The sequence below is a fragment of the Aspergillus caelatus genome, assembly GCF_009193585.1.
Source record: "Aspergillus caelatus strain CBS 763.97 unplaced genomic scaffold BDV27scaffold_78, whole genome shotgun sequence".
NCBI lineage: Eukaryota > Fungi > Ascomycota > Eurotiomycetes > Eurotiales > Aspergillaceae > Aspergillus > Aspergillus caelatus.
In genome coordinates, this window is record NW_022475341.1 from 1 (window position 1) to 116,243 (window position 116,243).

The following is a 116,243-nucleotide window of genomic DNA, read 5'->3' on the forward strand; positions in this document are numbered from 1 at the left end:
TTTTTTTTTTTTTTTAAAAAAAAAAATAAAAAAAAAAGGATATTATTACCTACCTTTATATTATTTTATTTTCCTTTTCCCTCCAGTACTTGCCTAACAAACAGAGTCTCTCTAAAACTACCTTGATTCCATCTCTTGCCATCTGTGTGGTGGTAAATCCTTCAAAATGGCGACGGCCACAATGACTATGCCGCCACCCTCCAAATCCAAGACGAACACAAAGCTTCCTCCAGAGAATGAACGATACCTGCGAGCTTGCTCTGATATTGCTAACGTTCTTATTCGAGAATATGAAGCTGAAAAGGACCCCAAAAAACCAAAGAAAGATCTCAATCTTAACAGACTACGTAACCAAATTGCGAAAAAGCACTGTTTGGCCCATCTGCCACCTTTGACAGCCATTATTGCTGCCGTCCCGGAACATTACAAGAAGTATATCCTTCCCAAATTAATCGCTAAACCGATTAGTATGTCTCCTGTCCCTCAGCTACAGCTGGGCACTTTCTTATTGTCATCTAGGAACGTCTTCGGGTATCGCCGTTGTAGCCGTGATGAGCAAACCCCACCGTTGTCCTCATATTGCATACACCGGTAATATTTGTGTCTACTGCCCCGGTGGACCCGATTCCGATTTCGAGTACTCAACTCAGTCCTATACCGGATATGAGCCCACGTCGATGCGTGCTATTCGAGCACGTTATGACCCGTTCGAGCAAGCCAGAGGACGTGTAGACCAGATTAAGTCTCTTGGCCATAGTGTCGACAAAGTCGAATATATCATCATGGGTGGAACGTTCATGTCTCTGCCCGAGGATTATCGCGAATCGTTCATTGCCCAGCTTCACAATGCGTTGAGTGGATATCAGACAGACAACGTCGACGAAGCCGTCCAGGCCGGTGAGATGAGCAATGTGAAGTGTGTTGGTATTACAATTGAGACTCGACCCGACTATTGCTTGGATACACATCTGAGCAGCATGCTTAGGTATGGATGTACACGATTGGAGATTGGCGTGCAAAGTCTGTACGAGGATGTTGCCAGGGACACAAATCGAGGCCACACTGTTGCTGCAGTTGCAGAAACCTTTAAGCTTGCGAAGGATGCCGGGTATAAGGTGGTCAGCCACATGATGCCCGACTTGCCGAACGTTGGGATGGAACGTGACCTATTCCAATTCCAAGAATACTTCGAGAACCCCGCTTTTCGAACCGACGGCCTCAAAATATACCCAACTCTAGTTATCCGAGGCACTGGTCTCTATGAACTTTGGAGGACTGGTCGCTATAAGAACTATACTCCTAATGCCTTGGTTGACCTAGTGGCCCGTATTCTTGCCCTAGTCCCTCCTTGGACCCGTATCTACCGTGTCCAACGAGATATTCCTATGCCGCTGGTTACTTCAGGCGTAGAGAATGGCAACCTGCGTGAACTTGCTTTGGCTAGGATGAAGGACTTCGGCACCACATGTCGGGACGTCCGTACCCGTGAAGTCGGTATTAATGAAGTCAAGAACAAGATTCGTCCATCCCAGGTCGAACTTGTTCGACGTGACTACACAGCCAATGGAGGTTGGGAGACCTTCCTTGCCTACGAGGATCCCAAGCAGGACATTCTAATCGGCTTGTTGCGGTTGCGAAAGTGCAGCCCTACACATACGTTCCGCCCTGAATTTACTGGCCAACAAACCAGTATCGTCCGTGAGCTCCACGTGTATGGCTCTGCAGTGCCATTGCATGGGCGTGATCCACGCAAGTTCCAGCATCGTGGTTTTGGTACTTTGTTGATGGAGGAAGCAGAACGCATCGCCCGGGAGGAACACGGAAGCCGGAAAATCAGTGTTATCTCTGGTGTGGGCGTGCGTAGTTATTACGCGCGTCTAGGCTATACTTTGGATGGCCCTTACATGTCCAAGATGTTGGACCCTATTGATGATGAGGAGCTATAACGTTTGTGCACTAGTTAGCATCGGCTGATATATGATTATGATAATGGACGAGCAACATTCAATGAAAAGTTTTGCTGATTGGGAAGGGTTATGGCATTGGCGTTCTGAGGGGCGGGTCTTTCTGCATTCTAGGTGTTACATGTTATCTGTCTGTGTTTGAAGATTGGAAAGGATACGTACTTGTACACAAACTAAATTAGAAGTGCATACACGCTTGTGATGCAGACTGGTTTTCAACTTTGGACACTAGTTCGTACACAATTGTCCAAACAGGCTCTCAGTCTCATAGTATATACTAAGATACCGTAGAGGTATGATATCTTGTGAGCCATATGCACAAAGAATAGTGAGGAAAGCCAATTCTATAACAACCAACACTTTATGTACAACACAAGGAGACACCAGTAATAAAGCACTTAGAACAGTAAATCAAAAGCTAAGCCTAAAACAATAGAAAGCAAGACGGTAAGTGAGCCCATGATATACAATAAACACAGGTACCTAGAAGCAGGGAACATCAGGTCATCATCCGTTCGGCAGATGCTGCAGCATACGATACACTGTATGTACGGACTATCACGTCTGATTCCAGACCACTCCGTGGTATCATTTGGGCGACGTAGTCATATCTTGGTATGGCCAAAGAATCGAATTTTGTGGCTGATTTCATCATCGAAAAGAAGGGTATAACAATAGTGGCGAATCAGTTAAGCGATATTGCGCCTCCCCTGCGGTTTCGCACGTGAAGATAGGCTTGAAAAGAACAGAAAACGAAAAAGGCCTGTAGATTGCAACTGTCAGCGATGTGATGTTCTAATTACTGTGTCAAGGTAGGGCAAATCGTACGGCATATACAAACACGGCTGTGAAGATTGAAGCAGCGACCGCAGCGCCATCCTCAGGCTCACCCTCTGAGCCGGTAAAGCCGTGGTGCTCCCTCTATGAGTATCTCAATTAGCTACCACTCCTAGTATACCACACGCAGGACAGGCAACAAAGTTGGCCATTATCAAGCGAAAAGATCTGGTAGCGGTTCCGGTAGCAAACGAACCTTGTATAACGATCCGAGGACCGAGAGAATGACAATAGCGAAAAGGGAGATGATCGCGCTATATTGCGAAGATATTTGGTCAGTTTGTAGTAAGTATAAAATTAGTTTGGTAAAGGCATACCAGGACCACGCATTCAACACCGACACAACAGGCTTCATATCGAGGACGAAGTGACTGACACAGTGTTTCAGTGATCCGACTAGGTTCGGTTTTGATGGTATCACAAAAGCGATACCCCAGAGCTTGTGAATAAGCACAGCACAAACAAAAAGAGCAGGCGTGGGATAGACCTTAGTTATGTCCAAATGCACAGCTGACAAGGAGGGCGGCTATCATAGATGATGTTCGCCAGGCGGGAGGAGAGCTCCGATTGAATTGCCAGCGCCTAAGCCGCTTTTGGCAACAATGTCAGGACCCGCTCCCGTATGAAGTTATCAACCCCCGTAGGAAAAGCGTTTCTTGACTTTATAGGTAATTATGTTCCTTTATATCTGAAGAAAAAGAGAAAAAGAAAAAGAAAAACAGTCTATTTCCTCTGGCACTAGTATCTTGTGGCTTCATATTTTGACTAATGTTTAAACGCTCGGACCATACTCCGTACAAGAGAGAGAAATATATATGTAAACCGGGCCAGCTACATCTGCATTTTTCTAAGCCACCGCTAATTTAGTGAGTTTTATTCCATTGAATACATTCATCGAATGTCACACCAGAGCCACCAAAGATATCCAACGCGCTGCCGATAGTTAAGTCCACCTTTCCTCGACTACTTGAATGAACCTTCTCAAGATCTTCTAGGTTCCGTGCACCGCCAGCATACGTAACTGGTATCGAGCACCACTCGGAAAGCTTAGACACTAACTCTTCATCTATACCTTGCTGTAGTCCCTCCACATCTGCAGCATGAATAAGAAATTCCGAGCAGTAAGGCTCCAATAGCGAGATGGATTCTTTATTTTGGTCAGTACAGGGATGCTTTTTCTTTCTCTCGAGTATAGGTCGCCTAGAAACGCCCGATACGACAGCGAAAAAAAAAAAGAAAGAAAACTAAAAGGAAAAAACTTGCCTTGATTGATTTCCATTTCTGTGATGGTCTGCCACCGGTTCATAGCTACGAACCATGTGTTGCCTTTCCTTCGGCAGCTCAGATCTAGAACCAGTTTCGATCTGTCACCTCCAAGAGCGAAAAGAACCGATTGCAACCTCTCAAGAGAGAATTTGCCATCTGGAAAGAGGAATGATGTGATGATAACCTATGCAAGGGCAATCAGTACCTTTTGCGGCAGCCTATAAGGACGAAAGCAAGAAGGGAGAGAGGAGAGAGCGAGGGGGTTTTGATACAACGCAAGAACGAGAGAATTACAACTGATTCGACCCAAATAGACAACTAAGTAGATACAGAGGACACCCAACACAGCAATAGAACTCACCTTCTCGGCACCCTGGTCTATCCAATACTGAGCATTCTTATCGGTGATTCCACCGGCGACCTGCAAGCCACTCGGCCATGTGCTAAGCGCTTCTTTTGCTGCTGCATCGTTGCCTGAACCAAGCATCACGACATGGCCTCCGCGTAAGTCGTGTCTTTGGTACAGCTCTGCGTAATGACTAGCTGGAAGTTTAGAAACATAGTTCGTCTTTAAATCCGCAGGGACATTGCTCAATGTCCCTCCAACAATCTGTTTAACTTGGCCCGAGTGTAGATCGATACAAGGACGGAACTTGGTCATCCTGTCTGTTCCAATGGATCTTTAAAACCTGGTGCTGTGTTGTAGTTCCATATATCGTTATTGTGGAAATCCCACGAGGGGTCGGCTTATCTTATCACACGTGACCACGAAAAAGATAGGTTTCAGGTTGGCCGCCATGTGATGTTTCGAACTTGGGTCCCTCAGAAATCAACAACGCTTCGAAAAGCCGGGTGTTCAAAGATGATTGGAAAGCGAAAGAGAGAGACGCATATTGTGTCGAGATCTACGGCATCCGAGGATGACGAAGCGACAACCACCACGACGGACGATAGTTCTAGCCATAATATTTTCCGCAGATTTTTCGAAGCTCAATTTCAGCCATTAGAAGTGCCTGAAACCCGCATTACATGTGCAGAGAGATCAGAAGATGAGCATGGCACCGATGAATCCGAAGAATCTGAACCTGAGTCTGAATGGAGTGGCGTCTCAGAGGATAGACATGGGGATAACAAGGTTGAGGTAGTCGAGCACCACGACTTGTCCGCGGTGGCTAAGGAGCCAATGGATAAGAGAGCCCGCAAAGCCTTTATGGTATGTCTATATATGATATATGTGTCCTCTAAAACTTGACTAATTCTATGACGATGTATAGACCGCGAAGCCGCCATCCTTCTCTGTTAAACCGGTAGCTGTTAGGAGCTCCCCAAGCAAAGACGAGGATGACGGCGATGACGCCGCAAATCTGAAGAATGACCTTGCACTACAACGGCTATTGAAGGAATCTCATCTTCTCGAGTCATCGTCGGATCTTGCGCCGACCGGTAAAAATCGACTAAAAGCTCTCGACTTGCGGATGCAATCGCTTGGAGCCAAGGCATCTCTGTACCATCAAAATATGCCGTCATCACACCGAAGAGGCATCAAAGCTAAAGCTGAGAAGAAGGATGATAAACGTCGACGGGAAGCTAGAGAAAACGGAATCATTCTCGAGAAACCCGCACCTAAAACGAAACCCAGCACCGGAAGACGGGAGCGTGGCGTCGGGGGACCCTCTATTGGAAAGTTTGCAGGGGGTACTCTGAACTTGAGCAAGCGAGATCTATCTGCCATTCAAGGCCCACGACGGTCTGGTAAAGGCAAGATCAGAGGGCGCCGTTAATGGACAGCAAGCAGTGCTGATAGGCAATTCCATTAAGGAATTACCTGCTACACCGGAACATTTTCGGAACTTCTTCGTTGAAATAACATCATAGCAAGAGTCCCTTGTCTATGACAGATTGTCTATTACCGTTGCCTGGATTAGGGGCTTTGGCATTGCCTCTATCTTCACATGGGCAACGATGGAAGTTTTACTGCCAATCCCCCGCTCGTCCTATGCTCGCCACCGCGTTCACCCATCCTTCGCGAATCCTTTTCATCCACTATTGACAATGATGAACCTAACTAAGGATTTAGAATATACCCCGGTCCCTTGTGCTGTGTTAGCTTGAGGTGTGAGTTGCAACACGACAAATAGCCAGGCGGCACCCGGCAAACTACCCACCTGTAAGGAGTTCGTCCTGAGACTTCCGTCTTGAGCATTGGGACTTGAGAAGTTTATTCTCTGGCTACTCTAGGGCGCTTTTCGTTCGATGCACGTTCCAACTCCACAGTCCTAGATATGGTGAAACCTCCGAGGAAAACAAAGTTTTAGGAATGGGGCCCCTAAAAAATCCGAGACAATCCTCCGTTTTTCTAGACTGTTTCTGGATATGGTAGTTGCCCGTGAGTGGGCTTTCATCTCTTACTAAATGAGCACTGAGTACACAGTAAAGATAATTATGTATATATATGAACATAGAGGACACCTTTGCTCGCGCTAGACCCGAACTGAGAGACATTACTACTGCGCCTTTCTTTTCCTTTCTTTTCAAATTGCGCCAGTAGGAGGTACCAACGTCTCAATGTTGGGGTAATCTTCCTGGTAGAGCTTACAGTTTTCGGATCAAAAGGTTTATTCCAAATCCTGGTCTATTGGTCTACTCTTCAATCCTTCCCATAGAGTTTTCTTTCTTTCTTTCTTTCTTTCTTTCTTTCTTTCTTTTCCTTTTCTTTTTCTTTTTCTTTTTCTTTTTTTGTTTTTTTGTACGGGGTATAGGAATCGTTATAATTGAGTTTTTAGTCTGCAATTGCACCAATTTAGGTCATAAGAGTTCCACACCGAATTTGTAGTCCCTTTCCACCGGGTACCTTAGGCCGATATGGTACCTGCATGGCTCCAGATATTTTCTCCAGTCCTATTAATACATTAATCACCATGGATAGAATAGTCTGGTGATAGTGCTTATTATCAGAGCAAGATATTACCCCTTCCAGTCCTCATCCTGCTCCATACCTGGACTCGAGCATAGGGTCGTGCCCACTGCCAGGCGAGATAGCAAATCACGAGTTGACCGGGGATTTTTCTACCATGCATTAGCCGTTTCAGATTTCTGCATGCGGCCCTTCCAAGCAAAGCAAAGAACCCAGCAAGGCATATGACACACTCATCACGAGTCACGACCTGTTGACCAAAACTCTTTATCTGCACCCGAAGGGTAGACTAGTACGCAGTGTACGCCATGTTCTCGTATCACTTTTGTATCATGGATGCGAGTCATGAACTTGAAACCGTGGCCATGGTAATGGCAACACTAAAGCCGATAGTATCCAAAAGTGCCATCTAGAGTGTACATAGCAAAAAACAAAGAATGCGTAATCACCGCTTTTAGTGCTTAACCAGCCTCTTGGCAGCCTTTCTCATGCGCCAATGCTACTCTGTCTTGGTTAGTCCACATCTGTACTTTGTTCTCCTAGTCTACACGAAGAAGCTAAAACCGATTCATCTGGTGCTATCAGGGGGGGAACTTCGGAAAATGTCTTTGGTCATCCGCAGTCTAGTAGCGCCAAGATGTGCTAAGTCTACCGGAGACCAAATGCTCCAATCGTCCACTTGGATAGTTCCCTGTTTATGAGTTACTCCATATGGCTTAAGTTGAAATCTAGGTGTCTCGAATTTTGGTTCAAACTGTGGGGAGAGGGGCCAAAGGAAATGGAAAGGATAAGAAGAATGAAAAGATAAAAAGAGAGAGAGAGAGAGAGAGAGAGAGAGAGAGAAAGAAAGGAAAAAAAGAAAAAAAGAAAAAAAGAAAAAAAAAAGATAACCCCCACCGCCTAAGTCTTTACAACAACACCCATTAACCGCTTGTTGCACTAAATCTGCCCAAGGTAGTATTCATGTATCCTCAGACTGGCTATGTTTCGGCAAAACATATGTTAAACAGGACGCAGCAACCATTGAGAAAGTGGCATCATGAAATCAAAATTCAAACTTGTGATATTAATAGCACCTAAGACTTACACAATGACCTCGTAAACATGAACAGTTGAACCTCCAAGGAGTTACTCTAGATCGTTTCACCATGGCTGATCAAGCAACAACCCGTCGTATTGAGCGGGCCAAGTGCCAGGTTCTATATTCTCTCAATGATCATCACATCTATTCCGTAGTGGGAAAAAAGAAAGAAAAATTTTTTTAAAAAAAAAGAAAAGAAAAAAAAGAAAAAATTTCTTCTCACTTTTCCCGATTTAGTGACTTTGGGGGATGAGACAACTATAATCCTTTCCGCGTATTGCAGTATGTATGTCCGTCGCGCAAAGAAACCCTAAGCTGCTTGTAGTCTAGTCCAGGCACAATTACCTATTTCAGTTGCCAAAGTGGGGGGAATCCAAAAAGAGTTAAGGTACTATTGGCACTGCACTAATCTCATTGCTTCTGTTAGCCACAGTGAATCCACTTGATGGGGAAAGGCCCCGACGATGGAAGCTGTTCTAGATACCTGTAGCTTCCAGGAGTATCCTTTAGCAATTACTCCGTAATGATATCATCAGATCTTCCCTGTTGATACGCTGTCGGAAATTCGGATATCTCGCTAACCTAACAACCAACCTCTCCGGCATTGAGGTAATCGGATGGTTGCAAGGAAGTACCTAGTTTCCCACACCTTCGGTTAAAAATTACTTCGGGTCTTTTTTCATAGTTGGTTGTGAGTTACATTCTTTGTTCTTTGCCTTATATACTTACACATGCATGTACAGGTCCATGTACATACATACGCCAAGTCCCTCTGTGCGAGTATATGAATCCATACCATAGGATACGGAGTAGGCTTGGGTGCATTCGGCCGAAATAGTGGAGTATCTACTCATAGATTGACTAGGATACAACAATCGGGCCAATTAATTTTAACCGTTCATGGTGGTTTATGAGCAGCGATATTTAACAATGTACGGAGGACAAGACCATCAGCGGGCCCAAGTTACCCATTTAGAGACCATCTCAGACATCAACAATATTTCAGGAGAACCGCATTTGTAAACACTGCAAAATGGAAAACGACGATCCTCGCAGGGCTCATCGATGAATGATCGTCGCTGGAAGCTTACTATTTTCTCTCAAGAATTGGGTTGTGCGGATCACCCCTGGTCTCTGACGTTGTTGACCGTTTTGAATGAATATATATGAACGAATATGTACTATAGCCTTATAGTCCGTAAAACGCATGGGTCACTTAATATAGTGTATTGTTCAGAGTGTTGGGTTCCCCATTTTAATATAATGAATTTCCTAGTGTACTCGTCCATGTTTTTATATCCCGTAGACCTATACCCTATACTAGACAGGGTAATTGACAGCCAAGACTCTACTCTACATGAAGATGACACACTCGGCGTTGGGATGTGATCAATGCCGATCATGTTACATGCCATGCCGATAACAACTTGAAGTCACCCGGCAAGACGTCTTGCGGATGAACAATCTAAAGCAAACGACAAGGGGTAAGTATGTGGTAGCCTGGAGTTACCTTGGATACTGTAGTAGTGAAGCTCAAGCTCAATATCCTGAAGTCCGAACCTAGTTTAGCTCTGGATTTTATCAGTTGCGCTAGTAGTTTAAGGTCAACGGTGAGATAGGAGAATTAATCTATGTATATTAGAAGGATTCAATAGAGTATAACATGGAGTTCAACTAGAAAAGGTATCTGGACTACACTCTCGACAACCCCCCTGCCAATTAGGCTCCTTTCTATTGATATGGTCTGGTGGCAAAGGTGACAGTAATTGTCATGATATAAAAGTGACCGGTCAACATGACTGATCAGACTTATCAGTGACAAAGTTACCTAATGCCCAAGTAAAATCAACGAGGCTGTATAGGGTCGAGGCTTAGTGTGATGCCCATTGTTCAGTATTGTCTGTAAGTAGTAAGTGTCTAGTAGAAGCTGGTTCAAAAACAGGAGATTGAGCTTAACTCCGCCCTTGCTATTATTAACAAGAAGGTACGGAGTATTGCTGCCCCATACACTCTATAGTCGCTAACCTATGGTCTATGCAGAATCGAAGGGGGGGCAAGAAAAAAAAATTAAAATAGATAAAATAAAAACCAAAAACAAAAACCAAAAAAGGGAATGAAAGCTTCGACTCCCTAACATGTTTTGATCATACTCCGTACAACGTCTATTTTTGGTACTGATCGAACCAGACGCGAGTTGGGAATCCTCTCCAACTTATTCCCACAAAATATCCCAACATTACCTTCATGATTTCCCTGTTCAGTACCCATGCAAGATATCATACCTATAGATGAGAAGCCGCTTCATTTCGGCTGTGAGATCATCTTGGAAGCGCTAACCATCTGGTCTGCGAGACCAGTAATATCAATCCCAGTCGGGCTGGAAGGAATTGCCGGCTTCTTCACGGAAAACCCTTGCCTGTAAATTATTACCTATGCTTGGAAGGTACATACATACATACTACTTCATCACCATCACCACACCGGGAAGTGGGCTACAGCCATAGGAGCCACTGGAGGGGTGAGCCTCCAGATTGTTGATTCCCATTGGCTCGCGGTAAGCGCTCACATGGAACCTGAAACAAGGGGTTAATGCTTCACAATTCCATCCCGCGCCAGTTTTATCTATTTGTGCAGGCTTGGCATTGTTTTGGGGTTCCACTAACAGTGGCTTCCATGGTTGGAGTCTTATCGCTTCCACTGCACTGTGAGACCAAACTCCTTTCGGCTGGTTAGCCCAGGGCATTTGGATTGGTTGGAAATACATACTAATAGGAGGAGAGGTTTACTGTGCATCCTATACAACTAACATGACTTGTCCATTTTAAGCGCTGTGGTGATCATCTCTTTGACGTGCAGGATTCCGGATAATAATTAGATTCAAGTAACAAAAAGCAAGCCAATAGGATCTAAGATGTGAGCACTCTTTGTTTTTTTTTTTCTTGTTTTTTTTATGACAATACACGGTAGATACAAAAATTCTCTGTAGAGGTTGAGTGGTACCTCCCTTGGATGCTAATTACTAACTCATAAATAGACTGTTTGTTGAGTGGTGGAAAGGGCGATGGGCTTTTCCCCTTCCTCTGCTTTTTTTACTTTTATTTTTATTTTTTATTTTTATATTTTTGGCTTTTGCGGTTCATTTTATTTTATTCATTATTCACATTATTGGGCGCCTAAAATGATCGTATTTACAATGTAGTGCACGCTTTACTTACTCTTTTCAACCACGGATGAAAATCATAAGGTCTGAGGAATATCGGAACTACCGGACAGGTACCCTCCCGATATCATTGTCTTCTTAGTCCCACTCCGGGATGCTGTGTCGATTTAGTCATTTTAACCACATGTTCGGCATACGTACAAAGGGGGCGATTGTCCAGACTAAGAAAATCTGGTTACGGAATCCTTCCCTCTCCTTTGTAAGTACTTATGTACATTAAGGATTGAGATTGATAGATGACGACGATGGCCAGGGCGTCTACAATGTGGTATGCCCGAAATTTCCATTGTTAATAGACTGGACCCGGCGGCGCAAAACACATGGAAACTCTCCTTCCTAACCTTTGAGAGGAAGAGGGACGGATCCGGCAAGAAAAAAACGGGTTGATGACCCAGTTGGGTGGCCCCTCCCCAGAGGCAGGGCGACAGGAATTGGAATCTTTGGAACTCGACGGAAGCCCCACTCCTCACACACGGCCAGATACCGTTGTGATACGGGGCGGTTCAGATACTTTGATATTTTACCTTACCTTCCGTCATTGTTTGTCAGCCGCTGGATCGCGCTTCGTTTGGATTGGCTCGATGAACCGTGGGTATGGTAACAAATATGTACCGTATCATGGCGCTCAGCCTAGTACCTCTTTAAGGTAGTTTACTTACCCTACCTAGGGGACGGTCCCTGGCGCCAGTCTCCGCTTCGCCAACAGAAGCCCTACTTTTTCGTCGTGCGTCCTTCCGGCAGCCCAACCACAGGCCAAAGGCTAGAGAAGAAAGAGACTCGGTTTAGCCGTCGTACTAAGTACCTTAATTAAGTTGAAGTAGTGAGAGAGCCAGAAAAAGGGCCCTCCTCCAACAGGTGGGAAACCTCATCCGGTCTCGGTCGGCGCTCCCTGAATTCTTTCTTCCAAGTTCTTAACCCCTCAACACTAGTTGATTTTTTACTATTATTATTTTGATTGACTGACATAGTTACCTACCTTTACTATTTTATTACCCTAGTGTTATTATTACCATCTAACCGCTGTAAAAGAGCAACACCTCCGGCACTCATCCTCCTCCGCCTTCTCTTATCCTTTCCCCCCTCCCCTTCTCATCGCGACCGACCTCTTTATTTATTTTTTTTCCCCTTTCCTTTCTCTTCATCAACCTTCGTTTCGTTCCAATTTCGCCGTGCGAGTTGTTCAAAGAGACTTGGATCCGGGCTGGCCCACTTCAACTCTCTCTTGCCCTCTTTTTCGCCTCTCTTTCTTCATTGAGTTGACGAGCCTTGCAACGTCAGCGCCCACCCACCTTTTCTAAGAGGCCGGCTCCTCTTTGTGTTTGGATAGCTTCAGCGTTTCCATGATCGGTCGTTGACTCCATATCCTAAACTTATTACTCTTTTTTTTCTTTTTCTTTTTCTTTTTCTGTTTCTTGTTTTCTTTTTTCATCTTTATCACTGTCTTTCCCAGACGATATCGCTCTTTAGCTTGGAGCTTCTGGTTTCGCCACTTTCTGAGACAGTCGTGCCTGTGCGTAGGTTTCCGTCCCAGATTTTGATTGCTGCTTCGAAGGCTAGCCACGGAGTTGTTGTTTCATCCAACTTGTCAATGCCGCTTATCTCTGATTCAAATATTACCAAAGCATCTGATTAACAAGATATACAGGCATTCCCTGAGCAAGATGTATCCGCAACATGGTGCTCCCATGGCACCCCCTCAGAAACCGGAAACATTCATGCTTTCGAACGAGGCGCAGCAAAGCCTTCCTCATGACGCGCAAGTCGCGCTACAGCAAGTTGACAATTGTAAGTCGGGTATCCTTTCAATGGAAGCTGACTGCCTCGACCAATCTCGTCACTTGGCGTCAATCCATATTATTTCCTAGGGCTAATATGATTGTCAATATAGTGAAGTACTTCCTTCTTTCTGCGCCAGTGGACTGGCAACCCGATCAACTCATTAGACGGTTCCTACTTCCTACTGGCGACTACATATCTTGTGTTCTATGGTTCGTTTGATCACATATTAACTCTGGCTCAAGAGGAAGGGTCGTTGGGCTGATTTGATGATAGGAACAATCTTTTCCACATCTCGGGTACCGATATTGTTCGGTGCCTAGCCTTCAGATTTCAAGCTTTCGGGCGTCCCGTCAAGAATTCGAAGAAGTTCGAAGAGGGTATCTTTTCCGATCTCCGAAATCTCAAGGCTGGAACAGACGCGACACTAGAAGAACCGAAGAGCCCATTCCTTGATTTTCTATACAAGAACAATTGCATTCGAACACAGAAAAAGCAAAAGGTTTTCTACTGGTATAGCGTTCCACACGATCGGCTGTTTCTCGATGCTTTGGAACGTGATTTGAAGCGGGAGAAAATGGGACAAGAGGCGACTACCGTCGCGGTCAGCGAGCCTGCTTTGTCCTTCGAGTTTGATTCATCTCAATCATTGTATGAACAGCTCACAAAGGCGCAACAAGCAAACTCATCATCGTTTACTGCACACGCAAGTACGACATATGGCCAATCCGCTTCCCCAGTGGTTCGGACCGTTGACGCTATGCCTCCTCCCCAGATGGCTCCCCAGATGGCTCCCCAGATGGCCCCCCCGACGATATCACTCCTCCCGGACGAATCTGGCAGTCCAGCGATTTACAACCCGATCCCTATGCCCAATACCCTGGCGCAGAGCGTTGTTAAGCGCGAGTTAGATTATGGGTCGATCCAGTATGATCGCAATGGAATGCCCATTGCTCGCGTGCATCAGCGCCATGCCTCCATGCCAACTTTCGTCGAGTATTCACCGGCACCGTCGTTCGTTTCGTCCCAATATGAAGACTACAGCAACCGGGGATTGTCCTTTGAACCCGTTACGCCCCCACAGCACAGTGTTCCGCTTGGCACTGAACCAGCATATATTGCTAATGAAGATACCGGCCTCTATACTGCTATCCCTGAGATCTCTTCTGCGGCTGCATTCAACCCAATGTTGCAGCTTCCGCCATCAAATCTCGCAAGCGCTCATTTCCCCGCCCCTGCAAGGACATTTCATTCGAATGTGTACTCTGTTCTAGAGGGTTCTCCAACGTACAAGCAGCGGCGGCGTCGATCCTCGATACCGCCGGGCGTTAATAACCCGATTGCTACTCCCACTCATGCTCAAGCGCCGGGACCCTCTCAACCAATTGCGTACGCTGTCCATAAGCCAAGTGATCTACGGCGCTCCGTTTCTAGTTCGGTGGCCCCAATCGCTGAGGCGGAAGAACCACGTCATGACTCGTCTCGCCGTATCATGAATGGTTATCCAACGGGCGCCCTTCCGCAAAAGAACTTGTTACACGAGATGTCACGCAATGGGACACCGCTTTCAAGCCTCGAGGAAAATCCTGAGCAGAGTGTCATGCCACTTGGAAATCCTCCTGATGAGTTGACCGCACTTCCTAATGGCGATGTCCTGGAGACAGGCGCGCAGCACAGCGCGCTGAACAAAGCGGAGCGGTTTGTTCCCGGCCCTGTTCGCCGCGCTCGAAGCGCTACAATGATGGAGCTTGGCCCTTATCCGCAGAAGTCACATTCATGCCCTATCCCGTCATGTGGGCGACTCTTCAAGAGATTAGAACATCTGAAGCGGTAAGTTATAATATTGAGTCACATCGCTAACTTGACCTATCTACTTGGCGGTTTTGTGACCGTATCTGTAACCGCTTACTGACAGTTGATATGTAGGCATGTGAGAACCCACACCCAGGAAAGACCCTATCCTTGTCCTTATTGCAACAAAGCCTTTTCGCGCTCTGACAATCTTGCACAGTGAGTTGACTAATAAAGCTTTGTAGTTGACGAATATACTGACCATACGCATAGACACCGTCGGATCCATGAGGCTCAACAGGACGGCCAACAACCACTCCACGCGCAAGATGAGGACCTGGATAATGAGGACAACGAACTCGGTTCGCAGGATGAAGGATCGTCCCCTTCTGAGTCTATTCCAAGTACTGTGGTGAATGTTTCCACTGTCACGTCGATGCCTTCTACTATGACCCTACCTTCCGCTATGCCTACTATGATGGCACCTCACATGGTTGCTCCGCAACTTCTACAACAGCAGATGTAGAAGGCATGAGGGAAAGTATGACTCCAGTGGTTCTTTTCCCGATTCTCGTCAACATTAATAATGACTCCGATTTTGCCGACTATGATACCTACTGTGGATTTTGATGGCCTGGGGTCGGATATCTTACATGCTTTAGAATTTTTGTTTATACCATTTGTTGAATCATTTAATCCAGCCATTAAGAGTCTCCAACTGTGACTTGGCTGCTGGACTACTACATCACGTTATCGAGACATGTTGAAGGGGTCTCCTAATCTCTGCTCTCCAGCTTCCCGCCAGGGTCTGAGGATTTCAGTGCGGGTTTGCCGATTTTCTTCTGGTCTGCTGTCCGGAATGCGTTGGATTTTGGTGTGTGTACATGTGTTACTGGTCGTCGCCTACGCTGCGGTTTTATCATAATCACCGTTGATTTTTTTTTTTTCTCCTTGGTTGTTTTTAGTTGATTCTCACGCGCTATGTTGATATTGGATGGACTTTCTGTATCATTTTTCTTTCTATATGGGGATTCTGGATGGCAGGAATCACGAGGGAAAGCACGACGCGGGATGGAATAAAAGCGGCGTATAGCTTTCGAGGAGCAAATATATTGCGGAGTATTATGGGATTTTCATTATTCCCTTTTTAGGATGACATGTTGATTAGAAGTCTAAAAGACCATTTTGAATCATAAGTAATCCTTCACAATATACGGTAAATCAAATACAGTGAGTGTCCTGCTGACATGTGCCGTAACCCATGGTTCGTCATTTGGATCTCGAATCTGGGCGTTGTGCCACGTCATGTGACGGCCCTGCTGACGTCGATAGATCCAGCATCTCCAAGAGGATATCCTGCATTAACATCGACTTAGAAGCGTGTTTCCATCGGATTTGTGTATCCGTTCTTTTTCTTTTTCTTTTCTCGCTTGCCTTGAAGCTAACACTAGCTAGCCACTATCAGGTAGTCTACTTTCTCTATCTGCAAATGATCGCGCCCTGAAGATACCTTCTGTGTCCATTCTATTGATTGGTCCACATAAGAGCCCGGGGTACCACGCCTCTAGCTACCCACTCGGGTCTAGACATACCAAACGCTTCTTAAGCTACACTGTGACCTGCATATATTCTTCTCATAGCGACGCTTGAAATAAGAAGGGAAGAAAGAACAAGAGATCTGCTCCACCCACCGTTACCATCTATTATCTATTTAATCTCTACATTCCTCCCTATCTATCACACCCCCCTCCGCTTCAGGCTAGAAAATTGCAGGTTACTCGTTCTCTGTGGAAGCTGAGGTTGACTCCTGAACCAGCAAGGGTTTCGCCCTTATTCAACCCAATGACAGGTACAGATGAACGAGTAGCGGACGAGATGTCTCCCTTAGTGAGACCAGACAACGATAACGACGTCGATGTCGACTTAATAACAGCCCAAGAAATGCAGAATGGCATTCGAGCTGAAGATCCTGAACATTTATCAGAGACAAAGAGTAGCTGGTACCTCTTCTTATTAACGTTGAGCATTGGTGGGTAAGTCATTTGCCCTACTTATGATGCAATGAAACCGCAGGTGTCTTTAGACGGCAGAACTGACTAAGGAAAACATAGACTCCAGATTGTCTGGTCAGTTGAACTATCGAATGGATCGGTAAGCAAACCCAACCTGATATCCATGTGGGAATACGCGTTAACCTTTTTTTTTTTGGCGTACCTGCCTATGTAGCCTTTCCTTTTGTCTCTGGGAATGAGCAAAGCTCTACTCGCTTTCGTCTGGATTGCGGGCCCCCTGACAGGAACGCTTGTGCAACCATATATTGGTATCTGCAGCGACAACTGTCGTTCGTCATGGGGCAAAAGGAAGCCCTTCATGGTAGTTGGCGGCTTGGCGACTGTTGTGGCATTGCTTGCTCTTGCATGGGTGAGGGAACTCGTGGGAGGTTTCCTCGGTATATTTGGCGCCGACCAGGCGTCTACGGAGACTAGGACTGCGGTAATATTCTTTGCAACTATTCTGATGTACTGTCTAGATTTCGCTATAAACACGGGTAGGACTACTTATCTCGTCCCATTATCTTAACCATACTGAACGGTTACAGTTCAAGCAGGTATTCGGTGCTTCATTGTCGATAATGCGCCGGCCCACCAACAGGAATCAGCGAACGCGTGGGCTAGCCGGCTCACTGGAGTGGGCAATATTCTGGGATACATTTTTGGATATATTGATTTGCCCCGCTATCTCCCATTCTTGGGAAATACGCAGTTCAAAGTGTTGTGTGCACTAGCATCGTTGTCACTTGTTATCACGTTATTGATCAGCTGTCTATATATCCAGGAAAGAGATCCGCGGCTCGAACCCTCGGCATCAACCGGAAATCCTGGCGTTGTGGCCTTCTTCAAACAAGTTTTTAAGTCAATTCAGTATCTACCACCCCAGATTGCCAAAGTCTGTGAAGTCCAACTGGCTGCATGGGTTGGGTGGTTTCCTTTCCTCTTCTACGCTACAACGTATATCGGCCAGCTTTACGTTAACCCGATCTTTGATGAACACCCGAACCTTCCTGACAATGAAATAGACAAGGCCTGGGAGAAAGCTACTAGGATCGGAACCTTTGCTCTTCTTATATATGCAATCATTTCGTTTGTCACTAACATAACATTGCCGATTTTTGTTGTCCCTACTTATAGGTCTGTTGTCTTATCCGAGGAAACCAACACCTCTTCAGATGAGAGAAGGCCATTCATAGAAACAAGAAGAACGTCATGCTCAAGCCTACCAGTTGGTCCTGCGTCGGAGCCGCCTCCGACTCTTCCCGATAAGCAGAATATCAAAGCTACAGACGGATCAACGTGGCTGTCAAAACTGCAGATCCCAGGGTTTACGCTCAGACGAGCTTGGCTCTTGTCTCATATACTCTTTGCGCTCTGCATGTTTAGCACCTTTTTCATCTACAGTTATCAAGCGGCGACAGTGGTGATTGGAATAGTCGGTATCTCCTGGGCTTTGACGCTCTGGGCACCTTTCGCGCTCATCTCTGCAGAGGTCGCACGGATTGATGCCGAACGTCGGGTTCGGCGACATCGGTCAGAGATGGCAGAACAGTATTCCGTCGACAACTCCACTCAGCCAAATTTAGCCACAGACGTTGGTGATCTGGAGGATGGGCCCAGGAAGCCAACGGATGAGGAAGAAAATCTAGCCCAGGCGGGAATCATTCTCGGGCTTCACAATGTCGCGGTCTCCTCACCACAGATCCTATCCAGCTTGATATGCAGTGCTATTTTCAAGATGTCCCAGGAACCTAGAGGTGAACCTTGGGATGATAGTGTTGGGTGGGTGTTGAGGTTCGGAGGTTGCGCTGCAGTGCTTGCAGCATGGCTGACTAGCCGGCTTTCTGAGGGACGTCGGTTGAAGTGAAAGATCTATGTAGTTCGAGTCGAAGTTGTGGCGATAGTTTTTAAGAAAAGCCAGAAGTTGTGGGAAAGAAGAAAAGAACCACCATATGACAAAGATGAGCGTGTATGTTCTTAGTTTAGTTAGTCCGTAGGTTCTGCATGCAACGTGCCGAATGATCAGCGGGCGGACAACCGGCGGGCCTGCTTTTCTTGGCAGGTCATCGGGCAAAATGCGGGCGACCACTGACCGTCGATTACTTGTCCCGATCTATCTGCATATCTCATCTTCCTGCTTCTCTTTCCTCTCACGTTCATTCTCGCCGCTCTATTCTTGCCAGTAGATTATGTGCGCCTTGATCTGGCGCCAGAGACTCGCAGCTGGAGCTAACCGCTTGGTGTCATCCGCTGTCGTGGTTGCGTGGCCTTCGTAAGGATGGCTAGCCAACTGATGGGTGATGCCCTTCATCAACTTATCCGTATGTCTCCTCCCCGCCAGTTTTCCAACGATTTGCCCTCAAGAGCGCTCTCACTTGTCACTGCCACTGCGTCAGCGAAACTAGTTTCCGTGCCACATTGTGTGGCATATGCCCCAGGAATTGAACGCGCCATGGCTGACTGTTCCTGCTTTGCTAGGGAGAGCTGCGGACTCCGAATCCGATCCCGACGAAGGTGCGCACCGAAATACCTAATATCCGGGTCATAACACCACTTTCTGACTATGGCGGGCTTGGATAGATGCTCCGGAAGCTGGCACCAAGGAGTTCTTCAGCTCTTGGGCGCTCTTTATTCTGATCATGCTCTTGATGTTTGCGCTATTCACCAGTTACATTCTCCAGCAGAAGAAGATCCAAGCGGTCCATGAAACTGTCCTTTCTATTTTTGCTGGTGTGTTTATTTATCCGTAATTAGCACAACATTTGTGTGGTTGGCGTCTCACGGGTGCTATAGGGATGTTCGTCGGATTGATCATTCGGTTGAGTCCCGAATCGCCTATTCAGGACAGCGTCACATTCGACTACCAGTTCTTCTTCAACCTCCTCCTTCCTCCAATTATCCTGGCCTCTGGGTACGAACTACATCAGGCAAATTTTTTTCGAAATATTGGAACTATTCTTACCTTTGCGTTTGCGGGGACTTTCATCTCGGCCATCGTGCTGGGACTTGTTTTGTTTGTCTGGACGCGGATTCCGCTGGATGGCTTGAACATTTCTTTTGTCGAAGCTATCTCTGTAGGTGCCACGCTCTCTGCGACGGATCCAGTTACTATCCTCGCCATTTTCAACCTGTACAAAGTCGAGCCGAAGCTTTACACCGTTATCTTCGGCGAATCGATTTTGAATGATGCCATCGCGATTGTCCTGTTTGAGACCGCGCAGAAGTATGCCGACAGCGATGCAGGCTCTCTGACTGTTCTCAATCTGTTTGAGGCCATCGGTCTTTTCTTGCTTGTTTTCTTTGGCAGCATGCTGGTAGGCATGATTGTAGGTATCATGACCGCACTGGGTCTCAAACATACACACGTCCGCCGCGTGCCCAAGATTGAGAGTTGCCTAATAGTTCTCATCGCATATGCCAGTTACTTTTTCTCCAACGGCGTTCGTCTTTCTGGTGGGTAACCCAATTCTTTCTCCAGATGATCTGAAACTTACAGTTAACAGGCATTGTCTCCCTTCTGTTTTGTGGCATTACATTAAAACACTATGCGTACTATAACATGTCGCGCCGGACTCAATTAACGACGAAATATCTGTTTCAGGTGATGGCACAATTGTCAGAGAACTTTATCTTCATTTATCTGGGCCTTGATTTGCTTGTTCAAAGGAATCTGCAGTTCAAGCCCCTTTTCATCATGGTAGCTGTCTTTGGCATCTGCCTTGCCCGATACCTCGCCGTGTTCCCGCTATCTAAGGCGATCAATTGGTTCATTCGTTACAGAGCCCGTCGACGCGGGATGGAGGTGGCAGATGAGTTGCCCTTTGCTTATCAAGCAATGCTCTTTTGGGCCGGGCTTCGTGGCGCTGTTGGTGTGGCGCTGGCTGCGGGCTTGACGGGTGTCAACGCGCCCGCGCTGCGAGCTACGGTGCTGGTCGTTGTCGTCCTGACGGTCATAATTTTTGGCGGCACCACAGCCCGAATGCTAGAAATCCTTGGTATTAGGACTGGGGTGGTTGAGGAACTCGAATCTGACGATGAATTTGATATTGAAGTTACCAATGGGGGAACGTATTACAAACGATCTGATACCGCGCTGGGATATACTCCCCGCCGTATGGACTCAACCATTCCCTTGGACGGAGTGCAGCGGGGGGGCCTTGACCGAAATGATAGCTATTCAAGCGGCAATAACCGCCGTCCCAGCCCGCCGCCATCTAGTTCGGGCAAAGGCCGGAGACATTCGCGTTTATATTCCAATGCGTACAGCCAGAGGGACACGCAACCAACCCGCGACCGTTCATCCACAGCCACGCTGCTTGGCGGCGGCACTGGAAGTCATAGTGATAGTGCGGGTAGCGAAGACGAGTTCGGTCTGCGGAGTCACGGTAAGGCCCGAGCGGCGGATGTTGACCAAATTGATGCCTTTGATATAGACGTGGATGAAGCACCCTCGGATGATGACCTTCCTCCTTCAGCTCCCACGGCTTCGCGACTGCGGCGGTCACCATCCCAACCACCCCAATATCCGGGTTCTTCACAAGCATCTCCTTCTGCCAATGTGTCCCCATCGAGGCGAGAGACAGCGCGGAGCGCCAGTCAAGCTATTCGTGATCTTTTTTCAGGAGGGTCATCTGGAGATCACGGCGCGTGGTTCCGGCAATTGGATGAGGACTACATCAAACCCCGACTTTTGTTGGATCAATCGAACCATAAGGGACCGGGTGCTGTGTAGACGATCTTTGATATACCTATAGTTTGCTTTCGATCGTTCGGTTTCATCACAAGCTTGTAGCTTTTATACTTTTGATATACCAGCCGGCTCTAGGCATGCTGTGTACTTATCTTGTTTTGCAATCGGTTGGCATCGCAGAGTCTGGAAACTCTGTGGTAAGTCGTGTACATTGAGAAGAATTCATGCAATTGTTTCCTGTTTGTGGTCAATGAAAGAAAGCATTTCGTCTCAGCTTAACTACAGGGCTATCTTTTCAAACGACTTTAATTGATGGAAGCGGTTGTTTTTTGAAACGAGTATTGATCTCGTACAGTAATACAGCGTATGTTAAGTTCGTCACTAGGATTTGTCCCATCTCGTCTCGTTTCCCCTCTTTTCTCTCTCTATCTTCATTCTTATCGACCCAGCCGGATTGGTCGCATGACCCGAGAGCCGGGGAAGTAAGGGAAGGGATAAACATTCGTCATGCAGAGATGGCTTATCGACGAAGAGCTTATTGAGGGCAAACCAGAAGAAGTCCCTGGTCTAGCCACTTCCTTCACACAACTCTTTCCCCTCCTTCTCCTAGTCCCTCACTCCAACACCCTACAGAGAGGCCTTACTACTAGCTATTTCCTTTTGGTCAGCCATCGTATCTCGCTGTTTTCGCTTTTTGTTCTTTCAAGGAATCTCAAGTTATGGCTATCAAGGCCAAGGCTGCTTCGGCAGCAGAAAAGGATGACATCCCAGTGGAGTCTGGGGATATGCAACTTCTGGGTAAGCTCTTTAGGATACCCAGGCCCTAACCTCAATCATATACCTATGCACATAGACTGCAACATTGATATTGATCTCGCCAGCCACTCTCGGTTACAAACAGGAACTACGAAGGCATTACTCGACGACTCAGGTCTTTGCAGTAGCATTCAGCATCATGGGCCTATTGCCTTCTATTGCTTCTACACTGTCCTTCTCGATACCTGCAGGTCCTGTAGGGCTGGTTTGGGTGAATCGATAAATCTCTCCATTTGGAAAACTTTGGCTGACTCATTGAGTAGGGTAAGGCTCTCTTGGCTCGCTCCTTCAACGTTACAAGGGGCTGACAGAATTGCAGGATGGCTAGCTGCTAGTGTATTCATCTTTATCGTTGGTCTCGCCATGGTATGTCTAGTACATCGTCCCTCGCTCCCCGTGCATTAGTCTGACAATCGTTGATCAAGGCTGACCTGGCTTCTGCAATGCCAACGGCGGGAGGCCTTTATTTTTGGACACATTATTTCAGTGCAGACAGATGGAAGAACCCTCTGAGCTTTGTTGTCGGATACAGTAATACTATCGGTCTCCTTGGTGGAGTCTGCTCTGTGGATTGTATGTAACCTACAACATCTGTGCAACAAGTTGCGACCCTGTGCCACTGACAGTTGCAAGATGGATTCGCTACCATGCTACTTTCGGTTGTCTCACTGTCCCATGATGGTAACTGGACTGCCTCTCGCGCAGTTGTGTACGGAACGTACGTGGCATGCGTCGTCGTCCATGGTCTCATAGCTACGTTCTTTGGACGTATCATGCCCAAGATTCAGTCAGCGTGTATTGTGAGCAATGTCGGTCTCGTGCTAGCCACTGCTCTCGCATTACCAATCGGGAAGGCTATCAGAGGCGGACATATTAACGCGGGTGCCTATGTTTTCGGTCATCTTGGAAATCTCACAACCTGGCCCCAAGGTTGGGCGTTCATGCTGGCCTGGCTCTCCCCGATCTGGACAATTGGGGCGTTCGACTCGTGTGTCCACATGAGCGAGGAGGCTACTCATGCGGCGCGCGCTGTACCTCTAGGTATCATCTGGTCTGCAGGCCTCTGTGGGGCTCTAGGTTTTCTCTCCCTTGCAGTAATCGCAGCTGTAATTGATGTCAACTTGGACAGTGTATTGAGTACAAACCTTGGCCAACCCATGGCGCAGGTAAGCATATACATATACCACAACTCCTCTAGCATACCAACCCTAACGATAATATAGATCTATTACGACTGCCTCGGAAAAAGCGGTGCCCTTGGCTTCATGATAGTTGTGGCAATTGTACAATTTTTCATGGGTCTGAGTCTGGTTCGTCTTCCCTCCACAACATACATCTGTGTCTATCACACCCATAACTCTAACATTGAAAAAAAAAAATTACTTAACAGGTGATCGCCGCCTCTCGCCAAAGTTGGGCCTTCTCGCGAGATGGCGCCCTCCCCTTCTCCTCCTTCTTCCGCAAAGTCAGCAAAAAGATCCGCTACCAACCTGTACGCATGATTTGGGGCGTCGTAGTATCCGCTGTCATCGTCGGTCTCCTCTGCATAATCAACAGCGCCGCTTCGAATGCCCTCTTCTCTCTTGCCGTAGCCGGCAATGATCTCGCTTGGATGATGCCCATCCTCTGCCGGTTGGTCTGGGGCCAGGATCGGTTCCACCCTGGCGAATTCTATACGGGTCGATTTAGTAAACCGATAGCGGTCGTCGCTATTGTGTACTTAGTGTTTGCGATCATTCTATGTATGTTTCCGACTATGGGGCCGGATCCAACTTGTAAGTCTTCCCCCTTCATTTCTTTCATGGTATATATTCGTTTCATTAGTAAAGTTGACGCTTGATTTAGCGCAGGATATGAATTATACAGTTGTTATCAATGGAGCGCTTTGGGGTGGTGCTCTTCTGTATTATGGTCTGTATGCAAGGAAGGTATATAAGGGACCTCAGACAACAGTCGGCTCGTCGTCCAGTGTTTCCGAGGCAAATATCGGAGGGTTATGATGAGCAGGACACAAGTAGTCGTACTGGCGTTTACGAGACGAGACAGACTATTTCATCTCTAACTGCGACACGGAGCATATGTACGGGGCAAGGAAAGACGAACACTCAACACGAGGTAAACGAAACGCTATTAAATCAATACCATGAATTATTACTATCTGCTAGAAGATGCTACCCACCACCCCGAATCCCACGCATAGGTGCTCCTATGGCATCTTCTGTGTCGATGTTCTTATTTCCTTCATAGTCTGTAGCTGAAGACCCTGAAGAGACGGTGAAATCTCATAATACTCGTAGCTGTTATCATTCCGTGCCTTTTGATTATATTCCCTTCATTCGGGAATCTCTAGCACATAACGGCCGGCGATCTTGCCTTGCTCTGTTGCATTTGTTAGCGTAGTTCCATAAAAGACGAGGGATCCATTTTTAAGAAATAAAGGGTAAACGAACCCATGAGCTCGAAGATCTTCGGGAGATCTTTCAATGGTGCAGTCTTGAATGGAGCCTTGATCAAACCGCGGGCGAAGAAATCCACAGCCTCCACGCCATCTTGACGGTTACCGACGTAGCTACCCTTGATGTTGATCATACGGACGACGGTATTGAAAACAGGGGCCCTGAGGAAGGCACCGGCGGGCAAGCCAATAGCGACGACGGTACCACGCGAGCGGACGTACTCGGCGGCCTGCTGGAAGGGCTTTTCGGCGACGGCAAGAAGGATGACGGCATGTGCACCTAGGCCTTCGGGGGTAGCGGCTTTAACGTCTGCAACGAGATCTTGGGTCTTAGTGAAGTCGACGTATGCCTATGAGACTATGTTAGCGAGTGTCTTTATAATATCAATGAGAGGAGATACCGGGGAAGGAGTATTGTATCAACCTACCTCAGCGCCTAGTTGCTCGCACATGGCTTGCTTCTCTTCTCCTCCGTCGATAGCCACCACACGGATGCCCATTGCCTTTGCATACTGCAGCGCCAAAGAACCAAGTCCACCACCAGCACCAACGATGGCAACGGTTTGGCCCGGACGAACACCAGATTCTTTGAGTCCCTTGTAGACCGTGATACCCGCACACAGGACAGGGGCGACAGCATCCAGAGGAACATTTTTTGGGAGTTTGGAGGCGTGGGCGGCCTTACCAATGGCGTACTGCTGGAAAGTGCCGTCGACGGTGTAGCCAGACAAGGAAGCATTTGGACAGAGAGGCTCGTCAGCTTGCTTACAGAATTCACAAGCGAGACAGGATCCATTGAGCCATTTGAGACCAGCGTGGTCGCCAATCTCGAATTCAGTTACAAGGTCACCCCTGGCGACGACCACACCAGCTCCCTCATGTCCACCTACGAGGGGCATCTTCACCGGGAGGGGCCAGTCACCCTTCAAGGCGTGAAGGTCGGTATGGCAAACGCCCGAGTAGCGAACCTTGACAAGGATCTCATCTGGTCCAGGCTTGGGAACAGGAATCTGCTTGTAGACGAGCGGACCGCCCTTCTGCTCGGCCACTTGAGCCCACTGCATCTCAGGAATCGACATTTTGACTTTGGGGGTCTTGTGTTGAAAGAAAGAAAGGGAAGAAAGGAGGTTGCGGTAGAGTTTGGGTTGATTTACACGATAAGGGAATCAATTGCAGGAGAGAAGTGATGAGGAAATGAAGTCAGCTGAGGGTGAGACTCTGGACAGTTCTTATAGAAGTCTGGAATCAAAAAGCAATGGGTGGTGGGGTGACGGTCATCCAACCCGGAAATCTCATAGCATGACGTCGTATTATTGGGTGGGAATAATAGTAGTGAATGAGAGTGAATGCGCTGGAGTGATAGTGATAGTGATACACACACCCAGGCGGACATATGGAAAACGAGTCACCGGAGAGAGGGAAAGGAAAGGTCAAGGGGGGAAAAAGATAAAAAAAAAAAAAAAAGAAAAGAAAAGCGATTCTGTGAGACACACCGAAACTATTCCAAGACAATCGAACGATTTGTATGGAAGATTATCAGCCCACCGAATAAAGAACAACAGCAGCAGCAGCAGCAACAACAACAACCAACGGGAGATCCATGGGTCGACGTCATCGGGGTTAAGCTCACTCCGCGCATTGCCCGATTGGTAGGATGGCGCATAAGCAACCATCCTTAAGGTTCAATTTTCATTCTTCCACATCTGTAAGTAAATACAGAGTCACACCTGACTTTCCCTTCCCCCGAAAATGCTTCCCTGTCAGGGAGTCCAGATCCTGGGCCAAGCCTTCCCAAATTTAGTAAAACTGGCGGTATCTCATGCGGGGAAGAAAAGAAGGTCCTTCTTTTCTTTTAAGGTTCCCTGTCAAACGTCAAGCTTTAATTTCGGGATAGACCACCGAATCAGGTAGATTCAACCTCAAGCTGAGACTCAAGAGGCAAACGAGACCATTAAAATCAGATGATGTCGATCGACTGATGGTCAATGGAAGTGGCAACCCTAGTCAGTTTTAAGGAAGGCATCGATGCCTCAGGCGGAATTGCGATCCGCTAGTTCTGTTTCTGTGTTAGTGTATGTCCGTCCTTCAAAAAGTCCAAGGTTAAGTTAAGTAGTACTAGCATGGGAGCCACTTCGCCCCATCTAAAACCCCCTCCTTCCTTCCTGCTTTGCTTTTTCTCGGGATTTGCTGAGATGCGGGATGGCTGAGCTTTCTTGGAATTCTACTCCAAGCTGACCTCGGACGTACGGAGCTCAACATATTGAAGGAATCCGCATATGAATGTATAATCCTGATACCTAACAGCGGCAGCTTCCTCATATCCGTATTGAACATAAGAGACATGAGGTCTGTAATTCGGCCAATTCCTTCTATAAACGAAAAGCTTGAACTTCTTCCTGGAAGTCAGCGACGACTTTTGTGACTCAGAACAAATGGTGTCTTCAGTAACATCTGTAGTATTATTACCTTGTCTGTGATTCAGTTCTCGTCGTCATCATTGTCTTCTCTCATCGTAGCCATGGATACGGAGACAATAACATTTACGCGCAGACCATCCTCACCATTTATAACGACGGAAGAATTTTCTGAGGGCAGGGCGACGGTTTTTAAACCTTTTCGAAGCCTAGCAGGAGTACCTTACGGGCGAAGGACCTTTTGGAAGCCACCAGACCTCCACCTTCTGTAGAAGTACATATAATCATGTCTGTTTCTTCATTGATAGCATTTTGGGCATGTAGCCTGCTGGTGAAGGTGACTTTCTAACATGCTTGATATGCCTATGATCTAAGACAATATAGGGATTCCTGTTCCACGTGTTTGCTACCGCTGTAACACCGCGACGAGCGTATGCTGTCAAACGAAAGCAAGCCAGTTTCCAACGATCCGATCTGTATCGTCCCGAAGGTCTCAGCCATATAGCCCTTAAGTTGATATCGCTCATCGGATCAAACAATTTCTTGTTACAATTACATGTCAAGCATACATACGTCTAAAATGACCAGCGTCTTGGGTGGATGAAGCAAATCGAGAGATCAAAGTCAGTCAGTGGATATATCAATGCCTTCCTGAGTATTCACGCAAGATGAGGAGGTACTCTCCTGCCTTACTGCTGGGCATGAACTCGCAGCTCTAAAATGGTAGTCATTACTCGATGAGAAAATCAAGGAAGGCTTAACTGCACTTAAAACAGAGATGTCATTTTACAGGTGTAGAAGCTTCTCTCTCTCGGCTTTCAGCCAGCTTGCTCAGCACGCATCTCAAAGGTATGTACCTGATTCAGTGTTACAGAAATGGTGATATTATTCGACGGTGCGTGTCTTAAAACTTTGCTAGCTATTGTTGATGGCCGGTTATACAGAATGCCAGCGGGGATTTCCACAGGGTTACTTAATGCTATGGAATATATCTTTATCACTATTCAGTTCGAACATAGTCAAAAACAAAACCGCAGAAAAGGTAACGCTTGAAAAAAGAAAAAAAAAAGGTTATCCAGGATTCAACTGGTTTTGCGTTTGAAGTCCACGGTATAGCCGGCGTAAGGAATGAAAGGACGGGATTCAATATGACGAAAACCCTTTTATTTCATAAAGGAGGTGCAAAAGTACGCCTGGGTGGTAGATTACTTTTTCTTGGCTTGTGGCCATGAGGAAAGCGGTTGTCGACATATGTAGCAATGGGTAACTGGAATAACACAAGGAAGCTAATAGGGAAAATAACTGTCTGGCCCATATCAATCGAAGATGGAGCATTCAATCTACTTAAGATCCGGGGATGGTAATTACCAGTATTAAACTAAATGGGCTCAATCGTGACAGAGATCCGTTGAAATTTTTACATACCTACTGAATATGGCTGAGCTGCTTAGAGGATAATATAGGGAACCAAAGTGAACGAACTTGTCCTGCAATATGAATTGCCTCAAATGGCTTGCATACATAAATACAGGATATAGTACTACTAGTACTGTGCACATATCTATGTACATACAGTATGGATGTACATTCCTCCTAGGCTGCAAAAGGAGATACTCGATAAGCTCAACCCAACCTGTCTCACAAATGCCTAAATCTGCCTAGTGTACTTTACCGTAAGTAATGAAAGTACATGTACCGCGACGAGCGTGTTTCGGATGGGCTTTAAGCAGTACAGCGGACGAACGACACGACGAAGGAACAAGACCAGACAGGAAAGAAGAGTTGGGCAAAGGGGGAAACGGACAGAAAGTGACCAGAGAGGGAAAAATACTGGATCGGCCAACAATCATCAATCACCATAATCAACCACCACCATCTCATCCGCCATCGTCACTCTTTCTTCCTTCCTCTCCTCCTCCTCATCCTCATCCTCTTTCCTGTCCTTTCCATCTCCATCACCATCTCACCGATCCGTAACCAATCTGGAACTCCCATCTTCTTTTCTCTCAGCTCCAACCGCCCGCCGGCCCAGGCAAATTGATTACACCCACCACTCCTTGGCTGGGCCTGGCTTTTGGCGCATCTTCGCCTCATCGGTCGACTGTTGTTCTGTTTCGGAAACCGCTGACCCGCCGCGAGGATTTGTCGGTTCACCATTAAGCACAAAGAGCCTTCGTCTTAAGATTCCTGTGCACCCCGTAAGGCAATTTCCCCTTCCACTCCATCTTCGTCCCTTTCCTACATTCACCTTCGCAACTATAACACATCGGCGATCCCCTACCATCCTTTTCAATTCACCTCCCGATACTTGGACTACTCGAATTAATTCTCAGAGCAGGTAGCGCCAAAAGCGACAACCGGACGGACGCGTGATAGCTTCGCTTTTACATTTCGCAACACTAACCTGGCCTCCCGCGCATGGCCGGCGGTCGCCCATCTGTGATAGTTCATGTTCATCTGACACAATCCTTCCTTCTTTCATCTCTTTCACTCTTACTGTTGGCATCGTGAAACGTTCGCCGCCGCGTTTTCGGCACACGCGGCCACCATGACGGGAGCTCCGCCATATAATCCCCAGTCCCCTACCCAGCAGCACCGTTATCCTGCTTACTCCCCTCCAAACAAGAGCCGCCCCTTTTATCCCAACAATGACCAATACCAGCAGCAGCATCCTCCCCAGACGCCTCCTGCGTTCCCTCCGCAGACCACCATGTCCCGGAGCCCTCACTATTCACATGCGTCTCCTTTGCCGGCGACCCTCCCGCCATTGAACGGGAGTGCACCTCCGCCGCACCCTCCAGACCCTTCATCACAGTTCCAGGCCCATTCGTCAGCTGGAACTCCCCAGTTTCCTCTTCCCCGGCCCTATTCTGGGTCCGTCTTATCAGGCAACGGCGCATCTCCTTACGGTCCCTCCACTCCGTCTCATGCCCATCCGGCTGGCAGGCCTGAGGGCCATCCGCAACTATCCCCAAAGAAAGACACAGAAACATCTTACCTAGGTGGCCCTGGTGTTGCTGGGTATCCGTCGTCCATCATGAGAGAACCGAAGCCGACCTCCCCTCCAAAGGAAGCAGTACGTTCTTTATTTATATCGATTATATTTTCTACGCCGGATTAGAGAATCTCTTTACTAATGTATGACTTTTTGCTACTGCATGTAGAAGCCTGCCAGGGCTGCAGACCCCATGTCCTTCGCTAGTATTTTATCTGGACCGGCCGAAGAGAGCTCACCTCCTAAACGACAATCCCCCCACCCAGAGACGACACCGGCACCGGTCGTATCAACACCACGGGAAGCAACGCAGCTTAGCCCGCCGCCCCCAGCTCATGTTCCTCCGTCACACCAGAGCGTGAAAGAGCAGGAACAAGTATTACCCAGGCTGGAGAAAAAGCCGAGCTCGGAGAAGCGCCGTCGCAACACTGAGCAGGACAACAAAGCGAGTGAACCCTTGAACGGTATTTCAACCAACGGTATTCTTGAGACAACCAAGACGTCTACTCAGCAATGGGCCTTCCTCGAACGCCGTACGGTTTTGTCCGAACGGGAGTCGGAAGCCGTCAACAAACTTATGGTGGAGATTGACAATGCGGAAAAAAGTGATGTGGAAGCCCCTGGGTTTGAAGAAGAGTACGAACAGTACAAATTGCAATGTAAGAGACGGGCCTTGCATGCCTTGAAAGAAGAGGGCGTAAAGCGCAGGGTAAGCCGTTGTTAGCTACGTTTGCATGTAATACTCTACTCACACATGATACAGCGTCGCCGAAATGCGTTCCTGATCAACCTTGGCAAGTCTCTCGAGAAGCAGGCCTCTGCGGGTATGGACCGGTTTCGGATTGCCAATGAGGCCTCCGTCATCTCAGAGGTCCAAGCCAAAGAAATTCAGGATGAGAAGGAACGTAAGAAGGACATGCAGAGGAAGCGCCGTAGGGAAAACACGGTACGGTTGGAGATGCAGAAGAAACTTGAGGCCGAGCGCAAAGCGAACAAGGCTCAGGACTCTGCTGAGAAAGCCAAGTTTTTGCGTGAAGCAGAACGGGCACAGAGGAAAATCAAGACGACCAAGCGAGCCCTGGAAGGTGTCACAGCGCCTGAAGAGATTGGCGAGGTCACCCCGCTGGCACCAAACCTCGAAGGTGGCACTACCAGCTCTTTCCACATTGGCCGGAGCTCCCCATCGAGACGGAAATCGGGACGTGGAGGTCCTGTTACACGGCCTAAGAAATCAAAGGAGCAAAAGCAAGCCGAGAAAGATGCGGCAGAGGCCGCCTATGCCGCCATGGAAAATGATGAGCCACTTCCTCTTGCACCCAAAGAAGATCCGCGGAAGGAATCTCTTAAGAAGGAAGCCAAAGGCAGCCGCTCCAAGGAGAGTAGCCCTGCACCCCTGTCCGCCTTCGAAACAAAGGGCTACAATCAGATTTATGAACAAATCTGGCGAGATATTGCTCGTAAAGATATTCCCAAGGTCTACCGTATTAAGGCCCTCTCGCTCAGCACCCGCCAGGAGAATCTGCGCAAGACTGCCCAGCTAGCCAGTAAGCAGTCTCGGAAGTGGCAGGAACGTACGAATAAGAGTATGAAGGATACCCAAGCCCGGGCCAAGCGGACTATGCGTGAGATGATGTCATTTTGGAAGCGCAACGAGCGTGAAGAGCGTGATCTACGCCGCCTTGCTGAAAGACAAGAAATTGAGTCGGCCAAGAAAGCTGAAGCAGAGCGCGAAGCCAACCGCCAGAGACGCAAACTCAATTTCCTTATATCCCAAACCGAACTATACTCTCACTTCATTGGTCGCAAAATCAAGGGTGCCGAGGGAGACTCTGGTGATACTGCTGTTGATGGATCGGATGAAACAGTCAAATCCAGTAAAGACCAAGAACATGCTGTGGATCTGGCCCCCAGTGTTGCGGATGCTGGCACTAAGGTGACCAACTTTGAGGACCTCGATTTCGACGCAGAAGATGAAACGGCTCTACGACAGGCAGCAATGGCCAACGCGCAGAATGCCGTTAAGGAGGCTCAAGACCGAGCGCGAGCCTTCAATGACGGACAGGATCAGATGGCTGCTTTGGACGAGGGTGAATTGAACTTCCAAAACCCTACGAGTTTGGGTGACATTGAGATTTCGCAACCCACCATGCTCACGGCGAAATTGAAAGAATATCAGCTGAAGGGTCTCAATTGGCTTGTCAACTTATACGAACAAGGTATCAACGGTATCTTGGCCGACGAAATGGGTCTGGGAAAGACCATTCAGTCTATCTCGGTCATGGCCTATCTCGCCGAAGTTCACAATATCTGGGGCCCATTTTTAGTCATTGCGCCCGCCTCGACCCTGCACAATTGGCAACAGGAAATTACCAAGTTTGTTCCTGACATTAAAGTTCTTCCTTACTGGGGTTCAGCAAAAGACCGCAAGATTCTTCGCAAGTTCTGGGACCGCAAGCACATCACGTACACCAAGGAGTCCGAATTCCACGTGCTAGTAACATCCTATCAGTTAGTGGTCCTTGATGCCCAGTACTTCCAGAAGGTTAAGTGGCAATATATGATTCTGGATGAAGCCCAGGCAATCAAATCCTCGCAAAGCTCCCGTTGGAAAAACCTCCTGGGGTTCCACTGTCGTAACCGCCTCCTCCTCACTGGTACGCCTATTCAAAATAACATGCAGGAGCTGTGGGCGTTGCTCCACTTCATCATGCCCACCTTGTTTGATTCTCATGACGAGTTCAGCGAGTGGTTCTCCAAAGATATCGAGTCTCACGCTCAAAGTAACACCAAGTTGAATGAAGACCAGCTGAAGCGTCTCCACATGATTCTGAAGCCCTTCATGCTTCGTCGTGTTAAAAAGCACGTCCAGCAGGAGCTTGGGGACAAGGTTGAGAAAGATGTCTTCTGTGATCTGACCTACCGTCAGCGGGCCTACTACACTAACTTGCGAAACCGCGTCAGCATCATGGACCTTATTGAGAAGGCTGCTATTGGCGATGAAGCCGACAGCACGACGTTGATGAACTTGGTCATGCAGTTCCGGAAGGTTTGTAATCATCCAGACCTATTCGAACGCGCGGAAACGAAATCACCCTTCTCTGTCGCACACTTCGCGGAAACGGCATCCTTCGTCCGAGAAGGCCAAAACGTCGATGTCGGTTACTCGACACGTAACCTGATCGAATATCCTTTGCCACGTATTCTATGCGGTTCTGGCGGCCGTGTCGATGTAGCAGGTCCCGGTAATCTACACGCCGGCTTCCGTGGCAAGTACCTGGCTCACTTGATGAACATCTTCGCCCCGGAGAACATCAAGTATAGTGTCGAACAAGATGGTACATTTTCTTTCCTACGCTTTGTGGACACTTCCATAAACGAAGCGTACGAGCAGGCCCATCAGGGTATCTTTGAGCGGGCGGTTCGCCGGCGCGGGAAACCCAACAGATTGTCTCGGCTCAACGTAGTCTATGATGACGATGAAATAACGATGACATCCGCTCTTCCCCATACCATGTTCAACATCGTCCAACGTAACGACCGACATGCTGTTAATGATGTCACGACAGAGGGATACATGCGGGAGTTAACGACCGTGGCACAGTCCGCCTTTGAGCGTGAAGGACTCGGCATCATCGAGCCTTGTGTCAGTCCCGCAGCATCTGCGCCTCCGATTACCGTCTCCTCTTCCAGTCGAGCACCTCTGAACGAAATGAATGATAGCCTATTCAACGTCTCAGTTCGACATGCCTTGTTCAGTACGCCTTCTAAGCAACTTGAACAACAGATTCTTGAAAAGAAGCTGGACCCTATTCCTTACTCACTCCCGCCGATGCTGCCGCAGCCAATATCCATCAAGGGACGCTACACGCACATTGAAGTACCATCTATGCGTCGATTCGTTACAGATTCGGGTAAATTGGCCAAGTTAGACGAGCTATTGCGAGAACTTAAGGCAGGCGGTCACCGTGTGCTACTCTACTTCCAAATGACACGCATGATTGATCTAATGGAAGAGTACTTGACCTACCGCAATTATAAGTATTGTCGCCTAGACGGAAGTACGAAATTGGAAGACCGTCGCGACACGGTGGCAGACTTCCAGCAGCGTCCAGAAATCTTCGTCTTCCTTTTATCTACTCGTGCTGGTGGTCTGGGTATCAACTTGACAGCAGCAGACACGGTTATCTTTTATGATTCGGACTGGAACCCTACCATTGACTCTCAAGCTATGGATCGTGCTCACCGTCTCGGCCAGACGAGACAGGTCACGGTGTATCGCTTGATTACTCGCGGCACTATTGAGGAGCGTATTCGCAAGCGAGCTTTGCAGAAGGAGGAAGTGCAGCGTGTCGTCATCTCAGGCGGCGCAGCTGGTGGGGTTGACTTCAATACTCGCAACCGCGAGAGCCGAACCAAGGACATTGCCATGTGGCTGGCAGATGATGAACAAGCGGAGCTTATCGAACAAAAGGAGAAGGAAGCGCTGGACCGGGGCGAAGTGTTTGGCGCTAGTAAAGGCGGGAAGAAAGCTGCTCAGAAGAGAAAGAGAGATATCACGCTGGATGATATGTATCATGAAGGTATGTGGATCTGATCAAAGCTCTCCGTTCCGGAGAGGCTTCTGATAATAGTACTAACCATATCAACCCTATAGGTGAAGGGAACTTTGACGATGCCAGTGCAAAGCCATCAGGAGCGGCCACTCCTGTGTCAACTGCAGAGAATTTAGGCACCCCATCATCCACGCCAGTTCCTAAACGAGGACGTGGCAGGGGGACAGGAAAAGGCACGTCTAAAAGAGCCAAAACTACCAAGGAGCGATTACGTCTCATTGATGGCGACGGAGGCTTGGGGCCTAGTTGATTCAATCAACATGTGCCTCAATAATTGACACGGCTGGTTATGGTCATGGCGTTCAGAGATTGCATTTGTTTCTTTCTTTCTAAACCCCTCTTGATCTTCTTTCTTTTTCATTTTTCTTTTTTCTTTTATTGGAAGCTTCTTGTGGGCAGCTTACGTTCTGCCTTGTATTAACAGCATATATTTCTGATTCCTGATGGACGAAGCGATTTAAGAGTCATTGAAGACGAGGGATGAAACCTGTGGTAATCAGCCAATAGTGGCAAAGCGAGGGTGAAGAAAAGTCGAGTGCAAATTTTGAAATTGATGGCAAGATAGACATGCGGTTGCGTATTTTTTAGTATTCTGTACCGGGTGAAATTGACGGCTACCACCTGGCTATTTTTACTAAGTGGTTGTACTGTAACTACATCTGAATACCGAATTGTGGCCACCTTGTCGAGGTTTCCTGCTGGTCTGTATCTAATTCTAATTAGGGTAATACTCCCCGTGGCTAGGCCTCTTGGGTTATGAATGATTTCATAGGTAAAGTTTCGTATCGGTACGCACCGGAGTCTGCGGTGAGTTTTCTTGCCTATGAAAATGCAATGACCGAGTTAAGGCCGCCTGCCAATCACGGCGGACGATATGGTAAGCCGAAAAGTCTCGCCGAAAGCCCCGACCTACTCTTACTGGAAGTGGTTTAGTGCCCCAGCACCCCCTCGCCCTCAGTCCATCAGCCAGATTGACTCTTTATTTCTCTCTCCTCTTCGCCGCGGGTGACATATCCCTCTCTCCCTTTTTCTCTTGATCAACGTTTCATCTTTGCTTCCTCTTTTGTATATCGTCAGTCTCGCTATCCATTGAAGCATCACTCATGGAGTCTCTTCTCCAGCAGTCTCGGGCGATGTGCCCGTTCCTCAAGCGCACATCTCCATCTTCTCTGCGCACGCTCTCAACCGCGACTCGGCCTAGCACTAGTTCCGGTGGAGGCACCATGTCTAACCTCCAGGTCATTGCCCGTCGCTGTCCTGTCATGAGCAAGGCCCTGGCCGTGCAGAGCGCTCGCATGGCTGGCACCAAAAGATTTACCTCATGCGCTGCCGGCGTTACCGGTCTCAGCAACAAGCATTGCCGCTCTCCGACTGGGAAGAGAGCACTGCACTCCACCTCCGGCAACGGCGCCAATGTGAGCGCTGAGATTTACAAGAACACCCAGCGAGATCCCGCCGGTTTTTCGAAGATTAAAACCCCTTCCAATGCTACCGCCGCTGCCACTACGTCTGGCCCTCGCCCAGATGCTCCCGTGGCGAAGCCTTTCAACTACAATGCTTTCTACAATGCCGAATTGGAAAAGAAACACAAGGACAAGTCGTATCGTTATTTCAACAACATCAATCGTCTCGCTCAGGAGTTTCCCCGGGCTCACACCACATCTACCGAGGAACGTGTGACGGTCTGGTGCTCAAACGATTATCTCGGCATGGGCCGCAACCCCGAGGTTCTGGCCACCATGCATAAGACGTTGGACACCTATGGAGCTGGTGCGGGAGGTACTCGCAACATCTCAGGTCACAATCAACATGCCGTGGGCCTGGAGAGCACCCTGGCCAAATTGCACGGCAAGGAGGCGGCATTGGTCTTCAGCTCATGCTTCGTGGCCAACGATGCCACCCTCGCAACCTTGGGTAGCAAGATGCCGGACTGTGTTATTCTGTCTGATAGCCTGAATCATGCATCCATGATTCAGGGTATTCGCCATTCAGGCGCCAAGAAAATGGTTTTCAAGCATAATGATCTGGTCGACCTTGAGGCTAAGTTGGCATCCCTACCTCTTCATGTCCCCAAGATCATTGCATTTGAATCGGTTTATAGCATGTGTGGATCTATTGCACCAATTGAGAAAATCTGTGATCTTGCAGACAAGTACGGTGCCATTACTTTCCTAGATGAAGTTCACGCTGTGGGAATGTACGGACCTCACGGAGCAGGTGTGGCAGAGCACCTTGACTATGACATCTATGCTTCTCAAGATACGGCCAACCCGCGCAGTACGGAGGGAACCGTGATGGACCGTATCGATATCATCACTGGTACTCTCGGCAAGGCCTACGGATGTGTCGGGGGCTATATTGCTGGATCCGCTGCGATGGTTGACACCGTCCGCTCCCTCGCCCCTGGCTTCATCTTCACTACGTCCTTGCCGCCCGCTACCATGGCTGGTGCAGACACTGCTATCCAGTATCAGGCTCGTCACCAGGGCGACCGTGTCCTGCAGCAGTTGCACACCCGCGCGGTCAAAGCAGCTTTCAAGGAGTTGGATATTCCTGTGATTCCAAACCCCTCTCACATCATTCCGCTCCTGGTTGGGGATGCCGAGGTTGCTAAGAAGGCCTCGGACAAGCTTCTTGAGGAGCATGGAATTTACGTTCAAGCTATTAATTACCCAACTGTGCCTCGGGGTGAGGAGCGTCTCCGTATCACGCCCACCCCTGGACATGTCAAGCATCACCGCGACCACCTGGTGCAGGCCGTCCAAACCGTCTGGAACGAGCTGGGCATTAAACGCACCAGCGATTGGGAAGCGCAAGGCGGTTTCGTCGGCGTGGGTGTTGAGGGCGCCGAGGCTGAGAACCAGCCGATTTGGAATGATGCGCAGCTGAGGCTGAAGGAAAACGAAGCTATTGAGGCTGCTGTGGAACGCGAGTTTGCCGAGGGCCCCATGCGGACCGCCACCCGTCCTGCCGCGGCTGCCGCTTCGTCAATCCCGGTGGGTGTGGCTGCCTGAAGTGGCTACCCGCATGTGAGCTGAAATCGACGTGGAATTCTATATACACACACACACACACACACACACACACACACACACACACACACAACACACACACACACACACAATGTTATAAATTCCACATCCACTCCTTTGGCCCTTGTTCGCCGCAGTGCGCAATATGACTGGACGTAATTGGTATTTGGTCTGTTAATTAGAACCAGTCTGTCGTTACTGTGTGTTTCGGTTCGACTTGAAATCTGACATATTATTTTACCACCCCATACCACTTTATCTCATCCGTAACCGCAGAGCTTCAAATACACTACCCAGTAATTGTAGTCAATGTCAGTAGTCAACTAACCTTCAGGAATCTTCTAATAATAATAATAAAAAAGGATCGTAAAACGCAGTACCGAACATCACCTACCTCCGAACAATATTCGAACCTCAGGCTACATCAGGTCGCATTAATCGATTCCAACCTCTGGGTACCCTTAAAGATATCTAAGATCATAAGGCAGGTTAGATAGGTAAGACACCTGCATTGCAAGGTTTGAAATAGAGGCATCATTCATATACTCACAGGATCTCATGTCCAACTCATGATATGGATAGCTACTTTCAAACAAACATAATTTAAAATATATCATATTTGCTTTTCCAGATCCTTCTTGAAGCGAATTAGTAGGAATCACTTTATCGACTATTGACTTGTAATTGTGATTGTAGATCCGATATACCAACTCACTTTCCAAGGGTAGATTAGATAGATTCATCTTACCGATACCTCCCCATATTCTAACCTTCTCCATGTTACCTAGGCCTTGTCATCAAACTTAGGAGTAGAATATGTTGATATTCGATTTGTTTGTATATTCGTTTCTGTTGTATTATATAGGATAGAAAACTCGTCCACTAACTTGATATCCAAGTCTATATATATATATCGTTAGCGTATGGGCAAGATACACCACCAAATCAATTAGCTACGCTCCTCATCAATGAGAGAGGAAGCATGGGGTTACTACCAGATTAGGCTAGTTATAACAATGGTATCACTTAGTATACAGGGTAGAATCATGGTAAGGCAGATAGCACATGTGGAAACCTCTGTCTATGTAGAGCTTAGATAGTCGAATGTTGGACAAGAGGGTGCGAATATAGGCAGAGATATATATAGAGAAATGGGGAGAGAGAAAGGGGGAGAGAGAAAGAGAGAAAAGAACGTAAGAGAGACAAATATCTGTATCCGCCTACTTGTTCACTAATTGATTGGGCTTAGACCACATTGTTTAGACTAGGGTGGGGTTAGCATTTATTTATATATTTGCTTCCGAGGGTGTGTTTTCATATAGATCCTCCACTCTATTGCTTCATTCATTCTTTGCTTTTTTCATCCTCCTGGTCTTCGGATCTAAGGGACTTTGGTTATGCTAGAATGCGCATGGCTTTCTACAGTGAAATCGTCTACGGTTGGTATACGCAAACACCAATCCACTTAAAGAGTAGGTTGAAGAGGCACATTTGGATACTTCGTAATTTGATATTTATCCACAAAATAGTATGTACATATAGTACAGCCTGAAACCGAACGCCAATCGCATCATTTACAAGCTCAACGCAAATAGATTCTTTTGTGTTTTGTTCAATATAAAAGAAAGAGATAATGGCCATTAGATTACCTCTTTCCACCACGGCTAACCTTGGGGAACTCGACGGGGACCCTCAATCTAGCCACACGTCTAGCATTGGCTTCGGCCTTACCACCCTTGATACCCCATTTTGCGAATTCCGTTTCGCGTGGCTTGTCGACGCGACAGCCCAATTCGCGGAAATATTGCGTGATGACCGTGTTATCCAGGCGCAGATCGTCGCGCAGATCAGACGGATCCGTTGCCAGTTCGTTGGGGGCGTTTCCACCTTGAGAGCTGGAGCCTCCGTCCTTGGCTGGCTGAGGAGGAATGTGCAGCGATAGGGCGCATATGGTGGTGTGCAGGAAGGTGATGTCGTTCTTGGTGATATGGGAGCCCTGTGGGGCGAATTTGCGGCGGATAGCGTCGATGACGGGATCTGGGAGGAGTTCGGCTGAGTCGGTTTTGGCGCCTGTGGAGGAGGAGAGGATGCGGCGTAGTTCATCGCGAGGTGGAAGACGTTTGCTGCCTGGCCCAGACGATTTGGAGTCCTTGCTTGAGCGGAGGGCGCGGGCAAGCTCGAGGAGGAGGAAGATAAAACGGAGTACTTGAAGCTGGGTGGCATTGGTTGAGTTGACGACTGCCTCCACCCGGCGAGACACATATCGTGAGGTGGTGGCGACGGCTTCTCCCGAGTTCACTGTCTCCTGCCACTCGTTCATGCCCGGGAGCTGCTGGAGTGTAGACAGACCTCCCGGAACAAGCACATCAATCGGGTACACATCGGAAGGATGAGATGCCGCCAGATTGGCTTGAGGCAGTGGTTTGTTGGCTTGAACTTGAGCCTGCACCGCAGCGGTCTTTGTAGCAATGTCGGTGACGGAGTCGAGGGGCATGGACGAAAGAATAGCAGACTCTGCGGCGGAGGCCGCACCAGCGGGGGCATTGGAGAGTTGGGCATTTTCGGCCATGGACTGTGCTGCTTTGCGAGATTGCTTGGTACCGAATGTATTGGTGAGTTCTGTGCGTTGGGCGCGCATCGTTTTCTGTTAGAATCTGTCAGTAACCCATGCCCCCGCCGGTCATGGAAACAAGAACTTACCATCTCCTCATCTTCACTCTCAACCTCTTCCTCTTCATCTTCAGCAGCCTTTGTTCTCCTCACTGCTCCACGAAGAGTCACCTTCCGCACCTCAACAAATTGCCAGCTTTTCTTTTCGGGATCCACAACGGCGATGTAATGCTTCAACTGTGAATCGGCGTCATCTTCGGCCTCGCGGCCCACAAAATCCATCTTCGGATGTTCCGAAGTCTGCAGGAGCAGTTCAGACGAGACTATGCCCTTGTTCCGCGTGGAGCGACCTGAATGAGAGCCATCTGCTCGGTCCTTGAGGTATGGTTTTAAATGAAGGTTTTGGGGCACGTTCACACCGGGGGTGGTTACTATAGCGGCGATCAATTCTCTGTACACGCTGGTTGGGAGTGTAGTCAAGCAGTTAAGGAGCGCATACTGATCACTGGAGCCAATTCACTGTCATCGTTGACCACGCTGGCCACGAGAGGAGGCAGATCTTGGAATTCGAGAGCGGGCTTTTTACTCGGCCGTTCGTGGCCGTTCGAAGCACGCTTGCGCTTCTTTTCCACCTTATCAGAAGGCATGGCGTTGTACTAAGAATTAAACCTGAAGGGGGGCGAATAAATTCGACTTTGCGTGGAGAACAGCCTCGTAAGATTCAATCAATTATAGATCAAGAAGCTCAAGTAAAAAAAAAATTGCTGGGCGGGAACTATGGGCAGAATTAGTCTCCGCACTCAAGGCGGAGAAGAAAGCATTGGATCATATCAAACGCACAAATCCACTGATAAAGTGCGATTTGCATATCAATTTACAATGCAAGGACTACTCGCAAAATTTCTACGTCGATACTTTCATCTTCAAAAATCCAGGTGGTTTTCAGTCATTGCTTTCATTGCAAACTTTTTAATTTGTAATAAATCCTCGAGGACCTCTCCATGGCTCAGGACTTGCACAGCAACTGTAGGCTACAGCACAAGCCCTAAGAAGAGCAATTGACCAGATCCCACACGGAACCCAAAGGGCCAGTGGAATAAAAACAAATAGTACATAATAAACGTGACCATCAACTTCTTCCACGACCCCTCCAACCCCCACCAAACACATTCGCCCTCCGAGACGAAGGATACGCAGTGCGCATCCCTGCCTGGTCAAAATTCGAAACCGTTGAATGAGCCCGAGAGATTGGATTTGTATTTTCGTTGAATGACGGACTCCGGGTTCGATAGGATGTAGAGAATAGCAGACCAGCCAGGTCCCGTTGGAGTGGCCAAACCACGAAACGATCATAACAGGGAATCATCATCGTGACGTCGTCGACTTTTGTCATGTTCAGCATTCAACGTGAGCACCGCATGGGGAACTGAGATGGATTGGGCGAGTCATTTATTTGCTGTGCACATCGTTAGTCCAATTTTACAGGAGGCTTGATTTCTGAGCTCTTGAGATGACTCACCTGCGAGCACGCATCTTTCTGCGCTTACGCTTCAAACGACGAACGCGCTTCTTTCTCCACTTAGCTCTCATCTTCGTAGAGTGTTCGAGACTGTGAAGCGTTAGTTGATATTCAATGAAGAGGCAACCAGGTGCCAGCCCGGGCTGTATACTCACACTTCTGCGAGGATGAGGAGATGGTTGAAAGAAAGACGGAGAGCAGCGGCCGGCCGAGCTTCTTGTGTGCGTCGTGGATGACTCAGCATCCTGAGACGCTAAGGGTTCGCTAGTGCTGTCTTACCGTTGATTGGCTGGCCATCGGCTTACCGAGAAGGTATTATGTCATCTATCTATGGAATTCATTTTCTCTCTTACTGCATATCCACATTTAAATGTGATCTGTGATTGTAAAAATATGAAAAAATTTTCATTGCTCTTTGGAGAGAACAGAAGATGATCACATATCCACCATTCACCCGTGTCTCTGCGCCGTCTATGTGCCTGACGTAGCCTTGCATCGATCCTGTAAATCGTTACGAGACATCTCAACATCTCTTTTAAGTTCAACGACCAAGAAACTACGCTAATAGCTATAGCGATAGTTCAACGCCATATCACCCAGTAGCTCTTGTTCTTCGTCACTGGGTATAGCCATGCCATCGGCCATTGCCTGATCGCGGCGCCGGTTGTCATACCAGACGGCCGCAAAGTAGCCTATGCAACAAGCCGCCGAAAAGCTAAGGAAGGACACGCTGATGATATATCCTGGCCGGTATTCCGGTGCATCTTTTTTCAAGAAGGCGTACGTCGAGATGATACCACCAACTGCTGCCATGTTAGCTACGGTGAATGAGATCAAGGCCCCCCCCCCCCAAGTTTTACTCACTATTTCCAAATCCAACTTGCCAGGCCGTTCCCACACTTCGCCTACGATGGCCTGATAGGTTCATCGCGAACCAGCAAACAATGACCGGCATTGCACTGTAACAACCACATGTAACCATGAATAAGGCGCCGTACTGAATATTTCGATGGGCCTGCCCGTGTACATTCAACAAGATTCCAAAGCCAGCCATGGCAATCAACATGGGCGCCATAGTAAAGGCAAACCGATGTCTGGTTTTGTCAGAGAGAATGGCCACCAACATGGAAAATCCCCAAGCGGCTGCCCATGGTGGAATCGAATATAGTTGGGTCTTGATTGCTAGAAAAAAAGGCTTAATAGAGTGCAAGGTGCACAATAAATAGCAGACAAACGTACCATCGTAGCCATAACTTTTGATAATGGTTGGCGCGAAGTAGGCATATCCTGCGCGTTGTTAGCAACCGTGCTCAACATCAGTGAAGGCGCACGTTAGAAGCATATGCGTCTGTCCTACCATATGCTGTGACAACCTGACCGAAATACATCATGCCACCGATGAATATCTTATCTGGAATACACTGTGAGCATCGCGAAGATATTTTGGCATGCTCATCATATCACTCACAGTCTTTGAAGACCTCCAATATGTCGCGCCAACCTATTTTAGCATCATGACCGGCGCCCCCCGAGTCTTTGGCTAGTTTTGCCCGGATGAATTCGCGCTCTTCATCGGTGAGCCATTTGACTTCTTCGGGGAAATCAGGAATAACAAAGAACCAGGCAAGCGAGACGACACAGGTGATCAAGCCTTCAATAATAAAGACCCAGCGCCAGCCTCGGTAGCCACGAATCCCATCCATCTTTCCAAGCCCACTAGCCAGCAAGCCACCAAAAGCGCCCGCAAGTGTGGTCGAACTAAAGAAGAAACTGAACCTCTTCTGTGCCTCGTTCCGTTTATACCACATTCCCAAGAGATAGAAACCTGCATAAGACTGTCAGTAATCGTAATATCGAGCGGGGAAAAGGGAAAGAGCAGAACGTACAACCAGGGAACATGCCTGTCTCAAACATTCCTAGATAGGATATGTCAGTCGACAAGTGTTACACTGACCAGAGGGTTATCGATTTACCCAGAAACCACCGAGTGGTCATTAGCCCGCCCCAACCGGAGACTAGGCCTTGACAGATCGTTACCAGACCGAATAAAAACATACATCCTGTCACTAGAGTAGCCACCAGACTTTCAGTTCATCCCTCCTACTTGCGGTATATCAGGAATACCTACACCATACATGGGGTCTCAACTTCTTAAGCAAGATATTGGATGGAATTTCGAAAATGACATATGGAACGAAGAATATGGTCAGTGCAGTATTATATTTCGTCCCGTCAACTATATTCAAGTCTTCTTGTAGGCCGAGGACTGCTGCGTTACTGATGTTCACGCTGTTCGCAAAGGGCAACGTAAGATAGCTATTCAGTTGTGTTCATGGGGAAGCCAATCCGGGGCATACCGATCCAAGAATGCGAGCAGATACATAACACACAGACAGGGCATTATGTGCCAGTCGATTTTAGCCATAAGCTTGCGCTCCGTTGTATTCCTCAGCTGGGGGAGATCGGTCGGGTGCGCATCGACGTGGCCTTCGTTCTTGTCATCTTGTGGAGTGAGTTGCTCTGGTCGCGCGATATGTAAGTCAGCATCATGCTCATGGTAAGGTGCTTTGCTCACCTTACCGTCGAATCCCATGATGTATGTACTTCGAGTTCTCTTGATTAACCGCTTTTCTTTTACGTATTCTCCCCCCTGATTGTTTACCGCACGAAAGAGTAGATTGTTATCGCTTACTGTCGGGGGATAGAGCGGGCTGACAAAAGGGAACGAAGGGATAACTTCAATGTATTCACCACTAGGAGAAAAGATTGAGAATATAAGCCACAAAGAAGAGGGGAGAAACAAAAGACGACAGAGGGAAAACCAAGGAAGGTTTTGCCAAATCAATCGGTCCTGATCACTGCCGATGGCCAAGACTAGTCAAAGCCGGTCTATGCATAATGCTGCTGCTCTTGTGCTCGGAAGGATTATGAGTACGAGTCACTTCGTGGTCATGAGTACCCAACTACTAGTACTGCTACCTTGAGAGCCCGAATAAGCATGGTCAATTGAGATTGGCTGGATAAGATTTGTTGCAGCTTGGGAGCTTAACTCCATCCCCGGGCCATGACATGACAACTTTAACTCCGGGGGCCCATTAGGCCTGGCCATATGCATGTCAACCACATGGTATACTTTTTCACCCGCAACATTACTGGAGATCAAGGTAACCAACCCCAATGTTACTCCGTATTGCCCTAAGCTGCTTTCCCCGCAATTTAACTAAAAGGTCCGCTAAAGACGATTACATAAACGACCTCCCCACGCTAGTATCAGTAATCAATGGGACTAGAACATCAGTGGAGTGAGTGTTCGGCATTTATTGGCATTATATACTCCGGAGTAATCTGTTTGTTACTGATGGAAAGTCTAAATGCTACTGTGACCTTGTTACCCTGCGTTTAGTTTTAAAACTCCCGCGGCTGTAATTCCGCCATCCTATTAACTGTATACATGGAAAGGAATTGCCTTGCCTTCCTTAAGGACGATATCGTCTGCTTCAGCTCGCACCAAGTCCGTGGTTTGAGGGTGTCTTCTTTCCAACAATAGAATCCATAAGTCATTTGTATATTTGACATGCCTATTCTACCATAATGTGGGGAGGTTGATAGGAACATCTATAATAGCTGTAACTGCGGTGAACACCGCCGTCATAGAAAGCCATGCTTTCGTGAAAATGCACAGAAAATATCATACAAGAACTACAACCCCCCCCCCCCCACCAACCTCACCCCCAAAACATTATGCAAGTCCAAGAAGCACTGTGAATTGATAATATCCGCCGCTTCCGGGAAGAAGCATGCCTGCCTGGCTACGTAGCAGTCGATGGCTGCTCTTCCATTGCTTTTCCCCACGCCTTCTCAAATGCCGAATCCGCACCGGGCCCTGCGGTCGGCGGCTGTTGAACCTGATTGCGGTCATATCCATCGTAGTCTTCCTTCTCGACCAACACCGTGTCCGAGCCGGGCGTCTCCTCTCCTGGAGAGTCCATCTTCGTTCCGGACCCAATCAGCTCGAAATCAAAGTTAGAGCTATACACTACAGCTGCGAAGGCTTCTAACTCTCGCACACCTTGGTCCATCGCAGTTAGGTAAAGATTTGGCGGGTTTGTACCATTGCCAATCACATGTGCTTGGCGGGCTAAAACCGCTAGAATGTTGGCTAACTTTGCCTTTGGCTCAGAGCTATCAGCTCCCGGGACAACCGTGGCAAATGAAGTAAATGACTGGGGAACGCTCCGTGGAGTTTGTGAAGCCGACTTGAAGGCATCGGCGGTGCACTGATGGATCAATGTCTGGAAGCATTCATTGTTCAGAAGCATCAAGACGCGTGTAAAGGTTGGCGACTCGATCAGGTCGGCCGTCTCGTCCAGTAGATGTCGCAAGGTAGTTGCAGTCTGGGAGTTGGCGAGCTCCGTCACTCCAAGGACACCGGACTCCTCTAGTACTTTATCCTCCTCTTCGCAAGGGGGGAGTAGATAGGACAGCCACTTCCTGTGCCTATAGCAACGGTTAGTAAAAAGTTCGGTTGGCTCTGGGGCAAGAAGGAACATGCTTTCTTTCCTCCTCAGTATGCCCTTCTACTCTCTTTCGAACCTCCAGGAATAGCTCGGACAACCTGGCCAACGAGACATCCTCTCTAGGGTTAAGGGGGCCAAAAACATCTGTAACGGCAGTCTGTACCTCGTTCATGAGCTGCTTCCAACCTCGGTGAAGCAACCACCAACTGAAGGCAAGATAGCGGCGATTGGTCTCAAAATCATTTCCCAAAGTCTGTGTGAGGTCATCATCGTCATGATCTTCCAGCCTGATCGTCGATTCGTTGGCAGGGGGTGTCGCCATAGAGATTACGCTGGAAAGATAGTTCCGACGGCCGAGAAGGTTGAGTTGGATTCGCGTAAAGATTGTCAACAGCGAAAGGGTATAGACTAGAGTGAAGGACCTAGTGATAGCTGTAACAAGCCGATCAGTTTCAGTTTCCGCAAGATAATATGTTTGAGATGATGTCTTACAAGTGATCTTAACTTCATTCCAAAGCTGTGTTTTATTTCTTTTCGGTCGCGCCTCGCCATCGCCCTCAACGGAAGATTCTCCCGGCTGGCTTGTGCGAACGAATCCATCACTCTGGAAACTGGATAGACTCCGACGGTCATCCTCCGGTAAGCTGGGGGATACAGAGCTCAGATCTGATCCGGTCCCTTCCCCGGCGCTGAGCCGAGCTAACCTCTCTGCTCGCTTTCGTTGTAGTTCTTTCGTCAATTCCTCGACAGGAAGAGCGTCCAGAATATCTTCTGCAGCAGTCGGTAAGAGAGCGAGAACGGTATAGGTGCAATCGGTTTGGTTTTGTTCGAAACGTCGCCGTAAACTGAAGGTTGCAACATTCGAGTATGATACGTCAATTACCGTCTCGCGAGCACACGAACACACCCGACAAGCACAGGGAGGCTACTCACTTCTCCCGAGCGATCCGATCACTGCTCATACGTTCCCGTGCTTCTGAAATTTTGGAGAGCACATATTGTCCTGCAAGGTAACCGGCTCCGATCACGCCAGCCCCGATCGCGAGACCCTTGCGATTGCGCCGGAACCAGCGCCTAGTAGCACCGATCATGGTGGAGCGGTCGGAGGTAAGCGGATAATCTCTCTCAAGAAAATAAATCAATTCAGCTCATCATAGGGTATGACAAAAGGAATAGCAAAGCACAGGCAGGATAATGCCAGAGAATATAAAAGGGGAGAGGAGGCGAAGGAGGACTGATCATCAATGACAGCCGAGAGAGACGGTCGGGGAAAGATAAAAGCATGGCAACCGTCTGGCGCGGCCTCGGCTAAAGTTCGATAGCAACGTGAAATCATGGGGTGGTGCTATGATTGTCGGGGACGTATTAAATTGGAGAAGAGCTTTGTTTTGTTTTTTTTCCCTTTTACATCAAGCGTCAATATAATCTAATATAAATAAATCAATAAATATATGTATATCATCTATAAATTCTGAAGTGGTTCATCTACATTTATTGTATAATTTTACCTTATTCATTTTAACACAAATTCATTGTAGGTAGGGTCAAATTGAGTAACGCTCAGGTACTCCGTACTCCAAAAGAGTTAAGGCACCGTTATCTTTCCGTCACTATCGGCGAGGGGCAACCTCCTCCGCCGGAATGGTCACCGTCTCCCTCCTGATCCACTGGTTCATTCTCTTCAACTCTTCTTTTCGTCTACATACCCATGTCGCTCTCCTCTGCTGGTTGACCTACCAGAAATATCCCTAGAGAATCATGCATCCTCCGTGAACATCACAGTCAAGTATCTCATACAACCCATACAAATCTAGACAGCACTCTTACGCCTTTACACCCCCAGCATTCGACATTGTCATCTTCTCCGCCACTCCTCAACTGCCCGAAACCCCCGTGAAGAACGGTGACATCGCACCGTTTTTACGGCCCAGCTCGCTGCGGTAGCTGGGTCGTCATCGGAAACTTGCTATCAAATCCATAGAGCAGTAAAAGGGAACGGGATCCCCACCGTTCGTTTCAGATCCATCTCTCGCATCCCCAACACGAACGCGTTACGTTATGGAGCCCCGCAAAACCCCTCCGGAGTACTTCCTGGAGATCTTTGCAGACACCACCACCGTCCGGGACGTCTTAAAAGGTACATTATTCTATTCAAACATTTTTTAGATCTAGCTTGTTCGTTAATAACTCTTCTGGTATACGTAACTGACACCCCCTCTCCTATAGGTGTTCTCAACCTAATCTTCTTTCACCGTTACTTTCCCTCTATCCGACCGACTACCTTTGATGTCCTAGACTTTACTCTCCCCGCTATTAACGATGAAGACCTTGAGACTCTGATTGAGTCGCGTATCAGCGCCCTAGTCCGCCAGCACTCCTCGTCTGCCGCTAGTGCCCATGAAGGGGGCGGCGGTGTGCGCGGTCGGATCGCAGTAGAGTTCTACGAGAAGAAGCGCAGGCGCTCCGGAATCTGGTTTGGCGGACTTGCTGGAAAAGGCGAGGAAGAAGTATGTTGGGAGGTGTGGAATCTGGATGTGACAATCGCCACTCCACGAACAGAATCAGGTATGCATTTGCCACCGAAAAATCGCCCCATACATGGCGTTCTGCAGCTTGTACGAATGCATGTCAGTGCTGACTGCTCATGTAGAACGCGCCAAAGTGCGCAAGGCGATGGAGAATATGCTTCAAAAGGCAGCCTTGAAGATTCTCGCCGTAGTCAACCGAGAAAAGGATCATATTCCGCCCATCACGACAAGCGATTCCAACCCATTTCCTTACAGGATTGTCCTAAACCCCCGGTCAGATGGCTGGCAGAATCGTTTTGGACTATACTGATTTAAAAAATCATTACATTTGTAAGGTTTCGCTGGGTCGCAGTGCCTGTTCTTTTCCTCTTTTCTCTTCTTCTCTTTCTCCAAAGATATGCGCAGCTTGCATCCTTATCTGTATATCCGGAGTTGTGGAGTAACGGTTCGATGTTAATTTCATGCTCCGACGCTGGGGGTTTTTTGCAACCTGTCTTCCCGTGTATTTTTACGTTCCACTGGCTCATAATCCTTGTACTGTTCGAGATTCAACAAGCACGGATGCTAACACATCTTGCGGGGAAGGACCCGGAATTGAAACAAATCAAATGGTGCGTCAGATTAACAAAGTGGCATCATCGCATCAAATACAACTATACCCGCGTTCGTGGAAAGAGGGCGTGGTTCCCCGCGTCTCACCCAACACGCAAAACAAATCAAGCAATTCTACTAATCATGACAAAATACCAAAACAGCTAGAATGACCCAAAACCATCTGACTCAGGTCGAAGTGCCTTCTCACCTGACACTTTTTTCCGCGCCAGCGAATCTTCACTGGTTTCTTTATTTTCAAGTACCAAAACACCAAGACCAACCTGGCTCATAGCAACGCAGAACACGCCGCGAATGCCGTATCACCTTATACGGTCTGTTTACTGGGCCTTGGTAGCAGCATCAGCCTGGGCGCGGAGGTTGGCCGAGGTGTTTCCGCCAGAGAAGAAGCGGCCAAAGACGGGCTGAATGAAAGAGTGGAAGACGACTTGGGCACCGCTAGAAAATCGGGTCAGCTCAGGTTCATGATCGAGTTCATAGAAGAAAAGAAAATGAAAGCTTACTTGGTCTGGGGGAGAGCCATCCAGAGAACGAGACCGAACTTGAAGATGTAGTAGAAGGCTAGTTAAATTGAAGATCAGCACATTGTTCCCAACAAAGCCACCGTAACTGAAGAACAGAAAGGCACTACTTACGGAACCAGTAAGGAGCATAGACAGCACTCTCAACGACGGCGAAGAAGGCGTAAACAACCCAGTACTATCCGATTCACATGTCAATCAGTCATGCCGATTCATACGAGGAAACCTGTCACGTGCTCGGAACACGGCCTAGGTGCAAAGCGGTATAGATCAGAGGGAAAACAAGATCACAAGAACATACCGTCAACCACTACAGGAATCACGAAGAGTCAGCTTATTCGATCAGCGCCTAGGGTCAGATGAGAATTAAAACGTACCTGTGTGTCATCGGCCTTGCCAGCGGTGAACAATGCGTTGAGTGAGTAGTAGCCAGGGATGATGAAGCCGGCCAGGTTAACAAGGAATTCACCGGCGATGTTGAAGAACACCAGGAAGGTGTAAACACCGACCAGGCCCAGGATCACGTAGACCTTGGGAACGGAGGTCTGACGCTCAAGGTTGTTGAGGACAGGGTACTTGGAGAGCTGCGGAAACACACACACACAAGAAATGTTTTGATTAGCCTTCCTCGCGAGATCCGAATACAAAGAAAAAAAAATAAAATAGGAAAACAAAAAGACAAGCAGCGGTCAATTGCTGCCAGTTCCACCAGATGAATTTAGTTGAAGAAGTCCAAAGTCAAATTATCAACACAGAATCATTGTTATCCCCCTCGGCACAAGCAATCAATGCCAACGCATTTCTCTCATACGAATATCAACACGCACAAACAAGGACTCACCTCCTTGTCAAGCTGAGCGATAGCGTGCTGAGCACGATCCTGGAAGGTAGCCATTCTTGCTTATTTTTAAAGGAATTGAACTGATTTGTCGATTGAGGCTAACTCTCGGGGTTGGATGGAGGCTGACGGAGAAGTTGAAGAAGAGAAAAGACGGGTCGTTATCTAGCTGAGGAAGTGAGACTCCGAAAGGACGATCTGGCGGTTACGGAGCGCAATGACCGCCATGACGACGGTGCGGTGTGTCACGTGATTGGTCATGACGTCGAGAAAACTGGAGGCGTTCTTCCGATACACGAATGACGTGACCAGGCTAAGCCACTAGGGTTTCATCTTTACTCGTCGATTTTAGCAGTTGCGCACATGTAAGGCTTATGCTACTGCCGGAGACTGCACCTTTGCACCTGCATCTTAGGGGGTTTCTCAGAAGCATTAGTACGCAATTTTCCATGGTGTTGGTGTTACACCTCGGTACTGTACCTGTATTGTCCTGTCATACCGTACACTTGCGATGACTAATACCGGCAGCCTCAGGCTGTTGCGTTCAGCGCGCGAGATAGGGGATTTTACGGGAAGCCCTAAAGCGTCCGTAAACAGGTAGAATGTTCCAGTTATCACTCCATATAACTTTTAAAGTACTGCTATGCCTTGGGTGATAATTTTCTCCTCAGCGATGATTTATGGATTGAGCCTATACACGATCTTTGTTTTGGATGGAAATGTTTCTATATGACCGAGCATATCCCAAGGAACTCAAATCTCCAACATTCATCGAGCGTAAACTCAAAGTCTAGGAAGAGACAACCCGCCCCTCGAAGATACGGCAGTCACTGTATCTGTATCACCGACTTCAAAAAGAGAAAGCCCACCCCTGTAAATGCCATCTACGGCCATCCAAGTCAGGCATTCTCTCGACTTTCCGCGGAGCTATGGTACGGACAGTTCATCGTCCACTTCCTTGCGGTGGTTCCTGTAAGAGAACTCGGAATAACGGCACGGGATGAAATTCGCTTCGAAGTCTACAGCCCCGTAGGATAGAAATGAACACTCTCATCGGTCAACTCCGTCAGATTGTAAGCTGCCATGATCGATTCTGACACATTGTCAGCCATTGAGCTATTGCGTGACTTTCAGCCCCACGCCGTCGTCTGTGACTGTTATAACAGAGCAGTTGAACTCGCTCATCGGGGAGTAAAACTCGCTGAACTGTTTCCGTGCATTTTGACTTAACTGCTTGCTCAAGGGCAACATCAATAGTTGCTGCAATGATGCAAGCTGCACCAAGTGAATAAGCTAAGGATGAAGTATGAGAGGTAAATTTAAGTCATCACTTTGTCAAAGACAGAGGGAGAAGGGTGTTGTTTTAACCTCGTCAACCGACAGCGGTTATATCCTTGCCTTCGGACGAATAGATGCGACCGCCACTCACGAGTGAACAATTTAGGCTTTAACTTACAGTGCCTGGGGAGTCTAAACAAGTGGATTGCTACCCTACCACTTTCACTTCCTCTCAGCACCGGTAGTCAATAAGATCTTCCATCCCTGGTGCCTTACGCTGAAGATTGTTGGCTGCTCCTTGCAGCTCGGGAACGTACTCAACGACAGATATCTCAATCAGGAAAAGGAATACAGTCAATGATACGGAGCATGGTATATATATCAGCTGTTCGAATACTAGTTATAGGCCTTTGTATTCAATAGTGAAAAGTAGTAGTGCTGGAAGAATGGAGTCAGGTCTTTGACTGGGAATATCCGGAGAGCCAGTGAGGTCACATTATCTTTACGCACTGGATTTTAGAACCCAATAATAGAGAGAATATCCTCAATAAAGCGTATTCGGAATCTATCTTTGGCTGCGTTGAACTGTTGATTGTTAAAGATTGGTTAGGCAGTCACCCGCGGGGGAAGAGAGGTAAAAGGAGCGAACGATACATAGTTGCCGACCAACTAAGATTTCACGATCGACTGATATCGGCAACTCTTGAGAGCGAAGTAAACAAGTAGTGCAGATAGTATTCCTGTTTCGTGCCGCCTTGGCCGTCCCAGTTTGACGGAATAGACTCATTGTGGATAGGTGCATCTCCGCTTGTTAGGAGCTGGTCAGATAACCTCCATCTAGTCAAAATAAGGGCATAAAGCGGCTGAAAACAAAGCAAAATCTAGGTTTGCACCTGGCTTGGGGATCCGTTCATATTTCCAGAAAGATCAGTCTGATTGCCAGCGCCAGATGGTCTTACCGCTTCTCTTGCTATAGCCCTACGACTCGGTGGTGTGTACTTTGTGCTCTGTATGTTGAGCATAGGGTACGCGGCATATAATGCTAAGTGCATCGTGCTGCATCTGGTTTGATCGTCTGTTGTCAAGTGAGACTCGTCCTTTTTATGACGTCCAACTAATGTATGTGGTCCGCGTGTGCCAACCCCCGTCCACCCCATCGGGTCTCGACAGCAGTATGACCTGACACGGACTCGCCACAATTTCTTCAGGCAATATTGGGTCATATATGCGTTGCCGGTCTTCAGGCACTCTTTTCTCAATGGGCAAAGAGGATAGCTCGGCCTCTTCTGACTCCAAGACCAACTCAGCTACTTTAAAAAAGAGCCCCATGTCCCACATCCCCTCCCTTTTACGATAATCTGATAAAATCTGGATAGCTTTTCGTCGAATGATGGGATCACGACACTTCACCGCCGTGAACCACAACGGGGGAGTTATTCCAGATTCGAGGGAAAACCCATTCACGGGAGACGGCTTTTCCTGATCAGGGCCCAGGCGAACTACTTCCTCCGCAAGACGGACGATTGTTTCAAAATTTGAACGGAAGTTGTCGAAGCCCATCTGGTCCGTTGCGAAACAAGCTTGCAGCCATATCAGCGAGACTTGATGATGAAGTCTGAGTGTAAGCGGTCCACGCTTATCCAACGTTTTGGAGTTCCCTCTCCGCGCCATCATCTTGTTTAGTGCCATTGCCCAAGCATCGAACTCCTCCTTTATATCTTGTTGTTTCTGTCTCTGTTGTATTCTTGTAGCATCACTTGGTGTCGGGTTCTGAAGACTTAGACGCACGAATCCCAAGGCCTTGTTCATTAGCCCGTCCAGGCAGTGTCTGGCTTCTTCAATGGTGGAGAACGAGACCTTTCCCTCTGCGGAAGGAGGCTGTGTGCCTTTATGACCAATGGTGAGGGGGACTAATGGGCGTCCAAAGAGAGATAGCTGCATATTTAACCGAAAGAATAAGTGGGATAGCTCCCTATCAATATCCATGGACTGGGGAGTTGTCTTAGCAAAATGGCCCCGTCTGTGGAGAATGGTCGCCCCTGCTGCCAGGTGGTTGAACGCCTGTTTATTGTTCCCTCGCACGATTTCTAGGCATACAAATAAACCACATGTGACCAGCAACAAGTCAACCGACTGGGATTTTGGCGCGGTGAGGTGCTCCATCAGATATTGAATGGATTTATTATACTGCTGAAGTATGAATTGCTCCGTAACCCCCGCGTTTTCTGCTGAAGGATTCAAGATGGACCGCTCATGGGCAGCGCCGAGTGCAGCGATAGCATGTCTAATAGTCGGCTCCGACTGGCTGAGCTGCGGTAGTTGAAAATTCCATAGCTGAGGGCTGAAGAAGCCAGAAAGAGCCCGTGACGTCTGCGAGCAGAACAATTCTACATACTGTCGCTCTTCCCTGGTTCCCGGACGGAGGATTAGACGATGGTCAGGGCTCACCATTGTCCAGGCAGGGCGCGATTGACGATGTACTACTTTCGTGGGTAGTTGGTCCTGAGAGGAAGTGTTGTAACCATCACATTTCCGGCCAGAGTTCTTACACTGGAGGCACTCCGGCTTCTCCTCACCGCACTTGACATGCCGTATCCTGGGGGTACGGTCAGTGGTGCATGAACATTGATGCGACGGGCAGACAAAGGCCCTCTTCGGTTGGGAGGAGGAGAAACCAACTTGCAAGTTTGACACCCTGTTCTTGACCTGGATGCTTTCGTTTTCCTATTATGCATTATCATAGTGTTGCGAGGGCAGCAAATTCAGGCGGAGGGCTTGGGAACCGAACTCATTGTTGGAAGGGGGAGCCCGGATGCCAATGTAACTGTTTATAGACGGGACTAATGCATGGGCTGTGCCACGATAAGATTTAGGGTCGGTCACTCCCGATGTCGGTCGGACTGGTAATTCATTAAATCACTTGGCAAGCACGATTTTACATTTTGCGCGCTCTTTTCATTCCAGTACAGTACATTCAATTGCCCATTAGTACAACTATATGTAGATGTACGACTACCATGGTCGCTGGTAGGATAAAACACAAATCTGAAAGGTAAAACGAAAAAGAATCCAAATTACAACCGATCTCATCATCGTCTGAGACAAAATTTGGAAGGGTAAGTCAAGTCTCTCTAGTGATGGGAAGGTGATAACATCCCTGCACGACAGGCAAAGGTAATAGACAACACAAAGTGAGAAGACAAAATCTGTATCTGATCATTTTATCGACCACTGAGTACACAGGAGAAGAAGGCGGGGTTAAATATAAAAGTAAACGAAAAGAAAACCATAAATTGAAATCAATCGCTCGTCTTCAATAGAGCAGAGCATGCGCCATCAACCATCATCCATCACCAAGTCACATAACGCCGTCCAAAGCCGGATGGGTACATGTCAAGAAAAGATCAAAATAGCAAAAGTGCGTTGTAGGGGAGAGTTTCTCCCGTACGTAATGAACAGAGTCAAGCAATCCAGGACGAAAGGTTTATGCAAAGGTCACTCCTCAGTTGTTCCAGTCTGTGGGGTTCCGTTGGCGGCTCCTGTGCTGTCCCGATTACCACTGTTGAATGTAAGCTTTAGCTTCGGTTGGCCGGGGGTAGTGACAGCGCTAGGAGTCTCAACGCTCGGGGTTGCTGCGAGGGACTGATCTTGACCAGCAGGCGCTCCCTGGTCGTCATAGTTGGCGAATTGCGGGTAGCCCTCGGTCTCTCTCTTCAGTTCACTCAGGCATTTTGCCTAATCAACGTCAGTACTAGTTCACTCATATAATCCATCAACGCGGCGACCTACCTCGATATCATTGGCATCTTGGAACAGGATGCTGCCGTCTTCATTATAAGTTCGAGCATTTTGACAGAGGAGATGAATATCATTCCTGAAGTCCTTCAAATTTTGGTATTCATCACGATTAATCTTCTTTCGAATCATTTCCATAGCAATCGGACTCTGGATGATCATGTAGTAGTCGGGATATTGCGACTTCGGGGGTGGCTTCATGAATGGCTCAATTATGGACCGGGTCACTGGTCCGTCTTCGCTATCCGAAGAATCTGCTGGTAACTCCTGCTCCATGTCCATCAACGCTTGATATGTATTGTTGAGTATGCGTTGCAGGATAGCGCGATCCTCTGGGCTCAAGGTCTCCACAGGCTTAGCCTGCCTACCCCTCTTACGTTTCGGCTGAGGGGTCTCTTCCACAAGCTCTTCTGCCTTGCGTTTCGGCGCAGGGCCTCTGCGACCCCGCTTCTTCGGCTGTGGTGTTTCAGAGCTTTCACGAGACGGCTCAGGCGAAGAATCGACACCCGTCTTCCGTTGACGTCGCTCCTTGTTGACACGGCGACGCTCAACTCTGGCCTCTTTTCTGGCGATGGCATCTTCGATTGTGTCATCGTCGGCATCCACAGCCATAAGCCATTGCTCCTCAGTGAGACCATCGTCGTACCGAGTAACCTTGCGCTCACGTGCGCCGCGACCAGCCATCTCAACCTCGACTTCATCCGTAACAGGGTTCTCCTCAGAGACATAAATTTCTGGAAGTTCATCCTCGCACATCAAGCGTGGCAGCGGGTGGCCAGGTCCGTAAGGATCTCTTGTTGGTCTCTCCTTGTCGAGGCGCTGGAATACAACCAGCTCTTCATCAGACCTTGCCATGATATCATTCAAATCATCATCATCCATTTCCTCCTGTTCATTGATCTGATCAGCGGCCTCGGCGGTTTCGAGGAGTGTCCGTAGTAAGGCTTCTCGTTCTTCATTAGTAGACTTGTTGTCGAACTTTCCTGCCTGAATGACTTTGCCATCCATGTCGAGCTTGAACTGCGCACGTTCAAGGATCTTCTCTTCAACGGAATTGGAGCTAATCAAACGAAGAATACGAACTTCATTCTTTTGACCAATACGATGCGCACGGTCTTGGGCTTGTAGATCTTGGTGGGGGTTCCAGTCGGAATCGAAGATGATGACAGTGTCTGCCGACTGAAGGTTAAGACCGAGACCACCCGCACGTGTGGAGAGTAAGAAGCAGAAGTACTCCGAATTCTCGGCGTTGAAAAGTTTCAGGAGATCAGAGCGATCGTCAGACTTGGTGGAACCGTCAAGACGGAGATACTTCATTCCACGAAGGCGCAGGAAATCCTCCATGATGTTCATGATCTGGGTCATTTGGAAGAACATCAAGACGCGGTGACCAGTGGCCCGGAACTTGGGCAGGATTCTGTCCAAAAGTTCGAATTTACCTGCCGTACGCCAAAGTAGATCGTTGGTCCCTCGCCCAGGGTTCATTTGATCCTCTACAGGCTCAAAGACGAAAGGATGGTTGCAAAGTTTTCTCAGCTGCATCAACATGTTGCTCAGACCGCGCATACCAGTCTTGCCTCCCTTTCCATCGCTAACAGCCATTTTGTTATGCGTAACAAGTTGCTTGTACAGCTTGGCCTGCAAGGCAGAGAAACGGCACTTGATGACCCTTTCTTGCTTATCTGGTAGATCTTTCTCGACATCCTTCTTGAGACGTCTGAGCAAGAAGGGACGAAGAACCTTGTGCAGACGGCGAATGACCAGCAGCTGTTCTTCTTCAGACAGCTCCATTCGATCCTGGCCACCAGTGTTGGCGAATGGGGTATTGAACCACTCATCGAACGATTTCACAGATTTGAAGATGTTCGGCAAAACGAAATTCAGAAGTGCCCACAATTCTGGCAAATTGTTTTGCAAGGGAGTACCGGTCAGAATCAAACGATAGCGGCTGGTATAGTACTGTGATAGAGTACTGCTCAGCTTAGACTGCGTGTTTTTCATGCGGTGGCCCTCATCGACGATCATATGGTTCCACTTGACCTTGCTCAAAATCGGTCGATCTTTGATAATGTATTCGTATGTAGTCAATAAAACCTGGAAGTTTCCCCAACGAATCTGCTGCTGCTGCTGCTTACGCGCATTCGGAGGACCCTTGTAGACAACTCTCGCAACGGACGGGGCCCATTTCTCAAACTCCAAGTTCCAGTTGGTGAGGGTACTGAGAGGCACAATGACAAGGAACGGGCCATTGTTCTTCTTCTTTTCAATAATGTAGGTGATCAAACTAATGGTCTGAATGGTCTTTCCTAGACCCATCTCGTCTGCCAAAATACCATTAAGGTTGTTGTTATAAAGTGAAATCATCCATTGCAGTCCCTTCATCTGGTACTCCTTGAGCGTGCCGCCAACGAGGATAGAAGGCTGCTCAAGGACAGCTTCTTTAATTCTATGGGCGACAGCATAGTAATCAATTTTGCGTCTTCCGCCGGTTTCGTCGTCAGTTCCGGACCCAACATCTTCTTCCTCCTCTTCTTCTTCGTCGTAGAACTGATCATCCTCGCCATATCGTTCTGCCAGGCTACGTTGTTGTTCTCTAACCGAAGCAGCAAGCTGTTTAAGGAAATTGTCGGTCTGTTTGAGCAGATGAGAGATACGTGAATCTTTGGCCTGTCCCAAAAGTTTCAAGTAGGTCTCCTCATCGTTAGCCTTAAGAGCCTGGAGACGTTGCTTGGCAGTACGCTCGACACGCTTCTGCTCCTCACGCTCCATGTGCTGGTGGTGTTGAAGCATCATACGACCCAGTTTCTGCATACGAGTGCGCTGTTGGTTTGCAGCATTCTGCAGCTCAGCACCATGGTTAAGGATGGCTTGAAGTTGATCGTATTGTTTCCTCTTCTCCCTGGTCTCACGAGCATCACGCTGTTGTTTCTCTAACTTCTCGGTAATCCTAGCCTCACGCAATGACTGCTTCTTCATACGGCGATGATTAGAGCGGTTCGCGGTCATTCCTAGATTATCGAAGTGAAACATTTCGTTCTGTATCTGTTTTCGGAACATCCGTTGCTTTGGAAGGAGATTGAGCATCTTGTATTCAATGAGGGCCTTCAACTTCAACGAGTCATCACCTGTTGCGGTATCGCTTCGGCTTGTATCCCATACGCCTATATTAGCAGGCAGCTCGGCCAATTCCGCTTTCCTGGCGTTGATTTTATTATACAGAACCAGCTCTCTTTCCTCGCGCACTTGTTCCAGATCAATACCGGGTGGCATCAAGGCAGGAATGCGCGTACGATATGCGCGGGAAGCGTGGTCGGAAAAGCTGATGGTTTTAGGAACAGAATCATAGGGCGATTGAAATGTTTCATAAAAATCTTTAGATTGGGGGGAAGTCTCTGTCGCACTAGCAGGCTGCTCTGTCTTGTTTTGAGACACGCCTACCAAGACGTTCTCTGCTGCTGTCACATTGTCTGAGGGGCCCGGGGTTTGCTGTTTTTTAGATGCGAACAGTTGCTCCTGAACACGAGGTGGGATTGAGAGATTCTTTGATAGCCACTTGAAAGCGACGATCTGATTTCTAAGCGTGGCCAGCTGCTCAGCCGAAAAACTACCACTAGCAACAGGCGCTCCTTTCTGAGACGCAACCTGTCCTAGGGCTTGCTGCTGACTACCTGCTTGGGTGGAAGTGCCATCCTGAACGGCACTGGTACCAGAAGACACAGAGTTCGTCCGACCTGGATTGCCAATGACAAGGTTAGATAAAGATTCTAGCCAGTACACGTGGAAATGTTCAGAGTGGCAGGCTTACCATTGACACCATTGGCGGCGGCAGAGTCTGGGCCGGCACCATTGATTTGTTGACGTTGTTGCGCCTGGAGCTGCTGCTGTGCAACTTGTCTTTGCTTCTGGAAAAATTGCTGTCGCTGAACGGCCGAAAGAAGGTGCTGGGCTTTCAGGAATTCGGGGTCATCATGGCGGACACCTTGCTCTTGCATCTGCTTGTACTTCTATGCGGCTGTCAGAGGGATCAATTGAAGTAGACATTGCCAAAGACAATTGATAGAGGAGAGGAACAAAGAAAACAAAAGAACAAGTAGGGGTTAGGAGCCCAGCGCGAAAATATGGCAAGGCGACGTACCTGGAACACCTCTTGAATATGCTGCTGTGTCAAATTTGGCGGCAGGCTCATGTTCCCAGTCGCCATGTTTGGTGCTGACTGGAGGGAAGCCATGATTTAGCGCGTGGTTTTACTGTTCATAGGCGGAGTAAACACGTTGGAGTTGACCTAGATGCGACAAAACCCGCGACCAAGCAGCTAGGATAACACGTGGAAAACGAGAGTGGTAAGAGTGAACGATAATTCGCAGCTATAGGGCGATGAAGCGCGCCAATTTACAGACGTGGAGGAGAAGTGGGCGCCTTGTATCGATGGATGCGACTGATAGCGGCCTGTATCTGGACCTTGGCGACAAGTTTCGTGATGTTTTGGGGTGGGAAGATACAGGGCGGTAGGCGACCGACCGGAAAGAATCAGTAATAAGGGAAGGGGGAGTGGCCCAACGCGATGCTAAATGGGTGATGGAGACCCCAAATGGAGGGGTCGCGCTGAAAAGGGCGCGTGGAAGGCCTGTATGGATGAAATGGAGATGGAGGGGACGGGGCTTTCGCGACTTTCCGTGCTGGTCGGGGAAACTGGCTGTGCTCAGCCTTTGCCTGTAACGAGGAGAGGTAGGCGGCGAGACGTTGGAAGAAGATTTCGTGCCGCCCGCACGTGATGCCATGCTGACTCATCCGTCCCGCCGGCCGTGTTCGGGTTTTGGGGAAGCAAATAGGAAGGCGCCGGTTAGTTACTGGTTTGAGCTTCAGCTATCCTTAGTTTAGACTAGTTCATCACTAGGTACTACACCATATCAAGGTATCAGGGATGGTTTACGGAGTAGTAGGTACTAGCACAACAAGCAATCAAACAGATTTAGCCAAGAATATGGCCTTATTTTCATACTATATGCTCATTTATTGGAGTATCTGCGTAGTAGGCTTCTTACTCAATTCCAGAAGACTCACGCTACTGGCGTAACACGTATTATATATAAACTAAGACTCCCATTCAAAATCTTTCGACACCAACCCTACCACATCTACTACACTTCATTACTAAGTGAACTGAATGACTATAATCGACAACAGACAGTTGATCAAATCATGTACACCGTCACCCAACCCAGTGAAGCATGAAAAGCATGGTCCCTGGCTTGAAGTTCATTCAATCTGTTGGTAGAACCTCGAACACCTGGCTATCAGGCGGGCTCGTTGGTGAGCATCTGACTCGTAGATTACCTAGTTATCCAGAGGGGCTCAATGAAGCTTGGTTTGTCAAGTCCCTGGGGTGACCGGATAACGAGGCCAACAGACATATATATATATATATTACTTTTGCCAGTCGCATGAGTTCCCAGATGAACCCAACTATGCCTTTATATCATATCTTAACTTTCTCACATTTATAAAAAGATTCGACGCAGTTGACGCCGACAATCCAATATGCACGCCTAAGACATTTATGCATCAAAAGACGATGTAGTTTATCCTACATATAAACAAAGGTATATCGAGAGCATCTTTGCACAACTATAAATACAAATGCTGCCGCATACTACTACATGCCAATGAATATCATCAATAGCAGACTGATCATCTACTGCCACTCACCGCAGGCAAGTGGATAGTAGCCATGGCCTCAAAAGCCCCGCAAAATGAAAATGTTATGACACCCCATTGCGATCTATCCGCCGCAGCCTCCTAGAACTATCTGTGATGTCTGATGTGAGGCGACCCTATGCTTCGCCAGCACTGAGTATAGGCTTTTTCATAGGCGGTGGCGGTGGCGGCTTCTTCGCGCGCGAAGGTGGAGGGGGTGGAGGTGCTTTCTTCTGTACCGCAGCTCCATTCAATGTCGTCGAACTGCTTCTTCTCGTAACACCCCCAAATGATGATACCGGGGAATCAGATCGCGGGCTGGTCTCCTCAGACGGATCGGCAGCCATCCGAGCCAGGACGCTGTTCCTGCCGGTAATGAAATTCTCACTAGGCGCTCGATATGGTCGAGGACTTGGGCTGTACGCTTGCTCCTGTCGTAGTTGTGCTGGACTTTCGAACGTTGAAGTCCTATTGAGGAAAGGCCTCTGCGGTACAGTCTCCGGGGCATAGACTTCTCTCGAGTCACCCACATCGGACGGAGACCTGCTTGACCGAATAATGGGGCGCAGATCTGCCGAGTTGCTAAGTTCCTCATGCAGGGGTTCGCATCGCTCCTGATACGAATGGGCTGTGCTAGCACGGGCACGACCAGGTCGCCGACCACTCGAACTTTGTGCCTGAGATTGCCTGTCACGGAATAATTAATACACCTGTGAGAGGCGTTTCCTTGCGTCGACAGTTACTCACCGGCTAGGCCACTCATTCTTGAGTTGGAGAAGGACTTCTCTGCACTTTTCGTGGTAGTTCAACTGCGCTTCCAAAAATGCTTCCAAATCCGCAATACTCTCTGCTTCACCTTCTTTAATGTCCTGCATCCGCCGGTATACATCATCGTTAGCCTCCTCATATTTAGCCTTCTGGGTCCGAAGTTCTTCCTCTGCGCGGAAATCCTCCTTCTTTGCCTTCTGCATTTTGGACAACGAAGTGTCAAAAGCCAACCGTCGACTGTCGAGTTTCCTACGGGCATTCTGTATTCTATTAGGCATGCTGCAGCGATATCTAGTGAATGTGATGAATTTACCTGGTACTGCTTCATCTGCGCCAAGGACCGATCCAGGGACTCAAGCCAGCTTGAGTTCGCCTCTGCGATATACGACTCCTGGAGGCGAGCAATGCGCTCCTCTGTCCGTCCGAATTCTGTGGAATTGGAAATGAAATTGTTAGACGCGTGGATTTCAGGGAGATTGTGGAGGGTCATGGGCGATAACGTACTTGTAAGGCAACGGCCGTAATCTGAATGGGCGTCATAGTCCTCGCCATGGCTGACCATGCTAGTGCCCAAATGACCAATGGGTAATGTCTTCTCTTTATCATCACCTTCGCTGCGCTTCGAGACGGCTTTGACGTAGGCAATCATGGACTTGTGAAGGCGATCAAGACCTTGACGAAAAATCAGCCATTGGACGAATCCTTTCAGCTTTGGTATATATCGGCGGACTCACCTTCGTTTCGCACGCCCATTTCTGTCTCCATGGCTTTGAAATCATCCGAGAGATTAGTTTTGACCTCACCACCCATTCTCTCCCCCGCCCATTGCTTGAAGCGATCAAATTTCCTGTTGACGTTCATGGTGACCGAGTATAGTAGTAAGTGATACGGTTCGACGAATGGAAGAGAGGTTAAAAACGAATTGGAGATAAAAGCAAGATGGATCTGGCCAGCAGATTGGCAAAATAGAGAACGCAAAAATAAAAAGAAAACCGGCCGAACGCAGATGGGCACGAGACAATGAAAACGATCTTCCCCGCGGTGATCTAAGGGTAGAAAAGTGAAGAGAATAGAACAAGGTGGATTGTCGCTGGTGGAAGCAGGTCAGTGACCAGCGAATTCAATCGGCGTACAGAGAATTGGCCTGTAGTTGAAGAAAGGGGAAGGGGGGAAAGTGGAAGGTGGAAAGAAAGGATGCGACACCAAGTGGGTGGGAGAGGATGTTCAGGGATTAAAGAGGTATCCGATGGAATGTTACTACTCCTACTGCTACTATTTTACCTGTTATGACTCTCATGATTCAATGGTGGTAATTTATTTTTATTTCGATCGATTATAATTCCTTTATTTGTTTCAGTTTACCACCGACAAATTACAAAAAAGAATTATTTTTTTTTTACACTTGAGAGAAAACAGCGATATGCATTTGGAAAACCATGAATCCGAGGGAGCAAGAAACGCCACATGGATCGCATTGGATTGGCTTTGCCTTTACCATACAATACCTTTCATCCTCCACTGGGTATCGTCCCTCGTACTCGTATGTCTAGACCCTTGAAGGTAAAATAACTTGGTACGTAAATGACCTCTTGTATAATAATAAATTACGTAGTAGTTACTTACTGTTATTAAAGGTGGGGACGTTATCCGTATGATTGGCACCAATTGTTTAGCTTCTATGTTCTTGTATCTGACGAGGAAAGTTAGGTGTACCTGAAACCTTAGCCTGTTGGATGGGGTAGTTTGAAGTCTATTATTATCTACGACTAGAGTGTATCACACAATGAAGCCTCATAGGTCAGTTTCATTCAACTGCAACAAGTGACACGCGTTTTTGTGGGGCTTCAAGTGGGGATGCGATGCCACAAATCTGCTCGGATTGTCAGTCTTCTTGAACTGGAAACGTTGCCACTGGACTATTTTCGGAACAGTGCATATTGAGGTCTAGTCCTCTGGTGTTTCTGCAAAATATATCTGGAGTGGTCTAACAAGGGTAGGTCTATATACTATCATTGGACAATTGATTTAATATCTCATCTAATTCTAGTACCTAGCTGTTATCATATGTTGGATTAGTTCCAATGATCTGCAGCTGAATTCATGTAAACTGGAGGGGTGTTAGCCTATAGCACTAAAGAACCATCCTCTCCATACATGAAACTCCATTTAATTTTCTCCTGTGAAGAAGTCTAGAAGCCCCGGTGGGTTACACCTGCAGATCGTGATGCGAAAGAGATAAACAAGGCGAACTACTCCGTATTTAAGTGGGTAGACTCTATCTCGATACACAAACTCTATACTTTTCAATACAACCTCGAATTCATCTGTAATGTACATGTTGGGGTTGACGATTGGGAAAGCATATCCATCCTGTACTCCGGAAGCACTGACTCCATGGTGGCCCAGCTCTGCCCATCTACGTCAGGTTGACCATCTGACTCTTGAGAACCCCTGCGGGACTGGGTGGAGCGATTAGCCCATACTAAATCCGGAGTATTTAGTACACGGGATGCTCTCCTCCTATTTCGTTCTTTCTCCTTTTCCTTGGATCAATGGACAGGTGTACGGCAGAACGAACACAGGCTAACCGCCGTCCTGGTTGTGTCGAGCGGCCCCCCCTGTGCAGGAGTTATCTAATATCAGGAGGTTATGAGAACCCTACCCGTCGAGAAGCAAGCCACTATTTCAGGATGGCATGGCAGTGTCTACGCTTGCGAGGGGAATATCCTTGTCCAGACGACTTGTTTGTTCGTGTGGCAACAGGGCATCCCCAATATCTTGGCCATGGTGCTCAGCGGTACCAGCAGCATCTTCCTTGGGTAACGAGATGAAGTCCTTCATAAATTGGGCATCGAACCCAGACTCATACTCAGCCTCCGCGGCTATCAAAGCGTCAAAATCATTCCAGTGAATAGTATCTCCAGAATCGAACATGTCATCACCCTCCAAGCCGCAAGAGAAAAAGGGCTTAAGGACATCGGAGCCCACACCACATGGTTTGAATTCTGTAATATTCGATACTCGGCTGCAGTCATCAAGGGGACCCCTAGGGGGGCCCTTCAGGATGGCAACAGCATATTGCCCAGGGGTGACGCCCACGAGCTTTTTGAACACTCGATGGAAGTGGCTTGGCGTCAGACATGCCTGGCTGGCAAGTTCCCTAAGTGTCGGTTTGGAGCCAGTCGCTATCTTTGACTGGATGGTTTTACATGCCCTCTGTATCACTTGGGCCTGAGGATTAACCGCTAGCAAGGTTTGTGGCCTGCAGCGCTTACAGGGTCTGAAACCTGCTTTTTCGGCTTGCGAGGGCGTATCGTAGAATCGGACGTTTGCTCTCCGGGCGAGACGAGCTGGGCACGATGGCCGGCAATATATTTTGGTCGTTAACACAGCGTACACAAATGATTCGGCTGTTGCATCTCGGCGCACCACTGCCTGCCAGCGGGCAGTAGCGGACAGGGCCGGCGAGGCACAAACGGGTAGACGAGGTAGTTCCAGGGGCAGATCCTCCTGATTCATCACGTATAATGTGTTATAAGCCTTTGTCTAGCTTAACGGAAGATGAGATAATTCATGGAGAACATTGTTCGAAGAAAGTCGGTGTCTGGAGCATACGCTTGGCTTACGGACGATTTCCTCAGCCAGTGGCGTCTGGAACCGCTGATTGGTCAGTTTAATATCAATCATTTCGCCTCTAAGTAGAAAGTACATACCATCAGCCATACTTGAAGCCTCGGGGCGCTTTGTCAATTGGTTTCTGGTTGTATGAGAACTTGCTATATTTATATTATTTATTTTTTTTCGGGTACGGCGAGAAGGGTAGCATTCATTCGACGTCGGCTTTGTGTCAAGGGGATACTTTAGCAACGAGATAACAAAAATAGGTCGCGCCATATATGTAGACAGATAAATATGTCCATATATATATGGGCTTTGGTATCGAATATACTCCCGAGAAACTCATTTGATACGCAAGCGCTGAAAATCAATATAAATTTCAATCCCACCGGGGATGCAGAGACCTCACGACTTGCTTTATCATTACCCCATATAAGTAGATCATGGCTACAGCGTGCTAATTACTCTTTTATGGCAGTGCTAAGACCACACCATGAATGCATCTAATTGAAATTCGGACACAGCGCTTATGAATCCACATAAACTACACAGTAGACGGGCAACAAGTGGATCATGAATTCTTACAACCAAGTGGAGCACCAGGCTGGGGGAACATGAAATCTACAAGGACTGGATAAATGATAAGAATTATTCCGCCATGAACAAACAAGGAAATATTCTTCATTTTTTGGTCTTAACGTTTTTTGGCAAATGCTTTGAGATGCACGTAGAGACTCGATTTCTGGCCCCCTCTTTTTTGTTTTAATCATCAATGAAATTGTTGGCCACAACCATATTTCGCTAAGGACGCGTGGTAGGTTATCCGCAGTCGCCTAAGTACATGTGCCTCATAGCAAAAGAGCATTTTGAACCCGTCACAAACAAAAAAACTCCACACCATAATACCCTTACTCCTTGGTCTTCTGGGTACCACGGAGCAGACCGGTTCTCCGGGCAGCGATAAGACCGGCTTTTTGACCCTGGGCGGCGTAGCGGGAGATGGTAGAAGCCTTACCAATGTGCTGGTGGTTACCACCACCGTGAGGCTATAAAAAAGTAGGTCAGAGATTGATCCCTTCCAGAGCAAAAGACAAGGGTTCCTTACGTGATCAACGGGGTTCATGGCAACACCACGAGTCTTGGGCCAGGAGTTGCGCTTGACAGCGAACTTGTGCTTGGCACGAGAAGCCTCTGTAAGATGATGTTAGCATTCAATTTCGATTTCCCGCATCTCCTGCAAAAACCAAGCCAATTGACGGGAGTAAAGACATACTGAGCAAAGGCTTGTCGGTACGACCACCACCAGCAACGATACCGACCATACCACGAGAGGTGCTCTTCACAACCTTCTTAGCACCGCTAGGAAGCTTGATTCTGGTCTTGCCATCCTCAGGGTTGTGGCCAATGACGGTAACGTAGTTACCAGAGGTACGACCAAGAGCACCACGGTCACCAGACTTCTCCTCGACGTTGGTGACGACGGTACCCTCAGGAACGGAGGCAAGAGGGAGGACGTTGCCGACAGTCAGGGCGGCGTTCTTTCCGGCGTAGATGAACTGGCCAGTGTACATGCCCTCGTTGGCGATGAAGGTCTCGGTAACGTGCTTGAACTTGTAAGGGTGACGGAACTGGACCTTAGCGAGAGGAGCACCACGGCCGGGGTCGTGGATGATCTCCTTCACAACACCCCGGGTGTATCCATGGCGCTCAGCAAAGTCAAGGACACGGAACTGAGCAGGGGTCTTGTTGAGACGGGTGTTGGCCGCTGGAGGCGAAATTGTTATCAGCAACTTTGATCTTGAGGTTTTCGCTCAGAACTCTGCGGTCGCACTCACTGAAAATGGATCCACGACCCTTCCTCTGGTTGCGGATCACGCGACCCATGGCGACTTTCTAGATAGAGACCTGGAGGTTAGTATACAAGAAGAAAGACCCCTGCGACCCGGTGGTGGGAGTTTATCAAGTGCTCGTACCTCAAATCGAAGATGGGCTTGTCGGGTTGGTGGTGAGAATTCGTCGGCGGAAGGGCTGTGTGGGCTTTAGGGCGCGGTCGCTAATCTAGCCGAGCTTGGACTAGCGTCGCCGTGCGCCTCTCTCGCGCGGCTGTGGGTTTGGCGGCGCGGCTAACCGTGACAGTAACCATGGACTTTCAAGAACAACCGAGTACCCTCACGGAGTAACAGTTCATGCGACCACCTTAGTGCTTGACTTGTTTGATAAGCACAACTGGTACACAATCCATTATTCAGTCGAAGGCTAGACGTCCAATTCCCTAACTTGATCTTGTTTGACTACTCTGTCAGCTGTACTTGGTGACTACTAGGCGTGTTGCAACCCACGACCTCCGCCAATCACATACTTCTACGAGTATCTCGCAGTGAAACAGTCTTTAGATGATGGTTCCATCTGCGATGGCTCAGGATTCCTGCTATCGATTGACTTTGTTGGGTAGTATCGCTGTCTGACTGCATTAATGGTCTTCAAATTTCATTGCTCTATGCATGACTAAATGATGACCAAATCGAGATTGTTTGACAAAAGCATTATGCCCCTCAACAGCCTTTGAGAGGTTAGGAAAGAATACTATTCCCGAATGTGGAACACCACGCAGTCTGGGGTCACAGCTACCACAATGCGGAAACTTGTCTGATGATGCCCGAAGCACTGCAGCAGCGGTTAAATCAATCCTCCACTGGTATCCGCTGCAGAAGAAGAAAAACCATTGAACGAGTGGATCGATACATCTGCTGTGTCACTCATGGTGATAGCTTTGGTCCTTTCTCGGCATATCAAATGGCGCCGTGCTCATTGTCTAGCCTTCTGTAAACTAACGTTAGATGATAAGTTCCCAATGGGATCGCTCATTGTTGGCGCTCTTTCAGAAGCTGATTTGTCATTTGGTCCTCCATAGTTTTCTGCGAAATGACTCTACGCTGGCTCATACAGCGTCTCAGGTCCTCATTATGAGGTCATCAATGCTCAATCTCCTGTTCAGTACTCTAGATGTAGGCCAGAATAAAATTGAATGTTAGAGAATACATTGCTGTGATCGGGTTGTGAGTATACCTTGATACCGGCGGCCATCGATGACGCCAGAACCGGCCAGGCGCGTAAAAGCCGCGCTCCATTAATCGGCAGCAGTAGTGCAGTAGAACTTCTTGCGGCGCGCACTCGCCCACCCCCGTTCCATTTCAACACAACCACTTCAAACTTCAGCAAACATGTCTAACATGTCACTTTCTGACTCGGATATCTCGTCACTATCATCAGCGCCACCATCGGATGATGAGTCTGCCCCCGTGGCAGTTAATGAGCCTGTGGGCATCACCAAGTACTTCAAGAAGGAATCAGAATCTCCGCCGCCGAAACGGGCACCTTCACCACCACATGAATACGTTTTAGCAGATAGTCCGGACATTGCAGTGAGTTATCCATCAATTGACGATTTTTTAAGACTCTGCACGTTTATTTGACGCGTCTATGGACCGGTGAACATGTTTGCTGACTCGTCGCAACCAAAAGTTCATTGTAATGTTCCGCGCGCGTTTTCACGATGTCTTCCCGCGATCAGCACCACATTACGGACCACAAGACATTGAGAGAGGTGTTGCGGAATCGCCTCCCGGGGAGCATATTGAGAGGTTGCTATGTGCATTGCTTGGCCTGGTGTTGAACAGGAAGAAGGACGTGGAGTATGGATACCACCTATCACTTAGTTCCTACTATACTATGAAGGGCGCAGTGAGCTCCTATTATCTACAATCAGGATGTTCAAGGATTATGATAAAAGACTGACTATCCATCAAAATGCGCAGTCGACTTCATTACACACGCCCTCTGGAAGAAGCGATCCAAACCCATGTATCCCAGTGGCCCAAGGCTTGGCAGGGAAAGAACCCTCTTCATGGGGGTCGCACTTTCACAGGAATGGCCCCAGAAGAACGTGTACGTTCTGTGACCACAAATTAAATGAGATACAGTGGATAGCTAATACGCTTTAGTTACAATTACTGAAATCGCTGATCCTCTGGTCCCTTTCCTCCTCCGAAGCGGTTCAGGCAAAGATCAAAGAGTCGTACAAGCAAGCACGACATGAAGACGATTTGAACCAACCACTTTCCGTTCAACCATGGGGTCGCGATGGCTTGAAGCGTCGATATTGGCTCATCGAAGGCTTAGATGACACACACTTTAGGTTGTATCGTGAGAGCAACCCGGCGCTAAAGAATGTCACATGGTGGAGTGTGGCAGGAACAATTCCCGAGTTGAAGGCCGTTGCAGATAAACTCGACGAGGAGAAGAGCACGTATTCGAAGAAGCTTAGTGAGAAGATTAAGAATTCAGTTCCTCGCTTCGAGGGCTCAGAAGAGGTAAGTTATGATCCTCCGCTGTCGTCTTACTCTTGCTCATTAGTTGTAAGAAACGTAAACGCAGAGACTACCGCATTGCGCGCAAAGCACAATTTTCTAGGCCTGAGCCTGGATTTTCCCTTTATGAAGGCCGTACCCGTGGGAAAAAATTGAAGTACACATACTCCGACGATGAGGATATCTTCTCCGATGGCCTGCCTTCGACCCGACGATCCACACGCAACACCTCAGGCATTTCTTCACCCGCAGAACCTGTGGGTCCTAGGTTTACCGCTAGCGGACGGCAGATACGTTCGCGCGCAGGAGGAATGTATGGGGAAAGCTTGCTCAGTGGCCAGCGTGATGAGCTAGCTGGCGCAGAAGACACTGGGCGGCCTCAGAGGACAAGGCCTATACGAGCAAATGGATATACTGGCTACAACTTGGATAATGAAATGGATGAATCTGATGAGGGACACTCCAGCGGAAAGGAGTGGCAGGGTGGAGAGGAGGAAGAAGATAACGATTTCGAAGGCGACGACGAAGAAGAAGAGTTGAGTGGTGACGAGTCGATAGTGAACGGAGAAAACCCAAGCCTGGTAGTGCAGCTCAGATACGGTAAGGGGAAGGTGCCGAGCAGCCCTAATGGTCCTAGTGACACTTTAGCAGGGGAGAACGTGGGGGGCAAAGTGGAAATAGCGACTGAACCTGCGCCTCCGGAATTTATACCATCCTCAGACGCAGCGAAGCCAACCGGTTCTACACCAGGGGATGATGGATCTCAGGGGCAAAAGACTGAGCTCCGAAATGAGCCAAACGGCAAGCCTGAGGGAGGTGCTGAAGCCGTCCGCGTCGCTATGAGCACCGGGTCACATCCCTATCAGCCGGCGCCTGCTCCTGGTTCAAACGAGGGGGTTCAAAGCATTTGAAGCTACATACTCCTGGGCGTTGAATGAGTGGCTATATTGATAGAGTTCATGCTGGAGCGTGTCTTTTCACTTAGGTTCTGTTGTACACGCGGGCAAGTCAATGGGGTCTCCTAAGGCGTTTATGTGGTGGTAAATTGTCTGGTTAGTATCAGAGGAAATGTCTGTGTTAGCCTGCAAGTAGGTCGTGGTTATGAGTTTCACGACTCCTCGATAGCAGGCTGGCCTTTATATGAATGTCCTACGATGGCGTCTTTACTAAGAGAAGAGCTCCATTGAAATGTCTACAAGAGTTTAGCCAACTGCGCATAAATGTGCACCCGTGGGCTTAAAACATGAGGTACAGAAAGACCATCGAAGTGGCTATATTCGTAACGCCGTAACCCGAACTCCCAAAATGCAACCAAAATACCAGAAAAATCGCAGTTTGTTCAAACCAATTAGTCGGCACCGGCATTAGAGAACTGGGTCTTATAAAACTGTAAAAACTCCGAGAATGTCAGCCCCGATCAGAATAGCTACGTTACCCGAGCTAAATATAGCTACAGTATCAAATAACATGAACAGGGCAGGGAGTCACTCACGTCTTCCGCCTGTGCAGCAAGCTTACGGTCCCTCGTTGATGGGAGGGGAGGGAGTTTCCAGTTATTTACTTCGTACCACCATCGTCGAATTTTGCTGCCCAATGTTTGACCACTGAGAGACGCGTTGCGGTTCCAGAATCGCCAACCGGAGAGAGCGAGGGTCCAGAGGGTACCTTGGATTAGAGGGAGAAGAACCTAAAAAAAAAAGAACAGAGGTGCGTGAGCCTTGAGTGTGTTCCTTGATATCCTTTCTTCTTCTGCTTCTTCCTTTTCTTTTCTTTCTTTCTTTCTTTCTTTTTTTTTTTTTCAGGATAGTAGGTCTGGGGGCAGCCTCATACCTGATCTCGGACGGTGATCCATGCAACACGACCCCAAGTCTCAGCACCCCGTATGCTGGCCAGATAACTTTGTTCGAAGCGCAAATCAGGCATTGGAGGAAGATGATGCCGTCTTGGAGCGGGTCTGATCATTCGATGGGGGTCCACGATGTCGGATGGGATGCTGCCAGCCTCGGACGGCGCATCTTCAGCGACAGGCTTCTTCTCCGAAGTTGCGGTCGGAGGATTGATGTCATGGCTTGGGGATGGCTCTGGATTGATGGAGGCCGCTTGAATGGTCTCAGCAATTCCTAAGGCTGGGTCAGTCATTGTGGAAGGTGAATATTGTACGTTATGCAATGATAACAGGAAAAGAGGTGTTTGTATGGAGAGTTGTAGGCGGACATCGGAGGACTTCTCCCCTGATGCGATGCAATACGCTCCGTACAGTACGGTACGGCATATGATCCGGATCTTCTTTCTGTTGCTGCCCCTCCGGACCATCATCCCTCCCCCACCTTTTCTTGCATTCTCACCCTCACCCTCACCTTCTCCTCTTCTTCCTCCTCTCAGAGATTTTCTTTTTTCTTGACATTTCTCCTTCCTCTCCACACGTTCCTCCCACTAGTCCTTTCTTTACAGGCACTTTCTCTTATTAAAATAAATGACAATGGCTGCCGCTCAAGGATACCCTTTTCTTTGCTTGGAGAACCCTCTCCTCGGTACGTGAGGACTATTATCCTGCCTGGCTTGATAGATATCCGTAAAATTTGTGATTATGGGGCAATGCTAATGCAGGTCCTTTTCCGGTTATAATTTCCAGATATCCAAGCTGTTGGGTATGTTACAGATCTTGACCAGTCAAAATACTTTTGAAATATAGTACGTGTGCTGATACAGTTCTATAGTGATGCTGCTCTTCTCCAGAAGTATGGTCTGAAGGACAATGATGCTATCCTCGCTGAGGAGAAGCATATGGGGCTCTACGAGGAGCTTCTGCAGAACCATGATGCAAAGTTGATTGCGGGTGGTGCCGCCCAGAACACTGCCCGTGGCGCTCAGGTATGGGCTGAAATATACTTAAATTCTTTTTCTTATTACCCGTATGTTAACTATAATGCCACCCGTTAGTACATTCTCCCCGACAACTCTGTTCTCTACATCGGATGTGTTGGCCGTGATAAGTATGCCGATATTCTAACGGAAACCTGCACCAAAGCTGGTGTGCACACCGAGTACCGTGTGGACGATGTCCAGCCTACCGGCAAGTGCGGTGTGATCATTACTGGCCACAACCGTAGCATGTGCACCCACCTTGCTGCGGCCAATGAGTACAAGCTTGAGCACCTTCAGCAGCCTCAAATCTGGTCTCTTGTTGAGAAGGCTCAGGTGTACTATGTTGGTGGCTACCACCTTACCGTGTGTGTGCCCGCTATCCAAGCTCTTGGTGAAGAGGCTGCTGCAAAGAACAAGGTATGTATCTGTGACGACTTACTGAATTCAGCCTATACGGATGTTCCTTCTCAATGGACTAGTACTAAATGTGCACTCTTGCAGATCTTCATGCTCTCTCTTTCGGCCCCTTTCATCCCTGAGTTCTTCAAGGACCAGCTCGACAGTGTGCTACCATACACCGACTACACCTTCTGCAATGAGACCGAGGCTCGTGCTTATTCCAAGAGCCACCAATGGGGTACGGATGACGTCTCTGAGATCGCCAAGAAATTGGCTCAGCTGCCCAAGAAGAACACCAGCCGCCCAAGGGTCGCCATTGTGACTCAGGGCACTCTTCCCACCGTAGCTGCTACCGTTAAGCCCAACGGCGAAGTTGAGGTTAAGGAGTTCAGCGTTGTTGAGATCCCTAAGGACAGCATCAACGACACCAACGGTGCCGGGTAAGTAGACTTTTTTTCAAGTGAAAACATAAGTATGACTAACGTGTCTTATAGCGATGCCTTCGCTGGTGGTTTCTGTGCTGGTGTCGTGCAAGGCAAGTCTCTTGAAGAGAGCATGGACATGGGCCAGTGGCTCGCCAGCCTTAGCATCCAAGAGTTGGGACCTTCGTAAGTAACTCACTTTTTCGTCCTCTCTGAGCCAATGCTTTTAAAAACACCAACACTGGCGGAGGTCATTTCCTGGCTAGTATAACTGGCGGATTGAACGTAATTGTGAGAGAATGACTGACTGACATAATGATTTAGTTTCCCCTTCCCCAAGAAGGCTTACACTCCCACCAACCGGTCGTAAACTACTCACCTTTTTACCTACATCACCTACACAGCGCCGTAAGGATAGCATGTGGTGACAAAGAAAGAACTCTTTTTCTTTAGGATTCAACCTTCTAATACCCCACCTGTCTTTGACTTAACGTCTTCGACTTCTTTCCATCAACATCTTCTTGAGTGTTGCACTCCCATTGCCTGATGATTTATGTGATAGACAGGAGTTGCAGAGATGACGTTCTCAACAACGAATTTAATGGTCCGCACATTCGGTTCGATATACATATAAATAAATCTATTACCATCTTCAGCGATGTATGCTTGAATTCAGCTCGCTAGACTTGACACCCAGCTCTTGGGATTTAGTTTCTAAATGAGTAGTCTCATTGATATAGCTCTCTGACAGCTAAAAGAAAGAGATAATCCAAATAAATCTGGGAAACTGATAATTTGGCTCGTAATCCTTATCCCAACTCTTCGCCCCTATTACCTGAAGGCGAGCCCACGAACGCATGATTCCGCAATGTATGGTCTCCTTTTCGACTTCATGAATAAGTTGTAGAACGCTTATTGAATACAGCCTTTCACCAATATTTCACCAGTGAACATGACCGTATCTTTAATACCAGCGGTCTAACGGCAGCACGGCCAATGAGCCCACGTGGGAAATTTGACAGTGCACAAGCCTGCTTATGAAAAGCGGGCTTTGAATGCTAAGAACTGGACTAACAGATGGGAGCGAAGGGAGATGCTGCATAATCTCACACTGCACTTCCGACGCTCACAAATCGGAGCCCAGGTAACCAAAGCTTGCACCCACGTTTCCTGCGTGTATGCTTCTATCTCAAAGAACTCTTGGAGAGATGTTCCCCATACTTAGATCATCAAGAAATCGGTGTCACCCTCCATGTCCGCAGGGAGGTGTTTGACCAATAGCACCGTACTGGGTAGCAGATTTGCGACTGCCGCCGAACCCAGAGCTGGGGTAACCTGCGCCTGAGGAGAGCGTGTTGGCGAGGAACGCATCGTTTGCCCACGAGGCATTGGCCAAGCCACTTGAGATCGGCAGGCTGGGCGCACCGAGGGGTGGCGGAGAGCTTGCGGCATCTAGTGGTCCTCTGCTGTCCCACCCCAAGCCTGAAAGACGGTGGTGCGATGTGGGGTTTGACGAGGGTATCCACGAGGATATAGAGCTGGATCCATTTAAGGGGTTTTGCAGCTGAGATTGGTGCATTAGACTCTGACGAAGCATGAGATCGTTCACAGCCGAGTCCTGAGATAGGTGATGGCTTGGGCTACCGATGCTTCCTGGCATTAAATGACCGGAATGTTGCATAGATTGTTGCCCAAGGCCTGGTGGAGTCCTGGGAGAAGTTGCATCACCAACTTCTGGTGAGAGGCCCATGTTCCATATACTAGGGATACCAGGGAGGGAGGGTCGCGGCGCGTATGACTGTGATGACGGAACCCTGGCTAGGGCAGCAGCGTTTGCCATTGAGTGGCCAAGCCCAGGTGGAGCGATGGGAGTGTGACGAGCAGGAATGCTCTCTTCCCGAAATATCGAGTCCGTACTAGGATTGAAGATATGGCTGGAGCCGGGTTGCTGGTTGTTTCGTGGAAAGACGAGATGCTCCGGCAACGCCGGGGTGTTTTCATAGCAGTCCGACTCAACCAAGCGCTCCACACCCTCAACAATGCGGTGCATACTGGCCGACATTGACGCTGATTGAGAGCCCCCAAAAACACTTCTGGAATCAGTAGCGTAACTTGGATCTTGTGTTGTTTGTTGAATGTCCTCCCGTTCAATGCTCGCCGAGGAAATGGTATGGTGATGTCCCGAGGGACTGGCAAAGAACTGAGATGGAAGCCCTTCCTCCTTGTAAATGAATGTTTTTTTGTCACCGTCGTCGACTAGAGCTATGGGGATTTTCTGAAGGTAGAGCGTATTAGCAGTTGATTTTAATAAACAGAGGGAGAAGATTGCTGCATACATTGCTGACAACCAAGTCCAACCCATCAATTACGAATTCGCGGATTCGGTAAAGCATCTCCATGTTCGGGTGATTCCTTTCCACTCCTAGATCGTTCATCCGAGGCTTTTGGCGGCCACTTGTATCCAAATATCTACGTGATGTGGCCTCTTTATTTAGCGGCACAAAACACAGAGTCTCTTCATCTTCTTCCAAAAGGTAGTCTATCTCCGGAAGGAGGACTACATCGAATGTGGATGCGAGAAGAGTAAGTGTGTTGGCGTAGATTTTCCAGAACTCAATTATTTGGACAGAAAGCGGGGTGTCTTTCTCCTCTTTATGAGCTACTAGAAGATGGCTGACTGTGAGTAGCCAAGAGCTGTAGTTTCGGAGAGCAGGCAAAACACGTCGTGCAACAGCGGTGATCTTATCAGGGCCATTCTTTCCATCTGTATTGTTTGTTTCTTCGACTGCGAACCGCTCCACTTCAGCTAAAAGGATCTGAAGTAATGTAAAGAATGTCTTCACATTGATACGCCGGAAAAAGAGGCGTGCATTTGACACGGACTCTTCTGAAGTATATGTCAAAAGTGGCTCTTGCAATAGTCATACTTGGAGACTTACCATTGGAGCGCGTTCTAGAAAAATCTTCTGCAGAGATATTGACTAGACAGAACTTCTGTAAGGTGCCCTCTAGGGAACGCTCCTTCAAATCAACAGCAAGTTGATTCAGTACTTCATTTTCAAGCTCATCATGCTCGGGAAAATCTGTGCCTTTGTAACATTGAGCATGCAGATATACAAACCAAGGAGCCAACGCCCTGCCAGGAATACCGGCATCCTCGGGGCGAATCAGCTCTCTTTTAGCCCACAGATTCCTAACTTTCTTAAACTCAATTTCTAGGTTGCCCTTGGCAGATGGATGAGGTTCCTGGGCGGCTAGTGCCCTATAGAGGTGATAAGTGGCCCGCAAGTGGTTACCGTCGGCGAGGGCAATGACAGCCAATTGATTGTGCGAGGCACCAGAGGCTGGATATATTACTGTGGCAAGGTCATAATAACCTATGGCCGGACCCCAATTGCGGTCCTTGCCAACCAGTTCGGTTTCGCGGTAGCGTGAGAGATCGCCGAGACGGATAAGGGTCGCATGACATGACTGCAGAATACGTTTTCGAAGGTCCCCAACCGGTTGTACCGTAGAATCCTCCGCAGATAAATCTAACACAAAGGTTTGGCTGAGTAAGGAGGTTTACGAGGGAGAGGACGGCATTGCTCACTGTCAAAGTTGAATTTCCGCGCAACGTTTTCAAGCTCCGGAATTCCCCCGAAATGCGACGACAATTGCTGGATGTATCCTCTATAGAACCGCTGACTTGCTTTGATGAATTCGAGATAATGTTTCTCAAGCTTTCGTCGCTCTACTGGTTTCTTCTTCTTTCCGTTTTGCTCGCGGAACTAGGTTGCGTGTGCGGGAGGTTAGATGAGTCTCATCGATAGAGATTCCCAAAGCCGGAATACTCACGCGAGAGAGTAGTTTACGAAACCGATTGTTGATTTTGAGATGTGCATCCCAAAGGCGACTTTCCACGTCGATGGAGCGAGCGGCATCGAAGTCCTGAAGGATGGCATTCTGGCAAGCTGCGCGGAGTCTGCGATAACGGAGAGTGTCAGAACAATGCGCACGAGAGACGAATTATCTAGTAACTAGATGGATATAAACTGACTCAGAGAGGTAATGCGAAATTTCAGCAAACGTAGGCTCTTTCTCGGCAAGGCTCTTCAGAAGCTCTCCCTCGATGTCGAGCGCAATCCTGTACATTGCGGTTCAGAAAGTCGGGTTCATTTCTTTTCTGAAGAATATATGAGTATACTGACTGCCACGTATTCTGAAACGCGGACGCCATGCTCAGGATGGGTGAAACAAAGCTCGTTGTCACTCCACCGTCGACTTCGCCCGTCAGATGGCTATGGCTGGCTGGAAGTCTGCGGGCGACGAGAGCAGTGAACGATCCATCAGTAGTATATACGGAACGGGTGGGTTGGCGCTGGTCGGAAGCAAGGTCGAGAGTGACTGCACCGAGATGGGGGCGTCGAATGAGAATAGAACGAAGATAGGCTCCCACGCGCAGGAACGAGTAACGAGGGGTTCAAGCCGCTCGTTGCAAAGAAAATCCCAATATCACGGGAACTTCTGGACGGCGACCGAAAAAGACGGGCGTTGAATCGGATGAGATGTGGCTTTGTGGAGCGGTGATTGGCTTGCCCGCCTGTGGCTGGTGTGCGCCCAGGAACGATTACAGTACAATACAGGACAGGACAGGACGTAATGGTTCATTCATTACCGACACTGGTTCGATGAGAGATTTCAATGATATCAAGATCCTCTTCCTTCTTGTGGGTTGGTTCAAGAAATCACCCGAGCCTTGATTTAAACCCATAATAATTCCAATACCAACTTCGACGGAGATTTTTCGCAGAGTCAGCGAGAACACCTCATACATAGGTACCCAATGAACCTTGCAGGAGACGCTTGCATAACATCCACCCAACCAGACGAGTGAACTATAAGAGCAATAGACAGCCAGGATGTCCAAGCGCTCCCGGAGCATCTCTAGATCCTCCTCCGTTGGCCAACTTCCAGAGACCGGTTCAAAGCCCTCATCGCCATCATTTTCCATCACTTCTGTTGAACAATCCAAAAAGCATATATCTGACAGCGTCAATTCTGGGACAGAAGTAATGCATTGCTCACTGCCGCCGCATCGGGAGACGCTCTCGTTCCCCTCATATGATGATTACGAAGTTCATTATAAACAAATGCATGTTAACAGATGCACAGCGTGTGGAAAGAACTTCCCCACTGACCGGTTCTTGAATCTACATATCGAGGAGAACCATGATCCTCTGATTGCCGCGAAAAGGGACCGGGGAGAAAAGACTGTATGTTTCCATGATATTGAGCAGTTCGTTTTATAACCCAAAGCTGCGGCTCACAATGCTCGATCGGACATAGTATGGGTGTTTTATTGAAGATTGCGAGCGGAAATGCTCCACGCCCCAGAAACGCAGGATGCACTTGATAGATAAACATATGTTTCCTAAGGTAAATTGCTCCGGGGAGACCAAGTCGGTGCATAGTATCTGACATACCTGAGCCACAGACCTACAATTTTTATATAGTGAACGATGGTATAGATAAGCAGACATCTATGCTACGGCTAGTGAACTCGCATAGGCGTCGAATTTCGGCAAGTCCAACTTCCCCGCAGGAAGGTCGGCTTAGACACCGACAAAGCTCTCTATCTCACACTAAACCGGTTCCTGGACAGGACATAGCCCCTCAGCCACAAACGGGTGATTTGGAAATAGCCCAACTCGAGAGGTCTATGTCTTCTTTGCGATTTGTCCCAGCGAGCGTTACAAGGGGCCATGGTAGACGATTTACCTGACCAGAGAGGATCATATAACGAAGCAACGAATTACTGATGGTCACAATATACGTGCCGAGACCAGTGAGTATATATAGCAAGGTTATTAAATTCAAATCAAAAGACCTTCCGCGGGCGATACACCATTATTGATAGAGACAAGCCTATAAGGCCCAAGGGCAGGCAAAAACAAGCAAGGGACAACATAAAGCGTGCAATCATCACTTTCTCAAGGGCGACGGAGGGCAAAAATAGGAGAAAGGCGAGAGCAAGGAAATATTTCATAGGTGTCAAAGGCGTAATAATCATATCGCAACATTTTCAGCCTCCTTAACGAGAGAGCTTACATTTATATACATGATTAAGAGGTGAAGAGAATATGTGATGAGGGGTATATAATAACATCACATATCACCCAAAGTATCACAAGAGTCAAGCTGCCATATCACACTGCCGACTCGGGCAGCACCAACTACTTTATTGCTGACCAGGTTAGCAACACGAGAAGGTATAACTGGCGAAGACCTGCTGCATTGTGCTGGCCAGTGTTCATCCATAGACATCACCAGCCGATGGGCAAATAGAGCAGGGAAACATGCGTTTTGCAGCTACCAGGGCATGTGCTGTAGCGGATAAGCTACCAATGTCCTGCAAAGTGCTTTACTCCAACACAAACTTCCCACGAGGTTAGCGCGTGTATAAAACCAGGGAAGATCATCATAGCTGCGTTTCCAGAAGATCTGCATAAGCTTCCAAGCTCGACCCGACCAGGTCCACTATCGCCCAACTTGTATTCCCTTTGAATGTCCTCGCCCATACTCGTACAATAGCAATACTGAGTTGCTTTGCCTTGTAGGGATTGGCCAGAAATTCTACATCGGGTGCGCCTGGCGGATCAACGGCCATGTCAGTCTCATCCATCATACTTTTAATCCATAAGAGCAACTTTCGCTCATGCTCTGACAGTCTTTGTTCAGCCTGCGTCACCGGTATGGAAAGTAACCACCGACTTAAAAGAAATGCACATTCCAGGCTACAAAGGGAGTGCTGAATACTCCAGAAAAATGAATGGGTTCGCGCCACGAAGTCTATCCCGAGGCGGACAGGGATGGAAAGTGCGTGCGCAGAATGCAGTAAAGCCATGATGAGGCGCGGGCTCCGTGCTACAGGTGGAGATTCACCGAGAGCCCTGGCGATCTGGATCGGGTCCTGGGTAATGAGGCGGCGACAGGGACCTAAATCAACATGTAACCTAATATAGGCGAGCCCAAGAAGGGCAGTCGACGTGAATGCTATTGGGCCTGCCGGGTTTTGAGGGTCAATGCTCGATTCTGGCGTGCGCTTCCACAATGCTTTCCAAGCACTCAGAGAATTGTCCAAGGTGGACAAATCTTCCTGCCTCAGGCTGGTGCCTTGCATCATCGGTGCAGACAAACAAAGCTGGCGGGCAAAGAAAATTTGTTGAATAAGGGCATGTATGAGAATATAATTCCCAAGCGGTGATATGGGCGTCGACGAATTTGATAGATTGGACTTGACGAATAGCTTAGCGAAGGCTTCCTGGAATGAAACTTCCGGTCCATGCCGTGAACGCATGACCCGCCGCCACTGGGTTGCGTTGTTGGCTTTCCAAACGTCGTGTGAGCATGGCATGTTTAGTTTCAGCTCTGCGTTCAGAATCAACGGGGGTATGTTGTACATGATAGAATGTAAATTAAAGAAGCAGTATACGATGAACTTTGTCCGCCTATTACCTTCTCTTCGTACCCAGTCTTCCCAGTTGTTGGGATCAGTAGGGGGTGGCTCAGTAAGTCCATGCTCTCTGACAAGTCGAGCCAACGTGCTCTGAAGAGAAAGAATTTCCCGCAATAGTTCAGGATGTTTCTCCCAAGAAGCAAACACTGTGAGCAGTAGGAAGGTCCTGATTACTTCCATGTGAGCGTCCGAATCTTGGGGTGCGTAGCCCGAGGGCGACTCGACCGGATGCGGGATATGATGTTGCTGAAACGGGCTATTGGCATTGTTGGAAGGGGTAGAGGAGCCCCTCGAATCGTGAAAACCGGATGGTGGAGAGACAAAATTCCACGAAGGGCATTGTACTTGCTTGCTATCCCTTCTCTGTAGGCGCTGCAGAAGAATGGCTTTCGAGGCATGAAAAAGCTCGATCCCTCGATTGTTTTCAAACCGGTAATGAGATCCTGCGGCTGCTAAAGCGAGGGTGAGCTCAGGGGAGCATTTTGCGACCGACAGTGTCGGTACATGAAGGAATGGGAGGTGTTCGTTTAGTCCGTTAATGTAGCCAGCGAAGAAGCGCGACAGAGCATGTCTTGATGGTGGGATAAAGCCCTTGGGGAGAATATAAGCAAATTCCTCGAGTTTTGAGAGAAAGACTTGACGATCTGTATTCGAAATATCCCAAGCTGGACGTGGGCCTTCGTCACCAAACACAAGACGATCATCAACGTCTTGCGGCTCTGGCTGTAGAGATGGTAGCCGAGATCCAAAATTAGAAAAAGACGGTGGCTCGTCAGCTGGGCCACGCGGGTCACTCATCATCTCTGCCCCAAGTCTCGCACTTTCGCGAATAGGTGGCTTTGAGTCAATTGGGATATTTGCCGTCAACATAGGCTCTTCCACCGATGAGAATACGCCAGAGTCCCAATCAGAGGAAAGACCAACGCTTTCCAAGAAGACGGTAAAGTCTTGGACGGGGTCACCTAGGTCTGTGAGATCCAGGAAAGAAGGTTCAACACCATAATTGTCTGTGATCGCTCTCTCCGGAACCTGAGATAACGGCTGGGGAGGGCCTACGTTCTGTGAGGGTTTACGCATCGACTCGAGGCTTTCCTGCTGGCCCTCAAGAGCCACATGACTAGCAGCATGAGAGAGCAAGTTTAGATCGTACCCCCAGGATGGATTGAAATGAGTTGTTTCGACTATTGGAGGAGCTTGGACCTGCACCTCTGGTGGGGGCTGCGGAACTGGTTGTGTTTGCACGGGAACGGCATCTGCAAGCTCTAGCATGCGCGACTCTTGGTGGGTCGGTTGTATAATGGATGACGGGGTCTGAGGGACATCATGATTGCTATTGTTTCGATGTTCGCGATTGGCTGCTGCCTCCGCTGGATGAACTAGTCGCTCATGTCGTACGAGCAGATCGCTACAGACAAGTAAAGCCCCTGATTAGCGTGGAATAGTCGTGTTCGAAGAGCAAAGTGTGTTCACCTTCTTGCAAAAGATTTGGAGCATATGTCACATGAAAAGGGCTTTTCTTTTGTATCTGTAGGTAAACAATCAATACAGTGTACATCGCAGAGGCAGATGCCAATTTGGGACGTCTTCAGGGTTACTCAACGTGTGCGGAGATGGCGTTGGAGATGCTCCAGACGCGCAAAAGACCTGCTGCAATATTCGCAAGATAGGGACTTCCGGTTGGCGGGAGTAGACTTCTTTCTCACTTTCCCAGGGGAAGTTCTCTCGTCCTCCATAGCGAATTGCCTTGGAATTGGAGCATTTGTCCTTTGATGGATAACCTGCGAGCGGGGAAGAAAAACTGTGGGGTTGTCATGAGGGGGTTTTGCGAGGGGGGTCACGTGGCTGCCGCGGACGTTGGACTCCTGTTGTCTGATCATCAAAGCCCTAAAGTCACCATTACCTTTTAAGTTGTCTTGACAGTCACTAGGTCAGGAGTCAGTGAAGTTTCCCGTGGAGACTGGGATACATCACCAAATTGAGCTATAGATTCCGTGTGGTGGCTTACAGAAGAATGAAGCCTTTGAATTATTTCGAGGACTGATTGAGGAGAGAGGAATAATACAATCGTGGTGGTCGGTAGGTCTCTTGGGTAAGGATCGGAATACTAATGGACGCAGATACACTCCGCCCTCCCCACTGGTGCGGAGATATTTGCTTTTGATACAACCTTAGCATCATACACACGCTACGTCTCCTCACTAATGACCAGAGTTACTCCTGCCTATCTAAAGGAAAGAGGGGGTTTACTGGATTTAGTTACCGGAACTTGTTCGACATATACATTTACCGTGTTGGCAAGATTAAATTAGTGTAACATAATGCTCTCCAACAATGGCTATAATTTGATTCTAGTAGTTATAATAACGTAAAGGGAGGGAGAAAAAGAAATATTCTTTCAAGAGTAATTGTACGGTGTACTTATATAGTTAGATTTAGAAACTACAACAGTAATGTTCAAGGAAAAGAAAGTAAGAAAAAATGAAAAAATGAAAAAAAAAGGAGGGGAAGAAAAGGGAAGAAAAAAGTAAAAAGAGAGGAAAACCTCATGCTTCAAAGCCTGAATAAATGTTGCACCACACTAGTAGACAGATGATTGATCCATACTAGGTACCTATTTTCTTATCATATAATCCAACTATCTGTTGATGTGCATAAGTTCGGCAAGCTGTCCTTTTAAATAAATATCTGGGTCCTTCCTAATTTCTTAGCACATTTACGCGAGCGAGGGCATAGTTTGGTTGGTAAAGCACTGTATGGACTATTGGGTCAGTTGATAGGCTAGTGATAGATGATGCTTTCTCGGAGGCTGCTTCCTTGGCTTGGATTCTCTGAATCAATCTTCTAATCTGTGGCATTGGATTGGTTATAGCTATCACATTTCTTTAACCGGACGAAGGTGCCTGGATATCTATCTCAAGGGTATCCCAGATTATATTAGTTTGATATACTGCTTCCAGCATGAGCTTTTTGTTGGTCATTTCTGGGGCAACGTGATGGTCGCATGGTCGTCATGGCGGCTTATTGTACCTCTGGTGCTAACTATACTTAGACTCACAGGCTTCGTCATCTATGAGGGTAACATACCACCGGACCCCATTCTTCGACTCACCAATTTTGCGCAGCGCACAGCATCAGCTATTTACCTGGGAACGTTTATTCACGGTGTTTTACTATGGTGCCTCTTCCACTATCTTCCACTTTACTATGAGTCTGTTCAAAGTTATAGTGTTATCATTTTAAGAGTCGCAATTTTCCGGGAGATATTCGCTGTTACCCCTGCGTAAATTGTGGTAGCCGTACTTGTTAGCAAGCGGGTCGCGCTATCGATGGGCAAATTGAGGAGCTTAGTTCTTGAGTATGCTTGGAATGGACTTACTCTATCTGCTTAGTCCTCGCACAATGGTTCCTGAATGGTTATTCCTAAATCTGGCATCGGGTTCAGCCTGGGAATTTTCTACAGTAGGCTTACTTACGGGACACAAGCCGTGGCAGAGGAGAAGGACATCACGTATGCAGCCTTCATATACAGCTTCTGGCGCTCTTTTGGATAGAGCATAGGCGTCGTTATTGGAGGTACGACCTTCGAGACACAGTTTACCATCAAGTCGACGGCCTACTCAGCACTTGCGCACCAAGCCTCTAGCCTTGCACAAGAAGCAAGTGTGCTTGTTCAGATTGTTAGATATATGGATCGACATTAGGGAAGCGTGTCATTATTATCGAGGTGTACGCACACAGTCTTGATATTGTTTGCGCGGTTATGACAAGGCTGGTCTTTATTGGGGCTCGTGACAGGCCTTTTGGCAAAAGGACTGGATCCCAATAAGCAAAAATCAAGCAATTGCTTCATGAGGAACGCTATCCGTGCCCATATTCTCCAGTGGTTTAAATTGCGTTTGGACAGACAGAGTATCATTGTTTCTTAACAAGAGAAAGCAGGAAAAAGTCCTCACGTCCTAACCTCATGCAACTCTAGGGCTAACTCAATTTTCTTTCTTTCTTTCTTTCTTTCTTTTTTTTTTTTTTTTTGGAATTATCTCATTGTTGTACTTTTTAAAGTTGACTTTCACGAAAGCAGCGAGCATCTGATGCTATCATTGTACTAAGATGTATAGAATACTATCTAGCAACTGAGATAGGTAAGTTGTCAAATAACACAATATACAGGGTGAAGGTCCTTGAATGGACATTACCTCTTATCAAGTGACAAGTGATTACATATCCTGAAATATATCGCTTAATTGAAGCCCAGAAATTTGAAGATATCTACCAGTGTTGTATGGAATAAATGGCGTTCTCCGCGTCTGCTGTTAGTTTGTCATAGAACCCCACTAAAAACAACACCAGACTAATTGTACATGCTCTGTACACCATCTATCAGGATTAAATCCACTCTCTGACATCCAACCGATATTAAAAATTACCATAAAAAAACGCACCTCATAATGGAGCCAGGAGTCGTCAGCTGGTTTCACACTGGTTACTCCGATATCAGTCAGTTCGAGTAAATTCCACTGAATTATAGTCTACACTTGAGTTAAAAGTAACCGCATGAATGTGTAATAGCATTCTTCTTCATGCGTAAATGTGCTGCTACTACTAGTGGCTACGGTTCCTATTTTGTTTTCTTTCGGTCTGATATTCACTTGTAGTGCCGCTTTTACAAATCAGGAGTAGCCTGAAATTGTCACGAGTGGGTAAACACACTAATTAGATACTGGTGCGTGTGCGGAGCAGGTGATGATCGGACCTACCGGTGAACCCCATGTTCTTATCTAACGATGTACGTATGGGATTTTGTTAGTTTTGTCGTAATCAATCAATCAATGAATTGCCTGCCTGTATGAGGTACTTGAAGAATGTTGGAAGATGCAGCCAAGCTTGTAACATTATCAGTTTCAACTAAAAGGGGTACACAAACAGAAATAATAATGAAAGAAAAAACAATTTAAGCAATAGCTCGGCTATTCACCGATTGAAGGTCACAGAAACCATGGAACCAGAGGAGAAGCGACGGCGCAAACCGCCTAAGAATAGTGCAAAAAGTTCGATGCCGCCGCTAAACCGGGAAAGGGCAAGCAGCCTAAGGCTCCAGACTCGGAAAGAGAGCAACTGATGGCCCATTGTTTCAGATCGGGCCCCCCTGACAGCCTATCATCCGGCGCGGCGTGTTTGAGCCTTGAGGAGATTCCACACACTACGCAGGTCGGAGGAGCCCATCATTTCCCCCCTCCGATCGGGCCCAGACAGATACTACCAGGTCTGTAACGAGACTAGACAATTTTTAGATACCAGCAAAAACTTTAAGGTGAGAAGAGCACGACAACGTTGTTGCGTTCCTCCCTTTCCACCACGTCCCCATCGTCATCTGGTTCCCAAAGGGATCACCGGTTACTGTCCATCGCCCTTCTCCGACCCTCGAGTGCTATCCCACCTCATCTCACCTTTTCTTCCCCTCTTATCCTCCCTCCGCTAGTGGGAGCGTTATCGCTGATAACCCCCCGATCGTGAACCTTCCACAAATTGCACTCGAACGTAGGCCTGGATGAGAGAGTTGATCCCGTGGGTTTGGGTGCGATTGACGGTGTAGTCGCTGTTGTGTTGACCTTCAGCATTGACCTTGATCGGTACGAACCAACTCAATTCCCGTGTTTTGGACCCTCATCTCGTTTTCTTCTATATTTGGAAAATCTGTGCTCGCTTTATCCATATCTTCGTCTGTCATACCCCTTTTAGGAAATCGACGGAGCTAATATGTACCTGGAATCTTGCAGGCTACTCTGTATCATGCATTAGACTATTCTGGACGTCTGTTGGGACTTGACGTTTCCACAACGCCGCACGAGCCAATTTCTTGCCAGATACACAGGGGGAAAGGATAAGGGGTGGCTGTTTGCCTGCAAACGTTATCTATAGTTATCGCCGGACGATTGGGACGAGGCTCTTAAGGTTGCTTCCCCCTTCAACCATGTTGGCAAAGACTACGTACTCTTCTCCACTGGGGATGTCCACATCCCAAACACCAACGACATCTTACCACTCTGGACCATCCCACAAAGCAATCTTTACAACGCATCAAGATGGAATGTCATTCACGAGCCCCACGGAGTCGGAATTCTCGGAGGCACAGGATGGACTTGAGGCAGTCAGGTACGTTGTCCATGTGCTGTCGAGAGAAGGATATTGCGGGGAGCTGACACCTCGGTAGGTCCTGGGACGAGAAGCAGGTCATAACATGGTTGCATAGCATCAAGTGTGGTCAATATGAATCCTTGTTCAAAGGTAGTTTCTGAATCCCACTGATGTTGCAGCTGCGCGCTATAAACAGACGCTGACAGCATATAGCGAACAATTTCAATGGCAACAATCTTATCGAGTGTGACCAGAAGATTCTGCAAGAAATGGGTATTAAGAAAGTCGGTGATCGTGTACGCATTTTCGTCGCAATCAAGCAGCTCAGGAACAAATCGGTTGCCAACCGAAAACAAAGGAACATAGTAGGTTACTCTGAATCAAAATATTGTGTATTAGGAGCTTTAACTGATCCGATGCAGGATCAATTGGCTGCGCTTGAGTCAGCATATACACCCGCCTCATCACAATCTAGTCGTCCCTCAATTGGCCGCCAACCGACCTTGAATAATCGCCGATTCTCTCATACCGCTGATAATGCCCATGGCTACAAACCACCGTCGCGGCCAGGATCACCCCTGCGGGCCCAACGTTATGTTGCTAGCCCGATGGAGAGCGCTCGCAAGGAACAAGGGCAAGGCTACTTCGGTCACAACTCCTCTGGTAGTTCCGGCGCTAGTCGGAACCCAGCAACCCCTAACGAGGCTCAGAAGAGCCATTTGAGACAAAACCCTAGCATTGATGGCCTGACAATGGGGTCTCTTCCCCCTAACTCACCTGTTATTCGAATAATCTATACTGGCGGACAAACAAAAGTATTGAACATCAAACTTTGCAGGACAGCTGATGAAATCATACTGTGCGTGCTCAAGAAGCTGCAACTCCCTGAGCATCAATATCGGAACTACTGCTTCTATGTGTTAGATGGCCTGGAACCAGACCCGTCGAACTGCAGGAGGCTGGCGGATCATGAGCTTATGGAGATTTGTGAAAGTAACCACAAATCTGAGCGTGGCCGCCTCATACTACGGAAGATTCATGCTGGAGAGCCAGACACGGACGAGCTCCGGCGTGCCTCTCAACTCGCCATTGATGAAAGCCAAGCGACACATATCAATGCCCTGAATAGCTCAAACCCACGCACACAGTTTAAGATCCAACAACTCACCGGCGAACCCTGGCATAATATAAAACAACCGATTTCACCCATGTCTGCTCGGCATCAGAATTCGAGTGAGCATGATTTGCAATTGCTGAATACGGAGCGACACGCCGTGTCTAAATTACGATCGTTCTTTGGTGCTCGACCACCTAGCGAGATGATTATCCATGAAATCACATCTTACTTCCCTAGTCACCACCGGGAAGATATTGAGAAGACCATGCGCATGTCAATTCGGAGGTCGCAGCGCCTGAGCCGTGCGGCAAGTCGATTGAGTGTTGTTAGCAATACAAGTTACGCATCCAGCTTAAGAGATGCACCCCCTATCCCCAGTATTGCTGATACCTGGCTTAATACTGGTGCCCAACCCACTCGCGCTTCGAGGCCTCTTTCAGTTTCCAAGTTCAGCCTTCCTCAAGCGACGTATAGAGATTCAATCGCGTCAAGTTCCCTTCAACCGCTTCAGGAAGAGTCCCCCATTGAGCCAAATCGCAAATCATATGTTTCTTTCGATAGTGGTTCTGACGATCCCAGTACATCTCGTCAGAGCCTTGTGGATGAGAATGCAAGTGTTGCTGCAACTGACGGAGGCTCACTCAATGAACGATTGAGCGTTCTAGTTGCTGAAGATGGTGAAGAGGAAGACGACGGTCTTAATGACTTCCTCGCTGGAAACAACTTCGCGCCTAAGAATTGGATGAAAGGCTCCTTGATTGGTGAAGGATCTTTTGGAAGTGTGTTTTTGGCCTTGCATGCGATCACTGGAGAACTTATGGCGGTCAAACAAGTTGAGATACCATCGGCAACTAAAGGCACAGAATTCGACAAACGGAAGAACAGCATGGTTACGGCACTCAAACATGAAATTGAACTCCTGCAAGGTCTTCACCACCCAAATATTGTCCAGTATCTGGGTACCGCTGCTGATGACCAGTATTTGAACATTTTCTTGGAATACGTTCCCGGTGGATCTATTGCTACAATGCTCAAGCAATACAACACTTTCCAAGAGCCTTTAATCAAGAATTTTGTACGACAGATTTTGACAGGCCTCTCATACCTGCACAGCCGTGATATTATCCATCGTGACATCAAGGGCGCGAACATTCTTGTGGACAACAAAGGTGGCATCAAAATCTCGGATTTTGGTATCTCCAAACGGGTGGAAGCTTCTACAGTCCTTGGTTCCCGGGCCAGCGGCACAGGAGGTGGTCATCTACATCGGCCGTCGCTGCAGGGTAGCGTATATTGGATGGCACCAGAAGTTGTTCGACAGACCGCCCACACCAAGAAGGCAGACATTTGGAGCTTAGGATGCCTGGTCGTGGAGATGTTTATAGGTGCTCACCCTTTCCCCGACTGCAGTCAGCTGCAGGCCATTTTCGCCATTGGAAGCAACAAAGCCAGACCACCTGCGCCAGAGCATGCGAGCAAGGATGCTGTTGCATTCCTGGACATGACATTCCAGGTTGACTATGAGCAACGGCCGAGTGCTGACGAGCTTTTGAAGTGTCAATTTCTCGCCACGCCAATTGCGTGAAACCAGCCCGGCTGGATGTGGAAAACGAAAAGGAAAAAAAAAAAGAAAAAAAAAAGAAAAAAATTGCAATGTCTGATCGAGATTGATGAATACCCCAGGCGTAAATGCCGCTAAGCACGTTGAGATTTTTTAAGATCTATGAATTTTGAATGCTTGTGCTTTAATTATCATTCTTTGGTTACTTCACCATTCCTCTGACCCAGGATCGCACGGCATCCAACTCTCTGGGTTACCCCAACCAGCCCAGTCATAATTTCATTGTCGACATATAATAAAATGATGATGTATAGAACTGAACATAAAGTGTTCCCAATTCACGGACTTAAACTTTATTATTTTTGTATATTAATAGGCGAGATTCTATCCTGGTAGATCTGGGGATCGTAATGATACGCATATGTTTACAGTTTGGAACTTGCAGCTTGGAGGGATATCAAGGACGCTCAGTCCAGTCCGCAAGTGAGGTAGGCGACTAGTACTATGGATATTTGAACCGTCAAATGACTGGTCAGAGCGGATGGAATAATGTGCAATAAAAGTTCTAATAGAATAGAGCATATTTTACATGAATTTAACGAGTCAACAAAACTTCCATGTTACATATTCAATGCCAAGAAAACGAAGATGAGAGTAGAAACATTCGCTTGGGTGTACAGGACTGGCCTTCGTCAAGCGTTCCTTGATTAAATCTTGCAGAATCCCTCCGAAAAGGTTATCGTTGAGGCACCTTTAGTCAACCATCTTTCCGTAGAAAGGAATACCCATGGCACTGAGGAGAAGCCGGGCATCCTTGTCCGTCTTGGCTGAGGTGTGGATGGTAATATGGCAACCGGGAATCATCTTCGGAGGGTACCTAAAGATCGAACATACGTTAGCCAATGTCATTACGCGGTCCTATTCCGGTATTGGCGCCGTAGTAAGACTCACATATCATAGTTCACCTCAATTTCAGGGAACAGAGCCACGTTCTCGGGTTCAAGACCAAAGGTGATGTTTCCACTGCTGTCACCACTGCTACCCTTGACACCTTCCCAGTCCTTGATCCTGGGCATAACAACATCAACCAGCTTTCCAAAGAAATGCAACATATCTTCACCACGAAGTTCCGCCTTGACAGCAACGGTATCTCTGCCTGGTGCAATACTCCAGGTGGCCACGCTGGTCTTCGATTTGAAGGTTTCCACTCTAGCATTAGAGATAGCCTGAACAGCCATTCCTGCAACATGCAACCATGACGAATTTTCCTGGGCTGCCTGCTTTACGTAACTGTGAATGGTGATCCGTTCTAGCTCGGGGACATTATTGAAATTGATCGGCTTCCGGAGAAGACGGAGGACATCACCTCCTCGGGGTCCACGGAGCGGCCTATTCTTGTGGTATGGGGAGCTATCATCCCATGAGCGAAGACGAGGGGCCTTTGGTGGTGGCTTGAAACCTGGGGGGTTGTGAACATAGCAGAGGGTGAGGATGTCGGACGCGACGGTGGACTGATATGTTTGCTCTACTCGGGGAAGAGAGAAGGGACCCGGAACGTAGAGTCGAGAAGACGGATCGGATGGCGGAGGGGGCTGGTGAGGGTGTAGAGGACCACGATCATATTTGGGAGAACGGAATTGATAACTGGAAGTGAACGGTTAGAGACCAGCGTTGACCCGGGGGTTTGATCTGGATCGCAGTAGGGTCGAGGTAAACTCACCGACTTCGTGGCAATTGCTTCTTCCGTGTCTTGGTCCTTGCAATTGGATCGAACGATTTTACAGAAGCCTCAGAAAGCGTTGTCGAAGACAGAGAAGTCGCCGATTCAAGCTCATTGAGGTCGGCCGGCGCGGCCTTCGACGAGGCTTGGTCGGAGACATTGCGCCGCAAGCAGAAGCCCTGTGGGCGAGCGCTAGGCACAAATGCCCGTGGCAATGACCTTGCCAGGTATCTTGATGGCTCGCTGGCAGGCATTGTGGTCTACAGGGGACGTTGTCGCTGTAGACTAGTTCAAGACTGGGCATCCCAAAAATTGTTTTCCAGATCGGAGACAACATCGACTTCGGGACAAGATCACGTGGATAGAACAAAGCTGCCTGAACGGTCTGGCGGCCATCTCAGGCAACGAACAAAAGCTCCGCAAAAAGAAAGGCAGCGGAAGGATCCACATGTGATCAGCTTCAATCATCCCCGCGCCAAATCCAGCAAGCTAGGCATCCATAGCTTTAGATCGCTGCCGATCCGGTGCCAAAGTCATGGGTTATTGACTTTAGGACTTTACAGCAATTTTGCTTCCCTAGATTGACCACTGTCGCCTGCTGGATCTGGCGCTCCACTCGAATCGCCCTTGTGTCACCACATGTGATGTCACTGGACGATTTCAGCTGGAGCCTAGTATACGCAACTTCCTCGACTCACATCAGATTTCAGTCATCAGAAGAACTAGACACATGATATGTCTGGCAACATTACTTGCTCCCGCGCGCTTCATGGAAACTTTGGAGCCTGAACTAATACTTCCCCCATGTCGACGTATATCTAACCCTCATTCCACGACACCTGTCTCCTGCTCTGAACCATAACCAGCGAAAACCACATTACATCGTACAAAATGAGCGGCATTCACAGGTTTCTTACTAGGCGCGAGCGAAATAGCAGAGATGGAAAGAAAGATGAGGTACACTGCAACCCAAGATCGCTTAGAAGAAGTCTTTTATAAACCTAGCTTCGCTAATATTGCTTTCTCTCAGTCTTCGAATATTCTTTCCCGCCCTCTTTTCCGTGGCTTCTTTTCGTCGACTCAAGCGCCAGTAGATGCAGATGAGGAACAAAAGAAGGTGAGAAAGGTAGCTTCTACCTGCATGACCTATACAGTGGAGCTTATGAAAGCAGGTCAAACTCCTTGAGCGTCGCATTGCGCAGCTCGGTATCACCAATCTTAAAGAGGAACACTTCGGTTATGCTCTACAATCATCACATGCACAGGGCGATGTGGACAGAGCGTTTGACTTGCTGCTACTTCTCGAGGACTCTATAGAAGGAATCATAAGGGGATATACGCCAAGTACAAAGCTCCTAGGAGCCGAGAACCGACAAGGAGTCACCTGCTATTTAGACGCACTTCTTTTTGCGATGTTTGCTCGATTAGATTGTTTTGAGGCTATCCTATACAAATCCTTCAACGACGAGCCTCGTCGAAAACTTGTCATACTATTAAGGCTCTGGGTCAACATGCTGCGGTCAGGAAAACTTATAACGACGGATATTGTACGTGCCCTGTGTCTTGTTACACTGCGATGTGAAGAGACACTGACGGAATGTTTGAAGACCAAACACCTGCAGGACGCACTAGCTGAATGTGGCTGGGAAGATGCTGCCAGGCTACGCCAGCAGGACACGTCGGAAGCATTCACGTTTATTACAGGAAAGCTGGAGTTGCCCCTCCTTACTCTAAAAATGGACATCTATCATACAGGAAAAGAAGATGCGAGCGATGACCACAAGTTTGTCAATGAAAGGTTATTAGAGGTTGCGATACCAGAGCCACATGATGGAAGCACTGTCACACTCGAGGAATGTTTGGAGTCGTACTTCAACAATCGGATAGAAGTGAAACGACACCTTGAACGACGTAACACCGTGGGATCCACTAAATCAGTAGACTCCCTATCGAAGGGTTTCACGGCGCACGTCGAGACAGTGGAGATTAGCCCATCCCCCTCGACATCCCCAACAACCCTATCACCTCCTCGACTTGATGAAGTGACCCCAATCACGTCAGTGACAGAATCAAGTGGCTCTAACACACCTAAACCCAGGCGAAGCAGCATCGTTCAAGAACGTTTTATTCCTGGCCCAGAAGGCGATGGAAACGTGACATCACAACGAAGAGGCTCATATCGGAAAGAAGTCATGATGCCCGCATGGCAATTCTTTAGTTTGATACGTAAGGCCTACTGTTACGCTTTGTATATTTGCGGGTGTTAACATCGATCTAGCTTGGTATACGGATAATACGCCGACCAATGATGCGCAGGTCGCAGCACATTTCTCGTCAAAACGACCAATACTCGGCATGTGCCTAAAGCGTTATTCTATGTCACCAAACGGTAAAGCCATCCGACTTAATACCTTCATTGATATACCAACTGAGATTGGACTACCCCATTTTATCCAAGATGATAACTTGGATGAAGAGGGCCCGATATACGGGAATTTTAAACTGTCCTTGCAGGCAATGATTTGCCACAGAGGCAGCTCGGTTGACTCAGGGCATTACATTGCTATCGTCAGGGGCACCAGTGCTGGTGCTCCCCCGACTAGCTCTCATAGCTCGGAGACAGCTTTTTCGGATACCCCCCAATATTGGATGCGCTTTGATGACTTGGCCGCAGAGCGTGTTACTTTAGTTGATATTGAGCGAGCCCTGAAGCATGAGTCGCCGTATCTTCTATTTTACCAAATCCTGCCGGTCAATGAAGATGCTGCAGCGGTCAATTTGCCAGACACGGCACCTTCTTCAGAGATGTCGGATGATGTTCAGGAAATAGATACTTCAGCAATATCCCAGAAATTAAGCACTTCGGGGAATGATCTTCCTGAAAGTTGCCGTACGGAGGGACTCCGCTCAAACAGGCCGAGCTTTGAAATCACCGCCCCAGATAATGCAGAAATCCTGCCCCTGGAACAGAATGACAGAAAACATAGTGTGGCCTTCTCCGACGCAGTTGAGTCGAATGCCTCTGGAGGACTTCAGGTAGGAACTGTTCCGTCGATGTCACCGAGACTTGCCCCAAAAGACGACGATAGAGGAAGGAATTCCTTCTCGTTTTCTCGGCATACCTCAAGGAACCGGAGAAGCGCACCTGGCAGCCGTGCAGGAAGTCAAACTAGCGAAAGCAGAATTAGTGCTACATTCTCACGTTTTACCGGTCGACGCAGCAGGGATAAGGTCAACAGCGATGGCTTCTCGACTGAGGATGATGAGTTTACCGTTGAGAATATGCCGCCAGGCGAGGGAGCTATGTCGGCAAGCAGTGAAACCAACGAGAAAAGTCCTACACGCGGAAAGGACAGTACCAAGAGCAAAGGGAAGTCCAAGGAGAAAAGGGAGAAGCGTGGGCGAAAGCTGGAGCGGGAGTGCTCTATAATGTGAACGACGACTCTTTGACACTTTCATGATTGATGTTTTTCATGATCCCACACTTCTAGAAAGAGGCACTTGATACCCAGCCACTTGTCTTATTATTTATCTCAGTCATGCAAGTTCGGGACGGTGTTGCTGTGTATAGACTACGAGTGAATGCATTAGAAATAGATGGTAGGAGTGGGATTCTGTATGGCAGGAAGTCTGTATGTGGTGCGGTGCATTGTATTTATCCATAGTAGACTGGTCCACAGTAGGTAAATGGACGTGTTATAATGAATGCTTCATTACGGAGTATGACAGAACAAGAACCTTTTATGCCTCAGGCAAGAAGAGTCATGCCAAGGCATCAACAGCTGTCTAGCTTCCCCATCCCGCCCTATCGGTATCAATCGGTCAGTCAAACAGCTTGACACAACTTGAAGCTCCTTTAGCAACCCCTCGACCCTCTCTCTCGGGGAACCCGCTATGATATAGCACCTTTTGTCACCATTTGCGCATCATGGCGCTGGATGCATCAAACGGTTATGTTGCTCCCAGCAACTTAACTGAAACCCCCAACTCCGCACTCTTCGATGTCCGACGTGTTCAGCTCCAGTTCCCGCTCGCTGCGGATTTCGTCGCTGCGCAAGTTGCGAATAATGTACTTATCCTGGCCCTCGCAACCAATCGTATTCTTAGAATTGATTTGGAAGCCCCCGAAGATATCGACGGTATGTGGTGCCCTGTGACTTGCTGAATCTCCGAGTCCCCGCCTCGTTGCGATATTAATTCGACCGTTCTAGACATCGACCTTCCAAAGAAATCCTCGGAAATAGGAGTTATTCGTCGCATGTTCCTGGACCCTTCCGCATCCCACTTAATAATTACCACCACCCTTGGCGAGAACTACTATCTTCACACTCAGTCGAGGCAACCCAAGCCGCTGTCGCGGTTGAAGGGAGTTTCAATTGAGAGTATCGCCTGGAACCCATCGCTTCCGACCGCTTCTACAAGGGAGATACTTTTAGGAACTACCGATGGCCATATATATGAGGCTTATATCGAGCCCTCCACCGAGTTCTACCGCCGCGAGGAAAGATACGTCACCGCTGTGTATAAAGTGCCGGAGGCGTCGCCGGTGACAGGACTTTGGGCGGAGTTGGTTCATACGCAGTCGGAGCAGAGGCGCGTCTTGATAACGACCCATGGCAAGTTGACTTATTTCCTAGGGCGGACAGGAAGACATGGAAGAGAAGGTGGAGGCTCCATATATACCGATCTCTTCCAACGAGAAACACCATTAGTGCATGAGACCCAAAAGGCCTCAAACGCTGCGCCTTCAACCCTGGCCATATCACCAAGCGTTGCAGATGGTAACCCCGCGAAGGAGTTCGCCTGGCTTAGCTCTCATGGTGTATATCATGGCCAGCTTCCTTACTCTTCTGAGAAAGTGAACCAACCATTTGAGAGTGCGAATATGCTTGTGCGGTCATTCTTCCCAGCTACTGAATCTGCACGAGGAGGTAAAAGGCTTATTCAGAACCCTATTACTGCTATGACGCTTTCGCAGTGGCATATTCTAGCCCTTGTTGAGGGTAGGGTTATTGCCGTGAACCGCATGAACGAAGAGATTGTTTATGACCAGGCTGTACTGGAACCGGGACAGAGTACGCTGGGTCTCTTGGCAGATTCTACACAAAATACCTACTGGTTGTTCACGAATCAAGAAATCTTCGAGATCGCAGTCGAGGACGAGGACAGAGATATCTGGAAGGTGTTTCTGCAGAAACAGATGTTTGATGAAGCCCTCCATTACGCACGCTCCAACGCACAAAAGGATGCCGTTTCCACTGCTTCAGGCGACTTTCTTGCCAGCAAAGGACGTTATCAGGAGGCAGCCAAAGTCTGGGGTAAGAGTAGCAAGGGATTCGAGGAGGTATGTTTGACTCTGATTAATGGCGGGGAGCACGACGCTTTGCGGAAATACCTTCTTGGCCAATTATCAACCTACAAAAAATCATCGTCAATGCAGCGGATAATGGTTGCAGGCTGGTTGGTAGAGGTTTTCATGACCAAATTGAACTCCCTGGACGATAACATAGCCACCAGCGCGGAAGTGGCGGAGGGAACAAGCACCGAAGATATCAAAGGCCAACTCAGTAGTGTCCGTTCTGAGTTCCAGGAGTTCGTCACCAAGTATAAGGCGGACCTCGATAAGAAGACGGTGTACGGCATAATCAGTAGTCACGGTCGGGAAGAGGAACTGCTATATTTCGCCACGGCCGTCAGCGATCACAACTATGTGCTTTCCTACTGGATCCAACGCGAGAAATGGCCAGAAGCTTTGAATGTTCTCCAAAGACAAAGTGACCCTGACGTGTTCTACAAATACAGCAGCGTACTTATGACCCATGCAGCTACTGGTTTGGTCGATATCTTGATGCGGCAGACGAACCTTGAACCCGAGAAACTGATACCTGCTCTGTTGAACTACAACAAAATGTCAAATGTTCCGCTTAACCAGAACCAAGCTGTCCGGTACCTCAATTTTATCATTGTCAACCACCCGAAGCCATCACCTGCAGTGCATAACACACTCATTTCCATCCATGCTTCGAGTCTCTCCTCCTCGGAAGCAGGGCTCTTAACCTATCTTCAGTCACAAGCTTCATCTCCACCCCCGTATGATGCGGATTTTGCCCTTCGTCTTTGTATCCAACACCAGCGCTTTCAGTCATGCATCCATATCTACAGCGCTATGGGACAGTATCTCCAAGCAGTAGAGCTGGCTCTGCAGCATGAAGATATTGAACTAGCAGCTATCATTGCTGACAGACCGGAAGGGAACGATAAGCTTCGGAAGAAATTATGGCTTCTCGTGGCCGAGAAGAGGATTCAACAACCTGGAACCGGCATTAAAGACGCCATTGAGTTCCTTCGTCGATGCGAACTCCTCCACATCGAAGACTTGATTCCGTTCTTTCCAGACTTCGTTGTCATCGATGATTTCAAGGATGAGATATGCAATGCCCTGGAAGATTACTCTCGTCATATTGACGCCCTGCGCCAGGAAATGGATAACTCAGCACATACAGCGCGACAGATCCGATCCGAAATTGCGGCTCTGGATATGCGCTACGCTATCGTCGAACCCGGAGAAAAGTGTTGGCTTTGTTCACTACCCGTTCTAAGTCGCCAATTCTTCGTTTTCCCATGTCAACACGCCTTCCATAGCGACTGTTTGGGAAAGGAAGTACTCGAGGGAGCCGGTGGCAAAAAGAAGTATATACGGGATCTGCAAGCGCAGCTAAACAAAAGTGACATAAGTTCATCTCGACGGGAGGAGATTGTCAAAGAATTAGACGGGTTGATAGCAGAGGCTTGGTAAATTACCTCCCTCTCTCCTACCAAACAAGAAGAGCATTGTGCAGCTGACTCATAGATAGTATCCTCTGCGGAGACCATGCGCTCAAACATATCGATAAGCCATTCATAACGGCCTCTGACGCGGCAGACGACTGGGCATTGTGAGAGCAAGGTTTACATGCTATTCCCACTTCGCTTGTGCCGCTATCGTTTTATTAATGAGTTTAATCCTGGAGCGTTTCTCTTTCCGATTTGACGGGAGTCGTTCCAACGACTTCCGTATGAAAGAATACGATATGTTTATACCATTTGCCTTACAAGTTGTTAGAATATATCCCACCCCAATCCAGACGTCCTCATATACGTACGTAACCCAGACATTGACATTGAACATTATTCTATATAAGTAAAAGAAAAGCAGACGATAGTTTACATGTAAACCAACTAACCACCCAAACCTATTATATCCAAGACAGTAAACCATCAAAAAAATTCGAACGAACAGTAAAAAAAGAGAGGGGGGTGGTAGTAATCATAAAAGCCTCAAAAGTTCCAAATCCTTGGCAACAGCAGGACTAAAAGGCGCACAATCTTCCAAGAACTGCAGCATTTCCTGGCTCCAGCGCTCCCAGTCCGGGGGGAGCGTACTCCGCAGCCGGGCGTCAGGGGAGTGGGAGATACAATAGAAAAGGAGGACCTGGCCGAAGAATCTACATCGAATCAGTCTGGATAGTTCACTATGATGAACCTGGACGTTGTTCGAGAAGAGCTAGGGGAAAGAAAGGGAGACATACTGAGAACAAAAGGCAAATTTGATAGGAATACAACTTTTCATGTTTTGAAAGATGCCGCCGACGACGGGCCAGTTCATGGCGTTTTGGAGGCCGCTGCGAACTTGTTCGAGGTCGTCTTCTGAGAGGGAAGCGGGGATACGGAGGGCTTTGTAGAGGTATGGACGACCGATGTGGAATTTGGCGATCTTGAAGCGGCCGCGGAGCATTGCTTCTGAGACGGCGGTTGCTGGGGAGAGGGGCCGGTTAGGGTCTAGAGGGAGGGGGGAGATGGGTGTTGACGGAGACGTAATGGGGGTTGTGGTGGTTGCGTTGTTGGCATTTGCTGGGGTGGTTGTGTGGGTATCTTGGAATTGGATGGCAGGTGGGAGGTTGAGACGCCATTGCTCGAGTTGGTGGTGGAGCTCTGCGTTGATAGCTGGAAGTGGGAAGGTCCCTGAGTCGGCTGTGTGTGTGTGTTGTTTGCACTGTTAGTTTTGATATTGGATTCAGTGTGGGCTGGAGTGATAGGTGGCTTACAGTAGAAGTACAACGAGTGGCGGATGCGAGTGAGGATGATGCGGTGGGCGACCTGCGCGAGGAAATGGTATTGGAAGAAGGAGTCGTCTAGCTCTTGCAAGGAGGATCGAGGGGGTACCAAGCCCACAGTTTCGAAGGTGATGAATTTTGGAATGGGCACAAATTCCTCGAGTCGGGCGAGGCCACTAGGAGGGAGATGCAGTTCTTGCACTAGGATGGTCTCGTTCATTAAGCAGTTCCAGTATACGCGGGATTTCATATCACCCTCCCATTCATCGAAATTGACGTCGTGGCTAGAGGTATTGATTAGCGAAGCGCAGAGTGATAATAAAGCCGATGGACTCACTTGGTCAGCATTTGAAGACAACACGTAGCAGCGCGGTGAATCATAGCCCACGCATCCATCGGACGGAGGATTTGGCTATAGTAGACACTATTTCTCTGATTAGCCAATAACCTGGATTAGTAAAGAAATGGGTCGCGTACGATGACAGCATATAAAATTGACAACTCTGGAGGTCGTTGTCGCACATCAAGAAACCAATGCGTCGACGTGCCTCATTGAAAAAACGTAGGCCCAACGGCTCTTCATGGATCACCGCCATCCAATCTGGCGGTTCAAAATGATTACTCCGGGTACCGGGTAGTGGATAATTCCCTTCTTGATGAGCTTGAACAGCATGACAACCTAATGCTAAAATATTCAGGACTAGGCAGCTTTCTATTGTGTAGCCGAATCCGCTCTCAATTGCTGCCCAGATCGTGAAGGCAAAGTAGAAATTCTTATCCATAATTGGTGTAAAAGGATTGAAGGTGGCAAAAAAAGCATCGGAAAGACCTTTAATCATTGCCAGCGGAAGTGCCTCTAGCCAGTCATCACCAGCCTGTGGAGGATATGGACAAATGTACATGGGCAGCTGAGGTCTTTTGGCCTCCATGTCGATAACATAGTTCTTCCCTAGTCTTTCATGAGCTTCAAGTAGTCTCTTGGGGAGGATATCCCGGGCCCCTGGCCAGAGAATCACCCCATGCTGACTGAAGGAAATTGAGATTAGTCCGTTCGAATTTGTCGCTTTCTGATGCTCATCAAATTCAAAATCGTCGTGTTCTATAGCGTCAGGAGTAAGGCCCTGTGCCAGGGGATTCGTAACAGACGTTCGGACGTTGATACCCTGACTGCTGCGGCCCGGGGTGCTCGTATCTAATGGGCTATCAATAGTTCGAGGGATGGGCCTCTGACGTGACTGTAAATCATTACAGATGGAAGACGGAAGAGTTTCTAATTTGGTCTCCATTCTATGGAGAGTGCTCATAATCAAACTGAGCGAATGGTCTCGCCTGCAGAATGTTAGTGAGAAAAGCAATTGGTAACTAATGCGCTATAGAAGTTACATACTTGGACGATTTGCGTTCGTTGTAGACGCACTCTAGACCGAGGGACTTGCACAGACCACATTTTGGACGGGATTCGTCGCATCGGGTCTTTTTGAGCCTGCATGTTTCGCATGCCTATTGTACGGGTTAAAAATTGGAACATAATGTCACAGCTAGAGACGTCAAGGAAGACTTACTACTGTGGCAATAAAATTCCGAGGCTTTTTGCTAGAGCCTGCCGACTGTGGCTGATCTTGCGTTGGTGAGAGGAGGTCATTGATAGGTAATAAACCATTATGACTGTTATCGATATGCTCCGGCGGCTGCGAGCCACCGGGAGAGAATGACTCTTGGTACGAGCGCTTGCTCATTGTGCATGATTGGGCAGGAGGAATAGCCTCAGCCGGGATTACCGCAGGAAACCTGGATGCCAGTTCATAATTTCGACGCCAGAGATGAATCTGATATCGCGATCTTTTCCTATGATTGACTGATTCATTGGATTTCTGCCGGAGTGGAGGCGCCGAACTCCGACGAGCCAATCACCGGTGGGTCATGTGATGTTATCAATGCTTATCGTTATTTTAAAGTCAGATATCATCTTTAGATACTACGATCTCGCGGTAAAGCGTAAACATATCTCAATTACTCCTCCACTATACCCTTCTTCTTAGCTCCTTCATAGAATTCCACTTCATACATAGTGCAGCCACTAACCCCACACAGGCTGCAGCGACACCGGCCCAGAAAGCCCTTGTGACGGCAAAGTTGTTGATATCAATTACCCGTTCCTTCTCTGATGCAGGTACAATCTTCAGAAAACCCGTCGCTCCCTGCTTTATGACATTGCCAACGTCATAGATCGGGGACACTAGATAAACCCTCTCGAAGGAGGTTTGTGAAAATATTCTGCGACACGGAAATGGAAATTGCGGCACCAATGCTAATAGAGAAGCCAACCGCCGCGATACCAACGGGGATATCCTTCGCGTCAAGCGCCGTCTGAGTCGCCGACCAGGGTTGGGGGAACGCTAGGCCGATGCCGATACTAAGCATGACCTGCCAGCCGATCCAGGCAGAATCTGTGGTTCTTGGTGTGAAGCTTGTTAGGAACCCGAATCCAATAGCCATCATTGTTGAACCAAGCAGCATGAGAGGTATATAATATCCTATGGCCGAGACGATGAAACCCGAGCTGATTGCGGCAATAGAAAGACCAATAATAGATGGAAGGAGCATTAGTCCAGACTCAGCTGCTGTGGCACCCTTGATCGCTTGAAAAACCAGATCGGCAGCTTTAAGGTATATGTTAGCCATGGCTAGTTCGCTATCGTGAATGGCACACGGTCAGGTGACTTACAAAGTAATCTGTAACGTTAAAGGCCGCCGATGAACAGAAGGCGTATACTAAGCATAGTCCGGCGGTTCTGTTGAGTATCACAGATCTAGGAATTGTAGCGGCATCTTTCTGCAGCACCTCGAAAGCAATGAAGCCTCCAAACGATACTGCGGCGACCACCAGGGGAGCGATGACCCTACCGCTGCTCCAACTGTACGTAGTGCCACCCCATTGGAGTGCTAGCAGGATACAAACAACGCTTCCAGTGAATATGAGAAGGCTCATAATGTTGAGCTGCTTGATTTTGGTGAAGAATGGTTCATCGGTAAATTTCTGACACTCTGGGTTCTTGAAGAGGAAGATAATCACAATCATCGTGAACCCACCCACAGGGAGGTTGAGCCAGAAACTATCACATCACAAGAAGTGTCAGAAACCGGTCCTCCCGCACAATATTTGCATTACTCACCACCATCTCCATGTGACATATGTTGTAAGGGCACCCCCAATTACAGGTGCGACGACCATTGCAATGCACTCAAGGCCTCCGACGGTGCTATTGCATATTGGCCTCCAGCGAAGCGGAACTGTATGAGAAATTGCACTGACATACGAGTAATCAGTATTCAAAACATGGTTAGCTAGATCAAGAGGGGTAGAACTGACATTAAAACTCCGTTAAGAATCCCAGAGGAGCCACAGCCAGCGATGGCCCTTCCGACAATGAATGTAGCTGAACTCGGTGCCGAGGCAGACACAATGGACCCGATTTCAAGGATGGCCACCGCCATAACAAGAACCCATTTCACACAGAACTTCTCGTACAGCTTTTCAAAAAGAAACTGCGTTGAACATGTTGTAAGTCGGTCTATGATTCTCATCAGCTAATGATCAAGAGCCGACTATATAGAGCCCTAAATTACTGCTCTATATCACCTACATGCTGAGCCATACCATCCAATATCGGTCAATGAATCCCATTCATTGGTCAAGGTGGGAGCTGCTGTACCCACGATGGTATTGTCCTGTAGCCCTGCGGGTCAGTTGACGTGTTGCAGACCGCGACGCTAATACTTGCAAGCCCTAATATGAAGATCCCAAGTCCCATCGCAAAAAACACGGGCAGCTGCTGCCACGGCCGGAAATTCATTGGTTCATTGCTATCCTCTAATGCTTCCTTGATTGGAATTACCTGGATATCAGGGTCTGTCGCTTTGGATAACCTTTTCGCCATTTTCTGCCATACTATACAGATAACTGGTATTGCCAGTCTCCGCGGCTGCTGTCAACAAGACTAATCTTACCGGGACAATTTCGCGGCCAACAGAATAAGACTGCGTAGAATCGCAACAGAATGAATTGTGGACTTAGCAGAATGTTGTGAGACAAAGGGCGGGTGCCCTTGGATACCCCAAAGGACTACTCATGAGCGCAGCCTCAGTACATCCCTGCAGCACACCATATTCTATCTGGGCCACCGCGGAGCACCTATTGGTGATATCCTGGTCCGAAATAATATAAAAACAAAGATCGGTAAAGCAAGCGGCCCGGACCACAGCTAATAGACAAAGACTCCCTAGCATCAGTGCATCTACTATTGGCTATCACCCCTGTAAGCTGTCCAACTAAGTATCGCCGACTTAGCCGGCCCTATCTCCAGCCTATCTCCAATTCAGAATCTTTCGGTTTGTAGATAGTAACTCGTCACCCTAGGGAGTACGCCTTGTAGTATACCATCACCGTCAACGCTAGCGGCCGTGTTTGGGGTGCATACAGGTGTGTGTGTGTGTGTGAATGTAGGCAAGGAGGAGCAGCCCCCGGGGATCATGTTGCAAGATGAAACACGCTATATAAAGTTGAGTTTAATAGGTACATATATTTAATCAGATCAAGATATTACTGTACTACAGTACTCTAGGCATCATGAAATGTTTTAGATATTCCCCCCTCTTTCTGCCAGGAACTCATAATACCGCGGTGCACACCGTCTCCTCCACTTCTTTCCCCAAATATACACTGCCATGCCTGCCACCAACGACAGAACCACGCAGATACCGTAGAACAAGAACAAATAACCCATCCCCACAGCATTCAGAAACGGCTGCGTCGTCTCCGAAATGGTAAAATTGATGAAGGAACTGCAAATGGCAAGAATGACAACAATTTCTCCCCCCACACCAGGGAAGCACTCCATTGCGTACGCCGTTGCCTGTCATCACGGTTACTAGGTATAACAGGGCCAATAGACCCCCACGAGAACTTACAGTAGAGGTTGCAGCCACCTGTTGCGCAATCATGCTTCCAATGCCCACCGCAAGTGTAATCCAGTGTGAGCCTGCCTCAGCTCCCCAGCCATATATCTCATACCCCAGTCCGGCATAGAAGAAGCATGGGACCAGCGCCCACAAACGCATTTCGGGCTCTTTGATACCATCCTTTCGTCGGGCGAGGTAGATTACAATCTTGTCACCCAAAACACTGGTGAAGTAACCGATAACACTGCCGACTAGGGCGGAGATGTACACGAGGCCCGTCTGACCATCGGTGAAATTGTATGGAGGAGCTGATAGTGTTTCCGAGATGGTGTTATTGGTGACGATACCCGAGGTGCAGCCAAATGCAAAAATAACCCCGGCCTGGGATTTTTCAATTAGCAACTGTGTTCAAGCCCAACTGCACCAAGTCGCACAAGTGAGTCAGGTACATACGATGACAATGTTGGGAAATCCTAACAAGAAGAATGGCCGCTTGAAGTACGTCCAATATGATGTGTGATCTTGCGGATAGTAAACCCACAGCCTGAGTTTCTCCCGACACGTCCGCTTGGGGAACTGAGAAGGTTCTGGTGTATAGAAAGCTGTACCTTCTTCAACACTGGCATTATCCGCGATGACTGGTCCCTTCCCCTTCGTTGTTGCTGCCTCATCCTCTGGGGCAGCATCTGACTGGGCTAGTATTGTGGCCTTGTTCGTCGGACGTGTGTGGGAGGAGGTGAAGAGGAACCGGGGAAACATCGTTTCCTCGAAGGTGAAGAAGAAGGCGATGATTAAAATGCCCTCAGCAATAGACACAACCCATTGCGCCCAGCGCCAACCTGGTCCATCAGAGATATAGCCACCAGCAACCAGGCCAATAATCGAACCTAGCTGCTGAGCAAAAATGTAAACTCCTAGCATACGACCGCGCTGGTGGTCGAAGAATAAATCGAAGACAACAAGCTGAATGACTGCTTCGTAGGCCGAGGTCCCAAGTCCGTTGAGAATGTTGCTACCGAACCATTCCCCTGCGGTATGGAAGGCACCCATCCAGAGTGATGAGCCAATGCAGAGCAACAATGTCGCGAGGAAGCAGAATCGCCGACCAATCTTCATGGCGGCGGGGATCCAGAAAATGTTTACCAGACCTAATAATAGATAGTTGAGGGCACCCCCGCCGTTCATGATCGTCATCGTTGATCCAGTCATTTCTACAATGGTCGTGTAGGCGTCACCCGTGTTATTCTCACCAAACGAGAAAACGCAAGCATAGATTGAGATAAGAAGAAGATGCCAGTATTTCTTCCATCTCGACCAGTTCAGTGGGTCACCCTCGCAGGCTGTGGGACGCGGCAACAAGATGATGTCCGAGCCATCATGAGCGACATCCAAATTATGCTGGATGTCAACTAGTAGCTCGGTTCCGGGCACGTCGAGGTCTCGGTCTTGGGAGAACAGCATTGTGAAAGACCACAAAGCAGAGGAATTGAGTGTTGCGACTTGATGACCGCATTATCATCGAAAGTGTTGGATCTTTATACTTAGGTTAATTGGTACAAGCTTCATCAAGATATTACCGAAACACCTGGTTATCTACCGTCCATTATCTATTATCCACAGTCCGATAACAGTAATGAGTGGAGCGCATTGAGCAGAGGCTCTACCCCAGGTTCGAGCATATTGCTATGGTTTTTGGGGGGAGGGGGAGGAATGTCGATGAGAGAGACCAATTAGAATAGATACCATATGAAATCGCCTCCTCGATCTTCAGAGTCTGGGCAGGTCCAAGCGATAGATCGCTTATCACCATAGGTTCTAGGTGTACTAGCGTTGATCGGGGGATCCCGTTGAAATGACACGATGTGGATTTTAGTACTGGATTGTTGTTCACACTGAAACCACCCCATCATCGATCAGGGAAAGGGAGGCAGATGCGTGATTTGTTGCTTATTGTGCTAAGCATCAGCAAACCTGGAACAAGAATTCTTCGCGTCGACCTTCCATGACCTGTGCTTTATCTCCATATCTGCCAATACCTGATAGCCATGTCTTAGGTTGCCTGGAATTGCTAAAGTCAATGACATTGAAACTTGGGAAATCGTCCTATGTCTCTGGGAGGGTCATGAATCAAGAGTATAGTATAGACCTGCATTTTTCATTGTTTAGGGTAAAGCTTGACGCAATTATGTGCCCAATTCTCAAGCCCTAAGTTAGCCACCAACACAATTACTAATCTATACATATCATCTGGCTCTTTTGCGAAGGTGGTATGCGATCATAACTTATCGACAAAATTTATAATACAATGCGAGATTCCCAATGCCTCCATACAGATACATTTATCAGAAATCACAATATAGTTGAGGAAATATTAGTATCGAAGCCTGTTCACTCTTAAGGAGAACTTATCATGATGCACGTGGTGATTCCGTGACAGGAAGGCGGTGAATGAAGGAACTGTTCCGAATATCTGCGTTTGATGGACGCCACTCAAGAGCAACATTGCCCCGGCTGATACATGAAGTCAAACTAAGTAGGTAGTAGATTGTCTTATCAAAAGAAGGGCCTAGTGCTGGAATATAATGTCGCATAGGAATCGCCCTGGTGAGCGGGAGGATGTCAACTCGCTCACGGTGAGTGACATAGGAGATGACGGTCAGTTTAAGTCCGCCTACAGAAGACAAGAGTCATTAACTCACTGTTTTCTATAGTGGATTTGGCCTTGGATCCAAGCTTGTTTGACTTCTCTTTCCCTTTGATACCGCCACCATCTGAGCTGTGTCCTGTGAACTTACTGGAGACCGATCAACAACTTGGTCAACAGTTAACACCACAAACCACTTTTCTAGATCATGGTCTGGACAGAGAAAATCAACTAGTGTCATCTGGGGATGACTTTATTGACAGTAGTGCGTGGTTGCCTACTGATTCAGACCTCCAACGACTACACAGTCTCCTTCCTGAGGTCTCGAGCACCATAGCTGACGGCACTTCGGCTACTGAACCAGGCGTTAGTGCTCGGGTATATGAGCCTGCTAAGCCAGGTTTCAGCCAAGGCGTATCTGAACAAACCAATATACCCTCCAGCGCTCGTACTGGCCTCCCCCGGCGCAGGAGTCGCTATTTGATCCGACAGGAGCATCAACAGAGCGGCCCAATTTTTATCCCCAATGCGAATGCAATGGATCCCATGGAGAGATGGCGTGAATCTCCACCAGAGGATGAGCCGGCGTCTATATCAGCCATTCTGGACGCGTTGAAGAAAGCACCAACCCAGCGGTCGACTCAGAGGAGCAGCCACCCGGATACACGCAACACAGGGCACAATGCATTCCGCCATTATAGGCGAGCTCCGTCCGCAACAAGCGGTGAATCTAGTGGTTCATCAAATGCTTCTTTCGGCTCCGCTCTATCACACTCTCCGTCAGATGATCCTTTGAGCCGTATCTCTAAAGGTCGGGCCAGCAAAAATACCGTACGGGCACGGGAAAAAACTGATAAGCCTCGGCGATTTTGCTGTACGTTCTGTTGTGATAAATTCAGGAGCAGATATGACTGGGCTCGGCATGAGAAGTCTCTGCATCTGAACCTAGAGGCCTGGTATTGCGCTCCCCATGGGACCACCGTCTTCTCAGGAATGACAGGAAGACAACACTGTGCGTTTTGTAACGCACTAGATCCTAGTGCAGCACACCTCGATCAACATAACCATAACGTATGTCACGGTGACTCTGATAAGCGACGCTCCTTTCGTCGTAAGGATCATCTAGTGCAACATCTGCGCCTCGTGCATAATGTCGACACTTTGCCTCTCATCGACGATTGGAAGATCTCTCATTCTGCTGTCCCGTCACGTTGCGGGTTCTGTGATCACAGTATGGATACTTGGGAACAACGAGTTGACCACTTGGCTGAACATTTCCGGAAAAATACTACAATGAAAGATTGGAAAGGCGATCACGGATTTCCACCCTCCATTGCTGCGCAGGTTACGAACTCTTTACCCCCTTATCTGATAGCCGAGGAGTCTCAGAGTCAAATTCCATTTTCTGCGACCAACACACACGTCCAGGATCATTTTGCGCAGATCTCATCGCGCGCCCATTATCTCACTGAAGAGCAGAAAGCGAACCCGGACAAAGTTGCCGAAGATGCCAAAGCAGAGGCTGCCGCTAAGCAGAACATTTCCATGTCGGAGCTTAGCTCCTTTACCCAGGTTCTTACACTGCATTTAAGCCGCTATGCTCAAGAGAAAATAAAGCAGGGTGTTATGCCTACAGATGATATGTTTCAACAGGAAGCAAGACGAGTTCTTTACGACTCCGAGGACTCGTGGAATCAGACTATCGCTGATAACCCGGAATGGCTTTCTGCATTTCGACATCTACACTGTGCGGAAGGGAACAATATCGAGCCCAGATCTGGAGGGGTAGATCACCACCTGGAAGACACTCCTCAAACTGGTATGGGGGGGATGAATTAATCTGCTCACCTTTCACTGAAGTACTGTACGATGTTAAGTTCAAACTATTTATGTGTTGTTATAGTCCTCCATCCTTCACCCTCTTCCCCTTCCGCTGTATCCGCCACACCCTCTACAGTGGGTCACTACATACATGACCTTCGTCTATCACGCGCCTGTCCATATACTCAGCTCAGTACATGATATCGGTCGCCCACTGCTGAAGCATAGAGACATACTAACATTTAGTCGATTCGATGGTCAGTACCCACCCTGCGTTTTAGGGCCTCCACCAGCTCGGCACCCATCCAATGAGGAGAAATGGCAGAGAGCCTCTCGCGTGCTAAGTCGAGCACGGATTGTCTTGTAACACCGGGCTCTATGGTGTGTTTGTTCAATGGTGTAACCAACTGTAGCTTTCCTTCTGCAGCTCTCCAAATCCACCATAACCCCGGTAGGCCTTCATGCTTCAAGCACGATGTGGCACGATGCAATACACCCGCGGACGACTGCAAGCAACAGAGATCCATGGGGTATGATCTCTGGCACCTCTCATCCGGATACTGCAGACCGGACCATTTGATCCATAAATATCTTGTGGGTGGCTTATCCTGGGGTATCATCTGTAGAGACCGGCTCGGTTCATCAGTTCGAGTGACTTTGGAGCTTAGAGACGTCAAGTTCGTTGAGGCTAGACGGGCGAAAAGGCTGTCCATTAGTCAAGCGGTGAACTAACAGAGGTAGAAGAAGCTCATCGAGAGACATCCCAGTGGGCAAAGGCGATCATGGCATGTAGTATTCATAAACCTATGACACAAAAAGAAATTAAGAAGTACTTAGGACTAACAACCCATCTCAATGGAAACAACTGCGACTTATACTAGTGACGCCTTCGAGAGGGTCAAAGAAGGCACAGCCAACAACATACTTGGATCGCTGCCCATGATCGCTTCAGGTACTATTGAGTGATGGAAACACTTCATTCTCTGGTGGTAGAACATATTTCGTGCGTCAACCGAGACTGGGAAGACACAGCAGATATTGAAACGGGCGTCCAGGGCAAGGCGTAAGGTGTAAGGCGGCGGTTGAAATTTTAAACCAACTCAGACGTGATTGGCAGAGGCACCACTTCGTCTCTATCATGGAACTGCTGAGAATTAGTAGTAGATCGCTTCGAGTCTAACATAAATTCTCTCCGCCGCGCAGAGATGAATGCCGAAGTTGTTATGCCGAGAGGCGTAGGGCGTAGGGCGCGGCCGGCACATTCTGCATCGGGTAACCAACCCGAATCGAAGTGCTTAAAGACAGTCCTATACACCCTATGCACGCCCTATAGGTTTCGATGATTGTATATATAACTTATACATCGCAATTGGGGTTTCGCTAGCCTGCTGAACGGAATGTCTGGAAAATCGAATTTGTTATCATCCCACTCTCAATGCGATTGTTCTGTGTCAAGTACGGGCTCTTGACATCGCCTTTATCCCGACCAGTTTCAAAGATCAACCATTTAATGGCACGATCCTTTTCTATGTCTCATACAGAGTCATCATCAAGGATTCATGTCCTCGGGCTTGGAAGTATCGGCACCTTTACCGCCCATGGTCTGTCCGAAATCCCCAGCAGGCCCTCCGTCACTCTCCTTCTTCACCGCGAATCGCTGCTAGGTGGATATCAGGAGAACGGAAACCAAATTCTACTTACAACACGAGAAGGGTCCCAAATAGGGTACAGCGGCTATGACCTGGAGGTACATCGAACAAATGGATGGTATCCCGAGCCTTCATCACCCTCGTCGGAAGCCATAAACAGCAGCATCTCCCACCTCATCATCAGCGTCAAAGCAACACAAACCGTTTCAGCACTACAGCCCCTGAAGCACCGCCTAGACGCCAAATCCACCATCCTATTCCTCCAAAACGGCAGCGGTATGATCGACGAAGTCAACGAATCATTATTCCCTGACCCCCAGACACGACCCAACTACATAATAGGAGTCATCTCGCACGGCGTAACGCTCAATCGGCCATTCGACGTCACGCACACCGGCTTCGCAGCGATGTCCTTGGGATTAGTTCCCCGCTCAGAAGAAGCACCCCATCCCCAGGAGTTTTCAAGTTCATACCTCCTCGATAATCTCCCCCTATCGCCGCGGCTAAACGCAACATCCTACCCCTACACCAAAGTCCTGCAGATCCAGCTTGAGAAACTAGCCGTCAACGCCTTCTGTAACCCTCTTTGCGCCTTGAATGATGCGAAGAATGGTTTTCTTTTTACTCTCCCCGACACGCGGAGGGAGATTCTCACGGAGATCTCGAATGTCGTGCTTGCGTTGCCAGAATTGAGGGATGTTCCGGGTGTAGAGGAGCGGTTTGCTGTGGATAGGTTGGAGGCGACAGTGAATGCGATTCTCACTAAGACTGCTGAGACGACGTGTTCGATGGTGTGGGATTTGAGGGCTGGACGCGAGACGGAGGTGAGGTTCATTAATGGGTATTGGGTGAAGAGGGGGGGGGAGGTTGGGGTGAGGACGCCGGTGAATGAGTGCTTAGTGGAGAAGGTGACGAAAAGGAGTCGTAGAGAGTTGAAATAAACTTGGTACTGGAAAGCCTTCTTTCTTGTAAATGGATTCCCTGAGCTATATTATCCGTGCTACAGAGTCCAGCAGGACTCAGCGGTTCGGGCCTATTACGCAGGTTACTTTGGACTTTTCAGTGGAGCGACTATCAGTCTGGCCCCAGTGTGCAATTTCCTAAGTATGAATTACAGGACTATGGGAAAAGAATTGGCTTGACGACTTCGCAGCAACCGATGCGTCAGTGTTTGTTGCAAAGCTGAGGTATACCCGAGGAGTCAATGGCTTCGACCACAATTGATGAGAGCCATAATACGCTTTGGTAGTTTCGCTGTTAATGTCTACTCTACGCCTGTCGTTTTCTTTCTGTCTCCATGCCTTTCCATCCCTTGGGAGCGGGAGTTAACAGTAGTTTTTACTCTCTTCCAGATGTGTGGATCTGATCGTAGAAGGGCTATTTGTCGCTTTGTACGTGAATGCCCATTAGGCATATATACAAGTAAACCCTGCCACAAATATATATATATATATCTTCATGGATACCATGGATAGCTTATAAACCATTCTAGACATCATCCGTGATACTGGTCGAGTCTGTGTTACATACAATATATCTACAAGAAATCGATGTTAATCCTTTACACTCCGAAGAGAAAAGCCCTACCACCGATCTACAGGTTTATGCAAACAACAGACGGAGACTCCGGACAATTACTATCATAACTACATACATAACAAGAACTAGTCACTTTCCATGACGAAGCTTTTTCTAAGAAGGACACGTAGCTGCGCACATCTTTCAATTAGCGCGATACTATAACCAACCGACCGATGATTCTGCATCAAAAAGTCCATGTTGGATATATTTTACCCGTAGTACCGGACCAGTTCTACAGACCATGTTGGTATCAATCGAGTGGGTATCTGCTGACGATGCATACGTACTTCCTTCTATATTCTACAATCCACAACATACAACCCGAATAAAAATAGAAAAGACAGCGATAAAAATTCCAAACCCTCAACAAACAGGGCGCTTAACGGTATCCTCTATCAGGATTTCTCAAAGGGATGCGCTAAAAAGTTCTAGCTGGGGATCAGGTCCCCACCCGATATGCAGCGTCAGCAACACAAAAGCAAACACCATATCCAGTGGGATCCATGAGAAAAAAAACCACATCCAGCGGCAAAAGGTTGCTTTAGCTCTAGGTCTGCATGTCGCTGAAAACAGGCGATTCGGGGGATATTCCTTGGTATGTACATTACATTCTGGCGATGTGGGCGTGTACAGTGTGCATACAGTGTTCCAGGCACTAATGCACAGCCCACTAGAAATTTCACGACATGGAAGGGGAAAGCAAAGGCTAACGACAGTAGAATGCAAAACGGTTGAAGGCAGACAGTAGGTAGGCGCAGGGTAGTGGGGTATTGGAGGGTCTCATCTATGATGGAATCAAGTAAATCCATGCAGGGGGTGGTTGGGCGTATCGCTGTGATTCAAGATCGGTGCAATTGGAGTCGAGTCAAACGCGACGAAATCCCCTCACCCCCCTTGTGTCTTGTGTCTGGACTTTGAGCATGTTTCATAATGGTGATCTAACTGTTTTTTTTTTTTTTTTTCTGGAAGATGGGGGACAAGACAAGTGGTCTCGTGACCATGGTTGAGGTATTTCCTTCGGCGATAGAAAGAGAGAGAAAGAGAGCTGTCTATAAACTCAATTTCCCCGAGAAATATATAATCTAAACCACTAGTAGACTATTATCGATAGCTGGAGGTGGCGAACTCCTCTTTGAATAATTCTACGATCTTCCCCCTCAAACCTCGGTGCACACATACAGGATACATGCAGAGGTGGCAGGCAAGGGGGTAAAGACCACTTACATATGATATGCGCGGTAGATGATCTGTACCGATGTGCCGTGTAGACGCACATCTTCTGTGGGGATCTTTTGCAAGCGCCACAGGCAGATGAGCAGTTTATTTGGTTCTTGCTGCATGAACCTTTGCCTTTTTTTTCACTTTTTTTTTTTTTTTTTTTTTTCCCTTTCCTGAGGGGTAAGATAGATTCGTAATTCTCATTGTTGTTGATGTAAAAGAGTCGCCAGGGTGGAACAGATTTCCGATTAGGGATTTGTAGGGGGCGTTTCTCCGTATCCACTCAGGCGTACGGGGGGTCGACATGGCGAACACTCCCTCTCGTACCGGGGTCCCTTAGTGACTAGTAGTACTAGTCCCACCCCACGTATAGGGAAGGACAAAAGACCATGCGATTGAGGGATCACAGACCAAATAATCAGACCACAAATTGACTTCCTCATGGAAGTTGGTCATGTGCCCCCAGGAAATCTGGGGAACTCAAAAGTGGATCTCCGTTACCGCAGCCACGTACGGTGTCGGTAAACTCGATAAACTCGGTAATCTTACCCAGAGCTGATTGCGCCTGCGCCGGGGAATGGAAGCAAGTAGCTGGAATGGAAATACTGAAGTCTCGAGGGCAAAAGCAACCACCGGGAGATTTCCAGACGCGACTTGGTCTGTCGGAGGAATTGTGAACACAACCAAGCCTCCGGGAAGATCGTGCGGGGTAAATAAAGTAGTGATACTTCTTCGAATCAAAGAGGCAACGAGTGTCATGGATGGACCAACATTAGTTGGTCGATCCCTGAATGTATATCTGATGTATGTACTTTGTTGATGTTGCTATCTTGGCAATGGCTGGTCATCTCCTTGGTTGGTGGGTTCTCTATCATTCCCCCCTCCTTTCAGATTAGATGATTGCCGGGATTAATCAAACGAGATAGGGAACGTTATCCATACCCCATCTCTGATATCATCGACTGGGAAAGCGTGGCTTATCACTATTATCTACCGTCATAGCCAGCGATAACAAACACCCCCCCTCCCCCTCCACTTCAAAACATGGAGAGAGTCCATCTCCAGTTATTAGAGTTGCAACTGATAGCAACCGATTAGGTTTCCTATCTCAACATTGGGGTTGGGCCCGATTATGCTATCACCATGGGAATCGTCGTTACACTAGTCTACGAGATTATGCCTCAATCTAATCAGCTCATTCATGCCAATCAGGGGGTTCCAACCATCGACCCAAGAAAGGGTAATCATCCACACCTGCCACCAATTTATGATGATGAGGTGGCCAGATTACACAGTGAGCTCATTGTAGAACGATTCCTCAGCCGGGACAACCGAGACGGATGGAAAGAACGGAAGATATCCCCGGGGATCAACCCAGAAACTCAACTCAATCGAAGATAAAAGAACACCTGTTATAAATCTTTCAGACAGAAGAGTCACGAGTCCGAGTCGGAGTAGGAATAGTAGATTGTACTGGTACTTAGTTTGGTTGACCAACAACAACGGGTCATCGGAAGGGATGTTGGGGACTTTCGAGGATCGATCGCGTGATCCTCACCGGGGCATGACCTGAGGCCAATCGAGTTCGTCCGGATGGGGTAGAACGATTATCCTTGAGGACCCGTGGACGATGCCAACCCGACCCTTGACCAATTCATAGTTGAAGTCTTTTATGAAGTGCATACAGGCAGTTGAGACACGCAACCACCTACTGCAAGGACAAACCTTACAGACACACTCGACGAGGCGGTCAAGCGGCTGCAGCGTTTTCTTCTCCCTCACCGCCAAACATAACATTTCCTGGCAGGCTGGTATGTTCCTTAGTCACTTTGGATGGAGTAAGTAAGCATGCCATGCCAGCCACGGGGTCGCTGGTCGAAACGTCAATCTCCCTCGAGGCCGGGGCATTCGTGTCATTCCAGCTGTACTACATCATACGTTCATCTCCCCATCAATGGTCTACGCTGGGGTAATCCAGATGCGC

The 116,243-nt window shown here is 48.1% G+C and overlaps 38 protein-coding genes across 38 annotated transcripts; 18 read left to right on the plus strand and 20 right to left on the minus strand.

Moving 5' to 3' along the window:
• Nucleotides 1–15: 15 nt before the first annotated feature.
• BDV27DRAFT_127586 (Elongator subunit ELP3) lies at nt 16–2,176 on the plus strand. The gene is made up of 2 exons (XM_032066804.1): nt 16–467; nt 520–2,176. Exons 1-2 carry the CDS (start codon nt 167–169, stop codon nt 1,944–1,946), a joined length of 1,728 nt encoding a protein of 575 aa, XP_031928022.1. The 5' UTR covers nt 16–166; the 3' UTR covers nt 1,947–2,176.
• Nucleotides 2,177–3,629: 1,453 nt separating this feature from the next.
• On the minus strand, nt 3,630–4,742 carry BDV27DRAFT_127588 (1-(5-phosphoribosyl)-5- ((5-phosphoribosylamino)methylideneamino)imidazole-4-carboxamide isomerase HIS6). Its single transcript, XM_032066805.1, has 3 exons — nt 4,429–4,742; nt 4,065–4,251; nt 3,630–3,948 (listed from the first exon to the last, which is right to left on the minus strand). Exons 1-3 carry the CDS (start codon nt 4,726–4,728, stop codon nt 3,665–3,667), a joined length of 771 nt encoding a protein of 256 aa, XP_031928023.1. The 5' UTR covers nt 4,729–4,742; the 3' UTR covers nt 3,630–3,664.
• Nucleotides 4,743–4,894: 152 nt separating this feature from the next.
• On the plus strand, nt 4,895–6,579 carry BDV27DRAFT_127589 (uncharacterized protein). Its single transcript, XM_032066806.1, has 3 exons — nt 4,895–5,280; nt 5,342–6,234; nt 6,306–6,579. The coding sequence occupies exons 1-2, from the start codon at nt 4,930–4,932 to the stop codon at nt 5,846–5,848; spliced, it is 858 nt and encodes a 285-aa protein (XP_031928024.1). The 5' UTR covers nt 4,895–4,929; the 3' UTR covers nt 5,849–6,234; nt 6,306–6,579.
• A 6,017-nt stretch (nt 6,580–12,596) lies between these two features.
• Nucleotides 12,597–15,492, plus strand: steA (sexual development transcription factor SteA). The gene is made up of 5 exons (XM_032064455.1): nt 12,597–13,067; nt 13,171–13,270; nt 13,335–14,888; nt 14,985–15,068; nt 15,123–15,492. Exons 1-5 carry the CDS (start codon nt 12,944–12,946, stop codon nt 15,373–15,375), a joined length of 2,115 nt encoding a protein of 704 aa, XP_031928025.1. The 5' UTR covers nt 12,597–12,943; the 3' UTR covers nt 15,376–15,492.
• Nucleotides 15,493–16,096: 604 nt separating this feature from the next.
• BDV27DRAFT_144830 (sodium/hydrogen exchanger 3) lies at nt 16,097–21,632 on the plus strand (the record flags this gene model as incomplete). Its single annotated transcript, XM_032070313.1, has 9 exons — nt 16,097–16,103; nt 16,699–16,882; nt 16,961–17,000; nt 17,076–17,397; nt 17,449–18,657; nt 19,379–19,414; nt 19,481–19,630; nt 19,694–20,353; nt 20,404–21,632. 9 exons carry the CDS (start codon nt 16,097–16,099, stop codon nt 21,630–21,632), a joined length of 3,837 nt encoding a protein of 1,278 aa, XP_031928026.1.
• A 677-nt stretch (nt 21,633–22,309) lies between these two features.
• BDV27DRAFT_171943 (putative GABA permease) lies at nt 22,310–24,783 on the plus strand (the record flags this gene model as incomplete). Its single annotated transcript, XM_032075732.1, has 7 exons — nt 22,310–22,388; nt 22,472–22,577; nt 22,607–22,772; nt 22,832–22,979; nt 23,040–23,572; nt 23,797–24,181; nt 24,252–24,783. The coding sequence occupies 7 exons, from the start codon at nt 22,310–22,312 to the stop codon at nt 24,404–24,406; spliced, it is 1,572 nt and encodes a 523-aa protein (XP_031928027.1). The 3' UTR covers nt 24,407–24,783.
• Nucleotides 24,696–26,023, minus strand: BDV27DRAFT_108486 (zinc-dependent alcohol dehydrogenase). Its single transcript, XM_032064456.1, has 3 exons — nt 25,290–26,023; nt 24,857–25,211; nt 24,696–24,785 (listed from the first exon to the last, which is right to left on the minus strand). The coding sequence occupies exons 1-3, from the start codon at nt 25,938–25,940 to the stop codon at nt 24,739–24,741; spliced, it is 1,053 nt and encodes a 350-aa protein (XP_031928028.1). The 5' UTR covers nt 25,941–26,023; the 3' UTR covers nt 24,696–24,738.
• A 4,440-nt stretch (nt 26,024–30,463) lies between these two features.
• ino80 (chromatin-remodeling ATPase INO80) lies at nt 30,464–35,133 on the plus strand (the record flags this gene model as incomplete). The annotated part of the gene is made up of 3 exons (XM_032070314.1): nt 30,464–30,979; nt 31,034–34,850; nt 34,925–35,133. 3 exons carry the CDS (start codon nt 30,464–30,466, stop codon nt 35,131–35,133), a joined length of 4,542 nt encoding a protein of 1,513 aa, XP_031928029.1.
• A 734-nt stretch (nt 35,134–35,867) lies between these two features.
• On the plus strand, nt 35,868–38,244 carry hemA (5-aminolevulinic acid synthase HemA). Its single transcript, XM_032066807.1, has one exon. The coding sequence runs from the start codon at nt 35,987–35,989 to the stop codon at nt 37,895–37,897; it is 1,911 nt and encodes a 636-aa protein (XP_031928030.1). The 5' UTR covers nt 35,868–35,986; the 3' UTR covers nt 37,898–38,244.
• A 1,316-nt stretch (nt 38,245–39,560) lies between these two features.
• On the minus strand, nt 39,561–41,172 carry BDV27DRAFT_157343 (DNA-directed RNA polymerase I subunit RPA49; the record flags this gene model as incomplete). The annotated part of the gene is made up of 3 exons (XM_032072493.1): nt 39,561–40,559; nt 40,616–40,956; nt 41,025–41,172. 3 exons carry the CDS (start codon nt 41,170–41,172, stop codon nt 39,561–39,563), a joined length of 1,488 nt encoding a protein of 495 aa, XP_031928031.1.
• A 283-nt stretch (nt 41,173–41,455) lies between these two features.
• BDV27DRAFT_127608 (uncharacterized protein) lies at nt 41,456–42,217 on the minus strand. The gene is made up of 2 exons (XM_032066808.1): nt 42,200–42,217; nt 41,456–42,134 (listed from the first exon to the last, which is right to left on the minus strand). The coding sequence occupies exon 2, from the start codon at nt 41,876–41,878 to the stop codon at nt 41,495–41,497; it is 384 nt and encodes a 127-aa protein (XP_031928032.1). The 5' UTR covers nt 41,879–42,134; nt 42,200–42,217; the 3' UTR covers nt 41,456–41,494.
• BDV27DRAFT_157344 (uncharacterized protein) lies at nt 42,041–42,288 on the minus strand (the record flags this gene model as incomplete). The annotated part of the gene is made up of 2 exons (XM_032072494.1): nt 42,041–42,134; nt 42,200–42,288. The coding sequence occupies 2 exons, from the start codon at nt 42,286–42,288 to the stop codon at nt 42,041–42,043; spliced, it is 183 nt and encodes a 60-aa protein (XP_031928033.1).
• A 317-nt stretch (nt 42,289–42,605) lies between these two features.
• Nucleotides 42,606–47,652, minus strand: BDV27DRAFT_144836 (putative MFS transporter; the record flags this gene model as incomplete). Its single annotated transcript, XM_032070315.1, has 13 exons — nt 42,606–42,847; nt 42,909–43,226; nt 43,276–43,331; nt 43,402–43,450; nt 43,513–43,869; nt 43,931–43,960; nt 44,018–44,110; nt 44,173–44,333; nt 44,402–44,538; nt 46,085–46,541; nt 46,597–46,993; nt 47,054–47,406; nt 47,495–47,652. The coding sequence occupies 13 exons, from the start codon at nt 47,650–47,652 to the stop codon at nt 42,606–42,608; spliced, it is 2,808 nt and encodes a 935-aa protein (XP_031928034.1).
• Nucleotides 47,653–48,053: 401 nt separating this feature from the next.
• BDV27DRAFT_108661 (autophagy-related protein 101) lies at nt 48,054–49,710 on the plus strand. Its single transcript, XM_032064458.1, has 3 exons — nt 48,054–48,698; nt 48,788–49,126; nt 49,212–49,710. Exons 1-3 carry the CDS (start codon nt 48,620–48,622, stop codon nt 49,397–49,399), a joined length of 606 nt encoding a protein of 201 aa, XP_031928035.1. The 5' UTR covers nt 48,054–48,619; the 3' UTR covers nt 49,400–49,710.
• Nucleotides 49,711–49,934: 224 nt separating this feature from the next.
• yop1 (putative membrane biogenesis protein (Yop1)) lies at nt 49,935–51,247 on the minus strand. The gene is made up of 6 exons (XM_032064457.1): nt 51,064–51,247; nt 50,600–50,806; nt 50,524–50,532; nt 50,337–50,400; nt 50,205–50,262; nt 49,935–50,139 (listed from the first exon to the last, which is right to left on the minus strand). Exons 1-6 carry the CDS (start codon nt 51,115–51,117, stop codon nt 50,022–50,024), a joined length of 510 nt encoding a protein of 169 aa, XP_031928036.1. The 5' UTR covers nt 51,118–51,247; the 3' UTR covers nt 49,935–50,021.
• A 2,042-nt stretch (nt 51,248–53,289) lies between these two features.
• Nucleotides 53,290–55,115, minus strand: BDV27DRAFT_108679 (uncharacterized protein). Its single transcript, XM_032064459.1, has 2 exons — nt 55,018–55,115; nt 53,290–54,934 (listed from the first exon to the last, which is right to left on the minus strand). The coding sequence occupies exons 1-2, from the start codon at nt 55,077–55,079 to the stop codon at nt 53,440–53,442; spliced, it is 1,557 nt and encodes a 518-aa protein (XP_031928037.1). The 5' UTR covers nt 55,080–55,115; the 3' UTR covers nt 53,290–53,439.
• Nucleotides 55,116–55,580: 465 nt separating this feature from the next.
• On the minus strand, nt 55,581–60,529 carry BDV27DRAFT_108684 (putative RSC complex subunit (Sth1)). Its single transcript, XM_032064460.1, has 4 exons — nt 60,269–60,529; nt 59,939–60,137; nt 56,128–59,864; nt 55,581–56,073 (listed from the first exon to the last, which is right to left on the minus strand). The coding sequence occupies exons 1-4, from the start codon at nt 60,359–60,361 to the stop codon at nt 55,834–55,836; spliced, it is 4,269 nt and encodes a 1,422-aa protein (XP_031928038.1). The 5' UTR covers nt 60,362–60,529; the 3' UTR covers nt 55,581–55,833.
• Nucleotides 60,530–61,659: 1,130 nt separating this feature from the next.
• On the minus strand, nt 61,660–63,815 carry BDV27DRAFT_108689 (BAR domain protein). The gene is made up of 5 exons (XM_032064461.1): nt 63,330–63,815; nt 63,100–63,267; nt 62,909–63,024; nt 62,575–62,855; nt 61,660–62,514 (listed from the first exon to the last, which is right to left on the minus strand). The coding sequence occupies exons 1-5, from the start codon at nt 63,454–63,456 to the stop codon at nt 61,965–61,967; spliced, it is 1,242 nt and encodes a 413-aa protein (XP_031928039.1). The 5' UTR covers nt 63,457–63,815; the 3' UTR covers nt 61,660–61,964.
• Nucleotides 63,816–64,671: 856 nt separating this feature from the next.
• On the minus strand, nt 64,672–66,486 carry mpt (putative DNA repair and transcription factor Ada). The gene has a single exon (XM_032066809.1). The coding sequence runs from the start codon at nt 66,112–66,114 to the stop codon at nt 65,281–65,283; it is 834 nt and encodes a 277-aa protein (XP_031928040.1). The 5' UTR covers nt 66,115–66,486; the 3' UTR covers nt 64,672–65,280.
• Nucleotides 66,487–66,872: 386 nt separating this feature from the next.
• BDV27DRAFT_127628 (60S ribosomal protein uL2) lies at nt 66,873–68,174 on the minus strand. The gene is made up of 4 exons (XM_032066810.1): nt 68,049–68,174; nt 67,487–67,978; nt 67,319–67,404; nt 66,873–67,259 (listed from the first exon to the last, which is right to left on the minus strand). Exons 1-4 carry the CDS (start codon nt 68,095–68,097, stop codon nt 67,122–67,124), a joined length of 765 nt encoding a protein of 254 aa, XP_031928041.1. The 5' UTR covers nt 68,098–68,174; the 3' UTR covers nt 66,873–67,121.
• A 1,232-nt stretch (nt 68,175–69,406) lies between these two features.
• BDV27DRAFT_127632 (uncharacterized protein) lies at nt 69,407–71,731 on the plus strand. Its single transcript, XM_032066811.1, has 5 exons — nt 69,407–69,635; nt 69,736–69,905; nt 70,029–70,158; nt 70,215–70,583; nt 70,634–71,731. The coding sequence occupies exons 1-5, from the start codon at nt 69,435–69,437 to the stop codon at nt 71,489–71,491; spliced, it is 1,728 nt and encodes a 575-aa protein (XP_031928042.1). The 5' UTR covers nt 69,407–69,434; the 3' UTR covers nt 71,492–71,731.
• A 14-nt stretch (nt 71,732–71,745) lies between these two features.
• On the minus strand, nt 71,746–72,830 carry BDV27DRAFT_127633 (DUF1770 domain-containing protein). The gene is made up of 3 exons (XM_032066812.1): nt 72,411–72,830; nt 72,073–72,267; nt 71,746–71,967 (listed from the first exon to the last, which is right to left on the minus strand). The coding sequence occupies exons 1-3, from the start codon at nt 72,717–72,719 to the stop codon at nt 71,929–71,931; spliced, it is 543 nt and encodes a 180-aa protein (XP_031928043.1). The 5' UTR covers nt 72,720–72,830; the 3' UTR covers nt 71,746–71,928.
• A 1-nt stretch (nt 72,831) lies between these two features.
• BDV27DRAFT_127634 (adenosine kinase) lies at nt 72,832–74,934 on the plus strand. The gene is made up of 7 exons (XM_032066813.1): nt 72,832–73,111; nt 73,213–73,228; nt 73,298–73,451; nt 73,521–73,862; nt 73,947–74,284; nt 74,339–74,452; nt 74,591–74,934. The coding sequence occupies exons 1-7, from the start codon at nt 73,054–73,056 to the stop codon at nt 74,634–74,636; spliced, it is 1,068 nt and encodes a 355-aa protein (XP_031928044.1). The 5' UTR covers nt 72,832–73,053; the 3' UTR covers nt 74,637–74,934.
• Nucleotides 74,935–74,977: 43 nt separating this feature from the next.
• Nucleotides 74,978–78,748, minus strand: BDV27DRAFT_108720 (uncharacterized protein). Its single transcript, XM_032064462.1, has 7 exons — nt 78,457–78,748; nt 78,306–78,392; nt 78,104–78,230; nt 77,859–78,036; nt 77,206–77,799; nt 76,603–77,153; nt 74,978–76,541 (listed from the first exon to the last, which is right to left on the minus strand). Exons 1-7 carry the CDS (start codon nt 78,483–78,485, stop codon nt 75,510–75,512), a joined length of 2,598 nt encoding a protein of 865 aa, XP_031928045.1. The 5' UTR covers nt 78,486–78,748; the 3' UTR covers nt 74,978–75,509.
• Nucleotides 78,749–78,962: 214 nt separating this feature from the next.
• On the plus strand, nt 78,963–80,078 carry BDV27DRAFT_108763 (C2H2 type zinc finger domain protein). Its single transcript, XM_032064463.1, has 3 exons — nt 78,963–79,521; nt 79,595–79,684; nt 79,743–80,078. Exons 1-3 carry the CDS (start codon nt 79,168–79,170, stop codon nt 80,028–80,030), a joined length of 732 nt encoding a protein of 243 aa, XP_031928046.1. The 5' UTR covers nt 78,963–79,167; the 3' UTR covers nt 80,031–80,078.
• A 444-nt stretch (nt 80,079–80,522) lies between these two features.
• Nucleotides 80,523–83,599, minus strand: BDV27DRAFT_108767 (uncharacterized protein). The gene is made up of 3 exons (XM_032064464.1): nt 83,365–83,599; nt 83,235–83,289; nt 80,523–83,169 (listed from the first exon to the last, which is right to left on the minus strand). The coding sequence occupies exons 1-3, from the start codon at nt 83,495–83,497 to the stop codon at nt 80,727–80,729; spliced, it is 2,631 nt and encodes an 876-aa protein (XP_031928047.1). The 5' UTR covers nt 83,498–83,599; the 3' UTR covers nt 80,523–80,726.
• A 1,123-nt stretch (nt 83,600–84,722) lies between these two features.
• Nucleotides 84,723–85,048, plus strand: BDV27DRAFT_157359 (uncharacterized protein; the record flags this gene model as incomplete). Its single annotated transcript, XM_032072495.1, has 2 exons — nt 84,723–84,754; nt 84,814–85,048. 2 exons carry the CDS (start codon nt 84,723–84,725, stop codon nt 85,046–85,048), a joined length of 267 nt encoding a protein of 88 aa, XP_031928048.1.
• BDV27DRAFT_127641 (uncharacterized protein) lies at nt 84,864–85,437 on the plus strand. The gene has a single exon (XM_032066814.1). It carries the CDS (start codon nt 85,122–85,124, stop codon nt 85,320–85,322), a length of 201 nt encoding a protein of 66 aa, XP_031928049.1. The 5' UTR covers nt 84,864–85,121; the 3' UTR covers nt 85,323–85,437.
• Nucleotides 85,438–87,560: 2,123 nt separating this feature from the next.
• Nucleotides 87,561–90,977, plus strand: BDV27DRAFT_108776 (STE11 family mitogen-activated protein kinase kinase kinase). The gene is made up of 4 exons (XM_032064465.1): nt 87,561–87,914; nt 87,973–88,046; nt 88,110–88,261; nt 88,319–90,977. Exons 1-4 carry the CDS (start codon nt 87,733–87,735, stop codon nt 90,596–90,598), a joined length of 2,688 nt encoding a protein of 895 aa, XP_031928050.1. The 5' UTR covers nt 87,561–87,732; the 3' UTR covers nt 90,599–90,977.
• Nucleotides 90,978–91,306: 329 nt separating this feature from the next.
• Nucleotides 91,307–92,738, minus strand: BDV27DRAFT_108781 (mitochondrial 54S ribosomal protein uL5m). Its single transcript, XM_032064466.1, has 3 exons — nt 92,295–92,738; nt 91,526–92,218; nt 91,307–91,451 (listed from the first exon to the last, which is right to left on the minus strand). The coding sequence occupies exons 1-3, from the start codon at nt 92,546–92,548 to the stop codon at nt 91,328–91,330; spliced, it is 1,071 nt and encodes a 356-aa protein (XP_031928051.1). The 5' UTR covers nt 92,549–92,738; the 3' UTR covers nt 91,307–91,327.
• Nucleotides 92,739–92,768: 30 nt separating this feature from the next.
• Nucleotides 92,769–96,007, plus strand: BDV27DRAFT_127645 (ubiquitin C-terminal hydrolase family protein). Its single transcript, XM_032066815.1, has 5 exons — nt 92,769–93,251; nt 93,325–93,411; nt 93,467–93,841; nt 93,902–94,520; nt 94,573–96,007. The coding sequence occupies exons 1-5, from the start codon at nt 93,186–93,188 to the stop codon at nt 95,727–95,729; spliced, it is 2,304 nt and encodes a 767-aa protein (XP_031928052.1). The 5' UTR covers nt 92,769–93,185; the 3' UTR covers nt 95,730–96,007.
• A 73-nt stretch (nt 96,008–96,080) lies between these two features.
• On the plus strand, nt 96,081–99,417 carry BDV27DRAFT_127647 (vacuolar protein sorting protein DigA). Its single transcript, XM_032066816.1, has 3 exons — nt 96,081–96,433; nt 96,506–99,086; nt 99,149–99,417. Exons 1-3 carry the CDS (start codon nt 96,223–96,225, stop codon nt 99,231–99,233), a joined length of 2,877 nt encoding a protein of 958 aa, XP_031928053.1. The 5' UTR covers nt 96,081–96,222; the 3' UTR covers nt 99,234–99,417.
• A 12-nt stretch (nt 99,418–99,429) lies between these two features.
• On the minus strand, nt 99,430–102,186 carry BDV27DRAFT_127649 (putative C6 finger domain protein). Its single transcript, XM_032066817.1, has 7 exons — nt 101,950–102,186; nt 101,775–101,887; nt 100,865–101,716; nt 100,725–100,811; nt 100,379–100,671; nt 99,863–100,304; nt 99,430–99,778 (listed from the first exon to the last, which is right to left on the minus strand). The coding sequence occupies exons 1-7, from the start codon at nt 102,121–102,123 to the stop codon at nt 99,601–99,603; spliced, it is 2,139 nt and encodes a 712-aa protein (XP_031928054.1). The 5' UTR covers nt 102,124–102,186; the 3' UTR covers nt 99,430–99,600.
• Nucleotides 102,187–102,607: 421 nt separating this feature from the next.
• On the minus strand, nt 102,608–106,807 carry BDV27DRAFT_157365 (major facilitator superfamily domain-containing protein; the record flags this gene model as incomplete). The annotated part of the gene is made up of 7 exons (XM_032072496.1): nt 102,608–103,047; nt 103,109–103,500; nt 103,561–103,695; nt 103,758–103,959; nt 104,032–104,116; nt 105,356–105,727; nt 105,800–106,807. 7 exons carry the CDS (start codon nt 106,805–106,807, stop codon nt 102,608–102,610), a joined length of 2,634 nt encoding a protein of 877 aa, XP_031928055.1.
• A 1,085-nt stretch (nt 106,808–107,892) lies between these two features.
• BDV27DRAFT_108812 (uncharacterized protein) lies at nt 107,893–109,941 on the plus strand. Its single transcript, XM_032064467.1, has 2 exons — nt 107,893–108,001; nt 108,058–109,941. The coding sequence occupies exons 1-2, from the start codon at nt 107,929–107,931 to the stop codon at nt 109,827–109,829; spliced, it is 1,845 nt and encodes a 614-aa protein (XP_031928056.1). The 5' UTR covers nt 107,893–107,928; the 3' UTR covers nt 109,830–109,941.
• BDV27DRAFT_108813 (uncharacterized protein) lies at nt 109,942–110,655 on the minus strand. Its single transcript, XM_032064468.1, has one exon. The coding sequence runs from the start codon at nt 110,522–110,524 to the stop codon at nt 110,054–110,056; it is 471 nt and encodes a 156-aa protein (XP_031928057.1). The 5' UTR covers nt 110,525–110,655; the 3' UTR covers nt 109,942–110,053.
• A 553-nt stretch (nt 110,656–111,208) lies between these two features.
• On the plus strand, nt 111,209–112,401 carry BDV27DRAFT_171960 (ketopantoate reductase family protein; the record flags this gene model as incomplete). The annotated part of the gene is made up of 2 exons (XM_032075733.1): nt 111,209–111,266; nt 111,353–112,401. The coding sequence occupies 2 exons, from the start codon at nt 111,209–111,211 to the stop codon at nt 112,399–112,401; spliced, it is 1,107 nt and encodes a 368-aa protein (XP_031928058.1).
• A 996-nt stretch (nt 112,402–113,397) lies between these two features.
• BDV27DRAFT_127658 (uncharacterized protein) lies at nt 113,398–113,823 on the minus strand (the record flags this gene model as incomplete). The annotated part of the gene is made up of 2 exons (XM_032066818.1): nt 113,398–113,433; nt 113,559–113,823. Coding segments are annotated over 2 exons (294 nt in total), but the record flags the coding sequence as incomplete, so codon positions are not given.
• Between the last annotated feature and the right edge of the window lie 2,420 nt (nt 113,824–116,243).

What these genes read in the sequence shown, in the direction of transcription:
- BDV27DRAFT_127586 (XM_032066804.1), top strand. Translation starts at nt 167, where the DNA reads ATGGCGACGGCCACAATGACTATGCCGCCACCCTCCAAATCCAAGACG. An exon ending in ATTAATCGCTAAACCGATTA is followed by an intron (nt 468 to 519) that starts GTATGTCTCCTG and finishes ATTGTCATCTAG; the next exon opens with GAACGTCTTCGGGTATCGCC.
- BDV27DRAFT_127588 (XM_032066805.1), bottom strand. Translation starts at nt 4,728, where the DNA reads ATGACCAAGTTCCGTCCTTGTATCGATCTACACTCGGGCCAAGTTAAA. An exon ending in TAGACCAGGGTGCCGAGAAG is followed by an intron (nt 4,252 to 4,428) that starts GTGAGTTCTATT and finishes GCCCTTGCATAG; the next exon opens with GTTATCATCACATCATTCCT. An exon ending in AGAAATGGAAATCAATCAAG is followed by an intron (nt 3,949 to 4,064) that starts GCAAGTTTTTTC and finishes ACCAAAATAAAG; the next exon opens with AATCCATCTCGCTATTGGAG.
- BDV27DRAFT_127589 (XM_032066806.1), top strand. Translation starts at nt 4,930, where the DNA reads ATGATTGGAAAGCGAAAGAGAGAGACGCATATTGTGTCGAGATCTACG. An exon ending in GAGCCCGCAAAGCCTTTATG is followed by an intron (nt 5,281 to 5,341) that starts GTATGTCTATAT and finishes GACGATGTATAG; the next exon opens with ACCGCGAAGCCGCCATCCTT.
- steA (XM_032064455.1), top strand. Translation starts at nt 12,944, where the DNA reads ATGTATCCGCAACATGGTGCTCCCATGGCACCCCCTCAGAAACCGGAA. An exon ending in GCTACAGCAAGTTGACAATT is followed by an intron (nt 13,068 to 13,170) that starts GTAAGTCGGGTA and finishes TTGTCAATATAG; the next exon opens with TGAAGTACTTCCTTCTTTCT. An exon ending in TACATATCTTGTGTTCTATG is followed by an intron (nt 13,271 to 13,334) that starts GTTCGTTTGATC and finishes ATTTGATGATAG; the next exon opens with GAACAATCTTTTCCACATCT.
- BDV27DRAFT_108486 (XM_032064456.1), bottom strand. Translation starts at nt 25,940, where the DNA reads ATGTCGATTCCTGAGATGCAGTGGGCTCAAGTGGCCGAGCAGAAGGGC. An exon ending in GCGAGCAACTAGGCGCTGAG is followed by an intron (nt 25,212 to 25,289) that starts GTAGGTTGATAC and finishes ATAGTCTCATAG; the next exon opens with GCATACGTCGACTTCACTAA. An exon ending in GAAGATCTTCGAGCTCATGG is followed by an intron (nt 24,786 to 24,856) that starts GTTCGTTTACCC and finishes CAAATGCAACAG; the next exon opens with AGCAAGGCAAGATCGCCGGC.
- hemA (XM_032066807.1), top strand. Translation starts at nt 35,987, where the DNA reads ATGGAGTCTCTTCTCCAGCAGTCTCGGGCGATGTGCCCGTTCCTCAAG.
- BDV27DRAFT_127608 (XM_032066808.1), bottom strand. Translation starts at nt 41,878, where the DNA reads ATGATCGTTTCGTGGTTTGGCCACTCCAACGGGACCTGGCTGGTCTGC.
- BDV27DRAFT_108661 (XM_032064458.1), top strand. Translation starts at nt 48,620, where the DNA reads ATGGAGCCCCGCAAAACCCCTCCGGAGTACTTCCTGGAGATCTTTGCA. An exon ending in CGTCCGGGACGTCTTAAAAG is followed by an intron (nt 48,699 to 48,787) that starts GTACATTATTCT and finishes CCTCTCCTATAG; the next exon opens with GTGTTCTCAACCTAATCTTC. An exon ending in CACTCCACGAACAGAATCAG is followed by an intron (nt 49,127 to 49,211) that starts GTATGCATTTGC and finishes CTGCTCATGTAG; the next exon opens with AACGCGCCAAAGTGCGCAAG.
- yop1 (XM_032064457.1), bottom strand. Translation starts at nt 51,117, where the DNA reads ATGGCTACCTTCCAGGATCGTGCTCAGCACGCTATCGCTCAGCTTGAC. An exon ending in CTATGCTCCTTACTGGTTCC is followed by an intron (nt 50,263 to 50,336) that starts GTAAGTAGTGCC and finishes CAATTTAACTAG; the next exon opens with CCTTCTACTACATCTTCAAG. An exon ending in ATGGCTCTCCCCCAGACCAA is followed by an intron (nt 50,140 to 50,204) that starts GTAAGCTTTCAT and finishes CCGATTTTCTAG; the next exon opens with CGGTGCCCAAGTCGTCTTCC.
- BDV27DRAFT_108679 (XM_032064459.1), bottom strand. Translation starts at nt 55,079, where the DNA reads ATGATAATGCATAATAGGAAAACGAAAGCATCCAGGTCAAGAACAGGG. An exon ending in ACAGGGTGTCAAACTTGCAA is followed by an intron (nt 54,935 to 55,017) that starts GTTGGTTTCTCC and finishes CCGTACCCCCAG; the next exon opens with GATACGGCATGTCAAGTGCG.
- BDV27DRAFT_108684 (XM_032064460.1), bottom strand. Translation starts at nt 60,361, where the DNA reads ATGGCTTCCCTCCAGTCAGCACCAAACATGGCGACTGGGAACATGAGC. An exon ending in CGCCGCCAATGGTGTCAATG is followed by an intron (nt 59,865 to 59,938) that starts GTAAGCCTGCCA and finishes TTGGCAATCCAG; the next exon opens with GTCGGACGAACTCTGTGTCT. An exon ending in AAGATGCCAATGATATCGAG is followed by an intron (nt 56,074 to 56,127) that starts GTAGGTCGCCGC and finishes GACGTTGATTAG; the next exon opens with GCAAAATGCCTGAGTGAACT.
- BDV27DRAFT_108689 (XM_032064461.1), bottom strand. Translation starts at nt 63,456, where the DNA reads ATGAACGTCAACAGGAAATTTGATCGCTTCAAGCAATGGGCGGGGGAG. An exon ending in AATGGGCGTGCGAAACGAAG is followed by an intron (nt 63,268 to 63,329) that starts GTGAGTCCGCCG and finishes TTTTTCGTCAAG; the next exon opens with GTCTTGATCGCCTTCACAAG. An exon ending in CGCAGATGAAGCAGTACCAG is followed by an intron (nt 62,856 to 62,908) that starts GTAAATTCATCA and finishes AATAGAATACAG; the next exon opens with AATGCCCGTAGGAAACTCGA.
- mpt (XM_032066809.1), bottom strand. Translation starts at nt 66,114, where the DNA reads ATGAATCAGGAGGATCTGCCCCTGGAACTACCTCGTCTACCCGTTTGT.
- BDV27DRAFT_127628 (XM_032066810.1), bottom strand. Translation starts at nt 68,097, where the DNA reads ATGGGTCGCGTGATCCGCAACCAGAGGAAGGGTCGTGGATCCATTTTC. An exon ending in GGGTCGTGGATCCATTTTCA is followed by an intron (nt 67,979 to 68,048) that starts GTGAGTGCGACC and finishes TTTCGCCTCCAG; the next exon opens with CGGCCAACACCCGTCTCAAC. An exon ending in TACCGACAAGCCTTTGCTCA is followed by an intron (nt 67,405 to 67,486) that starts GTATGTCTTTAC and finishes ATCATCTTACAG; the next exon opens with AGGCTTCTCGTGCCAAGCAC.
- BDV27DRAFT_127632 (XM_032066811.1), top strand. Translation starts at nt 69,435, where the DNA reads ATGTCTAACATGTCACTTTCTGACTCGGATATCTCGTCACTATCATCA. An exon ending in CAGATAGTCCGGACATTGCA is followed by an intron (nt 69,636 to 69,735) that starts GTGAGTTATCCA and finishes CGCAACCAAAAG; the next exon opens with TTCATTGTAATGTTCCGCGC. An exon ending in AACAGGAAGAAGGACGTGGA is followed by an intron (nt 69,906 to 70,028) that starts GTATGGATACCA and finishes CAAAATGCGCAG; the next exon opens with TCGACTTCATTACACACGCC.
- BDV27DRAFT_127633 (XM_032066812.1), bottom strand. Translation starts at nt 72,719, where the DNA reads ATGACTGACCCAGCCTTAGGAATTGCTGAGACCATTCAAGCGGCCTCC. An exon ending in GGATCACCGTCCGAGATCAG is followed by an intron (nt 72,268 to 72,410) that starts GTATGAGGCTGC and finishes TTTTTTTTTTAG; the next exon opens with GTTCTTCTCCCTCTAATCCA. An exon ending in TTGCTGCACAGGCGGAAGAC is followed by an intron (nt 71,968 to 72,072) that starts GTGAGTGACTCC and finishes GAGTTTTTACAG; the next exon opens with TTTTATAAGACCCAGTTCTC.
- BDV27DRAFT_127634 (XM_032066813.1), top strand. Translation starts at nt 73,054, where the DNA reads ATGACAATGGCTGCCGCTCAAGGATACCCTTTTCTTTGCTTGGAGAAC. An exon ending in ACACTGCCCGTGGCGCTCAG is followed by an intron (nt 73,452 to 73,520) that starts GTATGGGCTGAA and finishes GCCACCCGTTAG; the next exon opens with TACATTCTCCCCGACAACTC. An exon ending in AACGACACCAACGGTGCCGG is followed by an intron (nt 74,285 to 74,338) that starts GTAAGTAGACTT and finishes CGTGTCTTATAG; the next exon opens with CGATGCCTTCGCTGGTGGTT.
- BDV27DRAFT_108720 (XM_032064462.1), bottom strand. Translation starts at nt 78,485, where the DNA reads ATGGCGTCCGCGTTTCAGAATACGTGGCA. An exon ending in GCGTTTCAGAATACGTGGCA is followed by an intron (nt 78,393 to 78,456) that starts GTCAGTATACTC and finishes CGCAATGTACAG; the next exon opens with GATTGCGCTCGACATCGAGG. An exon ending in TGGACTTGGTTGTCAGCAAT is followed by an intron (nt 76,542 to 76,602) that starts GTATGCAGCAAT and finishes CTCTACCTTCAG; the next exon opens with AAAATCCCCATAGCTCTAGT.
- BDV27DRAFT_108763 (XM_032064463.1), top strand. Translation starts at nt 79,168, where the DNA reads ATGTCCAAGCGCTCCCGGAGCATCTCTAGATCCTCCTCCGTTGGCCAA. An exon ending in GGGACCGGGGAGAAAAGACT is followed by an intron (nt 79,522 to 79,594) that starts GTATGTTTCCAT and finishes GATCGGACATAG; the next exon opens with TATGGGTGTTTTATTGAAGA. An exon ending in ATAAACATATGTTTCCTAAG is followed by an intron (nt 79,685 to 79,742) that starts GTAAATTGCTCC and finishes CCTGAGCCACAG; the next exon opens with ACCTACAATTTTTATATAGT.
- BDV27DRAFT_108767 (XM_032064464.1), bottom strand. Translation starts at nt 83,497, where the DNA reads ATGGAGGACGAGAGAACTTCCCCTGGGAAAGTGAGAAAGAAGTCTACT. An exon ending in CCAACGCCATCTCCGCACAC is followed by an intron (nt 83,290 to 83,364) that starts GTTGAGTAACCC and finishes GTTTACCTACAG; the next exon opens with ATACAAAAGAAAAGCCCTTT. An exon ending in TCCAAATCTTTTGCAAGAAG is followed by an intron (nt 83,170 to 83,234) that starts GTGAACACACTT and finishes ACTTGTCTGTAG; the next exon opens with CGATCTGCTCGTACGACATG.
- BDV27DRAFT_127641 (XM_032066814.1), top strand. Translation starts at nt 85,122, where the DNA reads ATGCTTGGAATGGACTTACTCTATCTGCTTAGTCCTCGCACAATGGTT.
- BDV27DRAFT_108776 (XM_032064465.1), top strand. Translation starts at nt 87,733, where the DNA reads ATGTTGGCAAAGACTACGTACTCTTCTCCACTGGGGATGTCCACATCC. An exon ending in GATGGACTTGAGGCAGTCAG is followed by an intron (nt 87,915 to 87,972) that starts GTACGTTGTCCA and finishes ACACCTCGGTAG; the next exon opens with GTCCTGGGACGAGAAGCAGG. An exon ending in ATATGAATCCTTGTTCAAAG is followed by an intron (nt 88,047 to 88,109) that starts GTAGTTTCTGAA and finishes GACAGCATATAG; the next exon opens with CGAACAATTTCAATGGCAAC.
- BDV27DRAFT_108781 (XM_032064466.1), bottom strand. Translation starts at nt 92,548, where the DNA reads ATGCCTGCCAGCGAGCCATCAAGATACCTGGCAAGGTCATTGCCACGG. An exon ending in AAGCAATTGCCACGAAGTCG is followed by an intron (nt 92,219 to 92,294) that starts GTGAGTTTACCT and finishes GTTCACTTCCAG; the next exon opens with TTATCAATTCCGTTCTCCCA. An exon ending in ATTGAGGTGAACTATGATAT is followed by an intron (nt 91,452 to 91,525) that starts GTGAGTCTTACT and finishes TTCGATCTTTAG; the next exon opens with GTACCCTCCGAAGATGATTC.
- BDV27DRAFT_127645 (XM_032066815.1), top strand. Translation starts at nt 93,186, where the DNA reads ATGAGCGGCATTCACAGGTTTCTTACTAGGCGCGAGCGAAATAGCAGA. An exon ending in GAGATGGAAAGAAAGATGAG is followed by an intron (nt 93,252 to 93,324) that starts GTACACTGCAAC and finishes GCTTTCTCTCAG; the next exon opens with TCTTCGAATATTCTTTCCCG. An exon ending in AACTTATAACGACGGATATT is followed by an intron (nt 93,842 to 93,901) that starts GTACGTGCCCTG and finishes GAATGTTTGAAG; the next exon opens with ACCAAACACCTGCAGGACGC.
- BDV27DRAFT_127647 (XM_032066816.1), top strand. Translation starts at nt 96,223, where the DNA reads ATGGCGCTGGATGCATCAAACGGTTATGTTGCTCCCAGCAACTTAACT. An exon ending in AGCCCCCGAAGATATCGACG is followed by an intron (nt 96,434 to 96,505) that starts GTATGTGGTGCC and finishes CGACCGTTCTAG; the next exon opens with ACATCGACCTTCCAAAGAAA. An exon ending in GGGTTGATAGCAGAGGCTTG is followed by an intron (nt 99,087 to 99,148) that starts GTAAATTACCTC and finishes ACTCATAGATAG; the next exon opens with TATCCTCTGCGGAGACCATG.
- BDV27DRAFT_127649 (XM_032066817.1), bottom strand. Translation starts at nt 102,123, where the DNA reads ATGAGCAAGCGCTCGTACCAAGAGTCATTCTCTCCCGGTGGCTCGCAG. An exon ending in GGAATTTTATTGCCACAGTA is followed by an intron (nt 101,888 to 101,949) that starts GTAAGTCTTCCT and finishes CCCGTACAATAG; the next exon opens with GCATGCGAAACATGCAGGCT. An exon ending in CCACTCGTTGTACTTCTACT is followed by an intron (nt 100,305 to 100,378) that starts GTAAGCCACCTA and finishes ACACACACACAG; the next exon opens with CCGACTCAGGGACCTTCCCA.
- BDV27DRAFT_108812 (XM_032064467.1), top strand. Translation starts at nt 107,929, where the DNA reads ATGTCGCATAGGAATCGCCCTGGTGAGCGGGAGGATGTCAACTCGCTC. An exon ending in GAGTGACATAGGAGATGACG is followed by an intron (nt 108,002 to 108,057) that starts GTCAGTTTAAGT and finishes TGTTTTCTATAG; the next exon opens with TGGATTTGGCCTTGGATCCA.
- BDV27DRAFT_108813 (XM_032064468.1), bottom strand. Translation starts at nt 110,524, where the DNA reads ATGGACAGCCTTTTCGCCCGTCTAGCCTCAACGAACTTGACGTCTCTA.